This window comes from Malaya genurostris, chromosome 2 (genome assembly GCF_030247185.1).
Source record: "Malaya genurostris strain Urasoe2022 chromosome 2, Malgen_1.1, whole genome shotgun sequence".
NCBI lineage: Eukaryota > Metazoa > Arthropoda > Insecta > Diptera > Culicidae > Malaya > Malaya genurostris.
Genome location: NC_080571.1, coordinates 124,789,360 through 124,909,341, shown reverse-complemented (window position 1 = coordinate 124,909,341; position 119,982 = coordinate 124,789,360). Strand labels below are relative to the sequence as shown.

The 119,982-nt window shown below is 38.4% G+C and overlaps 3 protein-coding genes and 1 long non-coding RNA gene across 5 annotated transcripts; 1 reads left to right on the top strand and 3 right to left on the bottom strand.

Moving 5' to 3' along the window:
* Positions 1–49,134: 49,134 nt before the first annotated feature.
* LOC131430637 (histone-lysine N-trimethyltransferase SMYD5) lies at positions 49,135–52,518 on the bottom strand. Of its 2 annotated transcripts, XR_009229548.1 has the most exons (4): positions 52,404–52,518; positions 51,968–52,344; positions 50,991–51,911; positions 49,135–49,359 (listed from the first exon to the last, which is right to left on the bottom strand). XR_009229548.1 is itself a non-coding variant. In XM_058595747.1 (3 exons), the coding sequence occupies exons 1-3, from the start codon at positions 52,437–52,439 to the stop codon at positions 51,152–51,154; spliced, it is 1,173 nt and encodes a 390-aa protein (XP_058451730.1). In that variant the 5' UTR covers positions 52,440–52,518; the 3' UTR covers positions 49,135–51,151. The 2 variants fall into 2 exon arrangements, 1 of the variants encoding a protein (XP_058451730.1); XM_058595747.1 differs by having other exon boundaries at positions 49,135–51,911.
* Positions 52,519–60,432: 7,914 nt separating this feature from the next.
* Positions 60,433–61,588, top strand: LOC131430867 (uncharacterized). The gene is made up of 3 exons (XR_009229578.1): positions 60,433–60,685; positions 60,746–61,148; positions 61,207–61,588. It is a non-coding gene; the product is annotated as an uncharacterized LOC131430867 (long non-coding RNA).
* A 396-nt stretch (positions 61,589–61,984) lies between these two features.
* Positions 61,985–63,923, bottom strand: LOC131428809 (uncharacterized protein K02A2.6-like). Its single transcript, XM_058592849.1, has 2 exons — positions 62,061–63,923; positions 61,985–62,005 (listed from the first exon to the last, which is right to left on the bottom strand). The coding sequence occupies exons 1-2, from the start codon at positions 63,921–63,923 to the stop codon at positions 61,985–61,987; spliced, it is 1,884 nt and encodes a 627-aa protein (XP_058448832.1).
* A 20,906-nt stretch (positions 63,924–84,829) lies between these two features.
* LOC131428385 (uncharacterized) lies at positions 84,830–119,264 on the bottom strand. Its single transcript, XM_058592303.1, has 15 exons — positions 118,908–119,264; positions 118,481–118,842; positions 118,366–118,424; positions 116,543–118,310; positions 116,233–116,442; positions 112,926–113,048; positions 112,688–112,861; positions 112,411–112,623; positions 110,559–110,843; positions 110,419–110,496; positions 97,178–97,363; positions 96,976–97,120; positions 88,903–94,744; positions 88,735–88,842; positions 84,830–88,671 (listed from the first exon to the last, which is right to left on the bottom strand). Exons 1-15 carry the CDS (start codon positions 119,085–119,087, stop codon positions 84,974–84,976), a joined length of 13,431 nt encoding a protein of 4,476 aa, XP_058448286.1. The 5' UTR covers positions 119,088–119,264; the 3' UTR covers positions 84,830–84,973.
* Positions 119,265–119,982: the final 718 nt, after the last annotated feature.

Below are 119,982 nucleotides of genomic sequence, written 5' to 3'. Positions count from 1 at the left end.
GCGAGATGCTTAACGAAGTATTCGTAACTGGAGCGATACCTGAAAGATGGAAAACCACCCAGATTAAGCCCATCCCCAAAAACAAAGGCGACCCACTAAATCCGGTATCAAGTCGTCCTATCGCTCTAATGAATGTTAACCTCAAACTAATAAATTCAGTGATCAATGGTAGACTGAATGAGTTAGCAGAAATAGGTAGTCTTCACCCACACCGATCCTTTGGCTTCAGAAAACACTGCTCGGCGCAGAGCTGCGTTAACTACGTTTTTAACCAAATAAAAGACAACCAGCTGGAAAAGAAGCACACTATCGTAACGTTCCTGGATCTGTCCCAAGCATTCGACAATGTTAACCTTCAGAAGCTTCTAAACACTCTTCAGCACTTAAACATCCCGAGCAGCGTATCTCAGTGATCGACGGCTGGTCCTTAAAACAAGTGAAGGAAATGCTTATAGGGTGTCAGCGAGGGTCTCCCCCAAGGATGCCCGCTGTCACCGATCCTCTTTAATTTATACACCAACAGCTTGCACCAAATTGAGGAGGAAGGATGTGAACTGTTCCAGTTTGCAGACGGTTTCGCGGTGATGGCGACAGGCATTAGCCCAGAGGAAGCGGCGGCAAAATCTAACAACTACTTAGCACAAATCCAGTCAGGGCTCGAAAAGCTTGAACTGAGAATAAATGTATCCAAATGTGCGGCTGTCGTATTAACGAGAAAAGATACCAGCACAATTAAAATCAGTATAGGTCAGGAGGAAGTGGACCTCAACAATACACATCGATATTTAGGATACCTAATTGATAGAACATTCACTCACATGAAACATATCGAAGATATCAGAGATAAAGCATCAGAGAAACTGAAAATAATAAAAATGCTTGGAAAACGAGGCAGCAGTTCCAACCCAAAAACTTTGATCAAGGTCGGAAATGCTCTCATACGCAGCAGACTAGAGTATGGAGTGCAAATATATGGAGCTACTAGCGATTTTCTCGGCTCTCCAGCAAAAAAAGAAAAAATTACACAAAAGCAGCGATTTTCACTGACTCTAAAGGAGCATGCCAGATCATCTGCAACGAACAAAAGTTATGCGAAAACTTCCTAGTGTGGGAAATCGTCAAGACGCTGAAGGAATCCACAAATGGTGAAATAAAGCTCCAATGGGTGCCGAGCCACCAAGGAATACCAGGAAACGAAAAGGCTGATGAGGAAGCAGTGAAGGCCACTCAATGCCCACAGACTATTCACAACTGCTTAACGCTATCCGACGCAATCCAACTCGGAAAATCTGAAACATTGGCCAACTGGACAACTCACTACAGAAACACTTCTGCAGAAAAAGGTACATGGCACCGGGAAATAATGGAAACTCCAGGAGAAAAAATCTGGTTTGATGGAATAAACTTGAGCATAGAAGAAAAAATAATCATCGGCCGAATACGCACAGGACACACGAATACGAAAGAATGAAGGTACAAATGGGGTTGGGAAATCGATGATAACTGCGATCTCTGCGACGAAAAAGAAGACCTGCAACATCTACTGTACTACTGCACAAAATTCAACACAGAACGTACCCAATACTACACTCTCGAATACTGTAAACCACTAATCACCATACTAAACCTTACCTTACGGAATCTGAAACGTATTCGTGCCAAAGCTTTGCGTATATATACAAATAGACGTTGTCCTATATCTAAGCATCGCTTTGTGACCAGTTATTCGTTGGTCACAATGTTGTTCCTTTGGTCACTGAGTCCAGCTTGTATATATTTTTCAAATATTGTATATTTCCGTTTGCATCAATTGCCAGTAAATGTCTAAGTAGAATTTAAATGTCAATCGCGTTTCTACTCCGTGTTTACACGTTTGAGTCACGTTTAAGTTCTGCTTAATAGCAAAGGTTGGTGTCAAAAGTAGGGTTTTGTTGATTTATTTATTTATTTCCATTTGTTTATTTATTAGTCATTTATTCTATTTATTATTTATTTATTTACATTTATTTATTGTTTATTTATATATTTACAATTATTTATTTACACTATTTATTTATTTATATTGTTCATTTGTTCACATTCGTCAATTCATATATTTCTTTATACAAATTTATTGAATAACTTATGTTTATTTCGGTAAAAGGAAACAAAATAGCAAATACACATATAAAATTGCAAGTACTAAAATTCAAATACACAATTCATGACACCAACCATAATAAAACGACAAAATATTGTAACCGTCATCTGTCTACACACTGTCATCGTCGTCATAATCGTCATCATCGCAGCATAAAATGCGGGGTGGCATGCTTGGAAGGTGGCGGTGGGTATGCGATGGAAACCGGACAACCAGCCTATAAAACCCGCGGGAAACCATCGCGGGGTCGCGAGTATATTACCAACCCGGAAAAGTGAAGATCGTAGCAGCGGGTCACAACCCAATGTGACAGTGCGTTTCAAAAAAAAAAGTTAGTGGAAGTCGATCCAAATGGATCAATCCGCTTCAGAATTTTTTTCATCGATAAGTTCAAAGTGGATCCAAAGGGATCAATAATTAGTATCGATAAGTTTGCTGCTAGTGAATATAGTGTACGGTACCACTTTCCGGGTTGTGTACAAAATGCAGACCTATGTTCCATATAGGCCAAGTTGCTGCAGGATCTGGATCCCCGTTGCTGATTCATCGCCTCCGAAGCTAGTGCCCCCCCCGCTCATCGTCGCCAGGAACCACCAAGTCGACCAACGATCATCACGGCCGCAACGGAGAGTTGAGCTAAGACGTTCGTCAATAAACTTGCGCAAGTAACAAAAGTGACAATCTTTCTGTTTCATTGAGTCTCTTTCCTTAGAATATAGTGTTTAAAAATTACATTTGTGAGGTCTTTCTTTTATATACAAGCTGTGTCGTCCATTTTGTTTAGTTTTTTTTTGTGTAACTTGTTTCCGCCGAAAAACGATTCGCTCAGTGACCAAAGGTGGGAAGAAAAGTCCGCCCTAAAAATAGTGAAGTGAAGATTCTCCAGGAGACCAATAAGGTAAACGACCCTGAACTGGTGGTCCGGTGCTGAAAAGCAGCCACCAGTAGTGTATGATACAAAACAGAACGTAACAGCTTCACTACAGCCAGTAACGAATATCGTATCTATAATAAATTTCTATACAATCGCTACGTGAATCGTATCCAAAATAACCTAAGGCACAACCCTAAAAGCTTCTGGTCATTTGTCAATACGAAGAGAAATGAATTGGACTTCCATCTAAGATGATGTATCACGATAATGAAGCTACAACAGCTATTGACAAGTGTTCACTATTTGCTAGATACTTTGAAAGTGTCTTTTCGACTGACTCACCTACTGCCATCGAACTTGGAAACGCTGCTCGTGATGATCCCGCTGATGTAATTGATATGGACATTTTTCATATCTCCGAGCAAATGGTTATTTCAGCCGTTAAGAAAATCAAGTCGTTGTATGCTCCAGGTATCAGCGCCATGCCATCCGCTATTTTGAAAAAATGTTCGGACATTTTAGCAGTGCCACTAGCGCATATCTTCATTTTGTCGCTGCAGCAGCAATCATTTCCAACGGATTGGAAACGGTCGCTAATGTTCCCGGTTTATAAAAAAGGTGACAAGTGTAACGTCGTTAATTACCGAGGAGTCACGTCGCTGGGTGTTGAATCTAAGATCTTCGAATCAATCATCAATACTACTCTATTATCAGCTTGTCGCCATAATATTAGCAGTTGCCAACATGGATTCTTCCCTGGTCGGTCGGTTGAGACAAATCTCGTTTGCTTCACATCGTTTTGCACCGAGCAAATGTCCAACAAATTCCAGATAGACACGGTCTACACTGACCTTAAAGCTGCTTTTGACTCTGTGAATCACGAAATTTTGTTAACCAAGCTGAGCAAACTACAGGGTCCGGCACTCGAAGTGTAACCAACTTCAGACCGCTCGCGCAGCTGACGCACGGGCATCAGCTCTCTAGAAATTTGCTAAATGACAGTTCGGAGTTGTATTGTTTACAAGCGCAAGAAAGCATTTTGCCAAAAGTGAACGCGAAAAAAAAATCTTGACTTGAGAGCGCGAAGGAGTTGCTTCGTTTGGCCGAAAGCGGTCAATTTCCGAACATTGTATTTTCTGACGAGAAAATTTTTCCAATTAAGCAATTCGTAAACTCTCAAAACGATAATGTTTACTTGACCGACCGTTCATACGAGAATTTTGACGGAACCGGCGGTAGAGTCAGGACAACGAAGTAGAATTTCAGCGTACGGATTCGGATCAAATAGTGGAAATAAAACACACGCGAGAAATAGCTTTTAAATACATTTAATTAACGAGTGTAGTACAATACGACTCAACGCGGTAGCAGATACTAATGGACTATATGATGACGTTAATTTTCTCTTCTCGTACTCTGAGTGGTCCAAAGTAAAAGGGATGTACATATACACGCTTATAACAAAAGGGTGATTGAAGTGGTAATCGTTGTACCGTTCCACACTCCTCCTCAACGCTTTGCCACTTCACTGTTCCGTTTCTAGACCTAGCATCTTCGTGAAACGCCCATGTTTTTCAGGACCTAGAGGCTTCGTCATTATGTCTGCAATCATGATATCTGTTGGACAGTATTCCAAAACGACATCTCCTTTCTCACACAGCTCCTGTATAAACATTTCTTTCGTGCTTATGTGTTTAGATCGCCGGCTTGTTCTCTCCGTTTTGACAAAAGCTAGACAACCTTGATTGTCTTCTTTCAACACTGTCGGAGTTCCTTGTGGTTCACCAAAATCCAATAGCAACCGTCGTAGCCACACTATCTCTTGGCAGGCTTCAGATAAAGCAACGTATTCAGCCTCCATCGAAGAGAGCGTTACACACTGTTGACGTCGACTCGACCACGAAATTAAAGCACCACGATAATAGACTACAGATCCTGACGTTGACCTACGGCTAGCGGGATCGCCCGCCCAATCGGCATCCGAATATCCAACTAATCCTTCATTCGAATCGCCGCCCAATCGTAGATATAAATCCTTCGTAGCTTTTAGATATCGTAAAACACGTTTGGCAGCGGTCCAATCCGCTTCGCTGGGCGCTGAAAAACTCCTTCCGAGAATCGCTGTGCACGCGGCAATGTCGGGTCGAGCTATTACTGATAAGTACAATAACCCGCCGACAAGACTCCGATATTTGGTCGCATCCTCAAACTTTTCACACTTCATTTCCAGTTTCAGGTATCCTGGATCCATCGGGCATCTAACAGTTTTAGCGTCTTCCATGCCGTTCGTTGTAATCAATTGTTCTATAAAACTCTTCAACCGAATCCGGTAGAAACCTTCACATTGTCGCACTTCGACACCCAAAAATTGACGAACTTCACCGAGATCCATTAATTCGAATTCTTCGCACAAACTATTTATTATTTTCTTCACATCTGCTTCCGAGGGTCCGGCCAACAACATATCGTCCACATATATAAGCAAAAACACTTTCTGCCCATTGACCGTGTTCACAAACAAACACTGATCTGCAGCAGACAATTTGAACCCAAGTTTTGTGAGAACACTCTTCAACTTCACGTTCCAGCATCTTGCTGATTGACGAAGGCCATAAATGCTTCGCTTTAGGCGGCATACTAACTCCTCCTGTCCTTGAGCGATGTAACCTGGTGGCTGCCGCATATAGATCTCCTCCTCCAAAACTCCATTAAGATATGCGGTTTTTACATCAAGATGCCTGACCACCAACTTTTGACTCATAGCTACAGTGAGGAACATCCGCAGACTGGCTTGACGTGTAACCGGAGCATAAACTTCGTCGAAGTCTACTCCGAACTGCTGAGTGAAGCCCTGCGCTACAATCCTGGCTTTGAATTTGACTACCTTGTTCTCCTCGTTGCGCTTAACCTTGAAAACCCATTTAGATCCAATTATTTTTTGTCCTTTTGGCAGTGATACCAAATCCCAGGTTTCGTTTCGATGGTGAGAATCTAATTCTTCCTGCATCGCATCACGCCACTCTTTGGTCTTCATGGCATCCCTGTAATTCAACGGTTCCTGTACTGCGCAAGCCGCTATTCCGACGACATAATCTTCTAGATGGCGTGGTTTTGCTCCTTTGTTTTCCCTCTTAGATCTGCGGAATTCCATAGATTCAACACTTTCTTGATCTGATGCATCAAAATATTCTTCCTCGTGAGGATTTTCATTATCATTTTCTCCATCCTCCTTGAATGGTCGCAATTGTATTTCGTCATCAGTTTTCTTTTTCTCAACGAATAACGGGAAATTCACTGACGATGTTCCATTTCCGAGTTCTACGAAACGAGCATCTCTGCTGATGGTGATCGCTGCAGTTTCAGGATCAACAAACCTGTACCCCTTATGATTCATGGAGTACCCTACGAATATCAGCTTTTGCGCTTTACGGTCTAGCTTGCTCCTTTTTGCGTCCGGAATATGCACATACGCAACGCTTCCAAAAACTTTCAGGTGTCCCAGATCAGGTTTTCTTCCCCACCATAGCTCAAAGGGAGTTTTCGGCACAGTTCGTGATGGTAATCGGTTTTGAAGATACGTTGCGGTAAGAACAGCTTCGCCCCAATATCTTTTCGCTAGACCTGAATCGAGGAGCATGCACGTTGCCATTTCCGTTATCGATCTGTTCTTTCTTTCAGCAATGCCGTTGGACTGCGGTGAATATGCAGTTGTATACTGGGGAGTTATGCCTTCCTGTTTGTAGAAGTTACGAAGTCGCTTATTGTCGAACTCTCCTCCACCGTCAGACCGCACAACCTTAGGTTTGCGTCCAAAATTTGTCTCTGACCACCGCACATAGTCAATAATATTCTGAGTAGCTTCTGACTTGTGCTTTAGTAGATATGTAACCGTAAATCTACTGAAGTCGTCAATAATGTGCATCACATATCTATTCCCGCTTGGAGTGATTGTTTTCATGGGGCCACAAAGGTCCATATGTACAATGTCTAGTACACGAACCGATTTTCTCTCGGATACTTCTGGAAAAGGGGCTCTCGAGGCTTTCCCTTCCAAACAACATTCACAGATCAATTTCAACCCACAGTCACTAACCTGCATTCCGGTCGCAAGTTCTTCCTTACCGATGCGCTCTGCAGCTGCCCAATCACGGTGGCCTAGACGCCGATGCCACTGATGCTGGCAGTTTTCCTTATGTTGCCCCGATGTTGCTTGCAAAGATGACTCAACTAGTCGTAGGTGGTAAAGACCCTGATGGCGGAAACCCGTCGCCACGACAGTATCTTCTTTTACAATTCGGCAACCTTCTTTATCGAAATGCACTTTCAAGCTTTTAGAGGTCAGTTTTTCCACGGAAATTAAACTGGTCGACAATCCCGGCACATATTTCACATTATCCATGTCAATCTTGATCACTTCACTGTTTCCATCAATACCAAACACAAATCCACTACCTTCCCCAAGGATCTGAGTTTTGTTTCCATCCGCCATGGTTATCCAACCTCCGGCAAATTCATTTAGAGAAGTAAAAAATGACTTATTGTTTGTCATGTGCGCACTGGCACCACTGTCGATGATCCAAGATTGACATGTTTCTCCAGACACTACGAACGCAATTCCTTTGTTTTCACTTTGCGCCGTTTTAGCTTTCACTTTTTCATTTTTCGTTTCCTTTGAGGCACTTTCTTCTTCTTTCTTAAACAGTCGGCAATTTCTTCGAAGATGCCCCGGCTTTTTGCAATAATGGCAAATCCGAGTCTCCTTTGTACCACTCGAACCACTACTCGATTTATATACGGCGGAACGCATCGCCTTTTCCGATCGGACTGAAGCACCTTCACGTTCGACCCGTCGCTGGTGCTCATCAATGATTTTCGATTTCACTACATCGATTGTTACATTATCCCCGTCGCGACTATCAAGAGCGGTAACTAATCCATCGAACGATGGTGGTAAACTACGCATAAGTAAACAAATTTTCGTATCGCCGTCAAGTTCCGTACCGGCCGCGTCAAGACGATCGAACAACTCGTCAATTTCCACTAAGTGCTGCTCGGGATCACCTCCTTCTGACAAATTTGTCGAGCAAAGCTTTTTCAACAGCGAAACGCGCACTGATCGAGACGACTTTTGATGATAATTCTTTAGCGCCCTATACACATCGTAGGCAAGTACACAGTTTTTAACAATGGGAAGCTGACTATCCTCCAGCAAAAGGATAATTGTCGCTTTTGCTTTACGATCACTCGTTTTCCAGTCTGCCGTACGATCGTCTTCATTCGGGGGATCATCTACAACAACACTCCACAAATCTTCTCGACACAACAAACTTTCAACTCTTATTTTCCACGTAGCCCAATTCGATCCATTCAGCTTTGGAATCGAAAATTTCGCGTCAGCCATGATCGAATTAAATTTTCATCCACGTACGGTGGGAAAACACAAAATGGCTGTTGTTCGAATATTGGTTCTTCGCTATTTCTCTCCACTCTTCGCACGCGGCGGAATCAGCACAAGTATGGCGTCACTGGATTAAAAAAAATTTCACCAGATTTTGATCCGGTCCTTCTGGGCCCATAACCTGACGGAACCGGCGGTAGAGTCAGGACAACGAAGTAGAATTTCAGCGTACGGATTCGGATCAAATAGTGGAAATAAAACACACGCGAGAAATAGCTTTTAAATACATTTAATTAACGAGTGTAGTACAATACGACTCAACGCGGTAGCAGATACTAATGGACTATATGATGACGTTAATTTTCTCTTCTCGTACTCTGAGTGGTCCAAAGTAAAAGGGATGTACATATACACGCTTATAACAAAAGGGTGATTGAAGTGGTAATCGTTGTACCGTTCCACAAATTTGAGCCATCGATTGGCCACCAGGAGGCAGCACCCGCAACAGATAATGGTTTGAGCCGCTGTAACCGCAGATGGGAGCTCTCCAATCGTTTTCATCGAGCCTGGCGTCAAGGTAAATGCGACATATTATCGGGAAAACCAAGAACCAAGAATGGCTGAAAAACAACGTTCCGAACTTCATCACGTCCACACAATAGCTCTCGAATTCACCAGATGCGAATCCAATGGATTATTCTCTTTGGGCCAAAAAAAGTTATTGTCCGCGAGTGGGCCTAAATACCTGCAAGTAACATTCGGCAGCTTGCGATTCGTTTTTTGACCGTCTCAAGGCCATAGTCAAGGCAAAAGGTGGTCATATCGAGCAAAAGTAAATTGATTCTGAATTTTGTATTATTTTTACACATTTTGTACTTTGAATTAAGTAAAAGTAATTTTCCAAACTGAATTTATGGCCTTTTTAATTGGTTACACTTCGAGTGCCGGACCCTGTAGGATGTACGACCGGATTTTGTCAATGGCTCCGAACATATCTCGTTAACCGTAAAGTTGTCGTACAAATTGGAAATACTGTGTCTGAACCATTTGCAAGTATTTCAGGAGTTTCTCAGGGAAGTACTTTAGGACCACTTCTTTTTTCGTTGTTTGTGAACGATGCTGTATTTGTCTTAAGTCAGTGTGGCAAATTATTTTTTGCTGACGATTTGAAAATATTTCTCGTTATTCGCAAAGAAGCTGATGGCCGTGAGTTGCAACATCTTGTTAATATGTTTTACGAATGGTGTGTAAGAAACAAAATGGATCTCTGTGTTTCTAAATGTTCCGTCATAAGCTATCATCGTACGAGAAGCATGTTTAATTTCAATTACACCGTCGCTGGCACTCAACTGCAACGCGTTGATCACGTCAAAGATCTAGGTGTTATTCTGGATGAAAAACTAACGTACACCCGCCATCTTTCAGCAACGATTGACAAAGCGAACCGTTTACTTGGATTCATATTTAAAATCTCGAGTGAATTTCGTGACCCACTTTGTTTAAAATCGCTATATTGCTCATTGGTTCGTTCACAGCTGGAATTTGCGAATGTTGTTTGGTGTCGATACAACGCTTTATGGATTCAAAGGATAGAAGCTGTGCAACGTAAATTCGTGCGTTGTGCTTTACGGGAACTACCATGGAGTAACCCGTTGAGCCTTCCACCGTATGAAGATCGTTGTCAACTATTGGAGATTAAAGCTTTAGCTGATCGTCGACGTGCTTCACAAGCCACTTTTGTATCTAAGCTACTACTGGCTGAATATGACGTTCCGGATCTTCTATCACAGATTAACCTGTATGCTCCAGCATGTGTTCTTCGGCCTCGATAATTACTGCACACTGATCTGCGCAATACCAACTATGCTAGCAACAGCCCGATTTTGGCAATGACTCGCCGTTTCAACGAATTCAGCGATGTGTTTGACTTCAATATGACCTCTTCACAGTTTCATCGTCGGTTGCTATAGCATAAGTTTAATTATTACCATTTTTAATTAGTTTAATTAGTTTATAGTCTAGTTCATTAAGACTTGTTGTCAGATGAGCATTGTCCTAATAATAATAATAATAAAGGAAAACAACGAGGCAGAATTGAAACAAATCGTGAATCACCTAAAACAAAACCAAATTCTTATATAATCTCAAACTACCAACTAAATCAACCCCACATCTCGACAACAACGGTGGCAAGATGGACCGAGAGCGGTCTTAGCCGTCCTTATAGTGACACTACAAAGAAAAAAAAGAGTACGCATGGTACTTTTGACATCTTGAAAGTACAGAACAAGTTTCGTGTGAACTTTCTCGTTGCATAGAAGCTATACAATGTATTCTAGAAGCAGCTAAGAAGTTCGTTCGATTGCGTCGCCCGATCTTTCAAGTGCGGATAATTACAAAAAATTGGCTGCTTAGAATGCTATTGATGATTTTTTTGAAAGCTGCTTAAGCCAAGTCTCTTTGATCAGAACCTTCAATAAGTTGGCTATTTCGTATACAGAGTAAGTCGTTTTTCGAAATCACCGTTCCATCGCCCAGCCACACCTAAAAGCAATGTTTGCATTAAATGAACATCACAGAGAGATCTTCAATCGCTTGCTAATGGCAAGTAATCGTCGCGTTTCATATATACAAATAACATTTTCGAAACTTCGAAACAATACTTCAGTTTGTATTCAACGTCCTTTTTTCCCCTTTATATGCGAGGGGGAGATTGCATTCAACGTTCTTTTTCTTACCAAAACTGTACAAGGAGCCTATAGTAACTTTTGAACAAAGCCACAAAACGACAATAGTAATTTTTACACAAATTGTGATATTGCACACATTTGAATGTGTACTATTTGACGTGATAATAATCAGTGTAGAAAGATTGTAGTTAGCATTCAACTTCCGAGTCAAACAGTCGAAATTTTTTTAAGCTGGCCATACACCTTCAGTTTTCCGGATAGTCCAAATGAACCTTCGACGGAATAAAAAAAAAAAGGCGGGTGGGTAATGTCAGAGACATAACTGAATGTCGTGAATACGAAAACAACTGACATGTTCCTTAACACTTCCGAATATCAATTAGTTGATCAATTGTATAAATTATGCAAGCATTCCCTTTTTTTCGCATTTTTCGCAAAAACAAAGAAAGCTTCACTTGATCTCGATTACTGTGAATTTCACACAGCAAAAAGTGCACAAATCTAATCAAACTGTTCTAGATTTGCACTAAACTTTTTTTACCATCGATTTGCGAAGAAGAAATCCTAATAGTTCTTTAGGGAACTTCTAGAAACTTTTAGTTGTCCTCTTTTCGTTGTTTTTTCACCAATGCAAACAACTGGCAGCTGTGACGTAATCGCTCTTATCGGAAGCGAAACTAGCTTTGCAAACGATACACAATACATCTGCTCGCATTGGCGATAGAATCCAAACAGATAGCATTTTTGTTAGGAGGTTTCTTTTTACGTGATTTCGTTTGTAGCTCTTTCACTAATAGGCGGTCCTAACGGCTATAAAAATAGCAGCATATAGAATATTAACGTCGATTATTTCATTTTGGATTTGCATTTGATTGAAAGAAACTATCAGTGGGAAATCGTCAAGACGCTGAAGGAATCCACAAATGGTGAAATAAAGCTCCAATGGGTGCCGAGCCACCAAGGAATACCAGGAAACGAAAAGGCTGATGAGGAAGCAGTGAAGGCCACTCAATGCCCACAGACTATTCACAACTGCTTAACGCTATCCGACGCAATCCAACTCGGAAAATCTGAAACATTGGCCAACTGGACAACTCACTACAGAAACACTTCTGCAGAAAAAGGTACATGGCACCGGGAAATAATGGAAACTCCAGGAGAAAAAATCTGGTTTGATGGAATAAACTTGAGCATAGAAGAAAAAATAATCATCGGCCGAATACGCACAGGACACACGAATACGAAAGAATGAAGGTACAAATGGGGTTGGGAAATCGATGATAACTGCGATCTCTGCGACGAAAAAGAAGACCTGCAACATCTACTGTACTACTGCACAAAATTCAACACAGAACGTACCCAATACTACACTCTCGAATACTGTAAACCACTAATCACCATACTAAACCTTACCTTACGGAATCTGAAACGTATTCGTGCCAAAGCTTTGCGTATATATACAAATAGACGTTGTCCTATATCTAAGCATCGCTTTGTGACCAGTTATTCGTTGGTCACAATGTTGTTCCTTTGGTCACTGAGTCCAGCTTGTATATATTTTTCAAATATTGTATATTTCCGTTTGCATCAATTGCCAGTAAATGTCTAAGTAGAATTTAAATGTCAATCGCGTTTCTACTCCGTGTTTACACGTTTGAGTCACGTTTAAGTTCTGCTTAATAGCAAAGGTTGGTGTCAAAAGTAGGGTTTTGTTGATTTATTTATTTATTTCCATTTGTTTATTTATTAGTCATTTATTCTATTTATTATTGATTTATTTACATTTATTTATTGTTTATTTATATATTTACAATTATTTATTTACACTATTTATTTATTTATATTGTTCATTTGTTCACATTCGTCAATTCATATATTTCTTTATACAAATTTATTGAATAACTTATGTTTATTTCGGTAAAAGGAAACAAAATAGCAAATACACATATAAAATTGCAAGTACTAAAATTCAAATACACAATTCATGACACCAACCATAATAAAACGACAAAATATTGTAACCGTCATCTGTCTACACACTGTCATCGTCGTCATAATCGTCATCATCGCAGCATAAAATGCGGGGTGGCATGCTTGGAAGGTGGCGGTGGGTATGCGATGGAAACCGGACAACCAGCCTATAAAACCCGCGGGAAACCATCGCGGGGTCGCGAGTATATTACCAACCCGGAAAAGTGAAGATCGTAGCAGCGGGTCACAACCCAATGTGACAGTGCGTTTCAAAAAAAAAAGTTAGTGGAAGTCGATCCAAATGGATCAATCCGCTTCAGATTTTTTTTCATCGATAAGTTCAAAGTGGATCCAAAGGGATCAATAATTAGTATCGATAAGTTTGCTGCTAGTGAATATAGTGTACGGTACCACTTTCCGGGTTGTGTACAAAATGCAGACCTATGTTCCATATAGGCCAAGTTGCTGCAGGATCTGGATCCCCGTTGCTGATTCATCGCCTCCGAAGCTAGTGCCCCCCCGCTCATCGTCGCCAGGAACCACCAAGTCGACCAACGATCATCACGGCCGCAACGGAGAGTTGAGCTAAGACGTTCGTCAATAAACTTGCGCAAGTAACAAAAGTGACAATCTTTCTGTTTCATTGAGTCTCTTTCCTTAGAATATAGTGTTTAAAAATTACATTTGTGAGGTCTTTCTTTTATATACAAGCTGTGTCGTCCATTTTGTTTAGTTTTTTTTTGTGTAACTTGTTTCCGCCGAAAAACGATTCGCTCAGTGACCAAAGGTGGGAAGAAAAGTCCGCCCTAAAAATAGTGAAGTGAAGATTCTCCAGGAGACCAATAAGGTAAACGACCCTGAACTGGTGGTCCGGTGCTGAAAAGCAGCCACCAGTAGTGTATGATACAAAACAGAACGTAACAGCTTCACTACAGCCAGTAACGAATATCGTATCTATAATAAATTTCTATACAATCGCTACGTGAATCGTATCCAAAATAACCTAAGGCACAACCCTAAAAGCTTCTGGTCATTTGTCAATACGAAGAGAAATGAATTGGACTTCCATCTAAGATGATGTATCACGATAATGAAGCTACAACAGCTATTGACAAGTGTTCACTATTTGCTAGATACTTTGAAAGTGTCTTTTCGACTGACTCACCTACTGCCATCGAACTTGGAAACGCTGCTCGTGATGATCCCGCTGATGTAATTGATATGGACATTTTTCATATCTCCGAGCAAATGGTTATTTCAGCCGTTAAGAAAATCAAGTCGTTGTATGCTCCAGGTATCAGCGCCATGCCATCCGCTATTTTGAAAAAATGTTCGGACATTTTAGCAGTGCCACTAGCGCATATCTTCATTTTGTCGCTGCAGCAGCAATCATTTCCAACGGATTGGAAACGGTCGCTAATGTTCCCGGTTTATAAAAAAGGTGACAAGTGTAACGTCGTTAATTACCGAGGAGTCACGTCGCTGGGTGTTGAATCTAAGATCTTCGAATCAATCATCAATACTACTCTATTATCAGCTTGTCGCCATAATATTAGCAGTTGCCAACATGGATTCTTCCCTGGTCGGTCGGTTGAGACAAATCTCGTTTGCTTCACATCGTTTTGCACCGAGCAAATGTCCAACAAATTCCAGATAGACACGGTCTACACTGACCTTAAAGCTGCTTTTGACTCTGTGAATCACGAAATTTTGTTAACCAAGCTGAGCAAACTACAGGGTCCGGCACTCGAAGTGTAACCAACTTCAGACCGCTCGCGCAGCTGACGCACGGGCATCAGCTCTCTAGAAATTTGCTAAATGACAGTTCGGAGTTGTATTGTTTACAAGCGCAAGAAAGCATTTTGCCAAAAGTGAACGCGAAAAAAAAATCTTGACTTGAGAGCGCGAAGGAGTTGCTTCGTTTGGCCGAAAGCGGTCAATTTCCGAACATTGTATTTTCTGACGAGAAAATTTTTCCAATTAAGCAATTCGTAAACTCTCAAAACGATAATGTTTACTTGACCGACCGTTCATACGAGAATTTGAGCCATCGATTGGCCACCAGGAGGCAGCACCCGCAACAGATAATGGTTTGAGCCGCTGTAACCGCAGATGGGCGCTCTCCAATCGTTTTCATCGAGCCTGGCGTCAAGGTAAATGCGACATATTATCGGGAAAACCAAGAACCAAGAATGGCTGAAAAACAACGTTCCGAACTTCATCACGTCCACACAATGGCTCTCGAATTCACCAGATGCGAATCCAATGGATTATTCTCTTTGGGCCAAAAAAAGTTATTGTCCGCGAGTGGGCCTAAATACCTGCAAGTAACATTCGGCAGCTTGCGATTCGTTTTTTGACCGTCTCAAGGCCATAGTCAAGGCAAAAGGTGGTCATATCGAGCAAAAGTAAATTGATTCTGAATTTTGTATTATTTTTACACATTTTGTACTTTGAATTAAGTAAAAGTAATTTTCCAAACTGAATTTATGGCCTTTTTAATTGGTTACACTTTGAGTGCCGGACCCTGTAGGATGTACGACCGGATTTTGTCAATGGCTCCGAACATATCTCGTTAACCGTAAAGTTGTCGTACAAATTGGAAATACTGTGTCTGAACCATTTGCAAGTATTTCAGGAGTTTCTCAGGGAAGTACTTTAGGACCACTTCTTTTTTCGTTGTTTGTGAACGATGCTGTATTTGTCTTAAGTCATTGTGGCAAATTATTTTTTGCTGACGATTTGAAAATATTTCTCGTTATTCGCAAAGAAGCTGATGGCCGTGAGTTGCAACATCTTGTTAATATGTTTTACGAATGGTGTGTAAGAAACAAAATGGATCTCTGTGTTTCTAAATGTTCCGTCATAAGCTATCATCGTACGAGAAGCATGTTTAATTTCAATTACACCGTCGCTGGCACTCAACTGCAACGCGTTGATCACGTCAAAGATCTAGGTGTTATTCTGGATGAAAAACTAACGTACACCCGCCATCTTTCAGCAACGATTGACAAAGCGAACCGTTTACTTGGATTCATATTTAAAATCTCGAGTGAATTTCGTGACCCACTTTGTTTAAAATCGCTATATTGCTCATTGGTTCGTTCACAGCTGGAATTTGCGAATGTTGTTTGGTGTCGATACAACGCTTTATGGATTCAAAGGATAGAAGCTGTGCAACGTAAATTCGTGCGTTGTGCTTTACGGGAACTACCATGGAGTAACCCGTTGAGCCTTCCACCGTATGAAGATCGTTGTCAACTATTGGAGATTGAAGCTTTAGCTGATCGTCGACGTGCTTCACAAGCCACTTTTGTATCTAAGCTACTACTGGCTGAATATGACGTTCCGGATCTTCTATCACAGATTAACCTGTATGCTCCAGCATGTGTTCTTCGGCCTCGATAATTACTGCACACTGATCTGCGCAATACCAACTATGCTAGCAACAGCCCGATTTTGGCAATGACTCGCCGTTTCAACGAATTCAGCGATGTGTTTGACTTCAATATGACCTCTTCACAGTTTCATCGTCGGTTGCTATAGCATAAGTTTAATTATTACCATTTTTAATTAGTTTAATTAGTTTATAGTCTAGTTCATTAAGACTTGTTGTCAGATGAGCATTGTCCTAATAATAATAATAATAAAGGAAAACAACGAGGCAGAATTGAAACAAATCGTGAATCACCTAAAACAAAACCAAATTCTTATATAATCTCAAACTACCAACTAAATCAACCCCACATCTCGACAACAACGGTGGCAAGATGGACCGAGAGCGGTCTTAGCCGTCCTTATAGTGACACTACAAAGAAAAAAAAAAGAGTACGCATGGTACTTTTGACATCTTGAAAGTACAGAACAAGTTTCGTGTGAACTTTCTCGTTGCATAGAAGCTATACAATGTATTCTAGAAGCAGCTAAGAAGTTCGTTCGATTGCGTCGCCCGATCTTTCAAGTGCGGATAATTACAAAAAATTGGCTGCTTAGAATGCTATTGATGATTTTTTTGAAAGCTGCTTAAGCCAAGTCTCTTTGATCAGAACCTTCAATAAGTTGGCTATTTCGTATACAGAGTAAGTCGTTTTTCGAAATCACCGTTCCATCGCCCAGCCACACCTAAAAGCAATGTTTGCATTAAATGAACATCACAGAGAGATCTTCAATCGCTTGCTAATGGCAAGTAATCGTCGCGTTTCATATATACAAATAACATTTTCGAAACTTCGAAACAATACTTCAGTTTGTATTCAACGTCCTTTTTTCCCCTTTATATGCGAGGGGGAGATTGCATTCAACGTTCTTTTTCTTACCAAAACTGTACAAGGAGCCTATAGTAACTTTTGAACAAAGCCACAACACGACAATAGTAATTTTTACACAAATTGTGATATTGCACACATTTGAATGTGTACTATTTGACGTGATAATAATCAGTGTAGAAAGATTGTAGTTAGCATTCAACTTCCGAGTCAAACAGTCGAAATTTTTTTAAGCTGGCCATACACCTTCAGTTTTCCGGATAGTCCAAATGAACCTTCGACGGAATAAAAAAAAAAGGCGGGTGGGTAATGTCAGAGACATAACTGAATGTCGTGAATACGAAAACAACTGACATGTTCCTTAACACTTCCGAATATCAATTAGTTGATCAATTGTATAAATTATGCAAGCATTCCCTTTTTTTCGCATTTTTCGCAAAAACAAAGAAAGCTTCACTTGATCTCGATTACTGTGAATTTCACACAGCAAAAAGTGCACAAATCTAATCAAACTGTTCTAGATTTGCACTAAACTTTTTTTACCATCGATTTGCGAAGAAGAAATCCTAATAGTTCTTTAGGGAACTTTTAGAAACTTTTAGTTGTCCTCTTTTCGTTGTTTTTTCACCAATGCAAACAACTGGCAGCTGTGACGTAATCGCTCTTATCGGAAGCGAAACTAGCTTTGCAAACGATACACAATACATCTGCTCGCATTGGCGATAGAATCCAAACAGATAGCATTTTTGTTAGGAGGTTTCTTTTTACGTGATTTCGTTTGTAGCTCTTTCACTAATAGGCGGTCCTAACGGCTATAAAAATAGCAGCATATAGAATATTAACGTCGATTATTTCATTTTGGATTTGCATTTGATTGAAAGAAACTATCAGGATGCTGTACGGGATTCATTTCTGCCTTTCAGAAGGACCAAATTGTGGAACTCACTACGATATTAAGCACTGTTCGGAACATTTTTCTCGAACAATTTGTTATACAGCAGCAGATATTTTGTTCTCTTCCTCAGAACGCGTTCTGATTGGCTGGTGTTGACATGGGTCAAATGAGACAGGTTTTTGAATAGTGTACTGTAGAAATACTTCAATGATGTTGCTATACACGTTTAAGTTGAAAAATTTTGATTCTATTGGTAGTTAGATTATATAAATCCTTTCACAGATCACTGAGCTATGAGCTTTGAGCTTTAAAAATACGAGAAAGGCAAACGCGCCTTATGAATTATCCTCTTTGATACTCGTTTATACCAAACATTTCAGAAAATTTTAATTTTTAATTGTTTGAGATTATGTCACGCAACTGAAAATTTTATCATAAAATTGTGATCATATTTCCGATGGCATGTAGCAAAAATTATGTTGATTCGTTAGATACAACGCGAGATATTCACGTTAAAAAACTTATCACTCTCTCAGAGGGTAAATTTTGAAAAGGCGCCCCATAGTAAAGTAAGTCGTATTCATGACAAAAACTAATAAATAATTAACCGAACTGAGCGTGTGTGGTGACCAGTTTTGTTTTGTCTCCATGTCAGTTTCATCAGTTTGGTTCCTGGAGGCACATTATTCTGATCAAAATAAAACTGATGGACTGAAGAAACTGTTCAGTTTACCGGATGAAACTGAGCTCGAGAGCTTCAGTCCAAAAACCGGACGTGTGGCCGGATGAACTCTTCAGTCACTTCAGTTAATCGTTCAGTTCACGGGAAACTGTCCGGAAAACGGAGCGTGTATGGACTGCTTTAGAAGTCGCACAAATTATTCAATACGTCTACGTCGATTATTCGAGTTTTCTGAAGCACTTTTCGTACGAAGTGATCCATAAATTCGTCAACCTAGAGCTGGCCGAGAAGATTGTTTAGCAACAAGCAGTTCAATGGAGTTCAATGTCAACGGAAAGTCCTACAAGCTATGAATAACGATGGATGGGGATGTACAGGTGGATAACGAGTGTGGTGGATGTACAAATATTCGATCTTCCTGAAGTGGAAGTGGAAAAAACTACGGAAATTATCCAGTAAAACCTGTTCAACGGGGCTCCAAGTCCTCATACTAATAATGGCTCAACAATGGACCTCTGTCTGTTGGGTTTGTTGAACGAAAAACTTTTTTAATCCACCTAGTGGTGTAATGATGCCTTTCTCATGTATAATATTGTGGTATTCTATTCAGAATTTTTCTCTTCGATTTTTGAAAGAAACCAAGAGATTGTTTGTGCATAACATACATAATAAAACAGTGCTTTGATTGCGTAGGTCATCCTTAAGGAAACGAGGTGGGTTCACTATCCAGTTTATAACATTTTGTACGGTATTTGTTCCGCCAGTTTAAGTGACGGTGCACAATATTGAACACACTTTACCCTATAACTCCGGAACCGGAAGTCGGATCCAGATGAAATTTAGGAATTCCATATGGGACCGGAATACCTTTAGTTTGAATCTAAGTTACCTATTTCCGGAACCGGATACCGGGAGCCAGGATAGCCGGAATTGGTTTGATTGGTTGCCTACTGATAATGACTATCGATTTGTGTAGTTTTGAGACCAGTTTAGAAATTTTTTTACGTTTTTTGTTTCGCCGGTTTAAGTGACGATGTACAATATGTAACACACTTTACCCTACAACTCCGGAACCGGAAGTCGGATCCGGATGAAATTCAGGAATTCCGTATGGGACCACGAGACCTTTCATTTGAATTTAAGGTTGTGGAAATCGGTCAAACCATCGCTGAGAAAAGTGAGTGAGATCCATTTTGGTATATATGACCAATATTTCCGGTACTTCCGGAACCGGAAAACGGGAATCAGGATAGCCGGAATCGGTTGGGTTAGTTGCCTACTGATAATGACTATCGATTTTTGTAGTTTTGAGACCAGTTTAGAAATTTTGTTACGTTTTTTGTTTCGCCGGTTTAAGTGACGGTGTACAATATGTAACACAATTTACCCTATACCTCCGGAACCGGAAGTCGGATCCGGATGTAATTCAGGAACTCCGTATGGGACCACGAGATTTTTCATTTGAATTTAATTTTTATGAAATCAGTCGAACTATCGCTGAGAAAGTGAGTGAAATCCATTTTGGTATATATGACCACTATTTCCGGTACTTCCGGAACCGGATATCGGAAACCAGGATAGCCGGAATCGGTTTGGTTAGTTGCCTACTGATAAGGACTATCGATTTGTGTAGTTTTGAGATCAGTTTAGAAATTTTTTTACGTGTTTTGTTTCGCCGGTTTATGTGACGATGTACAATATGTAACACACTTTACCCCATAACTCCGGAACCGGAAGTCGGATCCGGATGAAATTCAGGAATTCCGTATGGGACCACGAGATTTTTCATTTGAATTTAATTTTTAGGAAATCGGTCGAACTATCGCTGAGAAAAGTGAGTGAAATCCATTTTGGTATATATGACCACTATTTCCGGTACTTCCGGAACCGGATATCGGAAACCAGGATAGCCGGAATCGGTTTGGTTAGTTGCCTACTGATAAGGACTATCGATTTGTATAGTTTTGAGATCAGTTTAGAAATTTTTTTTTACGTTTTTTGTTTCGCCGGTTTAAGTGACGGTGTACAAACACACTTTACCCTATAACTCCGGAACCGGAAGTCGGATCCGGATGAAATTCAGGAATTCCGTATGGGACCACGAGATCTTTCATTTAAATCTAAGTTTGTGGAAATCGGTCAAACTATCGTTGAGAAAAGTGAGTGAGTTCCATTTTGGTATATATGACCACTATTTCCGGTACTTCCGGAACCGGATATCGGAAACCAGGATAGCCGGAATTGGTTGGGTTAGTTGCCTACTGATAATGACTATCGATTTGTGTAGTTTTGAGACCAGTTTAGAAAATTTTTTACGTGTTTTGTTTCGCCGGTTTAAGTGACGATGTACAATATGTAACACTCTTTACCCTATAACTCCGGAACCGGAAGTAGGATCCAGATGAAATTCAGGAATTCCGTATGAGGCAACGAGACCTTTCATTTGAATCTAAGTTTGTTAAAATCGGTTCAGCCATCTCCGAGAAAACCTAGTGAGATTATTTGACACACACACACACACACAGACATTTTGCGTACTCGACGAACTGAGTCGAATGGTATATGACACTTGGCCCTCCGGGCCAATTTTCACTAGTCGGTTTTTCAAGTGATTGCATAACCTTTCTATATGAGAAAGGCAAAAATGGCATTCGGTACAACGGTCTGTTTCAAAATCGGAAAACAAAGGCTCCGTGTTGGCCTCCCGTTAAACGATTGATTGGACTTTCATTGGACCAATGATCCCGTTTTGGACCAACGAAGGACCACTGTTGAACGTTTTTTTTTCTAAGAGGACTGACACTCGAGTGGTTTATTATTTAATACAATTTTTGTTTGTTTATTTAATACAATTTTAATTTGCTTTGGCTAAACGTGGCCGATTGTCTTGTTGTTATCAGAGGAGAAGGGATGCCGTATTGAGGGGGCGACATACTCCCCTAGAGTTAGTAAAGAAATGTGAGGAGGGTGGAATTTACAAAATATTGATTTTGAATTAAAATACATCATTCGTTTGTGGCACAAATTTTTTAGAGTTTTCTGGATCTTCACGTTCTTCAGATTGTAACAAGAGAGATTATCCTTGGCTGGGATGCTTTCTTGGTGTACTCTGACGTTGATGTTGCGTTTTTGGGTAGCTTCCAGCAACTCAATCAGTTCAAGGCAGGTGCATGCTTCGAAGCATCGTTTATACAGGTCATACTTTCAGAAGCGTAAAGAAGAGTGCGGTAGAGCTGTAGACGAGACAGGCATAGGGAGAGCACTAAATTTGGGCATTGATAGTTTTCAAGAAGTTATAGATGAGAGTCGTATAAGGAAGATTTCGAGTTGCCAAGACGTCGCGGACTGGTACGAAGGATGGTATACCTCGGGCCCGAAGGAAACCAATAAGTTGGGACCTGGCATCATAATACTCGACACACATCCAAACAACATGCTCGATGTTATGATAACCCTCACCGCAAACGCAGACACCACTCTGGGCGAGCCCCACACGACGGAGATGCGCACTGAACATATAATAATTAGACATAAACCTTGACATTACACGAATAAAGTCTCGGCTCACGTCTAACCCCCGGAACCAAACTTTCGTCGATACCTGTGGAATTATTGAGTGTAACCATCGTCCCAGAGTTCCACTATTCCATGTATTTTGTCAGCTGACTAGAGTTTTCTGACGACATCAACTGAAAAATTCATTAAAGCAGATTGATCTTTCATAGATATCACCTTCTAGTGCGCCCACCTTGGCTAATGAGTCCGCCCTCTCATTGCCTCGTATGGAACAATGTAAGAGGACCCAAGCCAAGGTAATCTGTTATGATTTTGCTGATAAAGCACTCAATTGTTCCCCATTTTCCCCAGGAAAAACGGTGAGTGCTTTCCAGGCTTCACTGAACGGAGAGCCTCAATGGAGCTGAGACTGTCCGATACAATGAAGTAGTGATCTGTGAGCAGAGTGTCAATGATCTCAAGGGTATACTAAATTGCAGCTAGTTCTGCGACGTAAACTGAAGCCGGATCACTGATTTATAGGAAGCGGTAAAATTTACATTGAATATACCGATGCCAGTGGACCCGTCGAGATGTGATCCGTCAGTGTAAAATATTTTTTTACAGTCGACTTCTATAAATTTATTATTAAAAATTTTTGGGATCTCTTGAGGGCGTACAGGATGGATGTGTCGAAAAACACAGTAGAATTAGAAGTATCCACAAAACGAACATGGTTGGGAACAAAAGAAGAAGGATTTATATTCTGAGTCATGTAGTCAAAATACAAGGACATAAAACGGGTCTGTGAATTAAGCTCGACAAGCTTTTCAAAGTTTTCAATCACCATCGGATTGAAGATGTCGCATCGGATAAGCAATCGATATGAGAGATCCCAGAATCTGTTTTATAACGGTAAGACGCCCGCCTGCACTTCAAGACTCATCGTATGAGTTGAATGCATGCAACCCAAAGCAATACGCAAACAACGATACTGAATTCTTTCCAGTTTAATGAAATGAATATTCGCAGCGGAGCGGAAACAGAAACATCCATATTCCATTACTGACAATATCGTCGTTTTGTACAACCTGATCAGGTCAGGTCCTTACTCAGTTCCGGTACAATAGAAGGAAATTGATTCTCTGGCATGACAGTATGAGTGAGTTCTCATAAAAATAAATTTTCGTGAAGCACTAGTTCCACCTATATTTTACTGCGCGAACTATTTACTATAGGTACACCCCTTGTGTTATGTAAAAGTTTTTATACTAGTTGGTTCCCCTCGTTTGTCACTACCGATCAGTTTGCAGGGATGCCTGATTTCATCATAATTTTTGAAAATGAATCGTCACAATAAATTATTGGATTACGTTGATAATATATTTAACTATTTTAGCGATGTTGGAAGGTAACCATTTATTTTTCTCAACGTTGTTCATCTAGACTATTTTTGACTGTGTTGGTAATTTTCACCCGAAAGTAAGTGGCGGTAGACCAGAAGCAAGTAAATATTGTAACAAAACGGGCTCGCTTTTGTATTGCGTTGGAGGATGAGAAGTAGAAACAATTCTGTATTTAGTTCTGGCAATCTGTAATAAATCTGTATCCTGCAAGTAATTCGCATGGACGAATACAAATCAATACATTACAGCAAATTCTGTATGAATGGCAACTCTGTTGGTAAATGAAAAAATAAACATAGTCTAGATGACAGACAGAATGTTTTTGATAGGGTAACGTGGCGCCACCATGACATATACGAGTACTGTCTCAACTAAAGGAATATTCGAAATGACCGTTAAAATGATTAAAGAATCCAATTGGAGTGTTCTGTCTGTTAGTCTATGGTTGTGCTGGTTCGCGCTTCCTTGAAAATACAACCAGCTCAGTTTTCTCCGTAGAGAACTCGATACCCATTTGAAGAGCCCATGGTGACAAGTTGTCGATGGTATCTAGTAATGGTCCTTGGAGATCGGTAGCTTTGGGTCCTATTATAGACACAACGCTGTCGTCGGCAAGTTGTCTTAGCGTGCAGGATGCGTTGATACATTCATCAATATTGTTTAGATAAAAAATGTATAAAAGGGGCCATGCGCAAAATGCATATGTTTCTTGGACAATAGAGTATATAAAAAGTTTTTCAAAACTGGTGAAAGTCCAAGCTGATGCAACTTCTCAGATAGAACGTTAATGGAAACTGAATCGAATGCATCCTTGATGTTGAGGAAAACTGATGCTATTTGTCTTTACGAGCAAATGCCATTTGAATTTCTGTTGAGAGTAACGCTAGACAATCGTTCGTTCCTTTGCCCCTGCGGAACCCAAATTGTGTACCTGACAGCAATCCATTTGTCTTGACCCAATTGTCTAGACGGAAGAGAATCATTTTCTCCAACAATTTCAGAATACTCATTCATTCCTTTCGTGACCGTCGTATCGATCGGATGGTAGTTTGCATTAGAGCAGCTGTGCGTTAATTCATTCTAATCCGTTTCAAGGTCATTTAATATCAGATCTTTTGTTCGTGAGCTTGTGCAGTAGATCAATACAGTATAAACAATAAATACCGTTAGACAGTGCCGGGTGCTATTGTGTTAAAACAATAAGATCAGTGAACCGACGTTCAGTGTGGTGCCGTGAACTGGTGCTGTGTACATATTAATTCTCGGAGGTCGTTGTAACTAACGCTTGGCCTCAGCGGCCGAGTTGCTACGGATCATTAGCTAAGTATAATATTTTTTCCCTTCGTGTCCCTTTATCGTCTTATATTTTGACTCCCCCTATAATTTGCGCGGAACCTCAACCGCGCTATGGCAAGTCCATTAAATTCTCCCCTGCCCCCCGAAGATAAAATGGAAACAGATTTTAAATCTGCTCCAAATAGTAAGACTCACCGGGTTAAACAGTATCCCGAAGAGCCTTCACCCTCGGCCGGCCTTTATGTGGTTTATTTTCGGACCAAAGAGAAGAATAAACCGCTTAATATTTTGAAAATATCTAAAGACTTGGAGTCGAAATATGCAACATTGAAATCTATTTCAAAAATTCGTCCCGATAAGCTCAGGGTCTCGTTGACCAGTCTGAAACATGCTAATGAGATCGCTCGAAACGACCACTTTACGCGGGACTACCGCGTTTACATACCAGCTCGCGAAGTCGAGATAGACGGAGTGATCACGGATCCAAGTCTGACATGCGAGGACATTCTCAAACATGGGGTCGGATGTTTTAAAGATCCCTTGCTTAAGAATGTCAAGATACTGGACTGCAAACGTTTGCATTCAGTATCGATCGCCGCGGATGGGACAAAGTCTTATCCCCACTCGAACTCGTATCGGGTGACCTTCTCCGGCTCGGCTTTGCCGAAATTCGTTCTCCTGGCCAGGGTTCGTCTACCTGTACGACTTTTCGTACCACGGGTAATGAATTGCACTAGTTGTCAACAACTAGGACACACAGCTTCCCATTGTGGAAATCGGCCCCGCTGCTCGAAGTGTGGAGAGAGTCATGCGGATGGCGTTTGCGACAGAGACATTGAAAAGTGTCTTTACTGTGGGGCGGCCCCGCATGACCTCACAGCATGTTCTGCGTATAAATTGCGTGGAGATCATTTGAAACGATCTCTCAAGCAACGATCAAACCGCTCGTTCGCAGAAATGCTGAAAATCGCCACACCACCTGAACAGAACCCCTACACCTGTTTGTCTGCGGACGATTGCGACTCTGACGATCCTCAAGAAGGTACATCTTCAACTGTCCCTCGTAGTTTTAGGAAGAGGAAAAATATATCATCTCCTAAACTCCCTAGAAAGGGTTCGAAGATATCTCTTGAAGGCCCTCCAAAAGTAACAGCAGAAGGAAGTGTTGGTAAAAAAAACGAAAAGAAGAAGCCAAAAGCTCCTAGTTCCGGAGACTTGAAATCGGAGAAAGAATATCCAACACTTCCGGGGACACCCAAAACCCCGAAAGTCCCCAAGGAACCAGAAAACACATCAAGTGCTGGACTTGTAAAATTCAGTGACATTGTGGACTTTATATTTTCCGTCTTCAACATTTCTGACCCCCTAAAAGGTATTTTGATGACTTTCCTGCCAAAAGTTAAAATGTTTTTGATGCAGCTGACTGCAAAATGGCCCCTCCTCTCAGCAATCGTTTCCTTCGATGGCTAATTTTTCGAACGAGGTCAAGGATTCGATCACTGTTTTACAGTGGAACTGTAGAAGTATCATCCCGAAAATAGATCCTTTTAAATACTTAGTAAATAATCTGAAATGTGACGCATTTGCATTGTGCGAAACTTGGTTAACTTTTGATGTATCACTAAACTTCCACGATTTTAACATTATTCGCCTGGATCGAGATAATCCCTACGGAGGAGTACTTTTGGGGATCAAAAAGTGCTATTCCTTCTTTCGAATTAACCTCCCCTCGATATCAGGTATTGAAGTTGTCGCATGTCATGTCACAATTAAAGGCAAGGACCTTTGTATTGCTTCCATCTATATTCCCCCTAGAGCCTCAGTTGGGTACCACTGGCTCAGCAGTATCATGCAACTTCTTCCCGCACCGACGGTAGTTTTAGGAGACTTTAACTCTCACGGTACGGGATGGGGTTGTCTTCATGATGATAACAGATCAGCTATGATCCATGATATTTGCGACAACTTCAATATGACAATCTTGAATACGGGAGAAATGACACGAATTCCCGCACCACCAGCAAGACCAAGTGCGCTGGACTTATCCCTCTGCTCGACATCGCTACGGTTGGATTGCACGTGGAAGGTAATCCCTGATCCCCACGGTAGCGATCATCTGCCTATCGTAATTTCAATCGCCAGCGGATTAAGACCATCGGAAACAATCAATGTTTTGTATGACCTCACACGAAATGCTACGCAATATCGATATCTGAGAAACTAGAAACAACACAAGAACTTCCTCCGGAGGAAGAGTATACGTTTATGGCTGGCTTGATTCTCGACACTGCGATTCAAGCTCAGACGAAACGTATACCCGGCGCGAATACTAACATTCGTCCTCCCAACCCGTGGTGGGACAAAGAGTGCTCATCACTGAACGCGGAAAGATCTTTAGCATTCAAAAAGTTCAGAAAATATGGAACACCTGATAATTATAGAAATTACGCAGCGCTAGATAAGCAAATGAAGAACTTAGTTAAAGCAAAGAAACTAGGTTACTGGCGACGGTTTGTTGACGGATTAACAAAAGAAACATCGATGAGCACTCTTTGGAACACAGCCCGACGAATGCGCAACCAAAACACAACGAACGAAAGCGAGGAATATTCTAACCGCTGGATATTCGATTTCGCTAAAAAAGTATGTCCTGATTCTGTTCCGGAACAGAAGATATCCCGCGCCGCGACTTCGAATACAAACGAAACACCGTTTTCGATGGTAGAGTTCTCACTTGCGCTCTTGTCGTGTAACAATAAGGCCCCGGGGTTAGACAGAATTAAATTCAACTTGTTGAAAAATCTTCCTGACTCTGCCAAAAGGCGCTTGCTGAATTTGTTTAACAAGTTCCTCGAGGGTAATATTGTTCCACACGACTGGAGACAAGTGAGAGTTATCGCCATTCAAAAACCTGGGAAACCAGCCTCCGATCACAATTCGTATCGGCCGATTGCTATGCTTTCCTGTATCCGGAAGTTGTTCGAAAAAATGATTCTCTTCCGTCTAGACAATTGGGTCGAGACTAATGGTTTACTTTCAGATACACAATTCGGCTTCCGCAGGTGTAAAGGAACGAACGATTGTCTTGCGTTGCTCTCAACCGAAATTCAAATGGCATTTGCTCGTAAAGAACAAATGGCATCAGTATTTCTAGATATCAAGGGGGCTTTTGATTCAGTTTCTATAAATATCCTATCTAAGAAGCTGCACCAGCATAGTCTTTCGCCGGTTTTGAACACCTTTTTACATAATCTATTGTCCGAGAAACACATGTATTTTGCACATGGTGATTTGTCGACAATACGATTCAGTTACATGGGTCTTCCTCAGGGCTCATGCTTAAGCCCCCTTTTATACAACTTTTACGTAAACAACATTGATGAATGTATCAACACATCTTGCACGCTAAGACAACTTGCCGACGACAGCGTTGTGTCCATTATAGGACCCAAAGCTGCCGATCTCCAAGGACCATTACAAGATACCCTCGACAACTTGTCGACATGGGCTCTTCAAATGGGTATCGAGTTCTCTACGGAGAAAACTGAGCTGGTCGTATTTTCAAGAAAGCGAGAACCAGCACAATTACAGCTTCAACTAGGGGGTGAAACCATAGCTCAGGCCTTCACATTTAAATATCTCGGGGTCTGGTTCGACTCCAAAGGCACCTGGGGATGTCACATTAGATATCTGAAACAAAAATGCCAGCAGAGAATCAATTTTCTTCGCACAATAACCGGAACTTGGTGGGGTGCAAACCCAGGAGACCTGATCAGGCTGTACCAAACAACGATATTGTCCGTAATGGAATATGGATGCTTCTGCTTCCGATCCGCCGCGAACACCCATTTCATTAAACTGGAAAGAATTCAGTATCGTTGTTTGCGTATTGCCTTAGGTTGCATGCAGTCGACTCATACGATGAGTCTCGAAGTGCTCGCGGGCGTCTTACCGTTGAAAAACCGATTCTGGGATCTCTCATATCGATTGCTAATCCGATGCGATATCTTGAATCCGATGGTGATTGAAAACTTCGAAAGGCTTGTCGAACTCAATTCTCAGACCCGTTTTATGTCCTTGTATTTTGATTACATGGCTCAGAATATTAATCCTTCTTCGTTTGTTTCCAACCGTGCTCATTTCTTGGATACTACTAATTCTACTGTGTTTTTCGACACATCCATGAGAGAAGAAATTCGTGGAATTCCGGATCACGTGCGCCCTCAAGTGGCCCCAAATATTTTTTATAATAAATTTAGAACAGTCAACTGTGAAAAGATGTTTTACACTGACGGATCAAACATCAACAGGTCCACAGGCTTCGGAATCTTCAATCAGAACATCACCGCTTCGTACAAACTCAGTGATCCGGCTTCAGTCTACGTCGCAGAATTAGCTGCTATTCAGTACACCCTCGAGATCATTGAAACCTTGCCCAAAGACCATTACTTCATTGTCACGGACAGTCTAAGTTCAATAGAAGCTCTCCGCGCAGTGAAGCCAGGAAAGTATCCCCCATATTTCCTGGGGAAAATACGGGAACATTTGAGAACTTTATCTGAACGGTCTTATTTAATATCGTTAGTCTGGGTCCCTTCGCATTGTTCCATTCCGGGCAATGAAAAGGCAGACTCATTGGCTAAGGTGGGCGCATTAGAAGGTGATATTTACGAAAGACCAATCTGCTTCAATGAATTTTTCAGTATCTCTCGTCAGAAAACTCTCGAAAGTTGGCAAACTTCATGGAGCAATGGCGAACTGGGACGATGGCTGCATTCCATTATCCCTAGGGTATCGACGAAACCTTGGTTCAGGGGGATGAACGTGAGTCGTGACTTCATTCGTGTGATGTCTCGGCTCATGCCAAACCATTACACCTTCAACGCGCATCTCCGGCGTATTGGAATCGTGGAGAGCGGTCTCTGCGCTTGTGGTGACGGTTATCAGGACATCTAGCATGTCGTATGGACGTGTACGGAGTATCGTGACGCCAGGTCTTTATTAAAGGACTCCCTAAGGGCCCGAGGTAGACCACCTGAAGTTCCGGTCCGAGATGTGTTGGCTAGTCGGGATATCTCTTATATGCTTCTTATATACCAGTACCTCAAACACATTAATATCTAAGTGTAATCTGTTATACCTCGCTCGGAAAGTATAATCTCCACCTACAGGTTCGACACTAGCATCCGCTCGATTCTCTCGATCACCGTCCCTGTCCACCATCTTCATTGTAACTAACAAGATCTTTTTTTGTCACTAACTTTTCGTTCCCCCCTTCCATGTCTCTTCACCATCTCGATGGCAACTAATTAGGTCTCTGTAGTTTTCAGACATTTTGTTTCCATACCCCTATTTACCTCGGTTTCCACAATATTTACTTTTTTTATTTTTTCATCTCTTCGTAACATCACCATCACCGCCTACGGTCCTACGCTCCAGACGATGACCAGCATGCGGGCCACCCGCCGGGCCTTCGTAGCCTGGGGGTGTTTCCCGCGGACCCACACGGACCGAAGGATGCGGCCAACATGGACATTTGCAAACGCCATATGGGAGACCCTCATGCAATAACCAATTCACCGGCATTACATAATGATACTATTCTAGTTTTAATATAGTCGTAATTAAGATTAGTAAATACCCTTGGCATCTTAGAGCTTAAGCAGTGTGCCTTAAAATTGTATTATAATATTGAATAAAAAAAAAATTTCAGAATACAGGAAAGCATAGCAATCGGCCGATACGAATTGTGATCGGAGGCTGGTTTCCCAGGTTTTTGAATGGTGATAACTCTCATTTCTCTCCATTCATCTGGAACAATATTACCCTCGAGGAACTTGTTGAATAAAGGCAACGAGCGCCTTTTGGCAGAGTCAGGCCGATTTTTTAACAAGTTGAATTTAATTATGCCTAACCCCGGGGCTCTGTTGTTACACGACAAGAGCGAAAGTGAGAACTCTACCATCGAAAACGATTTTTCGTTTGTATTCGAAGTCGCGACGCGGGATATCTTATGTTCCGGAACAGAATCAGGATATACTTTTTAGCGAAATCGAATATCCAGCGGTTAGAATATTCCTCGCTTTCGTTCGCATGATTTCGCAAAGGGTGCTCATTGCTGTTTCTCTCGTTAATCCGTCAACAAACCTTCGCCAGTAACCGCGTTTCTTAGCTTTAATCAGACTTTTCATATGAAATTCTAGCGCCGAGTATTTCCAATAATAATCTGGGGTTCCGTTCCTTCTGAACGAGATGAAGGCTGAAGCTTTTTTCGTTTCCAGATCTGAGCACTCTTTGTCCCACCATGGTTTGGGACTCGTTTCGTCTGAGCTTGAATTGCGGTGTCGAGAATCCAGCCAGCCAAAAATATATACTCTTCCTCCGGAGGAAGCTCCTGTGATAATTCTAGTCTCTCAGATATCGAGCTTGCGTAACTTTTCCAATCAATGTTTCGTGTCAAATCGTACGAAATATTGATTGTTTCCGATGGTCTTACACGGTTGGCGATAGAAACCATGATCGGCAAGTGATCGTTACCGTGAAGATCACAGATTACCTTCCACTTGCAATCTAACTGTAGCGAAGTCGAGCAAAGGGATAAATCCAGCGCACTTGATTGTGCTGGTGGTCTAGGGTTCCGTGTCATTTCTCCCGTGTTCATTGTCAAATTGAAGTTGTCACACAGATCTTGGATTAACGTAGAACAGTTATCATCATATAAGCAGCCCCATCCTGTACCATGCGAGTTAAAGTTCCCTAAAACCAACCGCGATTAAGGAAGAAGTTCTATGATGTCTGCAAGCCGACGGTGCAATATCGAGACTCTGGGAGGAATGCATATGGAAGCTATACATAGATCTTTGCCTTTAATAATAATGTGGCAAGCAACAACTTCAATTGCCGGTGTCGAGGGGAGGTTAATACGAATAGCACTTTTTGATCCCTAAAAGTACCCCTCCATAAGAGTCCTCTCGATCCAGGCGGATTATGTTGAAATTGAAGTCGAGGTTGATGCTAGAAGTCAGTCAAATTTCGCTCAAGGAGATTACATCGCAGTTACGAGTATGTATTATGTGTTTGAAAGTTCTGGGATTATACTTCTGCAATTACACTGAAGTACAATGATCATATCTTGGATTCTCATTGGTAATTATCCATCAAAAGATACAATTGCTTCAAGGAGGGGCTATTGTTCAGTCAATTGTTTTAAAAATGTTCTTACTGTTGGCAGTAGATCAATTAGGAAGCTTTTTAGAGGATCAGTAATATTGAATGTTGTTAATATCCAGTCCACGATATCAGAAAATTTCAATAATCCAACGTTTGTTTGATTTTATGGTTGTGATTTTGGGTCATTCGGGTTTTTTTATGCCCCTGGGAGTGCTGGGTACTCCTTATAATATTTAAGTTTTTTGAAACCAGGAGGTGTTTGCTTCGGTTTTGAGTCAGCACTTCGTCAGAGGTATCCTCTTCAACTGGCAAGATTGCAAACGGGTTCTCAAGGTTCGATGGAGTGGTTCTTTTTTAAAATTTCCGCGTAAGAACGTTTAGAGCGTTCTTTCACGGATTGATTCAATTTCTCCGCACGCTATATGTACGTAAGGCACACCGATAGATCATGAGGATTCTCCCCGCAGTAGCAACACTTTTCCGCTGCTCTTCTGCAGAGATCGTCCTGATGGGTCTCTCCACATTTGCCGCATCGCAGTTTGTTGCAACAATAGGTTGCCGTATGCCCTAGCTGTTTGCAGCTTGTACAGTGCATTATTCGTGGTACATACAGCCGAACAGGTAGACGAACTCCACTCACTACCACATAATTTGGAAGTGCAGATCCGCAAGTCACGCGAAACGAGTTCTATTGGTAAAATTTACCATCAGTCGATTTGTAGTGCAATTGCTTGCACTCCAAAATTTTCACTGACTGAAGGTCGGGTTTTTTGAAACGGCCTACCCCGTCCTTCATCAGATCTTCGATCATCAGACATTCGTCACGGATCACACCGTCGATCTCCACCACATGATACGGGACGTACGCGCGGTACTCCCTCGTGAACAACAAGCTGGTAGCAATCTCGTTTGCTTGCTTCAGGTCGGACACAACAACGCGTAACTTGTTTGGGGAAACCCTATCAATTGATTTTATTGCCGAGTAATGTTTTGTCAGGTCCCGTGCAATATTCAGGACTCTGAAAGACTTGGTCTTGGGTTTGGGCCGGAAGGATACCACCCACGGACCCCTCGAGCCATCGTCTTGGTAAACTTTTCGACAAGGAGGTAATATCTCAGAAGGAGATGGAGGCATCGAAGGGGGAGATGACGGTATCCCGGAATCAGATTCAGCTTCTAAATGTTCTTCGTTCATTGAAGCTTCGCCTTCTTCCGAGACACCCACATTGTCATCAACATTCAAAATTTTTAGTACGGGAGTACAGGAGTCTCCCACACTTGAAATAAGAAAGAAAAATAAAAAAGAAAAAGAAAATATATAAATAGTAAAAGTATATAGAAAATGTACTTAACAGTATGAGCCAGCAATCTGTTAGGTGAGTTGATCCTTCACTCCTCCGTTGTGGCTCGGTGTGACCTTGACTCAGGATTGTACGGCTGCGATACGGGTAGCAAACAATGGATATTTGGTACTGTCCGCTGTAGCCCGAGTATAACACAATAGCGTCCACTATCGATATCGATGCGAAGTCGGTGCACAGGCAGAATTTACTTGCGGGGATGCTGCTTTTTATCACTACGGTGTAATGCCTATACTACAGCACACACCCGCTTGTGAGGAGTTCTGGCAACCGTCAGAAGGCTGGCTGCATTCCGGCTGCTGTCAAAATTGTCCAGGCGATATTGCGTCATTATCTCGCCGTACGTGTCTTGTTTATTTCCCTCTTCCTTCTTTTTATTTTTTTTATTCGACTTCATTTGATATTCGTCAATCCCGCATGTACACACAAGAAACGAATCTTGAGACGAAGTAAATAAGATTAAATTATGGGTATGTTTGGTAGTGAGAAAGCAATGTTATTGACAATAACATTTTCCATAATTAGTATATATGAAGGGCAATAACTTATTGCCTTTCATATGTACCTTTTATTGAAAAAATAGAACCAAGACGCTAAAAATGTAGAACCGATTCAAACCGGTTCTGTCAATCTTGTATGGCAAGAATCCGACAGAAAAAGAAACGGTTAATAACCGCTAGGCGAGATTCTCGTCCGGAAACGGTTGTTGCATTGTTGCCAGGCTTTTGCCGGAATTCTGGCAGATTCGATTTCGAATCAATTCCGGATCGGCGAGAAATTTTCATTCGGAATTCCATGTGGAATTCCGAATCAATTCCAACTCCAGGGCAACAACCGATTCCGAATGAATTTCGCCTACAACCGGTTGATTCGGAAATCTGTCGGAATTGAGTGAGAAGATGCGGACTGAATTGTCAATTTATCTTCTTCTTCTTTCCCGATTTTGCACGTTTTCGTGCTGATTTTCAGTTTATTTTTAAATGAAAACATTACATAACTGAATATGCACATTAAAATCTTCATGTTTTTCGGATATGCAGAACTAGTAAATAACCAGTTCTTCTTAGAATTCCAACATAAACTGTTGCTGGAAATTAACAAAATGGCCTACCTTAGTCAGCATCATCCATTCCTCTAGCTGGAGTGTAGTGAAATGACTTAAGGCGCCTAAATTTTACTCTAACACATTCATAAAATGAGCGAATATTCAATGACATTTACGAGGTCTGTTCAAAAAGTACGGGTGTGTAATGTCAGAGACATAACTGGATGTCGTGAATACGAATAAAACTGACACGATTTCTTTACACTTTCGAATTCGAATTGATAGTTGATCGATTGCGTAAATTGCGAAACTTTCCCCCTTTTCACTACTAAAATTTTCAACGATTTTTGACGTCGATTATCTCATTTCGGATTTGCATATTTCATTGAAAGAAACTATCAAGATGCTGTACAGGATTTATTTCTGCCTTTTAGAAGGACCAAATTGTGGAATTCTCTACGATATTTAGCACAGTTCGGAACATTTATCTCGAACGATTTTCGCACAGCGAAAAGTGCACGAAGTAAATCAAATTATTTTGTATTTTCACTAAACTGTTGATTTCTAACTTCGATTTGCAAAGAAGTAATCTTAATAGTTCTTTAGATAACATTTAGAGCCATTAGAACGGCTGATTTTATATAATGTTGTCCACTTTTCGTTTCTTGTTTTCTTTCTCTTCAATGCAAAAACCATCAGCACGTTCAGTTGAAGATATGTGCCTGACTACCTCAAAATCGTCGTCCTTGCGCGAAAAACCCAAGCAAAAGAACGTTTTCCGCGTTGTTTTAAAATTTTCAGAAAACTATATTTTTGAGTTTTGAAAAGGCGCCCCATAGTAAAGTAAGTCGTATTCACGACAAAAGAACCTATTTGAAGAATTCTGGAATTAGGAACTGAATCTGAGTTTAAGAACTAAATTCAGAACTTAGAACAGACTCAGAATGCAGTTGGAATTTAGTTCTAGAACTACAATTTCGAAACTGAAATCAGTTCCGGAATCTTTTTCCAGAATCCAGTTCAGCACACAGGCTCTGAATTCTAAACCTATATTCCGGAACTAAGTTCTGAAACTTGAAGACGATTTTTCGCCACGATCATCAAAGTTTCGCATAATTCTTTGAGACTATTATTATGGTTCTAAAACGAACCGAATAGAAGAATTCCAGAATAAGGAACTGGACCTGAGTTCAAGAACTAAATTTAGAACCAAGAACAGACTCAGAGATCAGTTGCAATTCTAAAACTATAATTTCGAAACTGAAATCAGTTCCGGAATATAGTTCCAGAACTAAAATCTGAAACTTGACGACTTCTCGCTACGACTACCGAAAAGCAAATGAGAACTGCTCTTATTATTGACGACCGCTGCGCTCCCGACGATTGAAGTCCAAATGAATGCACGACCAAAGCGTTTGAGGCTTTATACCACGCAAAAGGTCTGCTTTCATTCTCGACTGCTCCACATGACGACTGAAGTCCAAATGAGAGTTGCGTAGGGATGGTACTCGGAAGGCAAAGTATCGATACTTAGGGTATCGGTATACCGAAATTTTGGGAATCGATACAAGGTATCAAAAGGCAATAAAGTATCGATACCTGTAAGTATCAATTGATACTTGAACAGCAATCATTTAAAAAAAAAAAAGTGAATGAATTCGCGACTTTTGGTCCTTGTCAAAGATTATCCGCACGCCACTTTGTGTTGGAGCCATGATGATATTTTCTCAAAAATTTTCACGTCAAAACCTTTATGTCGATACATGAATACTACACTAAAAGAAAATTCATATTGCCATTACGACGGTACCGAGGACGGACTGAACGGAAGCACCACGCTCGCGCATGTATTGGTATGACGTGGACTAGCCGTCGTTGAAATTCGTTCTCGAAAATCTCGCGTCCACGTCCACGTCCACGTCATACCAATCCATGCACGAGCCTGGCGCTTCATCGAAGTCGAAGAAAAAAAGCGAGGTGGGTTGTGTCAGAAACATAACCGGATGGCATGAATACGAATAAAATGAATTCTGGACCTAAATTCTGAAACTTAATTTTGATGCTAGACTATGGAACTGAATTCTGAAACTAAGTCCAAGAATTAAATTCTGAATCTAGATTGTTGAACTGATCACTGAAGCTGAGATCGGTAACTGAATTCGAGACCAGGATTCTTCGAGAATCCGATTCAGGATTCAATTTTCAAAATCGGATCCATAATTCAGCTTCGAAACTGAGTTGCATAATCCAGATCCGGAATATAGTTCAGAAATCTTCAGAATCTAGTCTCTGAATTCAGTTACACTTCTAGAATTGTAAAAGTGAGTTTTGGATCCTAATTCTAGACCAGCATTCTTTAGCTGAAACCTGGTTCTGGAAAGCATTTTTGAAAAGAATTCTGGAAATAAAGCTGAGTTTTAGATCTGAATTTGATCCAGAGTTTCGGGCTGTAGCTCCAGAACTTAAGGTTCAGAACTCAATTTCCGAATTCTGAACTTGAATTATAAGTTTAGTTCTTTTTCAAATTTTAGCTCCAGAGTCTAGGTCTAGAACGAAGATCCTGATATATGTTCCAGATTTCGGGTCCATAAACCAGGCTTAGAATAAAATTCTTAAATTTAGTCCAGTTCCAGTTCCAGAAAGTTCCAGAATTCAGGATTTCAATTCTGGCCCTGGATTTCGGACGAGGAACTGAATATTAGAACTGGATTATTAGAATGAAAAAATTTGGATTCTTGGCCTGCATTCCGATCTGAGCTGAATGAAACAACTACGCAGGCTAGAATAAAAGAAGCATCAAATGTTTACCTTTTTCACTTACCAAATATGAAATCTTAATTTCTAGTTTTTTGTGGTTATATTACTGAAAATTTTATCACAAAATGCTGATCATGTCTTCGATGACCGCTCTTCCAAAGGGTAAATTTTGAAAAGGCGCCCCATAGTAAAGTAAGACGTATTCATGTCAAAAAATGTTCCATCGGTGATGGGTATAGCGTGATGGGCTAGTCGATGTCTTTTACTAAGCCCACCTGGGTTCTATTCTCAACCCCACACATAGGTTTAGAAAGTTTTTCTGACCCAAAGTGGCAAATGACCTTAAGGTTAAAACCTCTATAATTGAAACAAAAAAAAATATTCCGTAGTAATGGGAATTGACTTCAATCTGTTGCGATACTGTAAGTATCGAGACCTAAAGTATCGATACTAACAGTATCGCTCTGATGTAATATCGATACCAAAAATACCCGATTCTCGAATGAAAGTATCGATACTTCAAAGTATCGACTCGGTATCGGACATCCCTAGAGTTGCGACCTGAGCGTTTGAGGTTTTTAACCACGCAGAAGGTGCACTCTCCGAAGCTGCTGGTCCCATGAAGTCTGCTTGCATCTAACGCACAAGAAGAAATGATCGAATTTCGCATTTTTTTTTTTTGCATAAATATCTGTTTATTAATCTTATTTTTGTGTATTACATCAACATTTTACAGTACAAGTGTTTTGACCCTTTGGCCTTTCATCTTTGTTGTTCATACGATTCGTTATTAATATTCATACGATTCGTTATTAATAGGTGTTTTAGTTACTCTTGTTTTACATACTAATGTTTAATCATAATATTTATTTTAATTATTTATAAAATGTCTACCTACTTATAACTATCCCTAACCTAATACGTACAAATTTTGAATTATTTGTATTTCAGAGATTGAGCACCTCTCTTCAAATTTCGTGCAGTATTGTTCGAATTTTTGTTCTAGTATATCCAGTGAGGTCATCTCATGTACTTCACTAGTCCTTGTCCAAGGGGGTAGATTTAGAACCATCTTTAAGATCTTACTTTGAATGCGTTGAAGCCTAAGTTTGTGTGTTCGTGCACAGCCCCGCCAAACAGGGACTGCGTATTCAATTGCGGGGTAGATGATTTGTTTATAGACAGCCATCTGATTCTTCAGGCATAGTTTAGATGTTCTACAAATCAGCGGATACAGAGACCTAATGAGTATGCTGCATTTTTGAATGATTTTGTCAACATGTGACCTGAATATCAGATGTCTGTCAAAGGTGAGTCCTAGATAGATAACTTCATCAGACCATTGAATGACCTCATCACCGAATCGTATTCGGCATTCGTCTGATGGAACAAGTTTTGGAGATCTTGAATGTGGAAACAAGATGACCTGAGTTTTTGCTGCATTGATCACAATTTTCCAGCTTGTAAAATATTCCGTTAAAGCGTCCAGACCTGTCTGTAGTTTATTCTTCAGAGCATTAATGACACGACCTTTGTAAAGAATGGCAGTATCATCAGCAAATTGTGACAGAACACCACCACCTGGAAGAGGTGGGATGTCTGATGTGAAAATGTTGTATAGAATGGGACCTAGGATACTTCCCTGGGGTACACCAGCAGGAATAGTAAATCTTTCTGAAAGTGCATTATTCAGAGAAACCTGGAATGCTCTATCTGCAAGATAATTTTTGATTATTTTAATAAGATACATGGGAAAATTATACCGATGCAGTTTGAACACCAGTCCATCGTGCCACACATTATCGAATGCCTTTTCAATATCCAATATTGCCATGGCAGTCGTTTTGGACACTGATTTGTTTTGCTGGATGACGTTGTTAAACCTTGTGAGTTGGTGGATGGTGGATCTTCCTTTCCGGAACCCAAACTGTTCTTCCAGAAATATATCCTGTTCATCTGCGAAAGCAAGAATTCGCCTTTGTATTGACTTTTCAAACAGCTTGGATAGGGCAGAGAGTAAGCTGATGTGCCGATAGCTCTTGGAAAAGGAAGGATCTTTCCCCGGTTTCAAAACTGGGATAACTTTAGCTAACTTCCACATTGAAGGGAAGTAACCAAGCTCCCAGCACCTGTTAAAAATTTTAGCTAAGAAGACAAATGAGCGAATACTCAAATGTTTCAGCTCAATGTTGAATGTGTTGTCGAAACCGGGGGCCTTCATATTTTTGGATTTTTTCACAAAAGCCATCAGCTCATTCGCAGTGACTCTACTTTCCTCAGGAACCAAGCTGTCTGATTGGTCAACCTCAGCTACGCTATCAGCAACGGCTCTTTCATATGGACTAACAATGTTAAGTCCTAAATTGTGAGAACACACAAACTGCTGGCCTAGCGCATTTGCTTTCTCTACTGGTGTGATAAAAGGTATTCCTTCAGCTGCGTCCTGGGGTGACATCAGAGGAAGAATAGGCTTCGGTTTTTTCTTAAGCACCTTCGTTAAGGACCAGAAGGGCTTTGAATGTGGGAGAATTTCTCGAAGCTTTTGCTGGAAGTTCCTGTTGCGAAGCTCAGATATCCTTTCCTGGATTATCCTAGTTAAGTTGTTATAAGTAGTCTTCCTATCTAGAATGCCAGTTCGTTGATACTGCCTCCGGTAGATATTCCGAAGTCGGATGAGTTTCTTGGTGACACTGTCGATTTGAAGAGAGGAACTCGGCATATGTTGTACTGGAACCGTCCTATCACGAGCGACTGTGATTGAATGCTGGAAGGAAGATAGGGCTGCATCGATTTCCATCAGGGAATCAAGTGGCAAATCGATATTAATAAGTTGGTCGGCGATATGTTGAAATTTGACCCAATCGGTGCGATAATAGTTCCTCCGAGGTTGAATAGGCACTGTTTCTGGTGAAGATCCCAACGTCAATATTACTGGAAAGTGGTCAGAAGAGAGCTCGTTGAAGACAACCGGAGAGCTGTCTATGGCGATGTTGTTGATGAATATATCCAAAATGGAATGAACTCCCGATCTGGAAAGTCGCGTTGGTTGATCCGGTGCGAAGATGTTGTATTGTCCAGCTTCGTAATCTTCGGCAAGTACGAATCCGTTTCGATTCTGTCTTCTGTTTCCCCACAGCTCATGCCGTGCGTTCAGGTCCCCAGCAATGATGAATTTGTTCTGTCGTCGAGTGAGCATAGCCAGATCTCGCTTCAATGATGCACACGTACCATCTCGAAAATTGGTTTGTTTGGGGCAGTATGCTGCAATGATAATGATGGGTCCCATTGTCGTTGTAATCTCAATTCCGATGGCTTCTATGAGTTGCAATTTAAAGGCTGACAGAAGCCTGTGCTGAATGGATCGTTTAATGGCAATGGCAACTCCCCCTCCTCTGGTAGTTGCCCTGTCGAGCCTGTGAATCCTGTAATTGGAAATAAAAATAGAAATTTCAGGTTTAAGATGAGTTTCAGTTAAAATAGCAATATCGGCATTCTTCTCTTGAAGAAAGTCGGACAATTCAGCAGTTTTGCTCCTGAGTGAGCAAGCATTCCAATTTACTATAACCAATTCATTATATTGCATATTCGATGATGAATTTGCCTAAGGCGTTGATTTGATCTAACCGCGTTCTGCAGTTTCGTAGTTTTGTTGTAATTGTTTCAAAAATGACGATCAGTTGTTCAGCAGAAAATAAATCACCATCGTCATCCTTTGCTTGTGGTTGATTATTGCCCCATCCAGCAGGGATTTTTGAGGAAGATTCTTTTTGTGATCCAGCGGCTGAATCTTTTGGATTGCTGCGAGGAAGTGGCGGCAAATTCGGAATATCCCTCTTCGGTGGGAGCCGTGGGAAATTAACTTCATCCTTCTGTGGAACATTCTTGCGCGTTGATTGTTTGCGGGACGCCTGTTGTCGAATTTTTGTGAACTCATGATCGAATTTCGACCACGGTTCCCCTTTTATACGCAGTCAGTTGAAGATATGTACCTGACTCACACTGTTCAAAATATTATCCTAAATTCCTGATCATATTTTTGATGAAATGGTGAAATAATTATGTTACTGCCTTTAATACAAGTCGAGATATTCACGATTAAGTTCTGCCCATTCTTCCATATGGCTAATTTTGAAAAGGCACCCCATAGTAAAGTAAGTCGTATTCACGACAAAAGTTCCCGGAATTTTTTAATTGCGCGCGTCTGGAGAGTCCGGTGGTCAATTTGTTTTCATTGTGTTGGTACATATGTCCCTAATTGAAAAAATTATTTCTTTCAAGAAATAAAACTGTTGGACTAACCGTCCAATTTGGTGTCTAAAATACTACTGATTTATTTATAAATTTTTGATTAGTTCACATTTTTCTTATGTCTATGTTAGTTCTTTAATCTATACATTTTCCTCTCATTTGAGAGTTTTCCAAATAACAAAATAGATGTGTGCGTGAGATTTACTCAAGATTTACCAAGGCAAAAGGAGAATCCAAAATTAAGCGAAGAGTGGAAATAGAGAGTGATTCTCTTCTCACCACTCGATTAAGAATCTTGGCTGGTGAATATAGCTTATGCATAGGCGAATAGAAACATAACGAATCTATGACATAAAGGAATAAACATTGAATTCTGTTTATCTTGCTTGAGGATAAGGTGTGGTCCTTTTTTTTATTGCCCCAATTTCAACACGAAGGCGGTTTAGTCGATAAATATACAACCGAGGTTTCCGTCTAGGTCTAGGCCACATGTTTATTTCCTTGGTTTACAAATCATTTCGAGATTAAAAAATTTATTGGTTTAGGTTATTGTAAACAAGCTCAAATTCAACATCGCAATCTACACTAATGTATGGTGAAATTTTCAGCTGTATTCATTGTTTACATTCTGTCTTGTAGCGGCTGGTGTAGACGTGTTTTTTTGAGCTCGGCGATTTTTGTTAGTTTAAACAATGGAAGAATTGAAGAATTTGTATTAAATTTTGCGTGAAAAATGAAATAAAGTGTAACCAAGTGTGCGAAATGTTACAGAGCCTACGGTGAGTCTGCTATGAAAAAAAAACAAGTGTTTACGAGTGGTATAAGCGTTTCCAAGATGGCCGCGAAGACGTTGAAGACGACGAACGCTCCGGTCGACCCAGCACGTCAATAAACGATGAAAATGTGGGAAAAGTGGAAAAAATGATTATGGATGATCGCCGAATCACTATAAGAGAAGTTGCTGATGAAGTTGGCATATCAGTTGGCTCATGCCATCATATTTTTCCAAATGTTTTGGGCATGAAACGAGTGGCAGCAAAATTCGTTCCAAAACTGCTGAATTTTGATCAAAAACACAAACGCATTACCATCGCTCAGGAGCTGTTAAACGACGTCAACGACGATCCAAATTTACTTGAAAGGGTCATAACTGGTTATGAAACATGGGTGTACGGTTATGATGTCGAAACAAAAGCACAATCGTCCACGTGGAAGCACCCAACGTCACCAAGACAAAAATCGCCGAGCTCAAAAAAACACGTCTACACCAGCCGCTACAAGACAGAATGTAAACAATGAATACAGCTGAAAATTTCACCATTTAGGGACATATGTACCAACACAATAAAAAAAAATTTTTGACCACCGGACTCTCCAGACGCGCGCAATTAAAAAATTCCGGGAACTTTTTGAACAGACCTCGTATAATGTCACTGTCAATCGGGTTGATCGAGCAGCCAACTCAGGTGAAAATTCTAGCACTGAAAAATCATGCAGGTGAGTAAGAATTCATTACGCATTCCGTCATTTCGATAATGTGGGAGCCTTTGCTGTGATAGGTACCTTCGTTTTGCCGATGTCGATTGTAAGGAAAACGCGTGTGTTCACTTAGAACGTTCGGTTACGAATGACACTCGAGTGATTATTTTGCTGTTGTCAACAATAACCCTGCTGAAAGCATGGTTATTTTTGACAGATCGATGGTTATTTTCCGACACTGAAAAAAATCTTACAAAGAAAATTCTAATATTAATTATTTCGTCAAAATTATTTCCAGTGCAAAATAAACCCAAATAACTTTCCATCCGTCAAAGTTTGGAACGGGTCGCAGTTTTAGTTGAATTTAACTACCTGACACAAAACAACCACTCTAGTGTCAGATTTTAACCAAAAATTAAAATTAACCGCGAAATGGTTCACAGCCTTAGAGTGAAGACTGGTGTGCGTATCGCTCGGGTGTGGGTGAATAATATCCCCTCACTCGTAACTATTCAGAGAAAAATACATATACACATGTGGAAATAAGGAGGAACGACCGCACGGAAAAAGGATAATACGCGGTAGCCAAATAATATACACCAATTTAGCGAGCACAAAAGAAAGAACGATTTTTATTGTAGCGATAGAAAACACGCGACCATTTTACTCTGGTGAGAAAAATATAGACTGTTAAATATATTCATGTATAACGCATATACTTCCGTGGAGAAATAATATGAGGGGTACCAAATGCAAGGTTGTGTCCATTGCCTTTCCACAACACACTTACACTGCAACGAGTTTGAACACATTGGAATTCCGTGGGAACTAGAATAATGGCCTTCTTCCGTCACCGTCACCGGAACGTCAGCTTCCGTCAAAATTAATTTAATACTTTCTTTACCGGAACGTTCACGTGTGAATGGCTCCATAAGAATGCATGTAATTAATGTTGACGGTGACGGAGGTATACTGTGACGGAAGGAGACGGATCGTACATCGTACATAAAAGCTTCCTTGGACTTCGTCAGCGTTATAATGTAATAGTCAATATAAGCACGATATCAAACCAACGAAATTAAACCAAATACAAATAATAATAATTTGTATTCGATAAAACAGCGCTCTCCGAACTTTCGTCGGAACGCCCACTCAGCAAGCGATCATATTTTGTTGACCGTTGAGCGTTTGTTGAACGACATGCTGCACGAAATAATCGTTCAGTTTGCTGTTGTTTTTTTCCTGGAGAAATAGTGTGAAAATTTGGTGTTACCTTCCTATAGAAAGAAAATTTTTTTATTCTACGTGAAGTAGAAGTATTTTACAGGTATGTAGTGTTAGTTTAAAAAAATAAGTGGAAAAAACTTCTGAAATTCTCCAGTAAAAATAGTCCAAGGGGGCTCCAACTCCTCATATTAAACATGGCTCAACAATGTTCCTCTGTCTGCCGGGTTTGTTGAACGAAAAAAATGGCACTCCGTTCAACGGTCTGTTTCAAAATCGACTAACAAAGGTCCCATGCTTGACTCCCGTTGAACAATTGATTGGACGTTCATTGGACCCACGATTCAACGTTTTGGACCAGTGAAGGACCATCGATGAGCGTATTTTTAAGAAGGTAACCACACCACACATTAGAGCAAATTCAGCAGCTAGAAGTTCTATATGAAAGATCTATAATAGAACAGAAACTGGAACAAACGTATCCCCAGCAAGCCGTTCTAGTTTTATTTATTCGACCAGTTCTACTGTCAAATTCAAAACTGGTCTGCGATGCCGTTCTATTTTTTGTATATTTGAAACACGAGTAAAACACTGCGAGGGGTTGCCAGTTTTTCTTGTATTAAAAACCAGATTTAAATTTTGTATCTGGCATGCATCTAGAACTAGAACACTGCTGAATCTGCCCTTAGGGATACGTTTGTTCCAGTTTCTGTTCTATTATATATCTTCCATATAGAACTTCCAGCTGCTGACTTTGCTCTTAGGTTTTTTACCGTCACTGCTAACCTCAATCGAATGAACACACTTTGACAGGTCAGCAGTACTGCTTGTAAACAAATTTTTTTTTTGTCTGCTAACAGTTTGAATGAGACTATTTACGGTCCATATCTCCTAAATAGAGTTTTAAAACATTAGTTCACGATTGGATACGGTTTGTTTTTGAGATTTATTAAATAAAAGTGACTATAGATGTAGAGGGTACCCGCATACGCATGGCTGCCAGATGGCTGACTAAACGCTGTCAGCTGGAAAATATGGCTGGCAGACATTCTGGTGACCGACTGCCTCACCGCTGCCAGATATACAACTCAAACGATACAACCGTATCCACCAGGATTTTTCCACATTGAAATCTTTGACATTTTCAGCGAAGGTGAGAGGATGAAAACGCCCGGCTAACTTAGATATAGGCGACTTTGTTTTGTCAAATTGGATTTGACAACCGTCACTGAATCGATTTTGGTAGCCGTCTGGTGGCCATGGCTACCCAGGTAGCCAAAACGCTATGCGGGTAAAGATGATTGTTTAAAACGTGTTCTTCGATGTTTGTTTAAGCTTGTTTGTAAACAGTACCGCTGAACTGTCAAGGATGAATGCTTGTTCATTTGTGACGTCACGATAAAAAATCTAATTAGGTTTTTTACCGTCACTGCTAACCTCAATCAGTTGAACACATTTTGACAGTTCAGCAGTACTGTTTGTAAACAGAAATTTCTTTTGTTTGTTTATTGACAAATTGGATCAGATCATTTACGGTCCGTATCACCTAAATAAAGTTTTAAAACATTTGTTCACGATTGAATACGTTTTGTTTTTAATATTTATTAAATAAAAAAGACTAGTTGCAAAGTGTAAAGATGATTGTTTTAGATGTGCTCTTCGATTTTTGTTTAAGCTTGTATGTAAACAGTACCGCTGAACTGTCAAAGATGAATACTTGTTCATTTGTGTCGTCACGATAAAAAACCTAATAAGGTTTTGCATGAACATAACATAACCTTACAAAAATTAACAAAATGAATCAACTTTGACAGCTATCAGTGGTTTGTTTGTGTTCATTGCGTTCATTCTAATTTTAATTAGGTTCTGCACGAATATAACATAACCTCACAAAAACGAACAAAATGAATCATGAAAGTTCACCTTTTGACAGCTATCAGTGGTTTGTTTATGTGTTCATTGCGTTCATTCTAATTTGAATACGTGTTAATAGATATGTAAACAAACCACTGATAGCTGTCAAAAGGTGAACTTGATTCATCGGCAGTTCATTGGTAGTTCATTCGAGTGGTCATCGTGCAAAACCTAATTAGGTTTTGCACGATGACGACACAAATTAACTGCCGATGAATCAAGTTCATCTTTGACAGTTGCCGTGTGTTTGTTTTGTTTTGCGACTGCAAGTTAAAAATTGAAAAAATGACGAAAAAATGCCTGTTTAAAACGTATTCCACAGTGAAAATAACTAAAAAGATTGCCCTGTATGTATTTCCAGCATCAAGGAGCGATATATGTTTGAATCTGTTGAGTGTGAGGCGACTTGCAATTTTTACATTCGAACGATGAACTTCTGATGAACTTTTAAACTGTAAACAAGTACACGTCGACTGTCAAAAAAAGTTCATTCTGTTCATTTTTGTGAGGTTATGTCATGTTCGTGCAAAACCTAATTAGGTGATGATAGCTGTCAAAAGGTGAACTTGATTCATCGGCAGTTCATTGGTAGTTCATCCGAGTGGTCATCGTGCAAAACCTAATAAGGTTTTGCACGAACATAACATAACCTCACAAAAAATAACAAAATGAGTCAACTTTGACAGCTATCAGTGGTTTGTTTGTGTTCATTGCGTTCATTCTAATTTTAATTAGGTTTTGCACGATGACGACACAAATGAACTGCCGATGAATCAAGTTCATCTTTGACAGTTGCCGTGTGTTTGTTTTGTTTTGCAACGGCAAGTTAAAAATTGAAAAAATGACGAAAAAATGCCTGTTTAAAACGTATTCCACAGTGAAAATAACTAAAAAGATTGCCCTGTATGTATTTCCAGCATCAAGGAGCGATATATGTTTGAATCTGTTGAGTGTGAGGCGACTTGCAATTTTTACATTCGAACGATGAACTTTTAAACTGTAAACAAGTACACGTCGACTGTCAAAAAAAGTTCATCAGGTTTTTCACGAACATGACATAACCTCACAAAAATGAACAAAATGAATTAATTTTGACAGCTATCAGTGGTTTGTTTACAGTGGATAAGTTCATCGGAAGTTCGTTTGATTTCGAATTTTGCACGCTGCCTTACATGAAACGAAGGATCATAAAATTTAGCGATATGGATGCAGTTGAAAGCAAGCAAAATCACAAACTATCCGCATACGTACACGAATTGTCCCCCGCTGGCAGAGCGAACGGAAATCTGCACTCAGTCTGAGGGCTTCAAGACATCAATCCACTTCTCTCTCCTTTTTTCATTTAATCTATTCATAAAGAAATGTCTGCTTGGTAGTGGAAACGCAAACAGAGCAATTTTTTTAGTCCCTTTTACCGAGGAACGCGATTTTAACAAACACTTTTTGGTCATTTCCGAACTTTAAATCTTCATCTGAAAATCAAAACAAACCACTGATAGCTGTCAAAAGGTGAACTTCATCTAATTAGGTTTTGCACGATGACCACTCGGATGAACTACCAATGAACTGCCGATGAATCAAGTTCACCTTTTGACAGCTATCAGTGGTTTGTTTACATATCTATTAGGTTCTGCACGAATATAACATAACCTCACAAAAATGAACAAAATGAATCATGAAAGTTCACCTTTTGACAACTATCAGTGGTTTGTTTATGTGTTCATTGCGTTCATTCTAATTTGAATACGTGTTAATAGATATGTAAACAAACCACTGATAGCTGTCAAAAGGTGAACTTGATTCATCGGCAGTTCATTGGTAGTTCATTCGAGTGGTCATCGTGCAAAGCCTAATTAGGTTTTGCACGAACATGACATAACCTCACAAAAATGAACAGAATGAACTTTTTTTGACAGTCGACGTGTACTTGTTTACAGTTTACAAGTTCATCAGAAGTTCATCGTTCGAATGTAAAAATTGCAAGTCGCCTCACACTCAACAGATTTATACATAAATCGCTGCTTGATGCTGGAAACACATACAGAGCAATCTTTTTAGTTATTTTCACTGTGGAATATGTTTTTAACAGGCACTTTTTCGTCATTTTTTCAATTTTTAACTTGCAGTCGCAAAACAAAACAAGTACACGGCAACTGTCAAAGATGAACTTGATTCATCGACAGTTCATTTGTGTCGTCATCGTGCAAAACCTAATTACACGTATTCAAATTAGAATGAACGTAATGAACACATAAACAAACCACGGATAGCTGTCAAAATTGATTCATTTTGTAATTTAACAGCTTGAAACTCTAAGCCATAAAGACAGGATTCCACGAATGACTGATCTGTGACGAATAGATGAACTTTAATTAAAAAATTCTGAAGTATTGATTTTAACATCAGACGGAAGATAAAACATTTCCATTTTAATTAATGTTATGAATGACTCTCAGTGAACTTCGAATCATTCAAAATATTTCTTTTAAGTGATTGTTAACAGATTTATTGGCCGTTATCATATAAAATTGAGCGATTTTATGATTCTCCGTAGATTTCCGGAGATAAGAAAAAATCCGTGGATTTTAAAATGCTCATCTGTGGATCCGTAAAATACACTGAACCCCGTAGGGTTGGCCTCGCTGCAGTTCAGCGGTACTGTTAGAAACTCTATTTAGGAAAAATGGACCGTGGACGGTCTCATCCTTCTGCTTACAAACAAACAGTACTGCTGAACTGTTAAAATGTGTTCATCCGATTGAGGTTAACAGTGACGGTAAAAAGCTCCGGAAGTCATATCAGATTGAAATTCAATAACAGGCTATAGGACTATAGGACCATTTATTTGAATCTGAGTTGAAGAAAATCGGTTATGCGGTCTCTGATAGAATCGAGTACACTTTTTCCACATTTTTGCGCATTCTACCCCATTACTTTCGAAGCTGTAGTTCGATCCCGTTAAAATTCAATAGCAAACTGGAGACCTTCAATTTTAGTCTAAGTTCGTGGAAAATTATACCCTTTCCATATGAGAAGTGGTAAAATTGACCTGGCATCTCTGGCTGCACGATTTGTTAGAACAGGCTGTTTGAATTTCCTTATTTCCTTATATTTCCTTATATTACATTTTGGTGGGGAAAGGGTTCCAATCAGCTTTTTACAGCCCTGTCCAAAATGTATTGCCCTCCCCGTTAATTTGTATCAGGCCGAATTAGCGCATGCGCGCCATGTAAACGCCTCTTTCAATATGAGGAAATTTTATTATTACCCAACAGTTTTTATTATTTATTTATGTTGGTTTTCTTACCTTTGGTCATAGTTTGCATTCTGTTTTACCTTAATTCCAGTGTTCTATTCAGCTGTGATTCGTAAGTGTTTTTGTTGTCATTTTTCACTCCGTACTTTTGCTGGCATGTTATGTTGTTTCCAATATTCTTTTCTAATTCTTTCAGCTTTTTCGTATTTATTGTTCCTCATCCAGTCATTCGTTTCCAAAAAAAAAATTAGTGTTTCTTTGATCTTTGTAGAGCAGCTCACCATGGTTTGACGGATAAGAACTGAGGACATGCGTTTTTATTTAAATGATATTACCACTTGGGTTTTGTTAGTATTGCTACAGCATGTTCACATTTCGTTATTTTCGGTTGATCCTTGACAGCATTACCGCTCAGACACTTTTGAACATCTGGTGTACACTGACTCACAATCGAAATGCATCACAACCAATTTGATACAACGCACCCGAGGGAATGGTATAATGTATATTGTACACACAAAAAACACATACATACAAACAGGCACACACGCATACACACATGCATACATACCTACATGTATTCCACAAGCATCACAACATTAAGTTACTATTTCTATTCTAATAGATTCTAATATTCTTGAAATTACTATTATTATTATACTATTAATTCTAGATTCTTGAAATTACTCTATCAAACAAAGATAACAGATCTCACTCTAACTAGTGGTTCTCGTATATGAAATGACTAATGGATTTGAGATGAATGGGGGTACCGTTACCCAATTTCTATCTCTTCTAATGGTCGATCGTTAGTCCTGAGCTGAAACGGTGGCCTTTATTACCATTCTTGCATGCTTACACTTACATGCTTACTCTTACACTTCACTCACACATCATCCCACCCATCAGGTCCCAAACGATACATCCTCACAATATAAACTGGATGAACATCGTTTGACAGCTATCAGTGGTTTTCTCATTGGTTCGGTCATTATTATTAGTTCATTCTATTCTACAATATTCTATTTCATTCCACAGTATTCCATGGTACACAAACCACCAATAAACGTTAAAGATGGACTCGATTTACCGTTCATTTATTGTCATCGCGTGAAACCCAATTGGGATACGACTACTCCACTTAATTCTCACTTCTCACTGGTAATAAGGGCCGGTAGTATGAAAATAAAACATAAAAAAGAGCTCAGTTAAGCCCTACCGGCCTCTCCAACCCCGGATGTTGGAGCGTAATGCAATCAACATCTTATTCAAGTCGTTCCATATGTTATTCATTTAATTCAATTATGAAACTAAAAGCTGTAACGCATATCTTTATCAAATTGTAACACTAATTGATTGTATGTGATGATGTTTGCAATACCGTCAAGCCCACCAACCAATAGGAGGGAAGTGGTAAAATTGACCTGGCATCTCTGGCTGCACGATTTGTTAGAACAGGCTGTTTGAATTTCATACGAAAAACATCCACACTTGATATAACAAAACAATCTTAATAAAAAAACGGGAATATGAGATACCATACGCATTAACAAAATAAAAGTACAAATCACAGTAGCACAAACATCTAATCATCGATATTCTCCTCATCGTCACAGCTATCTTCATCTTCCGATGTTTCATCCGGATCTTCAATTTGAATTTCACATTTATCACACTGGCAGTAAAATAAGTAATTTTCACTAAGCATCTTTTGTCGTGAATGACGTGAACGTTCCAATGCACATTCGTCTAGATAGGATATGCAAATTTCTTGTCCGGCATCAATATCGCGAATCGTTGTCAAAGATAGCACATTGTTGGAATGGGGAAAACGACATTCCGCGTTTGGAGAACAGCTATGATTGATCTTGCTTTGACGAACATATAAAGCTGACCCTTCGTTATTCAAAAAACTTCCAACCACCTCGTCCAACTTATCGTACAGAGTGTCTATCATTGTAGTTAACGATTCGCGTTGTATTTCATTCATTTCCAAGTTCGTAACTTTTCGAACCCAGTCTGCAAAGGAACTCGTCCCTATTCCCTGACCGTTTGTTCCTACCAACGCAAGTAGTGATCGAAATTCCGACAAGCTCAACCATTGAAGTCGTTCATCAGAGGAAGGATCAAATGCAATACAAATGAGGTTGTAAAGTTGATCAATCTGCTGTGAATAGCGTTCTCCCAACATTTTGTGAAAAATCATCAAGTCTTTATTAACCGCTTGACTGACAAAACCATCGAAAATAGCTCGCAATTCTGAACCATTCTCATGCTGCTTGTACATTGCAATAATTTTCAGTAATAACATAATACTTGACGTTTCCGGTGGAAAATGAATATTTCTGAAAATAAAATGAAGCAATGCAGTTTTATTCGATTTTTGAATCAAAAATCATACTTCCAAAACTCCACAAGGACATTTATAGGATGACTTTCATCAGTGCGATTTATACCTAAGCAGAGTACACGGTGATAAAGATGTAGAGCGTTCTGTAAGCATTCAACACTACAAAATATTTCCATACAGTCTGGACATTTCGTATGCTTGCTATATTGGCTCTGGACAGAACAATACTCCGGATATGGCAAGTTTATAGTAAAATCATTAGTCAACCGTTTGACATTTGTTGCTGCTGTTTCAAGTGGTCTGAGACAATATTCGCAAGCGAGATACCCATAAGCTCGATTCCAAGAAAATTGGCAGGATACCAATGGAGACTCCTCAAATAACACGGTGCCGGCCTTAATCGGAACTACAGCAAACATTCCTCTTCCCTGCAAATGAGAATTGTGTTCCATGATATACTTAATATTAATTATATGAAAAACCATACTTTAGAGCTGGTATCTCGTATTTCCACTGCAGACATTGTGACTAGACAACTTAAATAGTTCTAAAAAGATATTTATTTCAGCAGTTTTATACACGTGCTGCATACACTGAAAATCATTTCTATCTATTTTTTGAAAAGAAATCACTCATTGTCGTGCTTCCTATAAGCTACCAAAAATTATGCCGTTATCTACTCAAACTTTGAGTTGATGGGTAAAAATGGGTAGCGCGCTTTGTTATGGCATAACATTTGTACAAACTTATGTCGTTTTCGTTTTTAAATTGCACTACACCGGTGTAGGTAAGGTGGCACTGAAATCGTTCGTTTTTGCCAATTGCACTACACCAGTGCTACACTTTTTCTGCACCGACACCACTGGTGTAGCACTCATCAAAAGTATGGTGTAGCTCTGTGCAATGGAATCGTTTATGGTAGTCCATGGTTACTGTTTATGTTTTCGTCATTTTTGTTCGTTTATTCATGCCTCCGTGTAGCACTGCACCGGTGTAGTGCAAATTAAAAACGAAAACGCCATTAGTTACCTAAATTTTCAGGCCATTACTCGTTACCCAAAATTGGGGAGATGCACTTTGGTTGATTTTGGGTAAGTTTTTACCCAAAATTAGGTAGCGGCTGGTAAGAGTGTACATATCCTCAATTCTTGGGTAATTTTTCAAAAGAGCGTATAAGCAAGTGACAGTTTCTCTAGAGTGCCTATAACCAGAGTGACGACATCTCATCCGTAATGTTGGCAACAATTCAAAACATTCCATTAGCTTTACATTGAATTGACAGGTCGTTTGCTCGTTTGGAACTGGTAGCTGTCATTCCAAACGAACAGCTGTCGCCACTCTGATTATAGTCACTCTAAGTTTCTCTTTGTTTACTTTCTCTTCTATTAATTACCAAGCGGTTTCCACGTTTATCACTCAACTCTTGGCATGAAATGATACCCGAAACTTTCGACTTTCAAACAGAATAGTGATATCAAAGAAAATCTTTTTAATCACATCACAATAATCGAAAGAGAGAGTGAATAAAGAGAAACTGTCACTTGCTAATACGCCCTGTTGAAAAATCAACCGAGAATTGGCATATTGTCGCAAAACTGAAATGTAGAGGCGCTGCTTGTTTAGTGATGATACTTTCAGCAAATGCTGTCAAATCGGTAGGAAAATTTCTAATTACTCCACCTTTTCAACGATTTCTTATGAAATCGGGAAAATTCATTTGAAAAATCATAGTAGAAGTTGAAGAAAAAGTTTTTACTCTGAGGTGGTAATGTTGATCTTAGTTCATTGTGCGAAATCTACCGTTTATTCAGAATAGAGCATAGAACTTGGTTTGATACCATTTTTAAATGCCTGGAAATAACAAATGAAGTATCCAAAATAAATAGTACTCGATTGCTATACATTCTAGTACTCAACATTACACTGGTTTCTGTTCAAAAAAATGTTGATCCGAAAAAACCTAACCTTACCCAATTTCACACATTTCTGAAGATTTTCTATGTTTAATCGTTTAAAAGTAGTTAAGTTTAAGTTTACATTTAAAAAAGTAGTAGTAATCACTTTGAAATCGATTTTCTTCTACTACGAGTATACTTTAATTGGTGATATCTATTTGTACTATTGAATTAACGATAAAAATGTTGCAAATCACTGCTGCCGATATGAAAATTTTCGAAAAAATCCTCCTTTTCTTGATTCCATTTTTCATTGGCAGGTGTCGCTACCAGTAAATCAGCTTTGCGACAATGTGCCAAACGATAATATGTAAGGAATCGGTGTAATGGATCCGATTTACCTGGTCTATGTTTTTAATTTAATTAACTCATTAGCGGCCCTTACACGAGCATTATTTTTGTCATTTTTAATGATGACTAAGTAATGATGTATTTCAAATTTGATAGAAATCTCATCATTACTGCATCATTACACGTTTATTAAAATGATATTATTTTTTAGTAATGACATTTTTAATGACTCGTGTTAGGGCAGCTATTTTAATTCGCTTTCTTTTCCTAATATTCGTTTGTTGATATCATTCGTCATTAGGCGTTCAATTATTATTCTCTCAAAGAATCTTCGGACCAGTCATCGATAGGAGAGGTTCTAGAATAATGTTTCGATCGATGGGGCTTGCTTCAACTGATTTATACCACAGCTGGAAGAAACTGTATTGGTAGAAAAGTACAAGACACAAAGCAGCGAATTTTGAAAACGAATTTTCATCTGCCATCATCACTTGTTACAGGATTTTCCTCTGACGTTTATGCAAATTTTCCTCGATAAAATTTTCGGCTTGTAAAACGGATTCAAAATTCAAATAAATAAATCTAAAGCGGCTTGCTGAGGATACGTTTGTTTCAGTTTCAGTTATACAGGGTCCGCCATGTAACATTTTTTTTAACTAGCGGTTATTTCGACATTGGTAACCTTAATGTCTGTTGTATTTAATATAAACACGGTTTATAATAGTTAACATCGATTTATTTCAACTGAAATACAGAGCGAATTCATTTGGCGTTTTAAACTGCTTCCCGCTTAAATACTGTGTCTTTCTCTTTTTTCAATCGTGTGTCAATCGGAATGACAAACGAGGGGTTTGTACATAACGTAACATCTTCCCCACAATAAAACAAAATTATAGCTGATATTCGGAAAATCGTGCTGGTAACCGTATTTCTCTTTTTGGGCGTTCGTTCAATTTCGAATCTGGTGGAGAATGACCATTCGACCAGTTTTCCGAATCCATCCTAGTAATCGGCGATTCCGTTGAAGTCTTTTGGCAACTAACTGATGGATCTGCTTTGTCATCATTTTTGTTTTGATATGATTCCACATATGATTCGTTTCCTTTGGATTCACATGTTGAGAGATTTTGCTACTTCCGGTTGAATCGCGTGTTGGATAGGAGTGTTTTTCTTTTGTTACTCGCTATTTAAGTTAAAACAGTCGCCACTTCCAACATTCATTTTTCTATATCAGTTTCACAAAGATTATATTACATACAGCTAATCAGTTTTTGCATATTAGTGTCAAATTTGCACAATCCAATGATATAACCCTTACTAATGGAGGATCCTACAAAAAAAGATTCACTCGGAGATCCGGGTGGAAGCAAAGCACCTGATATTTATGAATATCGCTCTAATGACGCTGCTCCGTACCGTTTAATCGCTGAATTGATAGATGATAACAACGGAGATCTCCGAATTAACAAATTATCATTGGGAAAACTCCTTATTAAGACGAAGGATTACAACGATGCAGTCTACAATATGAGACCTCTTGGGCGTAAAAAGTTGTTGGTTTTTGTGAAATCCTTCAGCACAGCTAACAATCTACAAAGAGATAGAACCTTCAAAGATCATAATTACAAATTCTACATTCCAAGGAGTTTTGTATCGGTTACTGGAGTGGTAACAGGAGTACCAATCGATATGACCGCGGAAGAAATCAAACAAAACATGACTTGTGATATTCCTATTCTCAATGTTTACAGATTGAATCGATTTGCAGATGGACAGAAGATTCCCAGCAATAGAATCAGCGTTACCTTCCGTTCAAATAAACTACCATCCGAAGTAAAACTATATTGCTGCATTAATAAGGTTCGCCCATTCATTAACAAACCTCTTCTCTGTCATAATTGCCTGCGATACGGGCATAAGACGGACTCGTGTAGATCGAAGAAAAGATGCGTCAGTTGCTCACAGCAACATGAAAATAACGAACATGGAGTATGTAATAATACACCAAAATGCCTATACTGCAATTCAGATGCTCATCGAACCACGGACGAACTATGTCCGGAATGGTCAAGACAACGTAACATTAAAACAATCATGGCAAAGACAAATTTAACCTATCTGGAAGCCCGTGAAATGAATCCCACGCTAACACAAAATCGATATGAGCTGCTAGAGCAACTGGATGAATTCCCTTTACTACCAGATAATTACGCGAAAATGACAGCTGGTAATTACATACCAAGAAATCCAAACCAGTACAAACAAACGAAGCCGAAACGTCCGATGAATGACAACAACATTGCAGATTCCCTAATCATCAACAATGATAAAAAAAAAGAAAATCAAACATAACGAAAACTCTCCCGAAAACAATGGAATCGCACTCTTTAATAAATATCGAGTGACAGACTTCGATCGTTGGGCACAAAATATAGAACGACAAAGGCAAGAGAACATCCATCAACAGCTAAACAAGAGCACAACCGATGAAGGCACAGTAATGCTACAAAATATCAAAAAACTAAATAGATTAGAGTCTACTTATAAGAAATATACTGAAAGCCCATCAGTAGATACATGGAGCGACATGAACGATGAAAACTTATAAACAAAACAGATTGAATAAGGATACTGATTTCAAAATTTTTCAATGTAACATTCAACGCCTAGAGAAAAACAAAGATGAATTATCTAGAACCCTAGTATGCGAAAATTATGATGCAGCCCTAATTTCTGAGTCGTGGACCAAAAAAGAGCACGAGAAAACAAAGTACAAGATTCCGAATTTTTTCACGTATCTGGACTCAAGAACTGACGGGTATGGTGGAGCAGCCATAGTTATCAAAAAAGATTACAAAACAAAAGAAATCGCTCTTCCTAGTTTCGATAAAGTACAATGCGTTGCTAGGGAAATTATTTCTCTCGACCTAACATTAGTTGCAATATATATATCTCCTAGCATAAGAGCAAATGAGCTTAAAAGTGTGTTGAAACAAATATTTGATAAAATAAAACCTAAACGAAAAGTAATATTAGGCGGTGACTTCAACTCACACTATCACGTATGGGATAAAAACAAATCGGACGCCAAAGGTGCCATAGTGATGGATATTATTAATGAATCAAATATGTTACTTCTGAACGAAGGTCAGGCGACATTTGTACCAGTACAATTAAATAAGCAAGCTACAACCATTGACCTAGTGATGGTGTCTGCGGAGTTATATCACGACGTTAGTATGACTATATTAAAGTACGGCATAGGTAGCCATCATTTGGCGCTAGAGTCTCGTTATCACACGGATCGAAAAATACCAGCACGTCATTTTATAAACAATAAAACAGTTCGAGACAATATAAGTAACCTTGAGACAGGCAGCGTACAGAGTATCACAGATCTTCAATCCCAGGTACGAACAATCATGAAGAAAGCACGAGAAAAAAACAGACATATACCAAAACACTGGTGGAACGAAAATGTAGAGAGAGCCTGGAAAAATAAAACCAACAAACGAGTGGCTTTTAACACAAATAGCGGACTAACAGAACTCCTTGAACTGAAAAAAGCGGAAGCAATTTTCAGACGATTGAAAAAGGAAGCAATACGAGAAAAATTTCGAGACTTCGTGAAAAATATAAACCCATCTACATCTTCAAAATGTTTATGGAATGACATAAGGCGATTGACGGGACGAAAAGTGATGAAACAGAACATATTGGTACACGATGATAAAGCAAAGGCACAAGAATTCCTAAACAAGCATTTCCCTTTAGAAGAGGTCGACCACACTGAAACAATTCCCTATTTAACTCACAACAATATTATCAATCAAGAAAAATGGGAAAACTTTCTTTCGCAGAAAACAAAGCCATCCGCTCCAGGTACCGATGGAATCTCATATCAAATCATGAGAATGTTACCCAGAGAAGCACGGAATATAATTATTGAGAGGTTGAATGACATATGGAAAACTGGAGAATTCCCGCACAGTTTAAAAGAAATAAAAATTATAGCTATCCCCAAACCGGGGAAAGACCCAGAATCTTCCGAGGGAATCAGACCGTTATCCATGATAAATTGCCTAACCAAAACACTCAATGCGGCAATATTGACTGAATATCAACTTTATCTTGAGGAGAACAAGGTTTTGCCCGACCTCTCTTTTGGCTTCCGAAAGCAGAGATCGACTACAGACTGTTTAAATTTCGTTTACAATGAAATCAACAGAATCAAAAGAAACAAAAAAATCGCTGCTATCATATTTGTGGATTTAACCAATGCTTTTAATATGGTAAAATTGGATACGCTAGAACAAATCCTAATCTCTATGAAGACCCCACGAAATTTCATCAACTACTTCTCTGCTTTTCTCAGAAATAGAGTAATACAATTACAAGTGGGCCAAGAAGTTTTGAGCCGAACGATTAGCAATTTTACACCACATCAAAATTGACGGCGTCGTTCTGGTACAGTACGCCGACGACTTCGGAATCTTAATCGAAGGAAGAAATCTGGAGGAAGTTAATCAAAGAGCAGCCAGCTTCATACAAGAGTTTACTGTAATAACTACACGACTGAACTTAACAATAAACGCTAGCAAAACCAAAGCTATGCTTTTTCAAGCCAGCGATAAAGAACTGAATGTATACATAGGAAATGAGAAAATAGAAACGGTAAGCCATCACATATATCTCGGTATGGTCATGGACAAATACTTCCGGTTTGGCAGTCATATTCGTGCGTTAAAACGAAAAGCAATAGAACGGTTGAATATGATCAAAGTTATCAGCGGAATACGGAACGGGGGACACCCCCAAACATTGAATCTGGTTTACAATGGACTGATGAAAAATTTTGTGGAATATGGTACTACAATCTATAGTTCGGCAAGCCGTAGCAATCTAGACTTGCTAAACACAGTAAACCACCAATGCCTTCGGAAAATAACCGGATGTACAAAAAGCACACCTCTAAATACTCTACATGCTATTGCTGCACAGCAACCCTCCAATCAACGGAGGCTCTACGTCGTGGGTAAATATCTAGTAAGACAATGCTTCCATAACTCGGTTGTATGGAAACAACTAGAAGGTTTAATGAGCGAAAGACTAGACAACAACAAACGTTATTCATATCCAGAAACAGTGCTCATAGAAAACAGACATATTTTCATAACTATATCCACTTTATTGAATACTAAAGAAAACTTTGATTCAGTAATAATACGAACTAATTTGCAATGCGGGGACTGGAATAAGAAAACTACCTCGAACAGAGTACTCCGACAACTGGCCTTGGGATTGATTCACGGAACATACGCTGAGAACCAAATCATCTACACGGATGCATCCAAGCAGGACGAAAACTGTGGAGTGGGCATATACCATGAGCGAGGAAACACTAGATTATCGTTAAAACTCAAACATCCCGTTTGCATAATGTCAGCGGAAATAGAGGCAATATTTATCGCCTTACAACTCATTGAACGAAACTCAATATCAGACGCAATCATCATGTCGGACTCCAGATCTGGCTTGGAATTCATTGAAAACGCCAAAAACAACAACCATCTGGATGAAGTAACACTCCCAATTCTTCAAATGGCTAGAAACACACACACACAACACTACAGTGGGTACCCGGACACGTCGAAATCCATGGTAACGACATCGCAGACCAACTTGCAAAAGCAGCACTGAACACTAACCTAGTAGCTGAAAACAAAATACATACGCACGATGCAATTATGCATTTCAAAAACTCGGCTGAACAAAACACACAGCAATGGTACGTGAATTACACATCAGAACTAGGGAAAGGACGAAAGTTTTTCTCTTTACAAAATGCGATACAGAAACAACCATGGCATCAGGGTTTAAACCTGAACAATGATGAGACACGCTCACTGAACAGGATATTTGCTGGACACGATTACTCTAAGCACTGTCTACATAGAATGAGAATCGAAGATAACTGCTGGTGCGACGTATGCGATGAAATAGAGGATGCAAAACACCTGATACTGTTTTGCACGAAATATACTACTCTAAGAATGAAGTATAGTCTAGATAAATACAATAATATTGACCAAATATTCCTTTTAAAAGATGTAAACATTTTAAAGAATGTTGTAAAATTCCTCAAAGAAATCAACAAACAAATCTAGCAACAAGGTCCTACTGTCAATTATTATGAGCTAAAGTCAACTATGAGCTAAAGTCAACAGACTATAAAAAATAATTGGTGGCGTTATAGCTTTTTCAGCTGTGCCAATTCAAGTAGTAGACTGTCGTCTACTACAAATAGAGTGAGAAGAAGAAGAAGAAGAAGAGAGATTTTGCGGTTGCGTTGATAAATCGTTGCGCTGTTTCACATGTACAAGACTTCGACGATATTTACTTCCTTCGACGTCTACCAAGTATGAGCGTTCATTGAAGCGGGTAGCGATAACACCTGGAGTCCATATTTTGGATGTTGCGGGATCTAGTTGCACATAAACTGGTGAACCAACTTGAAGGTCTGGTAAGTAACGAACTTTTCTATCGTAGTGGTTCTTATTTCGTTTACGTTGTTTTTCTATAGAATATGGGACATCTTCGACCACCCTTGGAAGTAGACGTTCGGCGCTAGTTGGTACTCCACACCTGGTCGACCGTGAGAAAAGGCGTGCCACCGGACTCGAACCAATATTGTTCGGGATGTTACGCCAGTGTAGTAACGCATACCAGAATTCGGACCCACTTTCCTCAGCCTTCTTCATAAGCCGTTTTGCAATTTTTACAGCGGCCTCCGATTTTCCGTTTGCTTGCTGATGATGCGGCGAAGACGTTACCTGTTTAAAGCACCATTCGGAGGCAAATTGAATCATCTTGCGATTAATGAAATTTGTCCCGTTGTCAGAGAGCACAAGCTGAGGAATGCCGTGTCGTGCAAAATTTTCTTTACAGGTAGTGATGACGGACTCAGGAGTTAGATCTTTTAAAAGGTTTACCTCAAAATAATCGGAATAGTGATCCAAAAATTTTTGTTTCATTCCTTTGTAGTCTGCGAGAAATACGTCCAACGATACCATCTGGAATGCATATACAGGAATTTGATGGGTCAACATTGGTGGATTTGATTGCGATGCTGCAAATTTAGCGCATACTGCACACTGGTTCACGACATCTTTCACTTGGGAACTCATCCCGGGCCAGAACAGATTGGCGCGTGCTAATTTCAATGTGGCTTCTATTCCGTTATGGCTTGCGTGGCAACTATCTATAAGCTTTCTTCTTAAGTCGTGTGGAATCACTATACGGTCATTGCGAAACACTAAACCGTCTTGCGTTGATAATTCGTGTCGATAGTTAAAAAAGATTTTTGCACTGTCAGGCACCTGATCAATTGATTTAGGCCAGCCTTGTTGTGTAAACTGTATGATAATCTGCATTGTTGGATCTTGTTTCGTATGTTCCGAAATTTCAGTAAGCCTCGCATCTGAGATTCTAAGAAATGTTTTGAGTTTCATTTGAGCTACTTCATCTAGTACACAGTACACATTAAATTTCTCACACGTATCCGAACTTTCCTGGTAATTAACTGGAGCACGAGAAAGGGCGTCTGCTACCACATTGTTCTTCCCGGCAACGAATTCAATTGTTAGGTTATATCGTTGTAATTTCAACAGCATGTGCTGGAGGCGCTTCGGGGTTGAAAGAAGTGGTTTGCTGAACAAGTTTATCAATGGCTTATGGTCCGATTTAATAATTGTTTTTGGATTACCGACAATTATTTGATCAAATCTGGTACAAGCAAAAACTATTGCTAACAGTTCCTTCTCTATTTGAGCGTAATTTCTTTCTGTTGGGGTCAAAGTTCGTGAGGCGTAACCTATAACCCCGTCACCTTGAAATACAGCAGCTCCTAAACCGAAGCAGCTTGCGTCGCATTCGATGGTCAACGGCTTCGTTACGTCATAATACTGTAGCGTGTCTATATTAGATACTACGTTCTTTATCAACTGGAATTCTTTCTGCTCGGTGGGTGTCCATTGCCAAGGTGTAGTTTCGACGATAAGTTTGCGGAGGCACGTGAGATTAACGCTCAGATCACGAATGTATCTGCTCAGATAGTTAACCATGCCCACAAACCTATGAACTTCTTTTTTGTTGGTAGGGGTCGGATAGTTTTTTATGGCCGCCAATTTTGTTTCATCTGGTCGTAGTCCTTGGGTTGTTAGAATATGGCCATAGAATCTAACAGACGTCTGACAAAGATTCAATTTCGAGCGATTAAGTTTAACATTGTTTTCTTTAAGCCGGAGAAGAAGAAACTGTAAACATTGATTGTGATTTTTTAAGGCTCCTTCGAGCGTATCGCCTATTCCGAAAATAAGTAAATCGTCCGCAATGCACTCAACGCCTTTTAGATCTTGGATCACCTCCTGTAGTTTTACTTGGAATATTTCTGGAGCCGATGCGATTCCGAAAGGTAAGCGAGTCCACCGATATCTGCCGAACGGTGTCCAGAACGTTGTCAGTTTGCTACTTTCCATGTCTAGAACTACGTGCCAAAATCCTTTTTTTGTGTCCATTGTAAAAAATACACGAGCCTTGCCGAGTTCTGGAAGGATTTCGTCCAATGTAGCGAATTGTAAATTCGGTCTGAGTAGTGCTTTATTTAGTGATACTGGATCCAGACAAATTCGTATACCGGTAGGTCGCTTAACCAGGACCAGATTGCTGACCCAATCACTGTGGTTTGTCTCTTTAACGATTATACCATTTTCTTCCAGATAGTTAAGCTCTTTTTTGAGCTCGTTACGCATTGCTATCGGTACGCGCCGAGGTGATTGGATTGACGGTGTGCAACTGTCATTAATTTCGAGGGTCACTGTTCCAGGTAACTTTCCATATCCTTCGAAAAGCTCTTGGTATTCATCGATGCTTTGTTGCGCCTTTAATCGATACACGTGAAGTAATTTTTCAGACGAATTTGTAGATTCCTCTGCTTCCAGCTTCACTGTTTCACAAAACTTAATGAATCCGAGTTCTCGTGATGCTTTAGCTGATAGCAGCGGACGATGGTTAACCTCAACGACTTGCAAAATCAATCGATATTTGCGATTTGATCGTCGACACTTCACTTTTACCTGTCCCAGAACTTTAATCGAATTACCTCCGAAGCTTTGTAGTCGAACTGACGACGGTTGTAAGGATGAACTGCGTTCTCCCGTAAGTTCTGCCCAATGATTGAAACCAATAAGACTAGTATTGGCTCCCGTATCTAGGTCACAGAGCACAGATTTCCACGAATTTTTGAATTTGAAGTCCAGCTCGGCCGCAACTCCACCTCCTTTGTCAGTATTGTCGAAAATTTTGCTGATTTCGTATTCCTGTTCACTTTCATCCGAAGATTCTTCGTTTCTTGAACATTCTTCCTCAGAATTATCATCCTTCACCTCTCTTACACGTCGAGATCTGTTATTTTTGGACTTTTCCGTTGCTCGGCACACTTTCTCGAAATGATTTTTTTCGTTACACCGATGACAACGTTTTCCGAGAGCGGGACATGCTCCTTTGGAGAATTCATGTACATCTCCGCAAAACTTGCATCGAGATGACTTCCACTGTTTAAAGCGAGAACTGCTCTTGTTGACTTTATGTACTTCCGATTCAGGAACGATGTACGTTAATTCCTGGGACCTCTTCTCCGTGATTTCTTCAGCTCGACAAAGATCTATTGCTTTATCCAACGTTATATCTGTGATCGTTAACATTTTTGTCCTTAGATGTTGCCATCGATTTGCTGTGACAATTTTGTAAGTTAAGAGTTCTGATTCTAAAGCCCCAAGCTTCGAGACTTTCGCTAATCCCTTGAGACGAGAGGAAAATTCATCAATTGATTCTCGAGAAGCTTGTAAGGCCGAAAAAAAATCCAACCGATCGATGATTATGTTGCGTTTTGTTACCACTTTTGATTTGATTGCACGTAATACGGATTCTATGCTCACTGATTCCTCTTCTGTAAGCTCAAAATTGAAATATTTTTTCCTCGCAGGTTCACCGATAACAGTTAGTAAGAAGCTGACTTTTTTAGCGTTATCGCTTGGTGGCCATTGGTCCATTCCAATCGCTTTAGAGTAGTCGTTCCAACTTCTGACAAAGAAGTCGTAATTTACTTCCATATCGCCATCTAAAGCTAGTGGCGATGGTTGTGGTACCGGAACGTTCGCTGCGCAAGATCGCTGCTGCTCGGATTGTTGACGCTGTTGGATGGTTAATGTCGATGCTATAACACGAATTAAACACGACGCTGTTTTCTGATTTAAAACTGCTTTTATTATTCGAGCGTGATTTTTTCCATCTGCACGTGTTGCTGGTTAACAATACAATGCCGGTCTGGCTTCTTAGTGCTTTTCCCGAACATGCGAGAGCTTGTTTCCAAGCTCTCCCACACACTCTCTCACACTCTCTCGACCGGAACTAGAATCTCAGAAAAGCGTAATGGCGTTACGTCGGTAGGTTCAGTTCGGCCAGATCTATCTGTTTTGCATCATTATTTAAAGTTCAATACAAAAGACTACTACAATGCCGTTGTAGATGCATTAACGGTTTGCATGAGTTGTTGAAATATGTATGTCTGATGTTCTAAAAACATTTTGAACTGATTGGGATCTATTTCTATGAGGATACACCGTTTTTTACTTAATATCACTTGAGAATAAAATGGCTGCTATCGCGCCGAATACTAATCACTGATGCGAGTTTGTAACACTGTTTTTTCCGCAATATAGGTGATAATGACGCCGGAACAAAACTATACACAACTCGCGCCGACTTCTGACACCATGTTGTATTTAATATAAACACGGTTTATAATAGTTAACATCGATTTATTTCAACTGAAATACAGAGCGAATTCATTTGGCGTTTTAAACTGCTTCCCGCTTAAATACTGTGTCTTTCTCTTTTTTCAATCGTGTGTCAATCGGAATGACAAACGAGGGGTTTGTACATAACGTAACAATGTCACTTTATTTTATGTAATCAACTGCAAGAAGTAGACTATGAAGAATTTCGTGATGACAATCTCACATATATGGAAAAGATTTACAAGAAACATAACGTATTATTCAGCACTATAAGCCCAATACAATAATTTCGTTTCGGTCGATATACATATATATATATATATATATATATATATATATATATATATATATATATATATATATATATATATATATATATATATATATATATATATATATATATATATATATATATATATATAAGTTATAATTCGGGTGGTCCGAGTATGAAAAAAATATAAACTTTATTTAACTCAATAAAAAGATTTACAATTGCACAAGACGACTTCTTCACTAGAACTGACTAAACTGGCTCATTCCAAATGGTTTTGTTTGTCGATCCTGTTGTGTCAGCATTCCTCATCCGGTTGGTTACTGGTAGCTTGATTGGTTTGTTGGGTCATCGATTTGTCCGTGGTGTACGTGGTATCTTCTGTCCGCGTGTCGGTTATGAATATTGGCTGGTCAGCTGTTTTTGTAGTGTGGTCGCGATATCGAGTTAGGGTACTGGATGGATTTTCCGTAACGTCTCCCTCCTTAAGCATCAAGCGTCCTCGGTTGATTTTTCAAAAGTTCAAATCTCGGTATCGGGATGACTCGTGGTTTTTTACTTTCGGTTTTATTTCCAGTTGTTGTGACTATTATCTCAGTTGCTGTATCACTTGCCTTTGTTGTTGTAGGTGATTTCGGCAACCCATCGATTTGGAGTTTCGTTCGGTATGACTTCCTTCTACAGAGATAAATGGATAAGCAAAGAAATGTTAGTGTTAGGAAGCAGAATCCTCCTAGTGTCGCTTCTTTCTGTGTTTGGTGTAATGATAGCTGGATTTCGCTGACTTCTTCCAAGTTTTGTATTCTTGTCAAAAGGTTATCTTCAGCTTTGGTTGTTTCTGACTTCGTTTGAAAGCTTTTGCTGTATATTGGTATGAGATAGTTGTCCTTGTGTATTAGTTCTGGCTTCCCGTAGAAAGTTAGATTTTGTATTTTCACTGTACAGTTTTCAATTTCTATTAGTGTTGCTTCGGTTATTGCTTTGGGTTTACCACATGAGTCTGATACTTCGATTTTGCTATTGGTATCTATTAAGATGATGCCTTCTAAGATTTCTATGATTTTCGGGGGTTCTTTCGCTCGTGTAACTGAACATTTTGGTGTTTGATGAACAAGAAGATTAAGGATGCATTCGTCTTCAAGTGGAAGGTGATTACTGCAAATATCGCATTTTGTTGTTTGTATGTAGACTTGGTTTCTGTGTTTCGCTACCAGTTGGATGTGCGTGTTGATGCGGGTCCCGTTGATATTGAGTGTGTGGAGTTCCAGCAAATCGTAGAATTTCTCGTCCAGTATAGGGATTTTTATAAGTATAGCTACTTGGTTTCTACTGATTCCTATACTAGCTGTGCAAAAACGAAAAATTTCATCTGTGTAATTTATTTTGATATCTTGATCTTTTAGCTTTTTAAAAATAAAATCCTTTTCTTCTAATGAAAGTATGTTTCTGTTAATAAGGTTTAGTTTGGAGAATTCTACTTGGTCTTCTATATCATTTATCAGTTGGATTATCTCTTCTGTTTTCCAAATAAGGTTTATAAATTCTAAATCTGCTTTAATGCCTTGTGATGAATTGAATTCTCTGAATAATTTTGCGTTAATCTTTTTCAAAATTGCTGTAATATTGTTTATTTTGTTCTGAAAAATTTCATTGATTGTGATCTGTTTCATCTGATTATTAGCGAGTTTGTTTTCCTGCTCGTTTAATATACCTAAATTTTGCTGAATCATATTCAAGTCGTTATTGTCTGGATTTCCTGAAATATATTTTATTGCTGTTCCTAAAGCATCGACTAAACCTCGCTTCTGTCTTCTTGGCATAAGGCTGTATAGTTTATCTTTAGCTAGTTGTATTTTGGATTCGAGTGTGTTTTCTAAATGGTCACTAATTTTTACTGCTTTCGCTATTTTCTCGATATAATTGATGTTGTATTCTAGTGTTTCCAGATCAATTTTGTGTATTATCCTATTGTATCCTATTTTGATTCTGACTGTCTCGATTTTCGTTGCTAGTAGTCCATTAGTGTTTGTTATCTCTTTATATATGGTGGCGTTTATCATGCTGAGTGAGATTATTCTGCAAGTGGAAGGACATTTTAGGTGTTTACTCATTTTAGACGATTTTTGTGGATTTTAATGTCATTATTGTCTTCAAAGGTAAGTTCATTGTCTTGTTTAACTTTTACGATTTTATACAGATTCTTATCTTTTGTTAGTCTTTGTGCTATTTTAATATATTTTTCTTCGCCTGGGTCTAATGTTTTAGGTGGTTGTTTGTGTGCGTTGTTATCCTCGTACTTTGTTCTTCGTTTATCGAGTTCATTTTTAACCTTTGATTGAAGTTTATGAAAATTTTCTGTTATTTCTAAAGTATTTGTTGTATTTAAAGTGTTAAATATTAAATCGCGCGGTTTAGCCTTAGTAGCTTCATGGAAAGTGTTATTGTAGATATCGATCGCGACGTTAACGTGTTCTTTGAGAGAGAGATCGTTGAATTGTTGTTTCGTTGATCTAAATATTTCAATAAGTGTGGAATGGAATCTTTCAACTGTACCGATCGCGTTAGAATTGCTGGCGAAATGTATTTCGATTCCTAGATCATTTAAGAATCCGATAAAGTCGATTGATCTGAATGATGGTTCTTGGTCGCTGACTATAGTATTTGGTCTTCCAAACTGACGTATGTGCTCCGTTATAGCATTTTTCATATCTATTATTGTTCTTGATTGAAGGTGTATTGCATTTGCAAATTTGGAAAAGGAATCTACTATAGTTAGCCACTTTTGACCTTTCAGGAAAAAGACGTCAATGTGGACTCTATCGAACGGTGTCTCGCCGAAAGTGCTTTTTCTAATTAATTTTGGCGGTTTCCTGTCATATTTTGCTTTTTTGCAAATATCACAGGCACCTATGAAAATTTTGAGCTTTCTTTCGATCTGTGGAAAAAAATATTTTGCTAATATTTGGTGCTTGTTCTCCTTCGTGCCTCTATGCCCATAGTTGTGGACTTCTCTGATGATTTCGTCTTGTTGAGTTTCCATTCTTACGTCTTCTAGGAGTATTTCTGAAATGAGAATCTTGTAGGTTCTGTTAGTGGAGAAATATTTTTTGTAGGTTTCCTGGGCCTGTTGAATTAGTGAAATTGGCATTCTCATGCAGTTTGTTCCTTTTACATGAAGAAAATTCTTGAAAATGTTGATCATGTCGTTTTCTGTAAACTCATGTTTTGATACTATGTGCCGGTGGTATTTCGGAAAAACTTGTTCGTACGATGTTATGTCTTTGTTGCCTAATTTTAAAATGATTTGATTCCTGAAAAGGTTAATTGGTTTTTCAGTACAGGGTATGAAATAATCATCACTCGTGTCTGCTGAGTGAACTGTTTCTAGATCATCACATTCACTTGAGGATGGTTCTACTTCTATACTTCTTAGGGAATTAGCGTTTAGAGTCTGATTTTCTGGAACTATGTTGATTCTCGAGAGAGCGTCTGCTACGACGTTTTGCCTGCCGGGTTTGTATACAATCTCATAGTCGAACTCTCCTAGGTTAAGCTTCCATCGAACGATTTTACTGTTCGTGTTGGTTAAGGAATATGTAAGGGGTTGATGGTCTGTAACTAACTTAAATTTCCTTCCGTAAAGATATGGTCGGAAATGCTTTACCGCCCACACGATTGCCAGTAATTCTTTTTCGGTGGTACAGTAATTTTCTTCTGTTTTATTTAATGTCCGTGAGGCGTATGCTATTGGTCTATCTTTTCCTATTGTCCCTTGCGAGAGAACAGCTCCAATCGCATAGTCGCTCGCGTCTGTTGTTAAAATGAATTCCTTACTAAAGTCGGGATATGTTAGTACGGGATCCATGGTTAGTATCTTTTTGCATTTATGAAAACAGTCGTCGATTTCAGGTGTAATTTTGAATTCTATGTCTTTTCTTAGTAATTTTGTCATTGGTTTTACCACCTTCGCGAAGTCTTTTATGAACCTCCGGTAGTAACCTAGCGTGCCCAGAAATTGTCTGACTTCTTTTTCACATTTTGGCATCGGCCAGTCTCTAATTATTTTAATTTTATCCGCGTTAGGCTTCACTCCGTCTTCTGACACCGTGTGTCCTAAAAATTGGACTTCCTTTCTGAAGAACTCACATTTATCCAGTTGTATCTTCAGACCGGCGTCTTTCAACTTTTTCATTACTCGTATCAAGTCTTTTTGATGCTCTTGCAGTGAGCTAGAGAAAATGATTATGTCGTCCATATAGACGAAACAACACACTCCTATTAGTTCTCGCAAAATGCCATTACTCGCTGATATGTGGCAGGTGCGTTTTTCAGGCCGAAGGGCATTCTGGTAAATTCGTATTTTCCAGAATTCACGGAAAACGCTGTTTTTTCGGTATCTGCCTCGGCTAGTTGTATCTGGTGAAATCCTGATACTAAGTCGATTGTTGAAAAATATTGAGCTCTACCCAATTTGTCGAGTATGTCTGTTATATCTGGAATCGGATATTTGTCATTTACTGTTTTTTCGTTGAGTTTTCGGTAATCGATCACTAAACGAAATTTTTTTTGTCCAGATGCATCGGCTTTTTTCGGTACTATCCATACGGGAGAGGTGTATGGTGATATCGACTCTTTGATAATGCCGTCTTTTAGCATCTTCTGTACCTGTCTTTGTATCTCTCCTTCAAATATCTGAGGATATTTGTAGGATTTTGTATAAATTGGTATATTGTCCGCTGTCTTAATTTCATGTTTAATTTTATGTGTAAATGTCAATTTTTCAGATTCTGAGTGTAGTATTTCTTTATTTTGATTGATGACGGTTTTTAGCGCTTTCTTTTCTTCGTCGTTTAGATGGTCTTCCCGAAAGTTATATTTTTGGTTAATTTCTTGCTTATTTGGCTCTTGGATTACCTGAAATTTGTCTGTTTTAATTTTAATTTCATTTAAATTAATTTCCAACGGAATGTCGGAATGATTTTGTATTGCTACTATTGCTGTTCTGTTTGTGCTCCGGTAAAGCCCAGGTAATAAAGAAATTTTTCCCAAATTCATTTCGTTTTGTATCCAGAAGTCTCCGTCTTTTACTGTCTGTACTGGGACATATTGAAATTTTTGTTCGGTCAAGTTGATTTTATTCTGAGGTGGAAAACGTTTTTGCATTGTCAACTCCTTTCTTCCGATTTTTATCTTATTTTTAGCTATATCAATCTGTGCTTTGATGTCTCTTAGTGATTCGTAACCAATTAAGCCATCAAAGAACTCGTGAAATTTTTTTTTTTTTTTTTTCATAAATACGTTTATTTCATAGGCAATATACATAAGTTTTTCTTCGCCGTGGCATCCACAATACATAGTAGTTTAAACCTAATACATTTCGAATATCATATTAGTATGTTGGTACTCATTAGTTAATCTAAACACTGTTTTTATCAAGCGAGTTGCTATTTTAATTACATTAAATAAAATACATTTATTTTGTACATGATCTTATAACTATTTCAGGATTGTTTGTATCAGTTCACCACTTATATTCAATATCCTATAGTTGGCTATTGGTTGAACTCATGGAAGAGAAAACAGTTTAACATAAAATAAAATTTAAATTGGAACTCCAATGGATTTAATGAAATGATAAAGAAGTTTCATGTATGGAAGGTCACGACAAGCAAGAATGTCGCGAACTGGGACATTGGATAGTCTACCTTGGGTACGCAAGGAATTTATTAGTTGAGATCTGACATCACGAAACTCCACGCATGTCCAAACAACATGGTCAATATCGCGGTAACCTTCGCCGCAAGCACAATGATTAGTCTCGGAAAGTCCAATTCGAAGGAGATGTGCATCTAACGTGTAGTGATTGGACATGAGTCTGGACATCACACGAATGAAATCTCTACTCACATCCAGTCCCCTGAACCATGCCTTTGTCGATATTTTAGGAATAATTGAGTGCATCCACCGACCCAGATCATCTTTATCCCAAGAAGCTTGCCAGCTGGCAAGTGTTCTTTGGCGAGACGCGCTATAGAATTCGTTGAAAGCAATCGGTCTCTCATAAATTTCACCCTCAATAGCACCACGTTTGGCTAAAATATCGGCTCTTTCATTGCCTGGAATGGAGCAATGAGCCGGAACCCAAACTATTGTGATTAGATAATTATTATTCAATATGTCGTTCAGACACTGTTTTATTTTACCCAAGAAAAACGGTTCATTTTTGCCAGCAGCGTTTGAGCGAATGGCTTCAATTGCACTCAGACTATCTGTGAAGAGGAAATAATGGTTTGGAGATAATGTGACGATTACATTCAAGCTATAATGAACTGCTGCTAACTCTGCTATATAAACAGATGCAGGTTCTTGAAGCTTGAATGAGGCCGAAACATTATTGTTGAACATACCAAACCCTGTCGCTTCTTCCATTCGCGATCCGTCCGTGTAAAACATTTTCTCAGAGTTAATATGCCTGAACTTACTTGAAAATATTTTTGGGATTTCCATAGAGCGTAGGTGGTCCGGGATTCCACGCACTTCGCGCTGCATGGATGTGTCGAAAAATAAAGTTGAGTCAGGTACATTTAGGAGGCTGACACGGATAGGAATATATCTTGAAGGGTTGATTTCCTGTGACATATGGTTAAAATATACTGTCATGAATTTTGTTTGAGATCGAAGCTCGACTAGTCGTTCGAAATTATTAATTACCATGGGATTCAGCACATCACATCTTATTAGCAGGCGTGATGAAAGCTCCCAAAATCGATCTTTTAATGGAAGAACTCCCGCCAGAACTTCAAGACTCATTGTATGTGTCGAATGCATGCACCCTAAAGCAATTCGCAAACAACGATACTGAATTCGCTCCAGTTTGATAATATGAGAATTTGCAGCGGAACGAAAACAAACGCATCCATATTCCATCACTGAAAGTATCGTTGTCTGATACAATTTTATCAGATCTTGCGGATGAGCACCCCACCAAGACCCTGTTATTGTTCGAAGAAAATTTACTCTTTGTTGGCATTTCGTTATCAGATACCTAATGTGTCCTCCCCACGTGCATTTGGAATCAAACCACACCCCGAGGTATTTGAAAGTCAAAACCTGTTCGATTATTCTTCCCATCATATGAAGCTGAAGTTGCGCGGGATCATGCTTTTTTGAAAAGACGACCAGCTCTGTTTTCTCCGCAGAGAATTCGATACCAAGATGAACAGCCCAAACGGACAATTTATCTAAGGTATCTTGCAATGGTTTTTGCAGATCAATAGCTTTGGATCCAGTAACTGAAACCACGCCATCATCTGCCAATTGTCTTAGTGTACATGGGGTTACTAGACAGCTGTCAATGTCATTCACGTAAAAATTATAGAGGAGCGGACTGAGGCATGAGCCTTGCGGGAGACCCATGTAGCTAATTCTGATTGTTGCCAAATCGCCATGTGAAAAATGCATGCGTTTCTCTGACAAAAGGTTGTGCAAATAATTATTTATAACCGCTGGGAGTCCATGTTGGTGGAGCTTGTCTGAAAGAACATCAATGGAAACTGAATCAAATGCTCCTTTAATGTCTAAAAATACAGATGCCATTTGTTGCTTTTGAGCGAAGGCAATTTGGATGTCAGACGAAAGTAATGCAAGGCAATCATTCGTCCCTTTATTTCTACGGAAGCCAAACTGAGTATCTGACAACAAACCGTTCGTCTCGACCCAAGTGTCGAGACGTCGTAGAATAATTTTTTCGAACAATTTTCTGATGCAGGACAACATCGCAATGGGTCTATATGAGTTGTGATTGGAAGCTGGTTTCCCCGGCTTTTGAATGGCGATAACTTTCACTTGTCTCCAGTCAGGTGGAACAATATTTTGCTCAAGAAACTTGTTGAACAATTCCAACAAACGTCTTTTTGCGAGGTCGGGCAGATTCTTCACCAAGTTGAATTTAATTCTGTCCAATCCAGGAGCGTTATTGTTACAAGACATGAGTGCTATGGAAAATTCCATCATTGAAAAGGGGCTATCAATGGAATCATCATTTGAAGAAGACTCCCTAACAATGCTATGCGTAGGAACGGAATCTGGACAAACTTTCCTCGCAAAATCAAATATCCATCGATTCGAGTACTCCTCACTCTCATTTCCTACGTTACGATTCCTCATTCGTCTGGCCGTATTCCAAAGAGTGCTCATTGAGGTTTCTCTTGACAAACCTTCCACAAAATGTCTCCAATAGCTGCATTTCTTAACCCGAAGTATGTTCTTGTACTTGGTTTCTAAAACCAAGAATTTTTCAAAATTCTGAGGAGTTCCTCCTCCTCGTTTTAAAAACGTCTTGAAAGCATTTTGTTTCGCGTGTTTAGCATCTGAGCACTCTTTGTCCCACCAAGGATTTGGAGGTCTTCTGTTAGACGATGGACCAAGAAATCGTTTGGTTTGGGCTTGTTCTGCGGCCTCCAGAATCGAACAAACGAGGAAGTCATATTCTTCAAGTGGGGGAAGCTCTTCCATTGAAGTTAAGACACTTGAAATATTACTTTGGTATTTAATCCAGTCAATATTTTTTGTCAAATCATATGGAATATTAACTGAATTAGCAATGCCTTTGTTACTGCTAATTGAGATGATGATTGGTAAATGATCGCTACCATGTAAATCAGGAAATACTTTCCAGGTGCAATCTAGTCGAATTGAAGTCGAACAAAGAGATAAATCTAATGCACTTGGACGTGCAGGAGGTCTTGGGATCCGTGTCATGCTACCCATATTTAGTACCGTCATGCTAAAATTGTCGCAAATATTATATATTAGAGATGATCTGCTATCATTGTAAACGGAACCCCACATCATTCCGTGCGAATTGAAATCTCCTAAAATCAAACGTGGAGCAGGAAGGGCTTCGACAATTTCATTAAGCTGTCGTTGTCCAACTTGAGCTCTTGGAGGAATATATACCGAAGCAATGCAAATGTCCTTTCCTTTAATGTTTATTTGACAAGCAACAACTTCTATACTAGAAGTCGAAGGAATGTTTAATCTATAAAAGGAATAACATTTCTTAATTCCTAAAAGCACTCCACCATACGGGGAGTCTCTGTCGAGACGTATAATGTTAAAGTCATTAAAATTTAAGGCTATGTTTGATGTAAGCCATGTTTCGCACAAAGCAAATACATCACATTTTTGACTATGCAACAAAACTTTAAATGAATCAAGTTTTGGCATGATGCTTCGACAATTCCACTGCAGGACAGTGATTGAATCATTTGCGGCGGATGATAAATTATCCATCAAATGATACAAAACCTGAAAGAGCTGGCCATTGAGCTGATAACTGTTTCAAAAAAGTTCTAGCTATTGGAAGGAATGCTGTTATGATGGTCTTTAGAGGTTCAGAAATATTGAATGCAGCGAAAATCCATTCTACAATTTCCGAAAATTTCAGTAATCCTGTTGGTGAATGTGAAATGGAGCCCACTGGATTATTGTCTTTTCTTGAGCTAGTTCCTGGATTGGTTTGTGAATTTGACAAACCAGGAGGCACAGTTTTTGGTTTTAAATTTGGCTTTTTAGCTTTAACACGGGGATCTTTTTTTGAAGGTATAATTTTAGGTGTCTTTTTTGGTATTTTGTGGTTTGTTAATCTCCTCTTAACAGACCCTTGAGGAGTGACAAACGAGGTATCTTCACTATTTCCGTCAGAGTCAGATTCCTCTGGCTCCGCAAGATTTGAAAAACCGTTTTCGGTTTCCAAAGGGGAGACATGTATGACCGTTTTGAGCATTTCTGCATATGTGCGCTTAGACCGTGCTTTTAAAGAAAGCTTCATTTTGTCTTTACGCAGCTTAAATGCAGCGCACACTGAAAGATCATCATGAGGGCTTTCCCCACAATAAACACATTTTTCAACATCTTTATCGCAAAGATTATCCTTATGAGGCCCTTGACATTTGATACATTTGGACTTATTACTACAGTAAGTAGCTGTATGTCCGAATTTTTTACAGTTCGTGCAATTCATAACATGCGGTACGAAAAGCCGAACAGGAAGACGAATTTTATCGATATAGACATGGCTAGGCAATGCAGATCCGGCAAATGTTACGCGAAACGAATCTGAGGGACGATAAGACTTTTTTCCATCGACAATAGATGCTGAGTACAATTGTTTGCACTCGAGTATCTTAACTCCCTCAAGCATGGAGTTTTTAAAACGGCCAACTCCATTTTTAAGTAAATCATCTGCTGTCAGACTTGCTTCAGTCACAACACCGTCAATTTCTACCTCCTTCGATGGAATGTAAACTCGATATTCAATAGCAAATAATTTACAGGTTACAATATCGTTTGCCTGTTTCAAGTCGTTAACTACAACTCGAATTTTATCTCTATTAACCTTACAGATTTCTTTAACTTCAGAGAAATGTGATGTCAAATCCTTTGTAATTTGCATCAAGTTTAAAATCTTTTCTTTTTTTCGAAGATAGACTATCCATGGCCCAGTGGTACCCTGTGGATAATGTTTAGCCCTCGGAGTATTTAAACTTTTACTAGTATCCGGAATCGGATTCGGATGATCTTCCATGAGATCATCCATTACATTAAATTTTTTTTGTAAATTAATAATACCAAAATAAAAACTTATGTTTAGTAAAATTTCAGATATAAGAAATAAAAAATAAATTAAATTAAATCTACCTTGTAGCTGATGTCTCTGTTCCTTTATCGTGAAGAACGACGTGAAGCTCTTCCAACGATTTCCAATTGGCAGTCTTTTGCTGTTTCCAATTGGCAGTCTTCTGTCGTTTACTGCTATCTCAGTTGCTCTGCCGTCGTTGTGAACACCACTGCACTTGCTGTACCTGACCCCAGGTACAGTGCTTTTGCTCTTGGTGGCGATCAAATGCGATGCTTGCAGTGTAGCACCTCGCGATATATGCCGTCTCTTTTGATCCTACGCAGCGTACAAATTCTGGTACCTGGTAGATCAGCACTGGGTTGCTTTAGCACCTCTGTGCCTTTGCACCCCTTCGTCTTCGCACCTTTATGCGATGGCACCTCTGTGACTCGTCACTTCTATGCTCTCGCACCTCTGTGTCTCTACACCTCTGTGCGTATGAACGGGATGGCCTTCGTTGCTAGCTTTCCAGTCGGGAAACGCCCCGAATATTGCGTTTGCTATGGGCAGTTTAACTACCTGAAGCTTAGAATTGTCTCGGTAGCAGCCGTTAACTCACGAGCCAGTACAATCGAAACACAACCTCTTCGCTTGAATGGTTTTTACTGAATGATTCTCTCGTGAAATTTGAAAATGTAAAATTTAAGTTTTTTATTAATTTGGAAAATGTCGAAAGTGGTTGACTTTTCGATTTTATGTGTTCCGTGTATGTTTGTTACTTGTATCCCAGTCTCAGATTTGCAATTTTGAAGGTTAACATGCTCTGGTGAAATATAGTTTTTGTTCGCTCCTGTGTCGATCAAAAACTTCATTTCCCCCTTGCTAGTAAGTATCGTAATATAAGGTATAAAGTTATTGTTTATTATGTTTCCAGTCCTTTTCCTTCTATTATGTGAAAATTTAACTCGTCTCCTAAGAAAAAGTCGTCGTCATCTGAATCTAAAACTGTTTCATCTAATTGATTAGTATCGTTATCTATCTCTGCTTCTCCCTCGTGTGCATTCACTCGGTTTGATCTAACTGTTCTCATGGATACGTCATCGTCAGTAGCTGGTTTTAAATGTCTGAATTTCCCTGATGGACCGGGTTTTTGTGCATTATGTGAATTGGTCGCGTTGTGAATTTGCGGTGGCTTAGATTTGTTTTGGTAGTTCGGTTTCGAACTCGAACAAGGTGTTTTATTATCAAGTTTCATTCTATAAGCCGCGTTTGCATATTGCACCGTGATATTGTATGCCTCCTCGAGAGACTCGGGTCGGTAACTTCTCACGTGCATGGACAAGGTGTCATTTAGTCCGTCTATGAATCGGGTTACTGACATTAGGCTTATTAGGTTATTTATAGCTCTGGTTGAGTCTTTATAGTCGTCCATGACAGCTGCGGTACTCTTTATCGCTGTGTCTATGGATTTGACTTTATTATAGAACTCACTCAAAGTCTTTTTCCCTTGCCTTACGTAGAAAAGCGATTGAATGTGAGATGTCAGATCTCTTCTGTCGCCATAGGAGTTTAAAAGAGCCTCCTTGATCGATTGCCAATCTTTAGGGTTTCCGGCTGCAATTAATACTTCTTTGGCTTCTCCTGTTATTTTATTCTTCACGGCTCTAATAATTTGGTTATAATACGGTGTTCCCGTATAACTTCCGAATAACTCTAGCGTATTTTCGGTATCTTCGAGCCATGCTTGAGTTTCTTTTTTATTGCCACTGAACGTAGCTAAATTTTTTATTGGGTCAGGTGTCCGGTAATTTAAAAACGGATCATCTGCCCTTTCGCGCATTGCACTAATTTGTTGTATTAGTGCGTTTTGGTTTTCTGTGAGACTGCGGATTTGCTCCATCAGCTCATCAGCGTTAATTTCCTGTGCCATTTCTCTGTTTTTGTCAAAAATTTTAGTACGGTTCATAAAATATTTTCTTAGTTGAAATCAAAAGAATTTTTTTTGTATGAGGTCGAAGTTTACACTAAGTTTTAGCACTTTCTTGTGTTTCAAATATTCACTTTGAAACACTTGTTAGTATTATCACTGTGTTCACTTTTTGTTAATAAGTAAAAAAATTTTACTACTTACAGAAGAGTACTAATCCTCATCTGGAGTTATAGGTGTCGTCTTGGCTGGTTGGTTTGTAGGTTGTGACTGGGTCCTTCCTTCGTCCTGTGTTGCACAAGCTGTATGATATTCACTCAACAGCGGCTTTTTGACCGGTAACACAAGTGTTCACTATGAACTTCACTTAAAAAGGTCTTTCGTTGCCCTTAAATTTTTCTATGAAGCTCTTATTTGCACTAAGATTACTTCACTAGTTTCACTTAAGTCTTCAACTTAATTCCACTCACTTTGCCGTCGACTGCGCCAGTTATAATTCGGGTGGTCCGAGTATGAAAAAAACCCTTCTTAATCCACCTAGTGGTGTGATAATGCCTTTCTCTTCTTTCATAACAGTCTCATGAAAATATGTTTCATACTTTTATTAATTAATTTTGGATACTAATTTTGACACCAATTGAGTCAGATTGATTCGAGTAGTTCACAAAAGCATGCTTCAGTGTTTATGTCACACAGTCAGCATCATTTTTCCAAACTAGGGCTTGACATTTGCGTTGCCTATTTGTATGAGAACAGTGATGCTAATCTAAAAACCCTTCTTAATCCACCTAGTGGTGTGATAATGCCTTTCTCTTCTTTCATAACAGTCTCATGAAAATATGTTTCATACTTTTATTAATTAATTTTGGATACTAATTTTGACACCAATTGAGTCAGATTGATTCGAGTAGTTCACAAAAGCATGCTTCAGTGTTTATGTCACACAGTCAGCATCATTTTTCCAAACTAGGGCTTGACATTTGCGTTGCCTATTTGTATGAGAACAGTGATGCTAATCTAAAAAAGCCTTCTTAGTCCACTTAGTGAAATTTTCATATATCTTGAAAAATCACCATAGGGGGGAGTACATGAAATTTTCGAAATCTAAAAAAATTTTTGAACCAAAACTCACAACCATTTGATCTTCGAACTTGATCAATAGCCCGACAGTAGCTTTCAAACGAGCCCAAGTTTGTTAAAATCGGTTCAGCCATCTCTGAGAAAATTTAGCGCGTTCAAATAGCACGATTTTTGTCGGTTACGTCACTTATACCATCATATCTCCGGAACCAAAAGTCACAGCCATTTGATCTTCGAACTTGATCAATGGCCCGACAGTAGCTTTCAAACGAGCCCAAGTTTGTTCAAATCGGTTCAGCCATCTCTGAGAAAATTGAGCGCGTTCAAATATCTTCGAAAAGTGCACACACATACACACACACACATACACACACACACACACACACATACACACACACACACAGATTTTCCGATCTCGACGAACTGAGTCGAATGGTATATAACACTATGGGTCTCCGAGGCTCCGTTCGAAAGTCGGTTTTTCCAGCAATTCTAATACCTTTCTATAGAGAAAGGCAAAAAGCCTTCTTAGTCCACTTAGTGAAATTTTCATATATCTTGAAAAATCACCATAGGGGGGAGTACATGAAATTTTCGAAATCTAAAAAAGATTTTTGATGCCAAAAGGCTTAGAATTGCATGAAACGTCGAGATTTAGTGTCATCTCGAAAAAATTTTTTTTTGAAAAAATCGACTTTTTGGGACTTAGAAAAAATATGAAAATTTTTCTAAGTCCCAGAAAGTTGATTTTTTCAAAAAAATTTTTTTTCGAGATGACACTAAATTTCGATGTTTTATGCAGTTTTAAGAGTTTTGGCATCAAAAAAAATTTTCGATTTTGGAAATTTCATGTACTCCCCCCTATGGTGCTTTTTCAAGATCGAAAATTGCCAAACCTTTACCACCGGGCAGCACCCCTTAAGCATGTCCGATTTAGGTCAAATTTTGCATGAAGACTTTTTTCGAGGTGCTTAAACTTTTGAGCACTAGAACTTTACGAAAATAGAGTTGATCCCAAAATTTTGGCACCCTTATATATATAAGAGCGGTAAAAATCAACGTGTTTTGTCGGTTACGTCACTTATACCATCATATATCTGGAACCAAAAGTCACAACCATTTGATCTTCGAACTTGATCAACGGCCCGACAGTAGCTTTCAAACGAGCCCAAGTTTGTTAAAATCGGATCAGCCATCTCTGAGAAAATTGAGCGAGTTCAAATACAACGCTTTTTGTCGGTTACGTCACTTATACGATCATATCTCCGGAACCAAAACTCACAACCATTTGATCTTCGAACTTGATCAATAGCCCGACAGTAGCTTTCAAACGAGCCCAAGTTTGTTAAAATCGGTTCAGCCATCTCTGAGAAAATTTAGCGCGTTCAAATAGCACGATTTTTGTCGGTTACGTCACTTATACCATCATATCTCCGGAACCAAAAGTCACAGCCATTTGATCTTAGAACTTGATCAATGGCCCGACAGTAGCTTTCAAACGAGCCCAAGTTTGTTCAAATCGGTTCAGCCATCTCTGAGAAAATTGAGCGCGTTCAAATATCTTCGAAAAGTGCACACACATACACACACACACACATACACACACACACACACACACACAGACATTTTCCGATCTCGACGAACTGAGTCGAATGGTATATAACACTATGGGTCTCCGAGGCTCCGTTCGAAAGTCGGTTTTTCCAGCAATTCTAATACCTTTCTATAGAGAAAGGCAAAAAGCCTTCTTAGTCCACTTAGTGAAATTTTCATATATCTTGAAAAATCACCATAGGGGGGAGTACATGAAATTTTCGAAATCTAAAAAAAATTTTTGATGCCAAAAGGCTTAGAATTGCATGAAACGTCGAGATTTAGTGTCATCTCGAAAAAATTTTTTTTTGAAAAAATCGACTTTTTGGGACTTAGAAAAAATATGAAAATTTTTCTAAGTCCCAGAAAGTTGATTTTTTCAAAAAAATTTTTTTTCGAGATGACACTAAATTTCGATGTTTTATGCAGTTTTAAGAGTTTTGGCATCAAAAAAAATTTTCGATTTTGGAAATTTCATGTACTCCCCCCTATGGTGCTTTTTCAAGATCGAAAATTGCCAAACCTTTACCACCGGGCAGCACCCCTTAAGCATGTCCGATTTAGGTCAAATTTTGCATGAAGACTTTTTTCGAGGTGCTTAAACTTTTGAGCACTAGAACTTTACGAAAATAGAGTTGATCCCAAAATTTTGGCACCCTTATATATATAAGAGCGGTAAAAATCAACGTGTTTTGTCGGTTACGTCACTTATACCATCATATATCTGGAACCAAAAGTCACAACCATTTGATCTTCGAACTTGATCAACGGCCCGACAGTAGCTTTCAAACGAGCCCAAGTTTGTTAAAATCGGATCAGCCATCTCTGAGAAAATTGAGCGCGTTCAAATACAACGCTTTTTGTCGGTTACGTCACTTATACGATCATATCTCCGGAACCAAAACTCACAACCATTTGATCTTCGAACTTGATCAATAGCCCGACAGTAGCTTTCAAACGAGCCCAAGTTTGTTAAAATCGGTTCAGCCATCTCTGAGAAAATTTAGCGCGTTCAAATAGCACGATTTTTGTCGGTTACGTCACTTATACCATCATATCTCCGGAACCAAAAGTCACAGCCATTTGATCTTCGAACTTGATCAATGGCCCGACAGTAGCTTTCAAACGAGCCCAAGTTTGTTCAAATCGGTTCAGCCATCTCTGAGAAAATTGAGCGCGTTCAAATATCTTCGAAAAGTGCACACACATACACACACACACATACACACACACACATACACACACACACACACACACACACACACACACACACACACACACACACACACACAGACATTTTCCGATCTCGACGAACTGAGTCGAATGGTATATAACACTATGGGTCTCCGAGGCTCCGTTCGAAAGTCGGTTTTTCCAGCAATTCTAATACCTTTCTATAGAGAAAGGCAAAAATATAAACTTTATTTAACTCAATAAAAAGATTTACAATTGCACAAGACGACTTCTTCACTAGAACTGACTAAACTGGCTCATTCCAAATGGTTTTGTTTGTCGATCCTGTTGTGTCAGCATTCCTCATCCGGTTGGTTACTGGTAGCTTGATTGGTTTGTTGGGTCATCGATTTGTCCGTGGTGTACGTGGTATCTTCTGTCCGCGTGTCGGTTATGAATATTGGCTGGTCAGCTGTTTTTGTAGTGTGGTCGCGATATTGAGTTAGGGTACTGGATGGATTTTCCGTAACGTATATATATATATATATATATATATATATATATATATATATATATATATATATATATATATATATATATATATATATATATATATATATATATATATATATATATATATATATATATATATATATATATATATATATATATATATATATATATATATATATATATATATATATATATATATATATATATATATATATATATATATATATATATATATATATATATATATATATATATATATATATATATATATATATACAGAATTATATACAGAATTAGGAAATGAAACTCTCACGAAAAAGCAAACTGCTGAAAAAGTTCTGAAGCAGATTACCTTGGGATTGATGAATGGCAAATATAAAAACCGGGAAAGCATCTTTACAGATACATCGAAACACGGGGACATATGTGGTATAGGAATATTTGTAGAACAACAGAACATAAAAATAGCTAAGAAACTAAAACATCACACATTCATAATGACTGCGGAACTACTGGCAATAAAACAAACTACACAGATAATAGAAAGAATATAACTTTACTGAACAGTTATATACACGGATTCCAAATCTTCATGCATCACATTGAAAAACGGTTTAAACTCAAGTTATCGCAATGAAATAGTTGAAAACATACTAAAAGTGTGCAACACAAGGAATACAATTATCCAGTGGATCCCAAGCCACGTTGGGATTACAGGAAATGAGACAGCAGATTCTCTGGCCAATAAAGGAGTACATTCAGATGAGCTTGACAATCGAATCACATTATAAATGCTATACTGAATTGCAAAAAAGCAGCTGAAATGAATGCAAATGAGTGGTACATAAATTACTCACAAGAAAAAGGAAAAAAAAAAATTTCGCGGTGCAAAATACCTTCCACACTAAGCCATGCGGTTTCAAAATATAATGCCGTTTTTCATTGAACAAGTGCAATTTTTTGACGGTGTTTTATTGTCATTTCTGCTCGAAAGTGCAAACCCAGATCAATTCACGCCACCAGTGTTTTTCAATGAAAAACGCCATAAATTTATGCCGTTTTTCATTGAAAAACACTGGTGGCGTGGATTGCTCTGGTTTTGCACTTTCGAGCAGAAATGCAATGAAACACCGTCAGAATGTTGCATTTCTGCTCGAAAGTGCAAAACCAGAGCAATCCACGCCACCAGTGTTTTTCAATGAAAAACGGCATTAGATAACATCCAAACAAGAACAATGAACAGAATCATGGCAGGCCATGATTATAGTAAATATTGGTTACACAAAAAGAAGCTGGAAGATGATGAAAACTGCGATATCTGCGAAGAACCGGAAACTGCAGGACACTTAACATTATTCTGTCCAAAACACTGCAACATTCGAGCCCAATATTCCTTCGACGGAAGATTCGCCAATATAATCGAAATAATCAAAACAAGAAACGTAGCCGTATACAAAGAAATAACAAACTTCGTTAAAGAATGCAAGCTAAAGATCTGAAAACACACAACACGAAAATCCAAACAAGTGACGTTACGAGAAATAACAGGTGCACTTTTTTGTAGTGCCACTATAAGGACAGCTAAGACCGCTCACGGTCCATCTTGCCAGCAGGTGCCACTTCAAAAGGCACCAGAGATAATCGTCAAAATGACGTTTAATGACACCGCTGGACATATGGTCTCTGTCGCCTGTCCATCAAAAAGTGACTGTTAGAAGAAGAAGACAAGGAAATTCACGCATCAATAAAATTACTTAGAAAGAATAGCGTCATGATTTATTCTGTTACAACCACCCCGATTCTGCAATCCGACGGATTTGTGATACGAACGAATCTACACTTTCGTTCAAGTTCGAATTTTGCATTCTTTATTCCGTTCGACTTGTATGATTCGATCGACTCTCTTTCGGGAACACTTGAAATTTCGAACACTAACCATCAAAGCGGTCAACCGTCACACTTGTATAAACAAATTAGAGCGGTTCAAAACCGAACAGAAGTAATACGTACGGAAGTCGATCGAGTGATGTTCACATTGCACATTCGATCGAAATATTTCGAATCGATCGCGAACACACACACACACACACATATATATATATATAATATATATATATATATATATATATATATATATATATATATATATATATATATATATATATATATATATATATATATATATATATATATGTATATATATATATATATATATATATATATATATATATATATATATATATATATATATATATATATATATATATATATATATATATATATATATATATATATATATATATATATATATATATATATATATATATATATATATATATATATATATATATATATATATATATATATATATATATATATATATATATATATATATATATATATATATATATATATATATATATATATATATATATATATATATATATATATATATATATATATATATATATATATATATATATATATATATATATATATATATATATATATATATATATATATATATATATATATATATATATATATACGCTTTTTTGCTTCCGACATTTTGGCGCCACCTACTCTAATCCTGTATGTATATGTTTTTTTGAGTGCATGAAAAAACAGAGGTATTCAAATCATCTTGGTTTATTGTTTCTTAAAAAAAAATGAATAATATTAATCATAAAAAATAATACAACAAACTTAAGAATTATAAACTTCTCGTTCTGTTAAATAAAAAAATAATTATGAGAATAAAAAAAGAAACATACAAACTATTTCCTTGACCGTACTGGTCGCTTCCCATTAGTAGTGTGTGGCGAGGAAACCTCTGTATCGGTACCTGATGGTTCTTTTTTAACTACCCTTCGTGTACGTTTTTTCGCCGGACTGCTCTGCTCTGTCGAAACATTCCCATCTGTTTTGAGTGTTTGTGTAGTTTTTCTTGTTGATTTTGTCCGTTTCGTTGTCTGTTTATCATCTTCGGCCGTAATGGTTTCTCCTGAATTCTCATTTTGAATTATGTTGGGTGAACCATTTCTTTTTTGCGAGACCATTTTAGGTTTCATATCATGACTGCTTGACTGAAACTGTTCAGCGCTGTGTTTAGAATCATTTTTTGATTCTTCTGTTAACTTGCTTTTGTTGGTTGCTCTTCCCCGTCCACGTCTTATCACAGGATCTTCGGAATGCTCGACAATTGAATCTTGAATTCTAGCGTGATCTATATTACGGTGTCCTCTGGGAGACTTTCGATTAGTAGTACACCCTTCTTCAATTAATGCGGAAACCACAGGGTGTGCAATTTTTCGACTTTTACCACGACCGCTTTTTTTCTCAACTTCATCTGTTTTTTCAATGAAACTTGTCACCAAAGGTGTTGACGTAAGTGACGAAGGTAGCATGGTCTTGATCATGTGAGACTCATTCAAAGACTCTTCAATAGTCTGATGTGAATCAAGATGGTTATCAATCTGATTTTTTTTTTGTCTACATCTTCTTTGTATTTTAACAGATGGCGGTTGCTCAACTGGTTCTTTGAAGGTTGGTCGAGCAACGCGACGTTTGCGGTCCGAAGTATCTTCGCTAGATTCAGAAACAGATTCGTTCATTTCTTTTTTCGGAGAGGAGGGCTCATTGACAATATTCGATTCGACTACCTTCTTTCCACGACCTCGTTTTGTTGGAATCAATTTTGAGATCTGTTCAGTTTTGTAATTTCCCACAGTTGAACTATCAGATATTTTTATTGCAGAACATTCGCTGGTGTCAGACATATAATGATCTGCACTTCGTGTAGTTTCACAATTTTCATTCACATTTGAATCGGTATTGTCGCACCAGGTTGAATCAGTATTAGATGCGGTGCGACTAGTTGTTCGTTGTCGCGTTTTTGGTTTCCGAACCAATTTTTTTGTTGCGTTTCTTGTTTCCGTACCACGACGGGTTTTCCTTTGGTTCAACTTTTCAGACTGTTCGACAATAACTGATGTCTCGGCGATAGCATCCGATGACACTAAGTCAAGCAAATTTTCTTTATCTTTATCATCGATATCCGTTTCCCTTTTCGGCTTTCCACGACGAGATAGTTTCGGAACTGACGTTGGGCTTAGTGTTTCTTGTACACCAACAGTTACCACAGTCTTGGTGTTTCGTGCTCCACGTCGAGGTCTATTCGAAAATGTGTGTCCTTCGATTGATCCATCCTCAACTGCGTTACTTTGAACATTTATTGGATCGGAGTCGGTGTTTGTTTTATTCACGACTTCTTGCTTATCAGTTTCAGTTTGGTTCGTTTTTAATATGTCTCTTTTGGAGAGTGCTTTCTCAGTTTTCTTAGGATTGCGCGCCCTACGACGAGTTGCTGCTGAGTCTGGAATATTTTCAGTGATTTCGAGGTTACCTAGAACCTGGTCAACCTTGATTTCTTCATGAGCCACTACTTTCTCTAATCCCATAGACTTGTTGGAAGATGACGTCAATATAGAAACTTTTTCGCTAGATGTTTTCGATTGTCCCACTTCGTTGTGTATTTTATCTACCACCTCATGTTTCTTATCAGTTTCAGTTTGGTCCGTTTTCGATGTATCTCTTTTGAAGAGTGCTTTCTCAATTTTCTTAGGATTGCGCGCCCTACGACGAGTTGCTGCTGATTCCTGAACTTCTTGAATATTTTCAGTGATTTCGTGATTAACTAGAATCTGGTCAACTTTGATTTCTTCAAGAGCCTCTACATTCTCTAATTCGATACGTACATTGGAAGATGACGGGAATGTAGAAACTTCCTCGTTAGCTGATTTCAATTCTCGCGCTGCAGCTGCACGTCGAGATCGTTTCGCAATTGGTTCTGTTGATACTTTAGTATCTATAGGTGCAAAGAAATTTTCTACGTTTGATATTGGTTGAGTATTTTCCACAACCTTTGATTCTCCAATAATTTCAGGCAAAGTATCCTCGTGAGACAATCTCTTCTTTTGTGTATTTTTTGTTGGTTTCTTGGTTGATCTTCCTTCCTGCTTGGTTGGTTTCTTGGTTGATCCTTCTTCCTGCTCTATTAGAATATCGTTCGTACCATCTGCATCACAATCGGTGTGTGGGTCATTTGAACAATCTTCACTGTCAACGTTTAGATTATTTCGTTTTGAAAATCTAGACCGAGTTTGAGATGAACTGTTTGTAGATTTTGTTTGCACTACTCGTCGGGATCGCTTTGGAGGTGAAACTTCTACTCTTTCTTTATTAGTAGGTACAGTATCATCATTTATATTTGTTGGAATTATACTACCGATATTATTTTTTTCAATGTCATGCGAAACCTTTTGAATTTGTTTAGTGGCCGGTTTAATGGTTTCATCATTATTTGCTGGAATAATTACGTCAATAGCACGTTTGACTTTGCGACCTCTTCCACGTAATGATACTTTTTTTATTATATCACCTACAGGAGCTGGTGAACATATTTCTTTCACTTGGATTTCATCATTAAACATCACTTTCCGTCGTCCAATGAAGGACTCACTCACAGACTTTTTATCAGTTTCTGAAGACAAACTGCAATTTTCATCTGTCGTCTGATTCGGAATAGGTTTGACGAATTTCGGTTCCGGGGAAATTCCCGCCAAACTCTCTTCAGACAGTGACTTAATATTTCGTCGTGATTTTCGCGTTGGAAGTACTTTCCTAACAATTTCCTTACCATCATTAATGTTCGATGATTTACTACGTTTTGCTTTCTTATCAATTGTAGTCTGATTTGAAGTCTGATCCACAATGTTTAGATATTCATTGTTGCTAACTGGTCGAACAACAATTGATTTTCGCCCTTCTGGAGTTTTATCATCCGGATAATTTCTTGTATACAATTTACGTTTAGTGGAAACCATTGAGATTTCTGTCAATGCGCCAGATGATGTGGAAATAACGGGTGTCGTAGCTGGTACTGGTGTCTGAAGCTCAGTCAATCCTGAAACACTGCTGTTATTGAGTGTTGTTTCATCCAGCGCTTCAACAGCGTGTTCTAATGAAATGACTCTTTCACAAAGGTGCTTCAAGAGACTTGGAGAAACATTTATTGATGTATTGGAATCCATGACTGTACATGCTACAGTAGGCGTAACATGTTCTAGATCATTTATCTTATACGTAGATACATTTATAGAGAGCGTTTGACATTCATCCTCGTCGTTGAATATTTGTATACTGTCTTGTAAGGATGATACTGTATTCGACAAGATCTCGAAGTTCTCCAATAATACTGTGTTATTTTTTGCAGGAGTTTCTTCTATTACAAATGGAGTAATCAAAGGAGTTTCTGTATTCATTTTGGTTGTACTACCGATTTTGTTGCTTGCCGGAGTATTGATTAGTTCAGTAATATCTGTGTTAGTCGTTTGCAGAATCGTTTCATCTAATTTTGACGTATCATTCGAGATTGGCGCTGCATTATAGGTCGTAGTTTCAAGAACAGGGCCATCTGAAAAAATCTTGATTTCATGAGTACCATTGATCAACAAAAAATCGATTCTTGTAAAGTTACCTTCGATTAAAGACTCTGCTAACATAGAAAACATGTTATCAACTTCAGAGCTAGTAGGAATAACATTGTCAATAGTGACCGTTGTTGAGTGTAAAACCGTGTTGCTTGCTGAAATGTTCTCGTTATATATTAGAAATTCACTAAAACCTACAACAGAATTTGACTTACCAGAAACTATTTGAGGGGTATCCGGGTACATATTTTTCGATCTCCTTGAATGCACTGCTGTTGATGGCAATGTCAATATATCAGGTGTCAATTCATGTGATTGAACTATTTCAGCTTTTTCACTGCTCACTGTTGAGCCCTTCTTCACATCTTCGATTGATCCTTTTTTTGGTAATTCAAAGTCTAACGATTGAGTAGACGTTTCGAATAGATTTTTTAAGGTCAGTGTATTTTCCAGTACTGTTTCGTTCATCTCAAGATTCAATGTAGGAATTCCCTCTTTAATCGCTGAAATGTCATCAGAAGTGGTTCTACTGCGCAAGGATAGTGTAGGCGTTTTGAATATCGTTCTTAATGAAGAGCTCATGCCCAATCGAATTATTTCCGGTATCGATTCCGACATGGGCGTCGTTGTGTTTGGTCCGCATGTTATTTCTATGTTTGGTGGCGTAGATTCGATAGAATCTTGTATCACATCAGACTCAACCGTTTCTTTAGAAATATTTGTCTTCTTCGCTGAAATCGCCGAATTTCGGTGTATTGATTGCGGTGGTGTTTCAAACAAGGCCTCCAGAAAAAGCGAATTATCTAACAGCGACGTATCGTTTGATGTTACAGTCTGATTGGGAGATTTTACTGTCCTTTTGACTTGTGGAGACCCGAGGTGAGAGTAGTTTCTTATGGTTTTGGATAGATATGATTTTCTTTCCGGAAGAGGTGATCTTACACACACATCGGTTACATCTTCCGTGGAAATAGTTTGCTTTTGATCAGAAACCGAAATAATCGATTCTGATGCAAGAGGTGATGATACAATTTCATTTTCCAATTTATTTGATTTTATGTTTAGTGAACTTGAATTCAGGAATAATTGAGTAGCTTCTTCAATTGAATTAGTGCTCTCCGGCGTTACCTCTACCAAATTATCCTTTATCAGCGACTTATCCTGCTCCACATCGTTCGATGGGACAGTCTGATTATGAGATTTTACTGCACTTTTGACTTGTGGAGACTCGAAGTGAGAGTAGTCTCTATTAGATTTGGATAGATATGTTTTTCTCTCCGGAAGAGGTGATCGAACACACACATCGGTTACATCTTCTTTGGAATTAATTTGCATTTCTTCGGAAACGGAAGTATTTTCTGAGATTATCGATTCTGATACAATGTGTGATGATACAATTTCATTTTCCAATTTATTTGATTTTATGTTTGATGAACTTGAATTCAGGAATAATTGAGTAGCTTCTTCAATTGAATTAGTGCTTTCCGGCGTTACCTCTACCAAATTATCCTGTATCAGCGGCTTATCCTGTTCCACATCGTTCGATGTGACAGTCTGATTATGAGATTTTACTGCACTTTTGACTTGTGGAGACTCGAAGTGAGAGTAGTCTCTATTAGATTTGGATAGATATGATTTTCTTTCCGGAAGAGGTGATCGAACACACACATCGGTTACATCTTCTTTGGAATTAATTTGCATTTCTTCGGAAACGGAAATATTTTCTGAGATTATCGATTCTGATACAATGTGTGATGATACAATTTCATTTTCCAATTTATTTGATTTTATGTTTGGTGAACTTGCATTCAGGAATAATTGAGTAGCTTCTTCAATTGAATTAGTGCTTTCTGGCGTTACCTCTACCAAATTATCCTGTATCAGCGACTTATCCGGCTCCACATCGTTCGATGTGACAGTCTGATCATGAGATTTTACTGCACTTTTGACTTGTGGAGACTTGAAGTGAGAGTAGTCTCTATTAGATTTGGATAGATATGTTTTTCTCTCCGGAAGAGGTGATCGAACACACACATCGGTTACATCTTCTTTGGAATTAATTTGCATTTCTTCGGAAACGGAAGTATTTTCTGAGATTATCGATTCTGATACAATGTGTGATGATACAATTTCATTTTCCAATTTATTTGATTTTATGTTTGATGAACTTGAATTCAGGAATAATTGAGTAGCTTCTTCAATTGAATTAGTGCTTTCCGGCGTTACCTCTACCAAATTATCCTGTATCAGCGGCTTATCCTGTTCCACATCGTTCGATGTGACAGTCTGATTATGAGATTTTACTGCACTTTTGACTTGTGGAGACTCGAAGTGAGAGTAGTCTCTATTAGATTTGGATAGATATGATTTTCTTTCCGGAAGAGGTGATCGAACACACACATCGGTTACATCTTCTTTGGAATTAATTTGCATTTCTTCGGAAACGGAAGTATTTTCTGAGATTATCGATTCTGATGCAATGTGTGATGATACAATTTCATTTTCCAATTTATTTGATTTTATGTTTGGTGAACTTGCATTCAGGAATAATTGAGTAGCTTCTTCAATTGAATTAGTGCTTTCTGGCGTTACCTCTACCAAATTATCCTGTATCAGCGACTTATCCGGCTCCACATCGTTCGATGTGACAGTCTGATCATGAGATTTTACTGCACTTTTGACTTGTGGAGACTTGAAGTGAGAGTAGTCTCTATTAGATTTGGATAGATATGTTTTTCTCTCCGGAAGAGGTGATCGAACACACACATCGGTTACATCTTCTTTGGAATTAATTTGCATTTCTTCGGAAACGGAAGTATTTTCTGAGATTATCGATTCTGATACAATGTGTGATGATACAATTTCATTTTCCAATTTATTTGATTTTATGTTTGATGAACTTGAATTCAGGAATAATTGAGTAGCTTCTTCAATTGAATTAGTGCTTTCCGGCGTTACCTCTACCAAATTATCCTGTATCAGCGGCTTATCCTGTTCCACATCGTTCGATGTGACAGTCTGATTATGAGATTTTACTGCACTTTTGACTTGTGGAGACTCGAAGTGAGAGTAGTCTCTATTAGATTTGGATAGATATGATTTTCTTTCCGGAAGAGGTGATCGAACACACACATCGGTTACATCTTCTTTGGAATTAATTTGCATTTCTTCGGAAACGGAAGTATTTTCTGAGATTATCGATTCTGATGCAATGTGTGATGATACAATTTCATTTTCCAATTTATTTGATTTTATGTTTGATGAACTTGAATTCAGGAATAATTGAGTAGCTTCTTCAATTGAATTAGTGCTTTCTGGCGTTACCTCTACCAAATTATCCTGTATCAGCGGCTTATCCTGTTCCACATCGTTTGATGTGACAGTCTGATTCTGAGATTTTACTGCACTTTTGACTTGTGGAGACTCGAAGTGAGAGTTGTCTCTATTAGTTTTGGATAGATATGATTTTCTTTCCGGAAGAGGTGATCGAACACACACATCGGTTACATCTACTTTGGAAGTCATTTGCATTTCTTCGGAAACGGAAGTATTTTCTGAGATTATCGATTCTGATGCAATGTGTGATGATACAATTTCATTTTCCAATTTATTTGATTTTATGTTTGATGAACTTGAATTCAGGAATAATTGAGTAGCTTCTTCAATTGAATTAGTGTTTTCTGGCGTTAGCTCTACCAAATTATCCTGTATCAGCGGCTTATCCTGTTCCACATCGTTTGATGTGACAGTCTGATTATGAGATTTTACTGCACTTTTGACTTGTGGAGACTCGAAGTGAGAGTAGTCTCTATTAGATTTGGATAGATATGATTTTCTTTCCGGAAGAGGTGATCGAACACACACATCGGTTACATCTTCTTTGGAAATAATTTGCATTTCTTCGGAAACGGAAGTATTTTCTGAGATTATCGATTCTGATGCAATAGGTGATGATACAATTTCATTTTCCAATTTATTTGATTTTATGTTTGATGAACTTGAATTCAGGAATAATTGAGTAGCTTCTTCAATTGAATTAGTGTTTTCTGGCGTTAGCTCTACCAAATTATCCTGTATCAGCGGCTTATCCTGTTCCACATCGTTTGATGTGACAGTCTGATTATGAGATTTTACTGCACTTTTGACTTGTGGAGACTCGAAGTGAGAGTAGTCTCTATTAGATTTGGATAGATATGATTTTCTTTCCGGAAGAGGTGATCGAACACACACATCGGTTACATCTCCTGTGGAATTAATTTGCATTTCTTCGGAAACGGAAGTATTTTCTGAGATTATCGATTCTGATGCAAGAGGTGATGATAATATTTCATTTTCCAATTTATTTGATTTTATATTTGGTACATTCGAAGAATCCAGGAATAATTGAGTAGTGCTCTTAGGTGTTGAATTTGACATTCGATTAGGTGATGTTTTCACATTTAACAACCGGGAAGGTGTTCTGAAAAGCTCTTTCAATATGGGTGTCATATCGTGTTCGGATTTTCCTGATTTTTCAATAGGCCCTCCACTGACATCCATATCATGATATAAATTTTCTGATTTAAAATTTGTTACTGGAGTTGACTTCAATTTTGGTATTTCTCCGGAATCAAATGATATCGAGTTAGTATTCGTGGACTCAACAGTTGACAGATTTGAGGACAGTAGTTGACATTGTACAAGAGGCGTATTTTTTATATTATTTGAAGCTTCTTCTGTATTGACTGATAACAATACATAAGTTGACGCTCGAGGTGTCTCGAATAGCTTTTCTATGTTCAGTGTCATTTCGTGTTTTTCTAGATTGCCGTCGACTACCGATAATGGCCTTACTTCGATAGGAGACTGAACAGTATTAATCGGTTCAACATTTACCTTTCTCGCCGAACAGGACAAACGTAAAGGTGTTATGGAAGTGTTTAGTTTGTCGAATGACATTGAACATTCTTCTGAATCCAACGGTTGCAACTCCGAACATTCTTTGGCGTACATTACCCCGGAAAGAGACTTAATCAACTCTTTTTTGTTTGGTGTACTTTCGGACTCCACGATTAGATCATCATGTTTCGTTGGAATTATATTAACCGCTTGTTTCACAGATGGGATTGATGTCGTTCCTTGTTCCTGTTGCTTAGAAGGAAGTTTTTGAGTGATATTTTTCATCGTATTAAAATTTTTAGGTGTTCCAGTTATCGATTTTCTGAGAGAACATGAACGACGTGATCGTCTCAAAGACGTAATATCTTCCACGTTCAAAATTCTTCCTCCTTCTGAAGTATTCATTTTAGAAATATGACTTCGAGAGTGTGCCTTGAACAACTCATTCTTTGTAGGTGTAAAGTCAACACTTGCTTCTTGTGTAGATGTAGATGTAGTTTCGTGTGGATTCACTATTTTCTTTATAGTAGTGGATTTTATCAACGGTGTGGAAGTTCGAAGTCGTGTCGACCTTGCAGGCGTCTTAAACAATGCTTTCAACATTGGTGTCATGGTAAGATTTGTTTCTTCGAAGGAAACATTCGAGTTGGGAGTCATTTTATTTAAGGAATTATCCGTAACAGTTGTAGATATATTATCGATCTCATTCTTATGAAAAGTAGACTTTCTTGAAGATCTTAAAGTTCTTGACGGAGTACGAGTAGAATTATTTGAGTTCCCTGATGTCACAAAATCCACTGCAGGGACACGCTTAGCGCTGTTAGTTGAATCTGCAGATAGTCCGATAGGGGTTCCAAACAACGTTTTTAAATGCGACACTGGAGTCGAATTTGCATCATTGCATGATTGCGTAGGTGTGTTTACCCTATCTATACAACAATTTACAGGTGATTCAAGAATGATCTGACTCTTGCTTGTAATTTTGTTATCCATCTTATCAATAACAGATGGTGTCAACTCATGTTTGCTACAGTGTAGCTTGTTTTCAGTTCGTTGCTCATTGGAAGAGTAACATGAATTATTCGAAAATGAAATGTAGTCGTTAGCTGATGGTGACAATGTGTCTGATGACATAAACTCTGTTGGATCATTTTCTGGCTGTTGTTCGGTTTTTTGGATCTGAAAACGAAAAAAAACTGAAAATGTTATTCTTGCTCTATGAGTCAGTTTAGCAAAATCTGACTGTATATTTCATTTTCACTGACAAACTCAGCAGTTTTAAAGATGAGAATCGATAAGAAAAAACTGGACAAATCCTTATTAGATCCAAGTAATTGGAATTGTCGTAAAAATCGCGTTATAATCGAACCTTGGTCCAGGTCAAATAAAAAAAATCCAATAGGTGGGTTGTACAGGTCTATCGAGTTCCCGGAAAACAATCTGCCGTTTTTCATTGAAAAACATTGGTGGCGTAAATCGCTCTGCTTTTGCACTTTCGAGCAGAAGTGCAATTTTTTACGGTGTTTCATTGCCATATCTGCTGTAGTGCAGTGCAAAAACAGAGCATTCCACGCCAATGAAAAACGCCATCAGACTAGAATTTATGTATGGTGGTTTTGAAAATCAATTTTCATCTCGCAATACTATTGCAATTGTTAATTAAAAGGCAACGTATTTTTTTTATAATTTCAAAAGAACTGGTTCCATTTTGACGAAAAATTCAAAGAACTAAGGGATGGGCCTTGGTTATGTGCCTATGAACGCGAGTGTAAGTTTCAGCATAACAACGAAACAACTAAACGAATCGTCAACGAATTGAAGAGCACAAATACTTTCTACACTACTCAGAGGTGGTCATAAGGGTAACCATGTAGGAGAGCTGTAGTAATTTCACTAAAAAAGGGGAGTTCAGTATAAAATATATTCGACAAGAAACGATGCTTGTTTCTTAACAAATACGGATACTTTTTTATATCAATATATAAGGTTATTTTAAGGGAGAGGGAGTGTAGTAGGTGCCCCAAACCAAAGACATCATATTAACAAGATATCCAGCTCTCACATTTCCCGAACAAATCATTGGCAACATCCTTTTTTGCGAGCATGTCGCCCCCAGGCGAGCCCGCATCGAATCTTATACATAGAAGTAGGGGAGAAAAATGTCAAATTCGTGCGCGCCAAAATAGCAGGGTTGCGCACCCATACAATTGACATGATATGTTGAATGTGATGCCGTGCGATGGCGTTGCTGAACTGAAGATTGACTTCGCTCCAAGCTGACAGGGTCTGCCCAAACATAGGAAATGTAAGGTAACATTGATCGGATTTTACAAAAAAAAAAAACAACATAAAACTGATTCGATTTGACGAGAATACCGTGAAAATTATGATTATTGTGAGATCTGAGATGAGACACTGGCCGTGAGCCAACTGAACATGTACGGAGTATAGTTTAATCGGGTTGCCGTCTAAGTTGTGTTATGGCAGGGCAGTTTCGAGAATTTTTTTGCGGCCTTAAAAAAACGTGACCAATAAATAATATTATCTTATAAATAACTGAAGTAAAAATTTTGAAGAGCTACCCCTCTATATCATAAGACAAATTTGTGGAATACATTTATAATCCTTATGTCTGAAAATCATAATTCGATCTCATGCCTTTCGTAGATCATTTTGTTTGAGTATACTTCTTCAGCCACGAATGTTGATATGCGACGATTTCGAAGTGGTTGATGAATTAATGTATTTGGGCTTACGAACGACGACAAAGTACACAGCCCCCGAAATAGGCAATATACAAACCGCTTTTTATCTATGGCCACGAGAGCTGCACTATGTTAGCAGAAGATCAACGCGCTCTTAGTGTTATCGAGAGGAAGGTGCTGCGAACCAGCACTAGCTGGAGTACAGATCGAAAACATTACGTGGGGCTGGCGTAAGAGCTACAAATTGCAAAAGTTGCTATTGAACGATCTGCAAAAATTGGACGACCACGATGGACTGAGAATGTCGGAAGACAGTGCAGGAAACCTACATCTTGAATCTTATTCGGTTCAAACAAGAAGAGGAACTCAGAGATTCAAAGATAAACCATGGCTATAGCTGCTGGGTAAGGTAAGTAAGCATTAATTCATCAGAAAACATTTATACTTTGTGAAGTTTGTGAAGAATATTGAACACGCTATCCAAGAGCATTTCCACTTTACGAACCGCCGAGACTACATTTGATTCATGCGCATTCGGTACATACTTCGCTGGTTTTCTTGAAAAACAAAGGCAGTGAAACGAATGTTCTTTATATTTATAGATTCGAACCATTATCCATTTTGTACTTACAATTTCCATAGTAAGTCTAATAAGAACAGTCGAAATTGGCTAAAATTATTAAAATTATTTAACTTCGAACTTACCAAGCCCAATTGTTGATCTTTTTGAGTATCACATTCTTGTATAGATGGTTCAAGAATATTATCAAACGTGCTGTCATCACAAGTAATACGGATTTGATCTTGTACCTTCGTATCTTGTAATGTTGTTTCTTTGGCAAGGGTAAACCTATGTTCAAAAAAATCATACATAAAAGGAAGATAAATATTAGTTTAGTTTACTCACGATTCCTTTTTAGAAAGTGCACTAGTTGATGATCGAGTCATTTTTCTTGAAGCAATACTTCCAACAGAATCTTCCGAACACTTCACATTAGATGCATCAGTAAAACTTTTATGGATTTTTTTAATGTGACTCTTGTCGATGTCGAATTTCATGTCGCTATTATTTGTAGATATGGTGCTACGTGAACTAAAAAGAAATCTTTTTTCAATAATCGGAGTGATACTGGTTTTCAAAAATAAAAACAGGTTTTAGTTATAATCAAAACATCGAGCCAAAGATTCAATTGTTAATTTGAATCTAAATCAAACAAACTCCTCTTAATCCACCCAGTGGTGTGATAATGCCTTTATCTTGTCATTCAAACAGTCTCATTGAAACATTTTTTTCTCACATAAAATTTTGACACTAATTTGAGCAAATTTTGACACAAATTCTTTCAGATTGATTCAGGACTTTCACAAGAGCGGACTACAGCGTTTCGATCGCAAACCCGGCAACATTCTTAGAACCAAAGTATTAGTTTAAACTTGGTCATTGATTACATTCTGGAAAAATGTGCGGATTGGAAAAATGTGCGCATTAGTACGAATTAGTTCGGTTCGTTTTCAAAAGATGGCTCTGGCTGTTATGAATATTCAACAGTAACAGCAGATGTCGATACTTTCAAGAGGTTAGACATCTGTCATTAATATTCAGTTCATATTGCTTCGAGCAACTTTGTTCTAGCTAAGAAGCATTTGTGGGAAGTTATAGTTTTCTATTTTAATTGGAAGAAAAGTGCAGCTGTAGCCCATCAAATGCTTATGGATGTTTATGGCGATAATGTTTGAACTGATAAATTATGTAGGGAATGGTTTCGACGTTTCAAGAATGGACATTTCAGTGTTGAAGACAGACCTTGCTCTGTAGAACCAAAAAATTTTGGAGGCAATCGATGAAGATTCAACATTTGGAAGCAATCGATGGAGATTCGAATCAAACGAGGAACTTGCAGAATCATTGGAAGTGACTCAACAAGCAGTTTCTGTACGATTGAAATCCCTGGGAATGATTCAAAAGCAAGGCAGTTGGATGCCTTATGAACTGAAACCGAGAGACATTGCAAGGGGGTTTTCCACTTGCGAGCAGCTGACCGGATTGATTTATATTACCAATATCATATGCATATCTTCGAACTTGTGGAAATCGGATCAGCTATCCCCGAAAAAATTGTGCGGAGAAAGAAATGCGTTTTGTCCGTAACGTCACTTATACCATTATATCTCCGAAACCGGAAACGACACTCAATTGTTCCTCGAACTTGAATCAAAGTACAAGAAAAGCTTTTAAATAAACCTAATTTCTCCGAAATCGGTTCAACCATTTCTGAAATTTGACGGCTAGGCTACTTTTCATATCTCCGGAACTACGACCAACGATGAACCCCTGGATGATATTCTCACCTTCACATAAAATACATTCATATTTTCACTTTTCTGTTGTTGCCAACACTGTTATTAAAATTAGAATAAAATAAGCTACGTGCGAGAAAGGACGTAATTTCTTTACAAGTTTTTTTTTAGCCTCTTTTGCGCGTATCCGAACATTTTGGTCCTAAATTCGAGCCGGATTTCGCGGAAGGACAGGTCCCGAGTGACAAAGTGGACATTCCGAGGAAACCACTTCATCCGTGTGAGGAAGATTGTTCGTGTTCGCGCATCGCGAGTCATTCGCATCCGGACGCTGACAACCACAATCCGTATCCTCTTGGTTGGAGCACGGAAAAACAGTTTGAGCGCCTCGATGGATGCGTTACGAATGAAACAGATTCAAGTTGTCCCAAAAGCTGCCATGGCGGAGGGAGGCGAAAATCAGCAAACGGCCGTTAATCAGTCGCTTGGATTACCGCACGTTCCACTCCCTACATTTGATGGAACGTATGAAAAATGGTTCCGGTACAAGCAGTTGTTCCAAGATCTGATGCGAAAATATCCCCATCTATCCGATGCAACCAAATTGCACTACTTGACGCAAACGTTAAAAGGGAAAGCGGAAAATGTTCTGAGCGAGCAAATACTGAACGAGAACAATTTTCAACCAGCGTGGAACATCTTGGAAGAACGGTTCGAAAACAAAAGAACGATTATCGACATTCACGTTGGTGGCCTACTGAATTTAAGGGAATGAACAAAGAAAGCTCATCGGAACTAAGGCAGCTAGTTGAAGAATGCAGACGGCATGTAGAATCATTGGAGTTCCACGACCAGCTGATGCAGGGGATGTCGGAACAGTTAGTGATTTCACTTCTTACCTCTAAACTTAACAAAACTACACTTAGCTTATGGGAAAGCAATGTACAACCAAAGCAACTGTCGAGCTATAAAGACATGGTGCAGTTTCTTCAGAATCGTTGTTTCGTTCTTGAACGGCGCGAAGCCAATGCTTCTCACAAATTCAGCGAGGTAGCGAAGCAAAAGCAGCTGGTTCCAGTCGCGAAAGCTACTGTCAAAGTTCATGCAGCATTACAAACGAAAAAAATTGTGTGTGTATTTTGTGACGAGTCTCACAACGTCAATAAATGCAACACTCTGAAGCAAATGACAGTGCCAGAGAGGATTGTCGCAGTCAAAGAAAAGCAGCTCTGTTTCAACTGCCTGAAACGTGGTTATAGAGTCGGGCAGTGCAAATCAAGGATGTGTACAGGGTCCGGCACTCGAAGTGTAACCAATTAAAAAGGCCATAATTTCAATTTGGAAAATTACTTTTACTTAATTCAAAGTACAAAATGTGTAAAAATAATACAAAATTCAGAATCAATTCACTTTTGCTTGATATGACCACCTTTTGCCTTGACTATGGCCTTGAGACGGTCAAAAAACGAATCGCAAGTTGCCGAATGTGACTTGCAGGTATTTAGGCCCACTCGCGGACAATAACTTTTTTCAGCGCCTCAAGACTGGTGTATCTTTTAGTTCGGACTTTGCTCTCCAAAATGGCCCAAAGAGAATAATCCATTGGATTCGCATCTGGTGAATTCGAGAGCCATTGTGTGGACGTGATGAAGTTCGGAACGTTGTTTTTCAGCCATTCTTGGTTCACTCGAGCTTTGTGAGACGGTGCCGAGTCCTGCTGAAACGTCCATGGTCTGCCACCGAAATGTTTGTCTGCCCACGGCTTCAAAGCAACATCCAGAATAATTTCCCGTCGCATTTACCTTGACGCCAGGCTCGATGAAAACGATTGGAGAGCGCCCATCTGCGGTTACAGCGGCCCAAACCATTATCTGTTGCGGGTGCTGCCTCCTGGTGGCCAATCGATGACTCAAATTCTTGTATGAACGGTCGGTTAAGTAAACCCTATCGTTTTGAGAGTTTACGAATTGCTCAATTGGAAAAATTTTCTCGTCAGAAAATACAATGTTCGGAAATTGACCGCTTTCGGCCTAACGAAGCAACTTCTTCGCTCTCTCAAGTCAAGATTTTTTTTTCGCGTTCACTTTTGGCAAAATGCTTTCTTGCGCTTGTAAACAATACAACTCCGAACTGTCATTTAGCAAATTTCTAGAGAGCTGATGCCCGTGCGTCAGCTGCGCGAGCGGTCTGAAGTTGGTTACACTTCGAGTGCCGGACCCTGTACTGTTGCCGGTTGCGGACGTAAACACCATACACAACTTCATAGTGAAATCACTACAGAGAAAGCTGTAGCAGACGGAAACGCAGCCGAATCGACGAAGAAGAACCAGTCGAAACTGGTCAATCAAAGAGTGTCACTTGTACTAGTGCTGTGGTGAAATCGCAAACAATCTACCAAAAGGAGGTGATTTTATCTACCGCTATAAATGTGAACTAATTAGATCTTTGTCGTCCTTAGTCATTTTGTTCCCATATCCCCTTTTTCACTCTGTTCTCCGTAATATTTACTTCTCTATATTTTTTTTCTTTTTCTTCCGTAACATCATCATCATTGCCCACGGACGGCCGTTGTAGTCTATGAAAAGAATACGGACCACCCGCCTGGTATTCGTAGCATGGGAGTGCTCCCCGCGAACCCACAAGGACAGAAAAAAGCGGCCAACATAGATACTTACCAACGTGTTACATTCAATACGCCGGCCGGTGCCGGTCGCCAGCTGAAGGAAGGGATCTGCCAAAGTCATTACATTATCTAAAAATACTATCCTAGTTTTAAGTTCTTTGTTAATCAAAATTAGAAAAAAAAACCCTTGGCATCTTAGAGCTTAAGCAGTGTGCCTTAAAAATTATATAATTGAATAAAAAAATCTACCGCTATAGTTCAAGTAAAAGATTCTCGAGGAGAATTCCGTCCTGTTCGTGTGCTGCTCCTCAGTCGCCAAACTTTGGCGGCATATGGGAAGCTGGAATTAAGGCAGCCAAAACCCGTCTTAAGATAGTGCTGTGTGAAGCATCTCTTAATTTTGAAGAAATGAGTACAGTGTTGACTCAAATTGAGGCAGTGCTCAATTCCAGATCGCTAACACAGTTGTCCAGTGATGCAGATGACTTCTGCTTTAACGCCAGCTTATTTTTTGGTGGTCCAAGAACTAACAGCTGCTCCGGAGCCCAGTCTTCAAGAATTAAGAGTGTCTTCCTAGTCTCGCTGGCAGTATCTACAGAAATTGAGGCAAGATTTTTGGACTAGGTGGTCATCTGAATACTTAAACGAGTTGCAACCAAGGAGCAAGTGGTATAAAAACAAGGTTGTTATTAGAGCTGTGCGCCGCCGCGCCACGCCGCCGCCGCCGATAATTTCGACACGCCGCCAATTTAAGAAAAAGATGATCAGCGCGCCGGTTATTACATTTGAATCGTGCCGCCGATAATATAACATCAGCCGAAAAAATGATTTTATCAATGTGGAAAATTGTTTACAGTTCTCATGAAAATTCATTGAAAATTATAGTACAGTTACTTTCCTCCTACTTATACTGAAAATCAGTACTACCGATGTCAACCGAAGCCAATGTCATTTGATTCAAAGTCTATTTTCTGTCTTTTAAAAGGTTTTGAGCGCTGTCTGGCAAAGAAATGCTTGGGAGCAACATAAAACAAGATTTTTTATACTGTTACATACATTTGTTTCTAAGTACCCAAAAGACTGTGTACAGCATGATATTTTCCTCGGACCGATTTTAGCACGGTTCGTTTTTGGCAACATAATCGATCGAATATGACATATGAAAACCAGATGATGGCAGAATTTTCGAGTTGAAAGCAATTCCATAATTATATTGATTTAAACTATTTACAGCAATAAATGATGGAAAAACATAACAGCCATATACCATTCGAATCAGTTCGTCGAGATCAGCAAATGCGTGTGTGACAAATAATTTCACTGAATTTTTTTCGGGGACTCTCAACCGTTTTCTACAAGCTCAGATTCATATGAAAAGTCGTATACTCCCAAACAAGGTTCCTGAATTATGTTTGGTTCCGACCTCTGGTACCGGAATTACAGGATGGTATGTGGAACGAAATTAAAACTGTGTAACTCATTTTTCTTGTAGATGGCTGAACCGATCTAAGATTCAAATGAAATCTAAGAATCATCTAAGATTCAAATGAAAAGTTCTAAGATTCTATAAAACATCTTGTTTTTCAGTCAAATCCAACTTCCGGATTTGGAGATACAGGGCGATTAGTATAAAAATGTCTATTTCACATAAATTAATCAGGTTTATCGGGTTAGCAGATTTGGATAGTCGATAACCTAATAAACTTATTTCATTTTTGGTTGTATTCAGTTTTCGATTCGGGAGGAACCCAAAAATTCAATTCGCACTGCGATTCTTCGAAGATGTCTACATAGATTTTCAAACATTTTGATAACTTAATAACTCAAGGGGAACGTGCCATTTGAGCCAATTTGTTCTGATTCCTGAAACTACAGCTACTCAAGTGAATTTATGTGACTTCGGCCATACCGATTTTAGAATTCCGTTTCTTAATGCTCAGTCGTTTTCTCAAAAAAAGCCTAATCGAATTTCAGAAACAAAAGTTCAAATTAAAATAAATCCAATTTTATCCAATTCTGACTTCCGATTCTGGAATTGTAGGATGATGAATTTCTAAAATTCAAAACGATATAGAAGATGACAATCCCGAAAAGTTTCAAAGTTGGACTCAAAATATTGCAATTCATTCGTCATATAGCCATATAGTCATATAGTCATAGTCATATAGGGTTATGCTGGTTCCTGAATATCGGCCCTGTAGTACCTTAAATTACACTAAACTCTAAAGTGAAAATTACTTCGACATATCATGGCATGTTTAATCGATTGTTACACTTTTAGATTCAAATTCGATCCGATTTGCATTACATTACATTTCGACATTACAGAGTAATGAGTGATTAAAATCTCAAATTGCCACTTAAAACGACTGACATTAGAATAATGTCATGAAAACTGAAAAACCGAAAAATATTCATGCATAAAACACATGCGGATTGATAAAAAAAAGGTATCATCTCACTGCTAGGTGGATTAAGCACGTTTTTTTAGAAACCAGTATAGTGTTGATTTCTCAGGTACTAGAATGTTTAGTGATCGAGTACCATTTATTTTGGATACTATATTTGTTATTTCCGGGCATTTGAAAAATGGTATTGAACAAAGTTTCATTCTAAATAAACGTTAGTTTTCGCACAATAAATTAGGATCATTGTTACCAACTCAAAGTAAAAACATGTTTTTCTACTTCTACTATGACTTTTCAAATGATTTTACCCCTTTTTATAAGAAATCGTTACAAATATGAAGTAATTAAAATTTGAATTTGTAAATTTGATATTATTTTTGATATCTGAATGAATTTGAGCGCCAAATCGATTTTATGTTAATTACATACGTACGAAAAAGATATACTTATTTTTTGAGTTGATAAAACGATTTTTATACATGATAATTATCAACTATGTAAAAAGCGATTTGAAAAATAGTTCCGAATAAAACTTCATATTTCTTGCTCATAATAAAAAAAAAACCCTTCTTAATCCACCTAGTGGTGTGATAATGCCTTTCTCTTCTTTCATAACAGTCTCATGAAAATATGTTTCATACATTTATTAAATAATTTTAGACGCCAATTGATTCAGATTGATTCGAGTAGTTCACAAAAGCATGCTTCAGTGTTTATGTCACACAGTCAGCATCATTTTTCCAAACTAGTGCTTGACATTTGCGTTGCCTATTTGTATGAGAACAGTGATGCTAATCTAAAAAAGCCTTCTTAGTCCACTTAGTGAAATTTTCATATATCTTGAAAAATCACCATAGGGGGGAGTACATGAAATTTTCGAAATCGAAAAAAAAATTTTGATGCCAAAAGGCTTAAAATTGCATGAAACGTCGAGATTTAGTGTCATCTCGAAAAAAATTTTTTTTGAAAAAATCGACTTTTTGGGACTTAGAAAAAATATGAAAATTTTTCTAAGTCCCAGAAAGTTGATTTTTTCAAAAAAAATTTTTTTTGAGATGACACTAAATTTCGATGTTTTATGCAGTTTTAAGAGTTTTGGCATCAAAAAAAATTTTCGATTTTGGAAATTTCATGTACTCCCCCCTATGATGCTTTTTCAAAATCGAAAATTTTCAAACCTTAACCGCCAGGCAGCACCCCTTACGCATGTCCGATTTAGCTCAAATTTTGCATGAAGGCTTTTTTCGAGGTGCTTAAACTTTTGAGCACTAGAACTTTACGAAAATAGAGTTGATCCCAAAATTTTGGCACCCTTATATATATAAGAGCGGTAAAAATCAACGTGTTTTGTCGGTTACGTCACTTATACCATCATATATCTGGAACCAAAAGTCACAACCATTTGATCTTCGAACTTGATCAATGGCCCGACAGTAGCTTTCAAACGAGCCCAAGTTTGTTAAAATCGGTTCAGCCATCTCTGAGAAAATTGAGCGCGTTCAAATACAACGCTTTTTGTCGGTTACGTCACTTATACAATCATATCTCCGGAACCAAAAGTCACAGCCATTTGATCTTCGAACTTGATCAATGGCCCGATAGTACCTTTCAAACGAGCCCAAGTTTGTTAAAATCGGTTCAGCCATCTTTGAGAAAATTGAGCGCGTTCAAATTCAACGCCTTTTGTCGGTTACGTCACTTATACAATCATATCTCCGGAACAAAAAGTCACAGCCATTTGATCTTCGAACTTGATCAATGGCCCGACAGTAGCTTTCAAACGAGCCCAAGTTTGTTAAAATCGGTTCAGCCATCTCTGAGAAAATTGAGCGCGTTCAAATACAACGCTTTTTGTCGGTTACGTCACTTATACAATCATATCTCCGGAACCAAAAGTCACAGCCATTTGATCTTCGAACTTGATCAATGGCCCGATAGTACCTTTCAAACGAGCCCAAGTTTGTTAAAATCGGTTCAGCCATCTCTGAGAAAATTGAGCGCGTTCAAATTCAACGCCTTTTGTCGGTTACGTCACTTATACAATCATATCTCCGGAACCAAAAGTCACAGCCATTTGATCTTCGAACTTGATCAATGGCCCGATAGTACCTTTCAAACGAGCCCAAGTTTGTTAAAATCGGTTCAGCCATCTCTGAGAAAATTGAGCGCGTTTAAATTCAACGCCTTTTGTCGGTTACGTCACTTATACAATCATATCTCCGAAACCAAAAGTCACAGCCATTTGATCTTCGAACTTGATCAATGGCCCGACAGTAGCTTTCAAACGAGCCCAAGTTTGTTAAAATCGGTTCAGCCATCTCTGAGAAAATTGAGCGCGTTCAAATATCTTCGAAAAGTGCACACACATACACACACACATACACACACACACACACACAGACATTTTCCGATCTCGTCGAGCTGAGTCGAATGGAATATAACACTATGGGTCTCCGAGGCTCCGTTCGAGAGTCGGTTTTTCCAGCAATTCTAATACCTTTCTATAGAGAAAGGCAAACCCCTTTGTGTATGAATGAAATATTTATTTAAACAATAGTCAACCATCTCCAAATAATCGCACTTATATTCATCTCAATTTCTCCTCTAATTCGATGCATTCGAAACCATTTACCATCTCTATTCACTACGTTGGCTTTAATGGATCACATAAACATTAGGATCTTTGATTGTAGGTCGACATAACAATAAGATAGAGAAATTGTCCTGTGTGAATCAATATTAAAATTTTTAATATGTTTATAATTGATTACGCCGAATCGCGCCGCCTCCGCCGCCGATGTTTTCAGGAAATAGCGTCACGCCGATTCGCCGCCGCCGCTGGTCAAAAAGACGTTTCAGCCGCCGATGTTGACAATTTTGATCGGCGCACAGCTCTAGTTGTTATACGTCCAGGAATGCTTGTAGTTCTCAAGGATGACAATATGGCACCGCAGCATTAGCAGCTCGGGCGCATAACGGAGATATTCCCTGGTTCGGAAAATTTGGTTCGCGTAGTTAAGGTTAAAACAGCAAGCGGAGAAGTACAAAATTTCGATTGTGCCTATCGAGGATAGCAATATCACGGAAGATTGATTTGACAACACGTGTCAACAGGAGGAAAATGTTACGACCAACGGTGAACCAATGGATGATGTTCTCACCTTCACATAAAATACATTCATATTTTCTCTTTTTTGTTATTGCCAACACTGTTATCAAAATTAGAATAAAATAAGCAACTTGCGAGAAAGGACGTAATTTCTAATAATAAGCCGCCACTCGTTTACGCCTGAGACGTCAGAAATAATATAGCACTTATGCAATATTATTTGAGGGTTGCATAAATAGTGCAAACTTTGCGTCTGCTTAGCGGTTTAAATTGAACTGTTAGGCACGAGATGGCAATTCAGTTTGAACTGCTTTAAGCACTGACGAGCCGAAGGCGAAACGCGAAGAAATTAAAACAAAATATGCGCTTTTTGCACAAACCAACAAAACCCCTAAATGTTATTAATACATGTTTTTTACATAAATCGCTTTATCCGCTACTTCGATTGATTTGCTGTACTATTGTGCTAAATAATTGAAAACTTTTTTCCTGGAAAGAAATATTTCCAATCCGCAAATGACTTTGATCATCATCTAACCAGACCAACAAATCGGAATAATGTTGATATCAAACTTTATGTTTTCAATATTTTTTTCTTAGAATCTTATATAATAGTGGAGGGGATACAAAAAATTGTGCCCTAGCGTGTCTCTTAGGGAGAAGTGACAAAAAAGTCCTGCATACATACATACATACATATATACATACATACACACATACATACATACATACATACATACATACATAAATACATACATACATGCATAAATACGTACATATATACATACATACATACATACATATATTCATAGATACTAATATACTTATACATACATAAATATATACACTGAGAACGTTTTACGCGGTTTTTATGCGGATTTCCTAAGTTACGCGGTTTTTTACGCAGTTATTCACAGTTATGCGGTTTTTTTATTCGAATTTTCAAAGTTATCTAGTTTTCTTTTATTTTGTACTAGAAATGCATGAAACGTCGAGATCTGGTGTTGTCCCTAATTTTTTGAAGTCAACTCTCTGACACTCTGAAAATTTTCGATTTTTTTTTTGAGATTACACAAGACATAGACGTTTCATGCATTTCTAAGAACATTTGGCATGAATTTTCTTTTTGTTTTTGAAAATCTCAAAATTTTTCTAAGTTCCAAAGTCGAAATTTTTTGTTGGGACACCAAATCTGTTTCATGCATTTCTAAGACATTTGACATCAAAAAAAAATATTTGTATTTCGTCTAATCCCCGGCGAAGGATTTAGACTACACCGACGGAGAGTTCCCCGACGACTGAAAAACTCCCGAGCCGACGCTTGTTCGCTGGTCCTTTAGCGGCCGGTGGTCGCGGCTGCCTGTTGCTCTATGTGTTGTTACGTTGCCAGTATGTGTTGTTACGGACGACTCAGTCATATCCTCGGCGGTGGATCATACCCGGATCATTGCCCGGCGCTCTCTGGTCTTCGCGCCACTTCCTCTACAGCGCGCACATCATCCCCGTTACTGCTCTGTCAACAACGTGCCACGTGTCTTCGTCGCGACAAATCTCGACAATGTTGTGTGTGTGTGCGTGTGTGTGTGTGTGTGTGTGTGTGTGTGTGTGTGTGTGTGTGTGTGTGTGTGTGTGTGTGTGTGTGTGTGTGTGTCAAGTGCCATATACCATTCGACTCAATTCGTCGAGCTGAGAATTGTGTGTGTTTATGTATGTGTCTTCCAAATAATCTCAATAGGTTTTCTCGGAGATGGTTGAACCGATTTTGGCTAACTTAGGTAACGACTGAAAGGTCTTGTGGTCACATGCGGAATTCCTGAATTCCATCCGGATCCGACTTCCGGAATTATAGAGTAATAAATGCTAAAATTTTTAACTTTCACGTGAAGCAGCAATACATAAAAAATAAAAAATAAATCTAAACTGAACTCAAAACTATTCCAATCGGTAATCATTGTCAGTAGACGGCCAAAGCTTTCCCGGTCGATAAACGAACGGAGATTGTAATCATATACTCAAAAATGTACATGTACTACAAAATAATTGTTTTTTTTTCTTTGGAGGAGAGCGCTTTCGCTGTTATCTAGCGAATGAAGGGGGAGCAGTGGCCCGCTATTCACGCTCCCGTCCATTGGTTCGGCATCACTGTTATTGGCTGAACAATCGTTACTTATTTCACAGGCATTGGGTAAGTTGTTAACTGCAGCTGGTGTACTTTGTTCCACTTGGGATACTAATGGTTTCTTTGAGGGGGATGCTTCATTGTTGTTGCTGGCTGTCACAGGTGTACCGTGGTTGCTTGGGATTGGTGTGAAGGAAGCACCGTAGTCCTTCGGTGTAGTTGTCTCCTTGTCTAGTTTATCACATGGCTTACCATAGTGAACAGCTTTATGGCAATATTGACATGTGACCATCTGATTGTCATAGGTAACAAGTGATTTGCACGGGACTCTTGTATCCTGACCGAAAGTCACATAAGAAGGTATAGGCCTCTTCAAGCGCATGCGTACAAACATACGCCATTTAGAATACCGGGGACTCTTTTTCGACAGAAAGAATCTCTCCGTATTGGGAAATAGGTTTGCGAATATAAGGATCGATGACACTTGAGGGAAGATCATGCACACGCACTTCGATAGCACTATCTTCCATATATACTAGAATGTTGTACTTAATGTTTTCGTGCTCCACATAGTGCACATTGTTATTGTCTTTTGCGAATTGAATTGCATCCAACTCTTTATAAAACTGGATCTAAACAACATTATTTGTCTTATTGCATTGAAGTAAATGCACACGTTTAATGTCAAGATGCATTTGCTCTTTGAGCAAACCTGCAAGTTTTCGTATCGAAGGTCGAATTGTGCACTGCCTGAAGTCAACAATAAATGTATTCTTTCGTAGCGGTGGTAGCTTTTGTTCGTTTGGCTCACTCATTTCGAGATCATTCTATTGGTCACTACACAATACTGTACTTGGTTTCTTCCGTCCCGAACGTAAGCGGTTTTATTTTATCGACTGACTTGGATGATATGTGAAAGCGAACTGATCACAGATGTTTTAAACGATAGGATTGACTTCCCCCTTTTTGCTCCTTGAAGTAAATAGTGTTCGTCTTCGAGCTTCCGTGCCATTATCGGTTAACAATGGTCATTCAATCTAGTATCATATGAGTTCGAATTCAATCTTTCACGGAATAAAACAAGGAACAACTTCTTACTTAGTATTAGAATTAATCATTAGGACCATTAGGTCTGTTGATTTTTCAATAAATAAATGAATAAATAAATAGTCTAATCAGTATAAAAATTAGCGTTTGAATCGAGCCTTGGAAAACCAAGTATCATGTCTTTCGGATCAGCTCGGAGAGATCGAAAAATGTCTGTGTGTGATAAAAATATTGCACTTAATATTCAGAGATGACAGAACCGATTCTTACAAACTTTTATAAAAAAATCTCTTAGTTTCGCTTCACTATTGAATTTTTTTAAAATGCTATTAAACTTTCTGCTCAGGAGTTTCGGGGGGGAAATGAGCAGAAAAAATAATATAAAATTATGCACAAAATTGCGACGTTACGCCTCGTTATCAATTCATTCAATCCCGCAACGAAGATGGATTGTGAGCAAATAAAGTGATTATATTGCAAGTTGTTCAAACATTATCGGGGTAAGAGCACTTATATTTATCTGCATTTGAATTTTGAAACTCACCTGGATTCCGCATGAAACTCATCACCATGCTCAGCATCACTTTTGTCTATCACTAACTGATCTCCATATGGTATGGTTCTGTAAAATAACGTATAGTAATTATTTGAAGTATTTATTTCATTCCATTTGGTAGTACATACCCAAACGTCCATGAAGTATGAGTAATTTGAGCACTGCTTGTCTTGGATGTTTTGAAAAATGTTGATGGAGTGGTTGTCGCTCGTCTAGAACTACGTCTAGGTAATTCATTCTGCTCAACATATTTGTGCGATTGGATTGTTGAGGATTCTTGTTTCTCACATCCGCTACTTGTCACAAGATCGAGCTCTGCCGTGACAATATCTAAACTGTCTTCATTGTAGACCTCAGTAGAATCTGCATTCAGATTCTCGATACCTGTTGATTTGCGGACGACAGGCGATATACTGCAAATGTAAAATTCATGTACATTATCACAAGAAAATTCTAGTTTGCTTTGAAATAGGCCTTTGTTCGCTTCTTTAATTGTAACATTACAAAGCAATGTCAAGGTACTGTGGAACTTGATATCGAGACTTCGTAGCCGACCCTTAAATGTAAAGGAGACTTAAATGGCTAGGGCTACACTCCTACGGACACAAAGAATCCTTCCTAGTCAGGACTCAACCATACGACATATGGCTTGTTTGGCCAGTGCTTTACACTCTTAACTGCTTAACCCGGTCCTAATATTAACATACATATGGGGCATTTCACACAAAATTACTATTTCTCCACAAAATTAGCCACCCAGATTTTTTAGGAAAATAATGGAAGGTCCTGTGGTCTTCTACGGAATGGCAGAATTTCATCCGGATCCGAAATCTGTTTCCGGAATTATAGGGTAAAATGTGTTAGAAAGTTTATACCTTTCCGCGGGCGAAACAGAAAACGTGAAAAAAATCGCCCAAAAAACTACTCCAATTGGTAGTCATTATCAGTAAACGGTCAACTAAACCGATTCCGGTTAATCTTTCAAGAATCTAAGAATTCTATTTTGAAGAATAGCAAAGTATCATATATGTTTGATATGACAAAGGCATCATTACACCACTAGGTGGATTAAAACAGGTTTTTAAGGTATGAAACAAGAAATGATTTTCATAGATTCTGCTTAAAACGGGTGTACGTTATTTGGCCGAATTTTGTTTGGCATAACTCTTGATTGGTATAAATTTCTAGGCATAATTCTTCTAGCATTAAATAGACCGGGCAAACGAGTGGATTACAGGTTTGTGTGCGGGGGCCGTCGCTTCCGAAGGCGGGTTTAAACACCGAATGTAAAAATCGAGCACTAATCGGAAAATCTGTAATCCAAGTGTTTTCGGTCGTTATGTATTTCAACCTTTCAAAGTACTCCCAGAACAAATTAAATATCTAAAGAAAATATGCACAATTGAAACTATGCCAAGTGAAAATTATGCCAAACAATAATTATGCCAAATGAAACAGCATATCTTTTCATTTTATGCCAAATGGCATTATGCCTAACAAAAGTTATGCCAAACAAAATTCGACCAAACAAATTTCGGACAAATAACGTACATCCAACTCATTAGGCTAGTATACGAGTAGTAATCTCACCATATTATTTTACCGATTACTCGACTTTCAATCAATGAATTGTGATAAAATCGGATACAATATTTTTGCACCGGTTCTTTAAAGCAATATCGCAGAAAAAACAGTTGGAAAATTGTTCAATACTGCTATTATAGCGACGCGAAAACTCAAATTTCAACTTACTCTTGAAGTCAATATATCGAACAGACAACATATCTAACTCTAACTAATGGTTTTCGTATATGAAATGACTAATGAAGGTCATATTGTACTATATTGAAATAAAAAAAAGTACGTATCGAAAATTTTCGAGTTCTAAACTAAAAAAAATTGTTAAATGGAAAAAAAATGTGTGGCCAAATTTGTGTGGAATGTCCCATTTACTTTATATCAATGTTTTATGCCACTTACGTGTTTTCATTGTTTGTAGTATGAGAGCCAGTCAAAATGGCATCGGGGGTGGTGAATTCTTTTTCGAGGTGCTCACCATCGTTGACGGTTGTTTGCTCCAAAGCTTCCACAGTCCATGAAGATTCGTTTAAGTTAGACTGGTTAGAGGAATCGACATCACCGGAAATAATCGAAGTAACTGATGCTATATTATGCTCTCTAGTATCATCAACACTGAAAAAGTAATGAATAAAACATACATATTTTTCCCTGAAACACTATCAACCACTTGACTTACGCAATTTCTCCATCAGAAGGTCTTATTTTGGGGGCACTCATGGAACATGAAGCGGCAACTTGACTAAGATCAACTGATGATTGTGTTGATGTGATTCCAACCAATACAATAGTCGATTCCTTCGAATCCGGTTGTTGCGATTCAGAGTTCACGTCTAGTTTATCATTCTCTTTGCTTTAAAATAAATATTCATATTCAGAAGTAAGCTCAGTCATTTCATGATTGTTTTTGTACATACACTATGTTGGTCGAAATGCTCGACGGGGTTATGGATATATTCTCCGTGGTCTCGGTCAATATAGAGATATTCAGCTTGCTTTGTGCGATTGGAGAAATTGTATAATCACTGCATTCGAAATGCCTATAACATAGATATCATATATATTTTTGGTATGACATTTTTTTTACTTTATTATAACAAGTAAAACACAATATGATTCGAATATTTTCTTATACTATACATTGTACTGATAGTCGATTAAATTGAATGTGTTCCACAGTACATAATTGCTGACGGGCTCACAACCCTTGACTTCCATGACTTGGAACCGTAAGGTGGCGTTGGCAATGTAAGATAAACTGCTAACGCGCTGTTGAATCGAAGAAGAAATTAAAAAATAATAAAGAAAAGCCTAAATACACACTAAAATCTTAATTTTGTTTTCGGCGATAACAGATACCATCAAATCACGGGAAGAGATATATTTAAATTTAATTCAATTATTATTATTCAAGAGGGGGTTCAAAGGAGGATATGTTCAAAAGTGGTGGGTGTTCATGGGAAGGGGGAGGAATCCAAAAGGTTAGGAAGACACAGAAATTTGAAGGAAAGATGCACAATATTAAATACTGTATTGTTCATGGAATTTAATGTTGAAAAATGTTCCATTCTCATTTCCCTTTGATTCAAATAAATTTGATATTTACTTCAAAGTATGTGCGTGTAGACACAGAAAAATAATAAAATGAGCATTGCATTCAAATATATTGTGCTTTGAATTGAAATGTATTTCATTTCCACCTGGATCTGACACAATTGTTATTTTGTTCAAAGCAAATTAGTTTTGCTTCTACAATCAGGCTTTCGTGCAATAGTGTGTAGATTCAATGATGGATTTTTTTAATTCAATAAATTTTTATAAAAAAAAACATTTGAATAATTATTTTAAAAATTAAGTTTTCAAATCTGCTTCCTTTCGTTCAATCATTTTCGAAAGCTCCACTGTGAAACCGTTCTCTAAAATGAATACAAATGTATGTTCCCTGTACATTAGGGTGGGACAAAATATTAATTTCAGCTTCACCAAACTTTTCGTGTTCCTTTTGGGTCCCATAAGCACCGTGCAATGTTTTGGCTCGATCGGAGATACTATATTTTTGCGCCCGATGTTTAAAATTTGTATAGGATTTAGAATGAAGAAATTCACTTTTTACAAAAAAAATCGGCTAGAACTCTAAAAATCAGTGCATGTTTGATTTTGGTAGAAAATTTATCGAGGAGAAAAACCGTCGAAAAGCGCAAAACATTCGACATTTGTAGAAAAAGTTATTAAAGGAAAACCGACACAAGATGGCTCATTCTTTAATACATCTAGCACCACTGGTGCTATTGGCTGTATTATGATTTTGTTTTCTTTTATTATGCTATAATGGTTGATCTGAGTTGTTTGATGTCTTCACAAAAGTTACTCAGTTCAGCATGGAGATTTTTTTCAAGTGACATGCCATGTTCCAAATCTAAGTCTAACTTTTTAATTTGAAGAAATAGGTTTTTGGAATCTTCTACAATATTATAGAACAGCTTAAATCTTAACTTTGCCAAAGATATAAACATTCTATCTCTTATCGTTTAGAAGATATAGACGATACTTTTTTTTGCAAACAAAAACATAATTTACATGACTTTTTTGTCTTTACAGTAAGCTTTAGAGCATGGTTTGTCACTTAAACAGAATCCTCTTTCTAAGCTGAGTAACTATCGTAAAGACATAAAACAACTCAGATCAACCGTTATAGCATAATAAAAGAAAGCAAAAACATATTACCGCCACTAACAGCAGTGGTACTAGATGTATTGTGTCGGATTTCCTTTTATAACTTTTTCTAAAAATGTCGGATTGTTTTGCGGTCTTCAAAGGTTTTTCTTCACGATAAATTTCCGATCGAAATCACACATACACTGATTTTTAGAGTTCATACGTTGATCTTTAGCTTATTTTTTTTAAAGTTAATTTTCCCATAGTAAATCCCCTACAAACTTAAAACCTCGGGCGAAAAAATATAGTTTCTCCGATCAAGCTAAATAGCTTTGAATAGTTCTTATGGGATCCAAAAGAAACACGGAAAGTTTGGTGGAGCGAGAAAATAAACCTTTTCATCTTTTTTTCCCACACAACCTTGTCCCACCCTACTGTTATTCATAACGCACCTATCCTATGAAAGCACTTTGGTATCGCACAATTCAAACAATTTCAATAGTGCAGCTAGTTTAAATTCGTCAACTACTTCCAAAGTTATTATAAATCAAATGCCAGAGAAATATTTTCTCTGAAATTTGATTCAAGGACGAAAAATTTTAATCACCATCCTTGAATTTGAAGCTAAGACTTAGCATATTTAATTCAGTTTAATTCTAGAGTCGAAGAATTTTTTTTGAATCTATACTACAACTTATTTGATTTAAACACACTGTAACAAGCATTTGAATCTAATAAATTAGATGATTAGATGTTTTTTTTATTGGTTTATTTAACCCCGGTTTTAACCAATTGGTCATTCGCTGGGGGGATGATAAGATAATAAGATTCAATAAAAATTCGAAATTTGAATCCATATCTTAAAATATTTGAATCTAACATGCATAAATTTAATTCAAAGAGTTTTATTTGAATCAAATTTAAATTCAAAAATAGTTTATAGTTGAAGCGGATGTAAAGACTCAATATATTAGAACCTAATGTGTTCTATTTCTCTGGCATAAATAAACATTATGATAGAGGTATATTTTTTATACTAATAACTTGAAATTGTGTTTCAAGTTATTTGATGGTCCATAAGATAAACATTATGATTTTCACTACTTATATTACCAGAATGTATATTTTCAAAAAAGAAAAAAAATCAGTCATCTCATTAGTAGATTCGCCATGTTATTTTGAGGGTTCACTAGACTTTAAATGAATCAATTATGATAAAATCGAATACAGTATTTTCACTTTGACTCTAATTAGCAATACCGAGAAAAAATAACTCGACATTTTCAAGACATTGTTACCCTATTCAGTATTGTAGTTAACCCAGACGCCGTTCATAATCCACGTAGATCCGAATTTGACACTTTTGAACCAAGGATACCGTAGGTTTCCAGCTTTGAACGCTTAACTAGGAAATTTCTGACACGTACTATCTGATGATAATCCCGGTAAGACAATAGCATGAGTTCTCGTTTATTCAAACTATCAAATGAGACCGAATATGTACCATACCAAATGTTCATTTACGCAAACACATTAGTAATTAATTAAGTTTCTATTATTGTCACTTACCCTTTGGATTTTTTGAAATTAGATTGTGAGTTTATGGAAGAAGCTTTTGCAATATTCCTCTTTGTTATGGGAGATGCTTTCGGTGTTCTCCCTAATGGAACTGCTAGTGGACTTATTTCAAACTCTCGTTGAACGGTTTTTCGTTTGCTAGACGTCGGAATCTCACACACGACATTCCTATTTGGAGTATTTTGCGAATCCAAGTGGCAGCTGTATGATAGAGAATTGAAATAGAAGGAAAAAATCGGAAACGAACAAAATAATAACATTGAAATACTCTATTGAAGGAAAAATAATATCGCAAGCTTACCGACTATTGTTATGTAGCTTTATTTCTGCATCATTGAACTCCTGAGCCGAAATTTCGGGTGTCGAGAGTTGCTCGCATCTTGGTAACACTGCGTGATCGGAAGATAATGCAGTTGCTGGTCGACTACTTAAATCTGTTAGGTCATAACTTCCTTCAACTATGTTATTTTCATCATACGTTTCGTTCAGCAAAATGCTCTCATCAATTTCACTGGTTTCTAACATAACAGATTTTGACGTGTTCAACGAAGTTAACGCGCTTCCAATAAACTTGCGAGTGTCTCGCAACGAATGGCGTAATTTAGGGCTTGAACTCATTAAAATATCCGCATTTTGTTGGATTCTGTTTACTTCCTGATCAATTTCGCTATCGTGATATACTTCCTCCGATTCATCTGAATCATTTTCGGAGCCATTTTCTTTTTCTTCGGGTAATTCAGTGCTATCAGTAATACTGACTCGATTTACGGGACTAACCGTAAGCTTACCGAACATATTAGAGAAGAAATTACCAATCGTCTGTCGTTTGTTTCCCAACGTTCGAACAATTTTACTTGTCAATGGAGTATGACTTCTTCTACCGCTACTAACAATTTTTGGCTTCTCGTCTAGATTTTCTAACTCATTTTCACTCAAAATTACAGACTCATCTTTACATTCTGGCAATTCCTCATCAGCAATGGCTACTGTGGACCCGTCCACAAACGAATCATGTGGCGTGATGTCAGAATACTGTGATGATCGTATTTGAGTCGTTCGATTCGGTTTTCTCATAGCCGACTCAACATCCATTGCTTTGGAAGTAGTAACATTCGAAGCAGATTCCACCAAATTCTCAACTTCGGTTTCCGGACAGTTACTGCCGCCTTTGCTTATTATGGAGGGAATTCCACTACTTTTTGAAGAATCTGATTTTCGAGAGTCAGTCCTTTTTATAGATTGCCCTAAAAGTGTGTCAAATATTTCATCGGTCGTCGTGACTGCTATCAGCGACGATTTTGTTGTATCCTTCTCATTACAATTATTTTGATTTTCTTTCTCTTGGCTCGATACGGTACATACTGGTTGACTTTTACAGACGATCGGAGTTTCTATTTGACGGCGTATTTTACTTTTGGAAGTACTTACTGGAGTTCTACTGATTTTCCTATTTATATCCGGAATACCAGGTTGATCGTCAATTTTAATTTTTGGAACATTTTTTGGTGTGCCTACAAGAGGCGTTCGAGGTGTTTTGCTGGCATTTTTTAGAGCTGATTTCAATAAACCTTTTGGAACAGATTTCATAACGGCCGATGAAGATGCTTTGATTTTCTTTGGGCTAGGTGTAATTAGATCAATAAGCCCGACAGAAGAACCAACCGAAGAAAATGAATTATTACGTTCGCGCAGTGGGCTGTTCACATAGCTATTATGACCACTACCTGGTGTTGTCAAGTCAATAAGATACATCGAATTTCCTGCTTTCGAAATATTACTAGTTGATATGTTCTCTGTTTTGGGAGTCATATAGGGCGATCGCATTCCTATCGATCCTTTATTAGCAGAAGACAATGGCGTTTTCTTAAGGTTTACTTTTGAACGCGTTCCAACTATAGGTGTGTAAGATAATATCATCATGGCAGAATTTTCCAAATGTACCGTCGGAGTTTTTTCAATATCCATAGGTACTGTATTTTCCTTCTCCAGTTCGGGTGTGTAGAACGGTGTGTTATTTCTAGATTGTCTAGGATTAGTTGTTGGAGTTGATTCTGATTGCAGAGATATAACTGAAAATATCAAACGGTGAAATATCGAGTGAAAGGCATGAACATTGGAATATACCTTCATCTTTATGGATTTCATCATTTGTCTCATCGTCAGTATCATGACCGATGGCGATACTGGAAATAAGAGATCAATTAAAAAATATTTAATGAGAAATAGATTATAATCGTACTTGTGAACAGTAAATCTTTTTCGAATGTTTTTCAGCAACTGTTTCCCGTTTTTAGGCAATGTATACGTCGGAGTTTTCTGCCCTTTCTTCAAAACTGTTTTTTTACACGTTTCTGTTGACGTTCTTTTTGTATCAATTGATTGTTTTTTCTGAATTATAATTGTACGTCGTCGTTTTCCTTTCCGGGAGCTAATTGTGGTTTGTTCAGATTTTTTGTTAAGCAATTTTGATTCGTCAAATTGCCAACGGAATCGTGTTCCACAAATATTTAAAATAGAACCATCGCTCAAAAAACCACGCTTAAGAATAGCTTCGCTATTAACAATGATGGGATTTTCAATCGAATAGTTGATAATGATGACCTGTAAGATTAAAAGTATACCATGATACGAAAATGTTACCGAGTGATCGAAGCGTCGTAACTCACTTTTTCATTTTTAGTAAAAATTTTGCAATGCAACTGTTTGACTGAGTTTGCTTTCAAACGAATTGTGTTCAAAGGATGCGATCCGAACTTCACTTGATTTGTTCGTATTGTTATTTCCCGATTGGTTTTATCACCTTTTTTATCCAGAACACATAACCGAGCTCCGCTCAAGAGGGCCATTTTTCACTTGCATTGAACAAAATTGATAACTTAGTTTGCTTTGATTGCGGATTATTTTAGCTTATTAGCGATTCTCGTTTCAAAAAGTTTAATAACTTGAAATGTAGCCAGTCATAATAAAACGAATAACACACAACGATTATTATCAACTGCGACAGTGTTTAGTTCGTTAAATGAAATATGAATGACCAAACAAACCGCGCAATTTCCGTTGAAAACTACCGTAAAACAAACTCAAAAACTGCAATAATTTACACATCTCCAAGTAAGTACTAATTTTTTTAGTTTATTCAAATCCAAAGTTGCCAGTAGTTTTGAATAAGATTTTTATTTCCTCTCAAGCAGAGATACCAGATATTTTCATAGAAAATCTGTATTCCTTTGTATAAAAAATCTGTATTTATCTGTATTTACTATTGAAATTAAATTTCTGCAATAAAATGATCTTTAAAGATAGATATAGATTATTCACGCAGATAAATTTAGCATGTTTAAAATAACAAAACAGTTAGTAGATTTTTGAACTTAAGAGAGCTTCATTTCATGCTAGATCATGATTGTTACAAACCAATTTCTCCCTTCTACATCAACAATAATAATTTGAATCAAAATTTTGGTATAATCAAACGAAAAATATGTTTGCTCCGACTGAGTTTATTATTGAAATGAACTAACTATTTATTACATGTCAATCAAAGTTGAGTTAATGTTATCTGCCATGTCCTTGTTGATTCAATCCAGCTAGGGCAACGGCTCCCTATTTCATCTGAGCTCCTATTTCCATCTCATCCCTTCACCTCATTACTTTGAACATGAATAATATTTTAAAACCTACCTGAACCAAACTGTGAAATGTTTTAAAATGATTACAAAAGCTATTGTCACACTTTCCTAT

Excerpts from the sequence above, each read along its gene's own strand:
- LOC131428385 (XM_058592303.1), bottom strand. The coding sequence starts at position 119,087 with ATGGCCCTCTTGAGCGGAGCTCGGTTATGTGTTCTGGATAAAAAAGGT. Across the intron at positions 112,862-112,925 it reads AGCATTTCGACCAACATAGT|CAAAGAGAATGATAAACTAG; the intron begins GTATGTACAAAA and ends TTTATTTTAAAG. Across the intron at positions 97,364-110,418 it reads GAGTTTCATGCGGAATCCAG|TTCACGTAGCACCATATCTA; the intron begins GTGAGTTTCAAA and ends ATTTCTTTTTAG.
- LOC131430637 (XM_058595747.1), bottom strand. The coding sequence starts at position 52,439 with ATGTCTGCAGTGGAAATACGAGATACCAGCTCTAAA. Across the intron at positions 52,345-52,403 it reads TACGAGATACCAGCTCTAAA|GGAAGAGGAATGTTTGCTGT; the intron begins GTATGGTTTTTC and ends TCTCATTTGCAG. Across the intron at positions 51,912-51,967 it reads GTCCTTGTGGAGTTTTGGAA|AAATATTCATTTTCCACCGG; the intron begins GTATGATTTTTG and ends TTTTATTTTCAG.
- LOC131428809 (XM_058592849.1), bottom strand. The coding sequence starts at position 63,923 with ATGTTAACGATCACAGATATAACGTTGGATAAAGCAATAGATCTTTGT. Across the intron at positions 62,006-62,060 it reads GCTTCGGTTTAGGAGCTGCT|AAAGAAATTACGCTCAAATA; the intron begins GTATTTCAAGGT and ends TGACCCCAACAG.